Here is a 132,678-nt window from a genome sequence, read left to right as displayed (position 1 = left end):
CAGCTTTCCGTTCACTGACGGAGCACCACAGCCGCATCCTGCAAACCCCTGCAAGACCCTAAAGAGAGGCCCAGCCTGTTGTACGCACCGACACCAGCTCTCTGAGCAGGAAAGGTCTTGTGGGAACCGTCTCCTCCGCGGAGGAGAGGGTACACGGTGCGGGCTGAGCGCCCTGACTGGAAGCAGGATCACGGCGGGGTGAGCTGAGGGGGCTTCCCTTCAGCTCCGTGGGGGTCGGCGGCTGGGTGGGTAGAGCAAACCACACCTTCCCAGCTGGAAACCCTGAGCAGTTGTGAGTAAATCGAGGACATTGCTTATAGCTTCATCACCTTCCCGCCGCCCGAGATCACTCAGCACCGGAGTTGCCAGAGGACTCCCTCCGACAGCCGCTCCTTCGGCCCGAACCCAGCCCCTGCCTGCCACGGAGGGCGTTCTGCCTCGGGCGGCCCAGCAGCCGGGGCTCGGGAGGAGCTCCGCGGCCCGGAGAGGGCGATCGCGTCCCCCGGCCTGGAGCCTAACCCCGGGCCGTGACAGAACGGCCGCCCGCCGCCCGCCGCCGCCGCCCGGATCGGGGCCCTTGGCCGGGCGGTGCCGCCGCGGACCGCTAGGTGGCGGCCTCGCCCAACGGTGCGCGAGCGGCCGCTGGCGCCAAGCGAGGCGGCCCCGTCCCGCCCCGGGCGCCGCCCGCCGCCATCTTGTGTGTGGTGGTGCGTTGGGTGCTGGGGGTGGTGGCGGTCGCCCGCCCTGTGAAGAAGGGCCAGGAGAGCCCCCGTGGTGTGGCCCTTGGGTTCCCCTCAGCCTGGGCCTGGGCCGTGCTCCAGCAGTGTTCAGAGAGGAGAACGGCACAGGGACTGGAGGAAGAGGCCGCGTCCTCTTCCACGCACGACTGTGAGCTTGGGGAGGTCGTTTTGCCTTCCTGGGGTCCCGTGGATGAGGCAGGTTTTTCCCCACGAGTGACGTGGCAGATGTTCTCCGTGGGGGTGTGGAGCTCACGCTGGCGGCGAGGGCCCAGCAGAAAGGCAGTGAGACGTGTTTTTAGAGGCACACAGGAAACACGATATGCTGCCATTTACCGTCTGTGTAGGCAGGCGCCGATCATGCTGAAAAACACACATGAAGAGAAAACTCCCCGAGGAGCTTACAGAAGACGGGAGTTCCCTTCTCTTTGAATTGCCATTTGTATTCTGAGTGTTGTGTCAACATTAAATATTTAAAACATTGCCTGTAGCGCTCTTGTTTCTCGGTGGGATTTGGATAAAGCCGTTCCTGTCTCAGGGTCATGAGAAAAAGCTCTCAGGCTGAACTGTTTTCCCTTCATCTGAGCAGCTGAGATCTCTAGGAGCGCTGCCCCTCTGAAACAGGCTTAAATCAAAGACTCGTTTAACATTAGGAGGAGTTGGAAGGGGATTCGGTCACGCTTGCTCTGTCACTCATGGTCTGTGGGATGCTGCTGCTGCAGGAACGTCATCTGAGCCTCTCCTGAGCGTGCCGCGCAGCGCTGCGCTCCCTGGCAGAAGGCCCAGGGCAGCACGCTTTAGTTTTCCCAGTTAACGACACTTGCCCTAGCAAAGCTGATTGCAATTCACGTCTGCTTTGGAGCCTGTGACTTTTTACCTTGAACACTTGACCACGTAATGACTGGTTTTTTATTTAATGAAGGGCTGTCTTCTTGCAGTTTCAGATCCCAGCTCTGCTACTGATAGTGCTGGTCATTTCAGGTGCTGGTAACTCTTAGCAGCGACTCTAGTTTCACATGCGAAACTTCACACAGAGTCTGGAGTAGTGATTATCCTTCCTGCTGGGACCTGAAATCCAAAGAAATTCTTAGCCCCCTTTGGGCCCCTGTGTTTTCGCTGTGGCCTTAGGTGACTCCCCAGGTCACACAGAAACCTGTGGCCACATCAGGAGTTGAAACCAGCTCTCCTGAGTTGTAGCCTACTGGTCTAATTACTCTTTTTCTAGTGCTATTGCCTGACATTTTTAAAAGTCACAGCTGATCTATTTTTCTGACCAGCAGCACAGTATCTTGAGTCATTTAGATTTAAAGACTTAAGGATATTAAGGGCAGGCTTGTTTTCCTGTATCTAAATCTGTGTCAAGGCGACAGAAGGGTGTTTTTCAGTTTCTGCTTTAATGGAATAAGCCATGAGGGGGATGCTGTACTCACCCATGTGTGCCTGGGAGCCTGTTCCGCAGTACTTTGTGATGAGATGCTAGCACAAGGAAATTGTCCTTTAAAAGGAGCTATGAGGAGGGCATGGGAGGACACATTTGCCCTTATTATCAAGTTCTCCAGCACGTAAGTGCGCTGCCTCCCTTTGCAGTTCCCCTTGCCACCCAAAGGACAACTTATTCATTTGCAGAGTTACAAAAGCTTGACCTCGTCTCACTGCATTTGGCTCATCTTCCTGCTGCATATGCATAGTAGCACATGGGTGGGCGACCTCATTTGAGAGTTGATTTCATTATAGATCAAGTGTGTTCCTCCCCTCACATATCTCATAGTTATCTTCTTCCCTGATGAGGACTTCTTCATTAAAGCATGAACAATTTGTGACAGAACAGCATCTTCCGAAGATTTTCTTTCCCGGGTGAACAAGTGCATTGTTCTCCAAATGCCAGGCTGGTAATCTGTTAATTTAAAATCAAGGTTTTATTTCTGCATCCTGCTGTAGATGCTGGCCACCTTTCTAGGCAGTATAGCAAGAATCATAATTTACAGGCTGATTACAGATTTGGCTGTGTATGCATCTTCAGTGGGGATTTTTCTGGTTATTACAATCAGGCTGCTGTACTGTGCTAATACAAGCTTAGGCTGGCTTTGCTGCCTTACTTTTCAGCAAAGCTGCGGCCATACATGTCAGAGAATAGCATCTTTGTCCCCCTTCTGTTCCCCAAAAGAGCAATTGAGTTCCCCTGTTCCACCAGCAATTGAAAATCCAAGGAGATCATATTGCTTGTGGGAAGAAGGTCTTTCTGGTTGATCTAGTGCTATCTTCCAAGAGCCTCAGCAGTCTTAACAGTGATCCTGCCCTCTGTCCTACAGGCACCAAGGTCACATCAGTGCAGAGCTGCAGCAACCAGCTCTGCAAGGGAGCTGTGCTACCTTCAGGACCCAAGCTAGTGCCGCAGTGATGCACGGCTCAGACCTCTGCACCGTGTCACACTGTATGACGTACTCAGGCTCTTAGTCACGTCTCCTATGTCCAGATTTTCATAAGCTTTTAAGGCAACTAAAGATGCAGGTCAGCCTAATGGGACTGATAAAGCACTGATATAATTAAAGTGGTGCCGCTGGGGTGTTTAGACCACTAATGTGTTTTAGCAGCTCTCCAGAGGATCTCCCCATGGTTAGGAACGCTCGTATCCATTTGGACTTCTCGGCTTTAGAAGGTAGATGAACAATGACTGCTGTGTTGTCTAGAGAGCAGCAAGCAGCCAGCCTGTGGTGACAACCTCTGAGAGAAGCTTTTTAAATTGCAAGATTTTATGACATACAGTGAAAGGGTGCACCTGAGAAAGTGGTCAGACTCATGACTTGTTGCCCTGGGCTCAAGAAAACCAAGATCTGAACAGAGATGCTGAACACAGATGCTGAACATCATTTCCAGTGATCTAAAATCCTCCTCAGTCTCACACACCATTAAAAGCAGTAAACCTGCTGTGAAAACTCAGTGCTGTGAGTGGCAGCCTGTGTCACCGAACTGACGTGTTGCCAGGGACCTTCAGAAATAACCTTTTTCTCCTCAGCTCCAGTTGCCTTCCTGGCTGTCACTTTCTCATGGTGACTAGAAGAGTAGAGGTTTAACCAGCTTAATGGCACTTGCCATGACTGTATGTGGGTGCTAAAAGCACACTCTGAATACTTAAATTAGAAGATGACACACGCATCGTGGCTGGAGCGCAGTTGTCAGAAGAAACAACTCAAATCTTTTCCAAACAGCTGTTTGACTGCCAACACTCGTTTGGGTGCACCAACTGTGGGAAGACCTATGCTTAAAATAAATGGGTTTGCAGCGCAAGCAAGCACTAGATTTGACTTATTTAGCATCCTTTACTGGCGCTCACATTTATCACCACCTTGCACCACGCTGGTGGCCTGGCTGGTGGACTCTGTCCTGAGCAAAGTAGGAGAGACAAGGTGCTTCTCTGTCCTTGGGAGAGCATGCTTCTTCACAATGACAAATTATTCAGGTAAAACCCAGCTGTGGCTGGTGGCCTAGACACTGGAGTTTGGACACGAGCGGGGAGGGGATGTCACCGCTAGGTCAGCACTGTCTCCTTCGGTGAGATATGCTTCTCTGAGGGCTTTGCAGGCTCCGATTATCCTGCTGGTTTCAGGCTGTGAGCACCTCACTGTAACTGTGTTCCTGATCGCTGCTTATACCATCCACAGATAAACATATTTTGCAAGATCTTTCCTGCTTTTCAGCCCCAGACACATCAGTGGAGTTTGGGGCACTCAGTACCTTACTACCCTACAGTATAACCCCAGAAAAGCAATATAAACTGAACCAAAATGTCTGCATCATTTAATACATGCAGATTAGGGAGAAGCAGAGTCACAGTCATTGTGAAGTGGAATGTTTCTGGGACCTCAGGGTGAACAGATTTATGTAAAACATTGATGGGAATTTTTAAAGTTGGTAGACCTACTTGTGAATAAAAAATACAGATTAACAATTAATGATTATTGTTATTTTCAGTGGCAAAGGTGTGTATATGGTAGTTGAAGTCACACTCCATAAAACATTACTTCTGCTCCCTTACACACACACAAACAGTTGATGAACTCATAAAGACTTAACACAAGAAGTCCGGTTGTTTGATACACCATACAGAGCCCAGGTGAGTATTACTCATATTAACAAGATTGCAAATACAGGGCTGAGTGCCTACAATTTTGAGTCACTGGAGTTCTCATTTACTTTGGGGGCTGTAAAATTAAACCTTTTTGGGTTGGTGCTTTATTTTTAAAAAAAACCCAGACAGCTGTAACTCTGCCTCTTTCTCCAGTGGACATCTGGACAGGCATATCTGTTTGCAGGTGTGCAGGGCCTGCATTGTGGTAAAGGTGATACTTGCACAGAAAACTATACCTTTGAAGTTTAGGTGTATTTGAGAGAGGCTGGGGTGGGGGAGCAGATGGCTGCAGTGGAGGACAAGGGACAGAGCTCAGACTGTAGGAGAAACCATGTAAAGGATCTAGATTTGTTGACTTTTAAAGGTGTTTTATTTACAGAAAAGATAAGATTAAACATCACTACATAAATCCTGATGCTAGAACCGTGTTCAGCATTTCACAGAGCTAAGCTGACAGAGCCCAGTAAATGTCCTCTTACACACGGATCTGGCTGCCATATTTTGGGCTGCAATTCAAAGCCAGCAACCACAGAAAACTTGGATGACTTGCAGCTGACAAGCCTGACAGGCAAAAAGTATGTTTTCTTTGATTGGAACCAGATTGTACAGCGAGCAATGGCTGAGCATCAAGTAATGGCGATTAGGTCAAGAGACCAGCCAAAGGTTTTCTAACCAAGCCAAAGCATTTATTTCAGTCCAAACAACTGACACCGCATAGAGCTACCACACTTGAACCCAGACCTTTTGGAAACAAACACTGGTTTGCTGCTCTGATGAAACAACATATTCAGGGATACCTGATGTACATTTCTGTATAGATTTGGGCTGTTGTAGCAGCAAGTCTGGACTTTGGAAGCCTCATTTTGTTCTCTTGTACCTAACTGTAAATCTGGAGTAATTTCATATGTGTCAGTGGGATTCATACTAAGACAGCAGTATCATTTCCACTGGTTTGCAGTGCTGGTTGTTGGTGCCACACTATCACCATCTAGGTTTCCTCTTAACTCTGTAGTCCCTGGAATAGCTGTGATAGTTGCCCGCACCAGGTTGAGGGTTTTAAATCTGCCGTTTTCAGAACATTTTGCATGGGCAGGAGCACTATCTCTTGTGGTTTTTATTGACCTCATCTAATACGTAGCCCCTAGAAAAGACACCAGTGTGCTTTGTTTGCTCTTGGGGCGCAAAAAGACACAAGCAGGGTATTTTCTAAAGTACTTGTTCTGCTTTTCTGCTAACATTAACTTCAGTTTCAGTTCATGCACATTCAGATAAAGGCTGCTCTTAGGGTGGTTTTCTTCTACTGGTTTTATTCTGGGAACTGCAGGTTTTTTAGTGTGGTCTTTCACTGCAAACAGAACTGTACTGTATGTGCTGCTTCTGGCCTGTCCAAGCATGGCATGGTAATCACAAGTGGGAGCCAGTAATTGACCAAGTGGGGCAATGTGTTGGTAGCCCCGATGCTGTTTGCCAGTTGGCATAGCATCTCTGGATCTAGAGGGCAAAGATCACAGCCCTCTCTGGGCTGATGTGTGGTGACCACGGGGGAAAAAAGGATAAAGGGCTCCATCTGAGCACGAAACCTTGGGAAGAATCTGAGCTCTTTCACAGCAGTCCGGTCTACAGCATCCCCACAGCAGGGATGGCCAGAGCTGACTCACCACACTCACATCTAATTCTGCAGATGTGAAGCAGAAACAAACAGCAAAGTGGCTTGTACTATATAATTAAATGAGGAGGTCTAAGCCTTATTAACATTTTTCAGGGCTTACAAGGAAGAATGTTATTGTCTTCACTGTGGTTCTGACAGGGTAGCTGTGAAAGAACTTGGACCTTTTTCAGGCCTGTGTGGGAAGGCAGGACAAACACAGCGTATCTCAAATCTCTCCAAACTTCCCGAAGCTAATGTGAGACCGTACAGGCCTTGCCCGGGCCCTGGATGCCAAGACAGAGTTCAGATGGGGGCCAGATCTTGCTATTTTGAAGCCACAGTTTTGACTGAAGTGCTGCACGTAGGGAAAGAGCTGCCCTTAGCTGCACCGTATGTCCTACAGTGGGACCCACACTGAGCTCATCCCTTTTGTCAAAAGGATGGGTCTTATACAGGTTGGGCTGTTTCAGTCAGGCAGATGTGGGTCTTAATTAATTCAGGGCCATCAAATTTCTTCCCCCGTCTTTTTTCTGCATTTGTACAAGTGGGACTGATTTGGGAAAACTGATGAATCAAAATGAATGAGTACCACTATAATTCACAAGTCATAGTCAACACATACTTGCCAAGTAAAAGCATCAGAAAGGTTTTTATCGGCCTAAATATTGAAACCAAATTTTATTTTTTGAAAATGACATTACACACATCTTGCAAATGTACATTTAGATGAGAAAACAATGAGTAACAAATATTGAGAGCAAAGCTATAAAGTGGACAGGTTCTCTGCTGCATGGCATTGCATTACAAGAATACTCAGACCTGGGATGGTTATTACAAGTAGTAAAAACAGTTCACAACACCTCACAAAAATGGAATTTTTTTCTAGAAAGTCAAATCTTCTAACAAAAGGAAATTCTGTTACGGGAGAAGAGGCATGGGGGATAGATGTGTGGATCTAGGTACATTTTGTGGTTTTGTGGCAGGGCTTTGTGAGGGTTTTTTAAGTCCATTTCTTACAAAATCTGTCTTTGTGAGTGACCCCCTCTTTTCCAAGACTTTGACTGTTTTCTGTCCTCCATTGCCAACAGAACCACAGCTATTAAACAATAAGCCCCGCGTACTCAACTCAGAGTTTGGGAGTGTGGAGAAGGAGTTGCCTACAGAACCCCTAACAACATGATTCCTATATACCATCCCCCACCCCCTTCCGCTGTGTATCCAGGAAAATCAAGAAGTGTGTGCAAACTCCGCAAATCAGGGGCCGCGGGACTAGTCCCGTGTAGAACAACCAGGTGTGGAAGCCACGGCCAATACACCACCTGCCACATGCCTCAGCTACAACGCATCAGCAAGATCTCATCGTTCACCAGTGACGCAAACTTCCAAAGATTTAACTTGTTCCCCAGTTCAAGCAGAGGCAACAGGTGACTGATCTCCATCTGTTTTACCTTGAAAGTTAGAGTCTAATCAAAGTGCCAAGGCAAGGCGCTGTGAGAAATAAGTTCCCCGAGAGAACCTGTTGAGAACTGCTTTTCAAACCTCATTGTATATCGTTTTATTTATGCCCAAATCTGTACTTTACAACCACGAGAGAGACAAAGACAGAATAAGAGAGAGGGAGAGAGAGAGAATCTTTCCAGGAGGAAAGGAAGAGCTAATTAAGAAAAGAGAGGTACAGGACCATGCATTTACTCTCAAAAGCTTGTTCACGAGCAAGCTAACATTTCTAACACTACAACCACTCATCTACATCTGTTTGCTAAGTAACTGAGTTCTACCTACAACTAGGGAGCAGAAGGGGTTTTTTCTTTTCTTCCCCCTCCCTTTAAAACGTCAATAAAAATGTTTTCTGTACAAGTTGAATGGCACAAAAGGTGGTTAAAATGCTAAATAACTCACCACAAATGGAGAATGCAAAATTAGTTCAAAACATGCATGGACTGTGTACAGGTAAGCAAGGAATCATTGGCATAAAGCTGCAATATATTACAAGATGATACAGTTGAGATATTTTGGAATAACCTCTGCTTGTTCTGTCCCTTTAAGAGAACTTCATATAAAAATTCAGTGTAAAGGGAACTCAGGGTATGTATCCAAGCAGAAAGTTAACTATGGGCAACATTATTTGTCTGAAGAGAAAAGCATTTCCCCTCCCCTTCCACGCACTCCCCCAAGGTACAAAAGTCAACATGATTAACATTGCTGCAGGCTTGCCAAAAAGAAAGTTAGATAGATCTGTTTTAGGAGAACGAAAGCACCATTTAAATTAATAGCTCTTTGTACAATGTCATTAATTAAATACCTTATTATTTAAACAAAAACAAACTGAAATTTACCAATCCCAACACAGTAACAACTGAACCCTTACCACCCACATGTCCTCCAAGGTTATGTACACAGAGTTTAAAGTATACCAGCTAAACTTTAAACCTGGCCACCCCTCCAACCCCCACCCACTGAATGACAATAGAAAATACATCGTGGCCTCTCAGTTATATTATATTGCAGCTTTGTTATTAATGATGAAATCATACAAACTCAATGAATGACCTAAGACAGTAATCCATGATCAGGTTCCAGTTCAGCTGCATATCTCCCTCCCTCAACACAACTGGTCGGCAGATTTGCAGCTCAGAGAGAGCCGCAGAGCGCAGGGCCGAGAGCGAAGGCAGTTCCTGCTCTTCAAAGAGTAGCGTGAAGAACTCGGGCTTGTGCGATGAGAGCCGCTAACCCTAGCTTGTGATTACATTTGTGATTAAGAAAATAGGCAAAGGGTAGTAACAGCAAAGTCAGCAAGCTGATACTCCTTTCCTGTGCTTCTAGAGTAGACAGTGTCATAAAATACAGAGTATCATGGAGGGGAATGTGTCGTCATTTCAGAGAATAGAAGGAGATTTGGCTAGACAGGTTTCCTCTTTCTAAAGACCCTGGGTGTCTTCTAAGTTGATAATCGCAGCTGTACTAGTACTGCCACGGTGATAAAGCTGCCTGGATCACACATCATTTAAATAAGAAGCAAACTAACAACAATTTTACATGTCAGAATTCAGCATGTAATTATAACTCACAGGCTTTCTTGTTCTTACATTCAATACTTCTGCTTCACCTTATCTATAAACACCAATTAGCAGTGCAATTAATTCCCTAGACATTCTTCTTTTTAAGGAGATGCATCATTAGACATCACTCTAAATCTGGAAAAAGCTCTTCTGTTGTAAAGAGGGGAAAAAAAAAAACCAAACCAAAAGAAAAAAAGCTGTGCGTTCTGCAACCCCTCAGTGACTGTGTGGTCAGCATGAGAGGGAGACAGAATATCACTACATTTCAACTGCCACCTGCAAAGGGAAGTGAATTAAAAAACCATCCATATATGCTATGCGATGGTTGGAAGCAGATGGAGAAAAGCAACCATGCTGGAATTTAAAAACAAAAACAAAACAAAACAAACTTGAAAACACAACCCCCAAAACCAAACAACAACAAAAAAACCCCACTAAATGTTTCACAGGGATTCTCTGAAGGTAAAATTCTTCAAGAACTGGGCCTGGACCCCAGCTCGGGGTCCATTTGGTCCATTACAGACATTTCCTAAGTTTGACTCTGCACATGGGTTTCTCAGAAACTCAGCGGTTCAGAACCAGGGTTTGGTTCAAGTCCACCCTGACCAAGTGCCACCAACGTGTTTCATTCTGACTGCACGTGCCAGGTAAATCACTTTGCTCTGCAACAACCCCGCTGTTCAAATGTGACTCAAATTAATCTCAATTTCCTATATATAACCGTTGCAAATAGAGATGGAAGAACCAGCTTGGATAAAAACCAAAAGCAGCCTTGAGTTTAGACAAGTCACCTGAAATGAAATGAACCTTCCTTTTTATGTTCAGAGACATTTGGTAATATTTTTCTCGAAAAACCAAGCCAACCATAAACCTCTATTCTGCTTGGTACTAGCTGGGACTAGAGTAGAAAAATACTGGAAGAAATAGAAATGCTATTTCTAGTTCCATAAACCTGCTGTGCTCAGGGCATGTCTATTGGTAGACTGAAGTGAGATAAAGCCAACACTCTTTAGAACCAGAAAATACAGAAGAGACCCTGATTTGCTATGGGTCCTTGTTTCATTTTAAATTTTAAAAGTTTGAAGATATTTCAACAAAGAAAACTATTTCAGCTTTATCATTAACTGTAATAAAACTATACAAAATATCTTCCATATATAACTTGCTATTAGAGGTTCATGCAAGAGATCACCTTATAGCTGGGGTCAATGAGGTTTTCTCTGCAAAGTCCGCAGCTGTCACCCGGGAAACTGAATCTGCACTTAAGTAATCAATCACACAAGAATTATTGACAGTAATCAATCTTTGAAATAGGAGACCAACCTTGGACTAAATGGATTCAGCTCCCTTAATTACAGAGGAGCTTCTGCCTGTTTAAAGCAGCGGAGAATTAGGTGTATTGGGTTTCACTTGTGTTATATTGAGCATCTGAGAAACTACAGAAACAAAGAGGTGCAATCTTTATGCAAAAAAAAAAAAAAATCTGACACTAAACAGCAAAAAAAATGTGTTCAGATAAGTCAGTTGTTTTGCCTTTTAGGACTAAATTCACAAGCACTGTAACTCAACTGAATTTAGAAAAAAGATAAAAAAGATCTCATGAGAAAACCAGTGTTAAACACAGATCCCCTTGTTCAGCACGGACTTCCCATTGATTTATTGAATGCAGCAGCTCTCACATACGTGGCTAGGCATTTCATGGACAAGATCATCATCAGCCCCTCAGCCTGCACAGCAAATCAAGGTAACCTCCTCCAGGAGCCTGTCTTGGCTTTTCACCCTGGTGCTGGTGGGTTGCTACTTCTTCCAGAGTTTGCTGAGCTCCATGGGAAGGGATGGAAGGTTCAGAAGTGCCCTCATTATTCTCTTGCACATGTCTTGCAATTCCCCAGTGTGCCAGGGCTGTCCTTCTCCAAGCCAGGGCACGCTGATGAATTTCTATTTCTGATTGATCTCATAGGGAGGAATAAAAATAAAACCAAACTACAGGTCAGTGCTGTCATTCAGCAAAGGGCTGGATCTTTTACAGATCATCCCTTTTAGGGATGACACGTGCTGGCAGGAGAGTAAAACAGGAGCAGGGGAGGAACTTCAAACCAAGTTCTCCTGCCTGCGGCCAAGTGTGACCTTATTTCTGCCATTGGGAGTGGGGGACACACTGTTGTGGCAGATAGCCTGCATCCTGGCTTAGATACCTGCAGGGGCAATAACTCTCTCAACATGCAGCCAGGAAGCCCTGCTGCTTTTCTGTCCAGAACCAAGCTGTAGATCCTCAGCTAGCCCCAGCCTCCCCTTTTGTTTGTCCCTGGAATTTCTTGGCTTTTGTCTTTTATTATTCCCACACTTCAATGGCACTGACATTTCCAGTGCTCTGCCTCATGCTCTCCCTTCCATTTGATTTTCTGTGAAGTTCAAGCTCATTTCATGACTCAGTAAATATCTCCTAACAAATGCCCCCTACCATTCCTCTTAGAAACAAGTCTTTTTCCTTTGTTTCCCATGACACTGGCCACCATGGCATCTTTCTCTAATGATGCCAACTTTCTTTTTTCAGCTGACAGACTCTTAATTACTGCAAAGATTTGTTAATTCCCTTTGGACATCCTCCTCCTTCAGTTGTTTGAGTGATAAACTGTCAGACCTAGGGAAGCTCTAAACGGGCTCAAGAGTCCTGACTTACAGTTCATTGAGATATAGAGCAAGAGCCAGAATAGGTTAGTTCAACTAAGTGCATTAAGTGATGAAACTGAAAGGCAACTCTTTCCCATGAAGCCATCTGGCCATGAACACTTTCTAAACAAGAAAGCTTTCAACAACAGGCCCACTGTTTTCTTGGTAGAAGGCCACTGAAATCATTAGACTTATTCATCGTTTACAAATACAAGGCCCACATTTTGAATGGTAACATGAATTGCCCCCGATATGTACACATACATGTAACAAAAAGAGGGGCAGCAGGGGTCTGTGTTCAGGCCAGAGGTGGCAACTCCAGACGAGAGAATTGGGTTGCTGGATGTGGATATGGTCTCACTCTCAGGGTTGTTGCTGGCTCCTCCATGGGTTTTGGGGGAACTAAAAATGATGTGTCTGTCTTTCACCATAAGTAAAATAATGAAGCATTTTTACAGCATAGTTTTGAGAGGGCCAGAGTTCCTGAAAAGACTTGTCAAAGACAATGGACCATAGTTTGCTTCTATAAGGTTTTCAGACTTTGCAAAGTAATTAATAAATCTTAAGAGCAAGCTCTTCCATAGCTCTGTATCAGCCTATCTCAATGCACCTTACAGATGGAGGTAGGTATTGTGATCAGCTCTTTATGCATTGGGACACCATGGCACAAGGAGAACTGATCTGTCCACAGTTATGCCAAAGACCAATAGCTCCGAAATCCCAATGGCTCTGAAATCCCACTGCTGAATCCACTAGGTTTGATTCTCATTTGCTCAGAAGCTCATTTATTGGCTGAAAATTGGTGTCAGTGTTTTTAATCATCTCTAAACAGAGTGGTCTGTGACCCCAAAGCTCTGCATTTTCACCTGCAGATGTAGCACCCATACCCTACTCTGCAACTGGGATTCTGTCAGAGCAGCTATGCAATGGTATTGCTGAAAAAAAGCCTTTCCATCTGCCCACTTACAATCTCTGAGCATCTCCCCTCTCCCTATTAAAACATGTTGTTTGTCAGCTTGGCCCCAGACCTTCAGACAAATATCAAATGACTAGATCTGTTCCAGAGGAAAGAAAACAAAACAAAAAGAGGGGTCTATACATATTGCTAGCCCCAGCCTTTCACCTGGAGGCACCCGGAATGAGAGATGCCAGATCTCAAGCCAGGAGCAAAGAAGGAGGGTGAAGAATATCTGAACGACAGAATCAATAACCAATGCAGCAGAACCCAGCCCAGTTCACTCCGCAATCAGTGAGGAGTGGCTGCACTGTGAGACACAAGACTCAGCTTTAACATTTCCTGAGATACCATGGAGAGGCCTGCTCAGATTCATACAGATGGGACAGAGGCATCAGCCAGAAGAAATCTGTGATTCTGGCTGAATAAATGCAAGATGGGCTAAATATCTCAAGAGTCAAAGTCTGTCCTGTCCCCTTTTGTCAAGACCATTTTTACGTAGGCCTTGTTGGGCACATGTATAGTCCCGCTTCTGAAGCCCAAAGCGTGTTGGAAGGCACTTAAAGTCTTAACCTTCTTGGTCTCGTTACACCAAGGTGGTGTTTCAGCTGGATCTCTTCTAGGTATCTCGTGCAAAGCACTAACCCTGTTGCATGGACTGACCTCACTCTTTATCTAGATAGACAGAAGATCTTCATCTTATGCCATCCATTTGCTTCTACAAAGAACCTCACCAGTCCCAAATACTGTTCCAGCCTGCTTCCATCAGCAACCAGAAAAATAACTTTGAGCCTAAATCACCACTAGAAAAAAGAAGCTGTTTTGTTCCGTCTTGGTTATGATCAGCACCTCGTGTGTGGTAAATGCACCTCTATATAGCTTTTCTCTGGTTGTGGATTGTCTTAGCTTGAGGAGACACTTTCTGGACTAATTTTATACCTACTTTACTTGGCTATTTTTTCTTCCTTTCTCTAAAAAAGATTCTGCCTCTACTATAGTAAAAGACAACTCTCCAATTGCCTTGAATGGATGTGGTGTACCACTGAAGTCAATAACAAAATACACTCACGTGCTCTCACTGCAATAAAGGAGTCTCATACTGTAAAGTCCATACCGTGCCCCTGCAGAGAGGATGCAACTTCCAGGGATGGCTGTCGCTGGAACAGCGTCTGTGTAGGGGTTCAGCATGGCATTACAGAGCAATTTCACAAGGTGTTCTGTGAAGCAGCAAAAAGACCAGCACTGACCTCAAAGGCATGAAAAAGCAAACGCAAGGCATCCTAGAAAACGTCATCAGTATCCGTATGGATAAGGACAAACTAATACTTTATGCCATTATTTCCTATTAAAAATGCCTGGGTGTAACATTGTTTGCTGTTTGCCACAATTTTTGGTCCTACCTCCCTTTTTTCCCTTCAAAAATAGTGTTCAAGCAAATGAGAGAGGAATAACAGCTAGACTGGATGTGAGATTTTTTGCATGCATATGTGCGTTAGCTAAATGTGAAAGAGATGTGGCAGTTTTTTCTAAGCAGAATTATTTTTCTGTTGTCTATGAAGATAACACAATTAGTGTTTCTAGCTCCCAAGATTGTAAATAATGCGCAGATACAGGAAACACAGACATTGGTAGGCAAAAGCTATTTCCATCTCCCACTGTAGAGTGGACCAAGGTAAAATCCCATTACCAAACTCTTCCAAAATTACTTCAAGGTGTAGAGTCTTGGTTGGCTATTTAGCTGGTGGAACTGAACTAGCTCCAAATCTTATACCAGATGAGGCTTTAACCCAGAAACTTCAGGATTATAAATGCTTTACAAGTGACAGAAATCCTAAGGCTGAAGATTTTGCTGCATTGCCCTGATCTTCTACAGTCAAGACCATCACTGGAATGTACGAATACTAAATACATCAGTCTATACTTGGAGGATTGCTCTAATTCCTTCCTAATGATTGTGTGTCTGAAACAGGTATTTTTACTGCATATGCAAATTTGCTAAAATATACTGGATACTGAATAAAGACAGATTTCAAGGAAACAAAGCCCTACTACTTTAAGAGTCTCTCCAACTTGCTTTTAAATACTTTATTGTTTTAAAACAATGTAGTCTTAGTGATTCAATTAGTCTCCGAAAACACTAAAGGCAGCCTCATGAGGCAAATTAGACAGGGTTTTTATAGCAGAATTAATATGGCAAATCCTCATATCCTGTGGAGTTTTATGTGCTTGTAAAAGTAGAAAAAAAATAAAAGGTAAACTCTGGAGTATATAGTGAAATTACTATCATCTGCTCCAGGATCTCATAGGGTCTGGAATTATTATAGTATATTGAAAGTAATTACTAATTCATTCCAGTTCAAGAAAGCTTTCTGACCAAACCCAAGCTTATCTCTCGTGAAAAATCAACAGGAGTAAAGCACATGCTAAAAATTAAGCATGACTTTAAGTTCTTTCCTGAATCAGGGCTGTCCTTACATTTAAATGACTACGGTATGATGCTTGTGCATTGTTTCTCTTTGTATTAAAATCTATGTTAGGGATCCTACAAAGCCAAAGATAACTAGTTTTGAATGGAGGTAACATTCCACATGCATTTCTGTACAAGAACTCATGCAATATTGGCATTAATACAGACTTAACTATATGTTACAGCTGAAATACTCACTGACTTCTCCTACTGCCCAGGCATTTCTACCTAGAAAATTGCTTTTTAAAACTTGGGAGTTTGACCTCATACCCTGTTTTCTTTGTGGCTGCTACTGGTTTGAATGGCTATTTTTCCCACTGAACAATTTTTTTTTTTCCCTTCTTTTAGGCCTTTTCAAGGTGCCCCTAATTCCCTGAAGGAATTGTTGGGCTCAGCCCCACCCCAGGATGATCCTCATGCAGACAAAACTACTCCCAAGGGAGCACTTGCAGGATCGGATTTTAGATGTGTCACTAGGTGCAGCTCAGGAAGAAGACCTCAGTGATTCCCTAGCACTCTCCACCAAGAAGAGCATCTTCAAATAACCAAACATGACTTGTGGTCAGAAGGAAAGGAACCACTTCTCAACAGCTACCTCAACAACCATCCATCCAAAGGGTCATTCACCCCTTGGGATCCTGCTTTATCTTATACAAACTGAACTCATGGATACTGGATGAAAGTACAACTTGGACTCCTTTCCTACCACCATCAGCTCTAGCAGTTCAGTCTGCTTATGGCTATCAAAGATTTAGGTTTTCCTGGTGGATCTGGGGTGAGTGTCCCGTACTGAATAGCGAGAGAACCTAGATTTGATTTCATGGCTGGTCTCTGGGTTTAGCAGAGACTCAGAGGAAAGGTGGCAGGACACGGTAACCCTGACTATGACAGGAATGGCCTGTGTCACTGAAGTGACAACACCTTTGACTGGAGTCCAAGTCCATCATCTCTTACAGGCAGGGTCCTGACTACTAGTCAGGGTCCCTGGAAAAGCAGAGACCTGGGGAGGGACTCTGAGATTTCCACCAACAGAGGAGAGGGTAAAAGCATGTCAAATTATCTATCCAACTAAAGCTTTTACTAAGACAAAAGCTCTGATGAATAGTGTTGTTAGCATAACCATGGCCTTTGACATCCTTACGCTTAAAAAGTCCTATTTTTTCATGACCAGTATCTACAGTAGCACCCACAGGATTAAACAGCCAAAAATTAGCACCCATAACCAAATCTGCACCAAGAATACTTCAGCACCTTCTGTTAGAGGATCTGAAAGCACTTTACAAACGTTAAGCAACATTTGGCCTCACAACCCCCAGTGAGGTAGAACAGTATTGTCCCTGTAGGGACAGATAGACAGATTGAGGCACAGGGTTACTAAGAGACCTGCTCCCGTTCAGACACTAAATTTAGCAATGCCAAGGGCTGAATGAAGGTGTCCTGACTACTGTACCTACGCTTTGTCCACACTACCATCCTCTCCCCACAAACCTTCAACATGAGCCCTTAGCCTTTGAACTAAAACCAGGATTCTATATACAATAGGTGAAACGATCATTTAGCAGTCGCGTAGCCAGAGAGTTATTCAATTAAATGAAGTTATTTGTGGGAACGAATGATTTCTTGTGCAAAACTCTGGGTGTAAATGATCATGCACTAAGACTACTGGGTGCAAATTTGGTGCATGACAACTCTGACCCCTTGATAATTCCCAATCCTGGCCTCTCTCAGATAAATCTTTTTTTTAAGTTGCATTATATGTATCATCACATGAACCTCTAAAGATGCAACCTGCACAGATTGTTTTATACCAGCAATGCAAGCAAACAAAATGTGGAGCGGCTTTGGGAACAACCCAGCATTTATGTAGCATCAAACATCACAACATTATAGTTCATTCTAATCACAAGGGGTTGCAAGGCAATAGGGAATAGGTATGAATGTTGAAACAAAGGCAAATAGAGCAACAAAGAAAGATTTGATTGCACAGATTTCATTTAGGTAAAGTTCTGTAATAATCAGTTTCATCGAAAGCTTATTCCTTGAGAAAGGGAGGCAATGCCAGCTAGCCTATGACAAAGCTTCGGCGTAGTAAAAACCACCAGCCCTGCGTGAATAGATGAACTTTGCATTCTGTAGGAGTCATTACTGATTAATAAAAGCAAAAGATTTCTCTAAATACAGTAAGTTTGTTTTTGTCAGATAGAAGAGTTTCTTAAAATACGGGTTTTTGAACACCACAAAATTCCATTTGTTATATAAGTAGAGAATCTGGCCATAGGTAGGAATACTGAAGTGTAAAAAACCAAATATGTAGTCTTAAACATTACAAAAACTATCAAAACATTCAATATTTTGAATTGACCTTTTTTTCCCCCTACGAGTGTCTGTTTTGGCAGTGATGACAAGTTTTCTAAACTGAGTTGTTGTTAGTACTGTTCTGCAGTTGTTGGTTGGTTTTTTTTGTACATTTTTCTGAATGTGTTTTTTAAACAAAAGAAAATTACCAGCTTTTATAAAAAAGAAGGAGCTTGAATCCTTACTCCCAAAACACAGATACAAGGTTTTCCTTTATAAAAAGTGTATTGATTTTTTGCTATAAAAAGTGACCTATAGGGTGTCAAACCTGAAAACAAATTTTCACAGTGTTTTCAGTGTTGGCTGTTCACAAGGCATTACTGTTACAAACAGAGATAGAGAGATACCATAGGGTAGGTATAAAAATTTGTGACCAGCTAGCAGTATCTTTGGATCATATGTGAAAGGTGTTCCACTCCAGATAACTCAGCTGACTTACATTTTTTTTACTTAATCATTTAAAAAAAAAAAAAAATCCCAATATATGAATCACTGTTGTACTAACCTTACTTAGCATCTTAAGCAACGATTCCTAATCTCATCCAAGCTTCTGCTGGCATATTAAGCATCAAACTAGTAAGTCATTTCCCTTCCTGCCCTCCAACAATAAAAACAATACTAGTTAGTATGCAGGTGCTAAAATCAGGGCTGCAAATGAGGAGCAGGTGAGCTGGCAAACATTGGCAGTTTGGACAGGTGGAGAGTATCATTTGCTCTACTTGAGCTTGCAAATTGGTCAGCAAGCGATCCATTTGCACACTTCCAGGGGGAGCTACTTTACTATCACTAGGAAAATTACATAGTTGCAGCAGCAGAAAAAATAATAGAAGAAAATGGGAAATGGACAGGATCATTGGCATATTGGCCCCAAATTTCTCGCAATGTCCATTTTGCATCTCTATAACTCAGAAGAATGGTATCCCTCTATCTCTATAGACTGGTAGGTGTTGATTTGTGGCACGGAGGATAAATCACAGAAAAAAAATGCCATATAACTGTGTGTCCTTTGTCTGATTTGAAAGCACCAGTCACCTATCTGCTTATTTTGGCAGAAGTACTCTACTGTATCTTAAACATAGCTTGCAATATGGACATTTAGCTTCGTGTCACTTTACATGGAATCTCCCAGGGAATCAGAGTCATCCAAAGACAGAGGCAGATACAAGTCCTGTAGGAAGAAAGAAGAAAATGTTAACTCACACAATCAGCTTCCACCTTTGGTCATGTGTAAGGAAGGAGCTGAATGGTCTAGCTCTGTGCAGTTCATAGGGACAGCATGGAAAACCCATGCACTGGTTACTGAATGGGCTGACCAGTTGTCCAGGTAGTTCAAGGCTAAATCAAGGCAGGTTACTTGCACAGTGGAGCAAGAGAATCTTGGTACCAGAAGAAAGATGACTGTTCAGTGATAAGTTTGAGAAGTATTTTTTTACTGCTTCCGGATCAATGTGTCCATTATAGCACATGCGTGAAAAAGGAGGACCTTTCCTTAAACAGATCTCTTTGAACCTGTCCACAATGAAGTCTTACCTTGATTTGACAGCTACCCTTAGGACAAATCTCTAGGAAAATCACATTCCATGATTTATTCTTTATTTTAAGTCATTTCTGATCAATTAGAAGGGTTAAGAAAATAATCTCAAGTTTATTATTTGGATCAAATGCTGAATGTAAAGCTCTTCCAGGGTGCCTTTCTGGGGAAACCATCTTACTCCAATTCCTTAAAGTTCTGCATGGAACTAGGTACACAAACCGGCTCAAGGGCTAAAGCTTTTCTTGGACCTTTTTGAACTCTGACCCACACACAGGTAGTAACTGTGAGCAAAATGAAGAAAAGCCTAAATACACAAAGGAAATTCACAACAGTCTTGATATAAGAAGAGGTAAAATAGGACTTTGTGGTGAACTCAACCTAAGCATTTATCATTTGAGCTTTAGGGGAAAAAAAGAAAAGTTATTTCATCATAAGCAGGAATTTGCTCCTGGGAGAAAGACAATGATGCATGAATATTCTGGTATCCTAAAATGCTACATTCATGTTTGCTGATTGGCTTAAGTTAGTGGAGAAACTCATAGATGTATTGGCTTTGCCCTCAGCAGTCACCATCTATTACAAATGTTCTAGGGGCTTCACTGGAAAGGTCATAAATCAGCCAGCTGAAAACATACATAAAACATTAAAGGTGGTGAGTTTTACTTGTCTTTACCAGGAAGCAAATCCTCATCTCCAAAGTCCTAAATGAGATAGTGTTTGGAAAGTATTTTAGGGCCTTGATGGCTGAAGAAAAGGATGCAGTTTACAGCATTACTTTTGCTGAAATACACACAAGCAATTGTTGAATTCAGACTATGGGCCAGATCCTGTTCTCAATTATAAATTAATAATAAATCTGGACCCATTGTGTTAAAATTGGTGCGTTTCCTCAGACTTAGACTGACTGAGCAGCTGAGATCAGAGTGAAGTCCTCAGGAAAACATAGATTTCATTTGGATTCAAGCTATGCCTTTGTTAAAGAAAGTCAGATAACGCTGAGTAACTATAGCTTCTCCATATGTTGGCAATATTTTAAAGATCTGATTTTTGAGAAGCCGAAAGTCCACCTCAGGCTCCCCCAGTATCATTCAACCCCATGTCCAAAGGTCTGCAATCCAAAATCTTACATGGTAGAGTTGTAATCCAAAGCCCATTGGACTTCTGGGCATTCTTCCCATTGACTTCTCTGTGCTTTGTTCCACCATCATAACAACTGTAGTCCAGCTGCTGCTGCTACCACTCCTCACTTTGAGAAAAACCATAATCCTCAAACAACACGAGTTCAACCCATGCAATCTATACCACAGCAGGTTATGTGTGGCTGGCTGACTGCAAAACTTCAACACTCTCAGAATTTTTTAATTACTCTGCCAGAATTTCAAGTCAATGCTTTCAAAGTCATACTTGGGCTGAGAGGTACATTCTGATTACTAAACAGAAATCCCACTGACCTCCTCTCACACTTACATTTATGTCCAAGTTCCAATTTCTGTATCAAGTAAAGACTGTTGGAAGCAACACTGTGGCTATTGCAGAAATGAGAAAGCCCATGGAAATGCCAATCTGGGCTCAGCGCAGAGTGGCATTGAAAAACAGGAACGTAAAAAGCTGTGACTGCTACTATACCTTTTAAATAAATCAATACATGAATTATCTATAAGCCGGTACAGGTTTACTGATCTCTACTAGGATGCCGTACTACCTGTTAGACACCCTGTTTGTTACCAGGAAAAACAGCTACTGTACCAGAGCACAATTATTACACCAAATGTAAAAAATCACTTATTTCCTGTAAAACAGAGGATGGCCTTAAATAATTAAAAAAAAAAAAAAATCCTTGAGAAGCATCACTAAAGTGATGTCTTAGAGCTTCAGTAACATTTGCATTTCTTCTGCTGTTTAATGGACCAGATTTGCCAACACTTAAGGCTTTTCAAGAGAGGAGGATTTATATGAAGATCACATCCATCAATAACTTGTGAACTTTTTAAAATAGTGATACAAGCTCAGGGTTAAGTTATCTCTTCTGATCCATATGGATGATCTCCAGCACACAGTAATAACTCCAGTGGAAGAAACAGGCCAATGATTTGTTATTCACCATCTTGCTAGAGCTCGAAGTGACAACCCTTTTAGGTAATGGGCCAAATTCTCCACTGTTTCAACATAAGGAGTTGTGCTTCCAGAGAATATGGCCATGACTTAAATGTCATACAAATCTGAGTAGACTAAGGAAGAAACAGATGTAGTAAGGTATAAGAAACGTAATACCTTGTGCTTACGGAGGCTCCCTGGGCTGGTAGGTGTGGAGATCGGGGACTGCTTTGATTTGGGTGTAGACAGCTGACTGCTTGAGGTCCCATTTGCTGTCAGAAAACAAGACAGAAGCTAGCAGTCAGACAAACAAGAGGAAGATCTTTCTCCTTTGGGGAGATGGAAGGTATCCAAACATTCAACACAGAAAAGCTACAGATTATTTAAGTTAGGCAGGAGAAAAAAACCAAGCGAACACCATGGCTATGCATCCAACTTAAGGTGTTCAGCTGTTCAGGATAATAGACTGTAAAATACAGTGAAATACAAAATATATTGAAGGACCAATATTTTACACTACAAATATTCACCAAATTGATCCAAAGTATACATCCCCAGAAAAACAGAAAGACAATTTCTATGTTCTCAAACAGTTTAACACAATTGAAACCACATGGCGTTTAAGGGCTTGAGTGGCTGCAGATATCCTGGGTCCTACACAAGAAATGTTAGATGTCAAATATTCACATTACAAATCAGACAAACAGCTGCCTGGAATGCCCTGGATGTAGGTAGCTGTGGCTGGGATTAAATGACCAAAAGAGCCCTCCTGAAGCCCTGGTGTAAGCCCAGGGTGGCATGTCCCTGTCCATGTCTCTGGGGAGAGGCCAGAGGTGGCTCTGCTCTTCCTCCACTGCCTGCACCAGAGAAGTGAACACAGTCCGTCAGGAAGAGGAACAGGAGAATCACACCAAGCGACGATCCTCTTGCAAAGATCAAAATCTGGCTTTTTGGGTTGCTTTGTTTGTTCCTGTTGCTTTGAAGAAAACATAGCTATTCTCCATTTAAAAAAATATGATTCATTTAAACCAAACAGCTTTTGGAAGGGTTCATTGAGGCCTTTACAGACCTGGCTTTCAGTTAAAGTGAAGGGCCCTGGGTCTATGTCAGGGAAAGGTATTACACATTTATTGGACTAAAAAGGAATCAAAGTAAATAGCATATTATGCAGAAAAATGAAGGAAAACAAACAAAATGGAGTAAGGATAAATTAACTTTTTCCTACCACTGATGTTCTTTGAAGTAAGCTAACGTCTTTGATAATTGCCAGGTGTCACAATACATATTTCATAAGGACATACTTACGCATAGTGAACTTGGTCATTCATAGGTTGTGTATCAACTCCAGGGATACAGACCCTCTTGTTACCAGGGGTTGTAAACACATAGCTCCATCAGCACAAGCAGCATTACTTGAGGGAAGGAAATTCAAACTCATGCTGGCTCTGTCCAAGTACATTATCTTTTCTGGCCTTCTCTTTTTGCAATCCAAGCAGCAGCAAGCTGGAGGCCTTATGAGCATTAAACTACATAGCCCAATCAAGTCTACAGAAAGTGACATTTCCAAAACCTACTCCAGATGTTAACTTATTCAGCACAAGCCATAAAACTAAACCCCAAGTATTTTGATTGTCATTTCCTTAAATGGCAATAGTGTTGCCAGCCCTCCAGATAACTGTACAAATCCCTACCCCTCTTAAAGAAAGCATTTTTAATTGTGTTGATGTTTCACACAGAAAGACAAGCGTATAATGATGCAGGCTTGCTGTCCTGTTCTCTAAGTGCCCAGTATCTCTCTATACCATTACTCTAACCGTAAAGGCACGTGCACAGGAGGATGGATGATTTCAGCATACGGGACTTATGCTTTCAATTGTAATAGCTGAATATGCAAATCCGTTACTTAAAATTAAGCAAGTACTTGAGTGTCTGGAGGAGACCTAAGAAATGTATAAAGTATCTTACAGTAAGATGAAGAAGGTGCGTGAGTGTTGTATTTTCAACAGCAAAACCAGCATAACTCTTGCTTTAATGCCTAAGCCTCATTCCTCTTCTCTGTTATCTTCTTGTGACAAAGAGGGGGGCAGTTAATGTTTGTAGTATCACTGGCCCAAATGTAGAGGTCATACATGTGAATTCAAGTAAGTGTAAAGAAACATGTGCTCTAAGCCACAGGACAAAGGAGGAGCTGCTGGCATGTTAAAGCAGCTCAGACTTAACAGATTCATGGTGACGTGGGCCCTCTGTCTTCATATCCACCATTTCTATGCAGAAGGCACTATTGGGAAGAGGGGGCTATTCATCACGGATAGCTTTTTCCCCGTTACAAATGCACCTCACTGAGGAAATAGGTATTTCTTAAAAGGTGGTAGAAATAATGATCTATAGATAATCGGGGAACAGAGTGACCCTTCACCTCCCCATTCCACTCAGACCATTCTTTATTGGTGGGGGGAAAAAACTAGTTATGGAAACCCAGAAACTGTTACACACCGGTCCCTGCACTGTGACATGCCACTCTTCACTTTGCTCCAGTTCTACAAAGTGAGCTGCCCTTGAGGTTGGTGGGAAAAAAAGTAGAGTTCACTAACTATAGGCCACAAAATGAAGGCAATTCAGAAAAAAACTTGGATCTCTTTTATGTTTTTTTTCACCAAGTGACTTTGGGTTTTTTATTAAAGAAAATGTGGGGTACAATAGTACTAATATAATCTGTATTAGCTAGAATCCATCTCTAATTTCTAAAGTGCCTCTTTCTTTATTTATTTCCAATTGTCAGTGATCCTGAGGCAGGAAGTAATCCTTCCTAAAATGAAGAATGCCACTTAACAACTCTACAAAGAACCCAAATTTCCCTTCCACAAACAGGAAGACTAGAACGGCTAACAGTCAGTGTGCAGCAAATAGATGTAATTGCTGCAGGGAAGGACAGAAATTCCCTAATACAATGAGACTTCTAAGTGCTACAGCAGGGATGTTAATATTTTATGAGCACCAATGAAAAAACAGATGTGACATCCAAATCAGAAATCCAATGAGATAGATATATATCACTACAAATACTCACAAAGAATTTTGCAGCAGGAGCAGCAACTAAGAAGCCCAGTTTAATTTTCTGTATGTCTGCTAATGAAGAATAGTGTTCATAATCAAACTTGCACGCATTTCTTTTGAACTCAAATGCAAGAAAATAAGAGGCAAAGAGCAGATCCCAGGTGGTGTATAACGCTGCTGCTCCACTAAAACCTGCTGATGACTTATGATAGCTAAGGATCTCACATAAGCTCGACTATTGGAAACCATTCTTTATAACCAGCTTTCATTTGAATTCATTTGGGTTTTCTCCACCACGTTATTGTTTGTGTATTACGTCTTAATTATGGCATTGTATTTGCTTTGCAACCTCAATTTACCTTAAAGCCCCTTTGTGCATATGACACATCCTTTAATTGCATGAACACATGCACTGCCTTTTTTCATAGGATCCTTACCTCCTTCAGTGCACAAGACAATTTGTACTCGGGAGATAAATCAGACTTGTCCAGCAAGTGAGAGGGAGGATGGAGAATACAGCATCACATCACGTCATGTCTGAGATGGCTATGAGAGATCCAGGTGAACTGAATTCTCTGCCTGCTTCTCCCACAGATATTTTAGCCAAACTTCTCTCATGCAATAGTTCCTTGAGCGTTGCTGAGGTTTGCTTGGATGACTGGGACTCTGGACCTGAATTTCCAGCAATGATAAGCACTGAGACCTGTAAATGAGGTGAGTGAGGTCCATGTTTTCAACTCACATTTCTACCTATGAACAGAACTGGAAAAAGCAGGGCCCAAGGATCACACTGAGTGCTCAAAATGCGTGGAGATATCTCCTTTTCTATCAATTTGTAAAATAATCCTTGCTCCATTGGGGTTCCCGGGGTTCTGCAGATGAGTTCCTAGTTTGAGGAGCACATGCTTGTAGATCACAAGAGGGAGAGAAAGAACCATGAAATAGATGGATAGTTTTGTCTCCAGGTCAGGGTTTGAAGTGTCACCAAGAAAATAAAGAGAGGCAACAGCCAGAACAAGGACAGCATAAAGCAAATGTAGAAATAGCAGCTCATTTAGTGAGCACAAGCCATCCTGCCCTCCAGGACAAGAAGCCTGTGGGAAAAATAAAGACTCCATTGTAGTGTTAATCCAGGTGTGGAAGAATTCAGATTGCACAGGCATCCTTTGCTCAGGCACCTCCTAACTTCCAAGCACTCAGCTCTGCGGTGTTGGCACCCTTTTCTCATCACGTTTTGCGAGGGTGATCTCTCCACTGGATGCGTACGGTGGATTGTCAGCTAGCAGAACGTAAGTAAGCGCAAGTGGGATAACAAGCTGCTTTATCTTGTGTGCAATCCAAAAGACATCTGCTGCCTTTTTAACACATTCATATATAATGACCCTGGGGAGCCAGATCTGCAGTCAGGACAGACTGACATTCTGTATCTGTTTTGCTAATTGCTGCTGCCTTGTGAATATGCTTTTGTCCCTCTATCCAAACCCTTCTATTAGAGGACTGAGAAATTAAAAGTCCTGCAGCAGTGCCTCAGAGCCCCGTTCATAGGCTTCCTGTGCCAAATCAAGGCAAAGCTGGGGGAAGACATTTTCAAATTTCAGCTCAGGTACCTGTGGCTCTGTACTGCGAAGGACTAAGATCATGCTGGTTTTAAAAATCATAAACTCTCCTATCACAGCACATGTATCTATACAAATGAACCCTTGTTTGTTATGTGCATTTCTGTAAGAAAAATTTGTATTTTCATAACAAAGAAGTAATGGCAAATGACATCATTATCTTCTACCCTGTATTTCTCCCCTGAGATTTAGCTCTGTCTTTTGTTTGGTTTGACTTCTTATTGGAGTGATCTGTTAAAGAAATTTTGCCAAACGTCATGCTGACCCTACCCCATTTGAATCTCATGGACTATAGCAGCAGCACAGAGACTTATCTCCTTACGCCCAGTTTTCCTTTGTCATGTTAGGAGAAGGAATTCGATGGTATACTGCAGGTGTAGTTTAGTCTGGATTTTATTGCTCTAAGCTATGTAATTTAGCAAAGCTGACTTCATAGAAGGAAAGACAGAGGCTAGAAATAATCATAGAAACTTTGTAACTCCAATTCTGTGCTTTAAATTGGGATCAGATGCATTTGGGTCATCCCCAATAGAGATCTTATTTTTTAAAAGCACCAAGTCTGACAGGGACTCACAGGCTCCCTAGGAGACCTGCTTCAGTGACTAAGATGCTTAAAATTGAAAAGTGTTCCTAATATCTGATCTATATATCCCATATTAAAGGTTAAACCAATGTCCTGTCCTCTTTTTAATACTTCAAATGCATTTGAAGAGTGTTAAATTGTCCCTTCTCAATCTTCCTCTTTTCTATGCTGAATCAGTCCATTTCATTCAACTTTTCCTCCCAAAGTTTCTGAACCCTAGGAAGTTTCTTCTGGATTTTCTCTAGTTTGCCTTTGTCTTTCTTTGCATATTCAGTCCATACTAAAACACAACAACCCAAGCTCAACTAAGGATAGAGACACCAATCCCTTCCAGTCTCAATTCACATCTGATATGTGAGAAACTAGTTCAGGTCTACTAGCTAACATTTGGGAGACAGAGAAGAGAAAGGCACTTGGATACATTCTTGTAGAGGGAGAAGTAAAATCCTGCTGTATTTTGCTAATGGCACCTTGCTGAAAGCAACATGTTGGGAGAGTTCAGTGGAAGATATAGATGAAAGATTGCATCACAGCTCCAGCACCAGAGAGATAGGAAACTAAAGGATATATTGGAAGCCCAGTGGGAACTGCTGGCAAAGCAGCCAGGGCCTTCCATTCAAACTGAACCAGGAGGTGAAAACAGCCCCATGATGGAATGATCAGCACAGTGGTTGGAGGAACAGCTGGATCAACACAGAAATACACTGGCATTGCTGAGAAGGTATATATATGGTTTGGGGGTTAATGAGAGAAGGAAGAAAGGATTCCCCTTGGGAATATAAGGACTGTGGTCTGTTACCATCTGCTTATAGCAAGACACTTCTTCATTCTTCATTCATTCTTTTCATATTCATTTAAAGGACTGTATGGTAAATAAAGAGATAAAAGTGCTATGCCAAGAAAACAGTGTTTAACATGTTTCTGTGGATTAGCTACCTCATTTTTTTAATATCCTTGGAGCTGAAGGTCTCTGGCTGCCTAGAGGGAATTGAGCTTTTCACAGTGAGGCCATGACACATCTAGGCAGGAGGCAAATTACCTCCGGCAGAAGGTAGCAATTCAACCAGTGACCTCAAATCACTGCAGCTGGGAACTGGCACTCTGTGCGGTTGCACTTCTGTGCACAGCCTTTTGTCCTGACGTTTTTTAACAAAGTATTTTGTTTACATGTTCTTTGTTGCTCCATGTTAATCCTTGTTATTTTGGAATGGGAGCTGACCGCTTACTTAGGCGGCACGCTACCAGGACTGCTGTAACAGCACAATCAAAGAATACATTACAGTTCACATCTAGCTGGTGATAGGAGCAATTAAATGGCTTAGAAGCTGCTTCCTTTTCAGTGCTAGATTTACAGACTTGCTACATATATTTCCTTCTGTATTCTGCTGTCATTCTGACTCAGAGATGGCCCCAGAGACCACAGTCAGGAACAAAGCTTTGGGTGCCATCAGGGGAAACTGGACTCCAGCCTGCAGCACACTCTCTCTGTGGCTCTTCCAGAAAGCTAGTTATACCTGGATCTATGTTTCTCATTGAGAAGTAGATCACTAAATCCATAGGCAAAACCAGAAGGAGCAAAGGGTATCAAAGATGAATGGAGATCACCTGGCACAGAAGGCAGATCCCTATACAGGAAGCTTCCAGGCTAATAAATCAGCTCAAATGGGAATCTACGCAGTCTGTGATGATGGCTAACATGGCATCAGGCCACACAGTTGTATTCATTCACCTGCATAACCTGACAGTTTACTGCAGCAGGATTGAATGTGTTAGAGAGTGTGCAGGTTGCTGGAGCAGTCTCTGATCCACTGGAGTGTAGGTGGTGGCCTTGCTAGAGCGTGGCTTGCCTCTCTTGGAAGGTCTGGAGCACATGCTGCAGTCACTCTGCTGCTGGAGATGTCTTTTGTCTTTGGCAATCTGTGAGACAATAGCTTTGGTTTTAGCAATATTATTCTCCAAATGCTTTCAGAATACACAAAAAGCCCCAAATAAAGAGCCTCGAAGCTCTTTCCTGTGCATGATTCCATGGGTAGGTCACAGAGCTCTGTATACAGACTGGTTATCACTGTCTTGGATGATCCATTGGGAAAGAAGGCATGAACAGCTTAAATAATGTACTCAAAGCCACGGAATGAGTCAGTGGAGGAGACTGGAATAAAACACAAGTCCCCAGGTACTCCAGCCTGTGTGGAGGATAGCACCTGCTTGGGCACAAAGCATTTCCACAGCTTTGAATAAGAAGTGTTTTATTTATGTTGACACATAAAGATCAGAAGCGTTCCTACAGTGAGTGGAAGGGAAAGCGGATGCAATGTTTGCATGCTGTCAACATTACATCCTCAGAATTAGCACTAGCAAGCTCTGCTGAAGCAGTTTTTTCTGTTCTCTCTGTGCTGTAACAGTGACTTACTACTTTTGTCCACTACCTGCTGGCAGCATCGAAGGTCTTGCCAAGGAGTGAAGCACAGTTGTGCATGCACCATCTGCTTTAAGCCTTAGCTGCCTCTGTGGGCAATGCATGTGAACCACTGTCCACATATCAATCCACTGCATTCTCATTTTTGCTGTTGATAAATAATATACCATTTTCCCATATGCTTTGACAGGGAAATGGAAAAATTAGGATGAGAAATGGAAGAAGATAACACCCTTTTCTGTAACTATGGTGTGCTTGTAATGAGGAGGGTTCAAACTTCTTTCACTCAAGCAGCATGGAGATTTACTTCAGAATCTGCATTTACATCAGTGCCCAGATATGTCACAAGGGCCTTCGAGACTATGGTGGAAAAAATGATACAGAAACCTACATGGAAAAGAACTGAAAAGAACAGAAACTAACAACATAGAATCAAGGAAACTCCAACTTCTGATATGACAACCATAGCAGAATGAAAGACAGCAAAGACAAAAGGTACAAATGGGTAGGAGATCAAATGCATAGCAAAAATATTTAATATCCTTGAAATAAAACTGCTTTTAAATCATTTCACAAATTAAACAGGTGAGAATTATGAAAAAAAAAAAGGGTCAGATCATCTTTTATTAATCAGGCTTCATTCAGCATTCCTTGCCTTTTTAATGTGATAACTTCAAAATCCAGCTAAATGTAAATATTGACTCTTAAGCAATGTGTAAACCTCTTACTTTATTACAAATTCAAGGGACAAGAACACAAGATGGCATTCTTTTTTCTCTCTGTCCTGAGAAAACAACGGTCTTTGATTACCTTTCCAACACTGAAAGAGTTCAGTCTTTTTTATTCTCATTAAGCAGGACAGGCTGCCATTTTTTTCTGTATTGAAATCACAGGAAAGTACGAAAGACCCTTGTCTAGATGGATTAAAGAAACCTGATTTGTCCTTCATTACTGGCCTTAACTCCAGGAGCTGGCTATTGTTCAGCATTTCTGGTTATTTTAATCTCCTTCTGAAAGGCTTTACTAACTGTGTTCATTAAACTTCATCAGATGACTCACCATTTTGTTCCTGTGAGTCATTCAATCAGTTATAATCAGGAACACAATAGTTGCCATTTCACATTAGACTATATGTTCATGCAATAAAGTCTAGTTCTGGTGGTATTTAGCACCTGATGCTTATGGAGAGGGTTTAAATGCTGTTTCACAACTGATGCACGAGCTGACTACCAGATCAGTAAATGCGAGTTGTTTGGGTTTTTTTAAATGAACATATTTTCCATCATGCCTTCAAAGCACCTACGCAACTTTACCACGCATTTGGGACTGTAAAAGCTTTTTAGATTATGGCAAGCCTGGAATCTTGAAGGAAAACTCTATGAATGCAGAATCACCTTAGAGAGAAATAACTTTTTTAAAATCACAGTCTTGGCATGTGCCAACCAATTTCACATTGTCTCTTTAAGTAGCTGAAGAACATCAAGAGACCCTAAAAAAATTAACTGCTTCCTGGGGAAAATCTTTCTGAATACTGTCAGGAAAATTTTATATCCAGTAATCCAGTATCTACTTATGGTCAACTGTTGTGTGGTGTTCACATGCAATATGCAATGTGTTACCATGAAGGTGAAAAGCAATTTCTGGTTTATATCACCTGTGTTAATACTGTAGGTCACTTGAATTTAAGTTATGAAGCTTTCCTGGAATCCTGAAGTGCTTATTTGGTGATTTGGCCATTTTAGTGAAAGGCCATGTCTGGTTCTCTTTTGGAAAAAAACAGGCAGACAGCTGACACACCTAGAGATCCACCCTCTCCATCATTACTCTAAAAACTATCAATTACCAGAAGTGTGATATTCAGTCCGGCCTTTAATTTATAGGCTCTGCGGCTGTCTGGGTGTGCTACACCACCAATCCAGTTGCTACTGAAGAGGGAGGGAGGCATTTCAAAGGGTGCAAGCTGCTGCAGCAAATTGGGATTCCCATTTTCCTTCTCTTCTATTACTGAACGAATGTCTCAGTATCACATCAATAACCCCATCACCAGTTCTCCAACTGCAAGGTCAGTCATCTTCTTTAAATAATGATTAGAGGGGAACACTTCTGACCTGTACAATAATTAACATTTGCTTTGCACAGGAGGTTATTCTAAATCAGTCTGTATCTATAGGGAACGTATGGGAGCACTGTGGGCCTTGATTTCCTGCCTGTGAAATGGAAACTTCTTTTAAAATTTTGTTAGGGCAGGAGGCTGTGAGACTGTGGGTGGTATGACCTAAAGCCACAACTGCACTTAACCGACCAGAGAATTCCTCTCCAATATTTATTAAGTGCCCCTGTACACTAGCAGCAGCTCCTTGTTTTTAAAAAATGCCAAAATTTCATATGCAAACACCCAAGGTCAATGTATCCAAAGACACACAATACATGTTTTTCTCTTGAGCACAGTTAATATTCAGACACCAGAAAACAATCACTCACCATCTTGATGGTTACCTGAATCGGCTGGAGACTTGCTCCGGCGCATGGGGGCTGGACTCTTTGCTGAGCTCTTCTGAGGGGTGGGAGATGACTTACTGCCCGTGGCCGTCGCAGGGCTCCCTTTCATCACCCGGCACTCTAAGGAAACAGACGGCAACCATGGTTATGTCCTACCTACTCTCGCTGCCTATGGACACCAGGTATGAAACACCCATGAGCAGCTTAGTGCTTTGTCTCCAAAGAGCTGTAGAAAAAACATCAATGGCAAAGGAAAAGCTGGTATCTCCACATTTTCTCCAGAGCAGAAATGAGGCTTTTTAGGGGGAGGGCAAAAAGAAGAACAGCTTTGCTCGTCTAAAGGAGGTGCTGAGATAGCATATGTCAAGATCAGGCTGGCTCCCTAGCAGGGCCCATCTCCGTACCTGTGTCCTACCAAAGATTTTCTGCCCTTCCCCTTGCCTTGGTTCACACCAACTGGTGAGCACAATGTAAACGGTCAACACAGACTGAGGGAAGAATCAGGCCAGTTAATTTGCTGTAACCCTTCCTTGAAGACCTAGTAGTAGGAATGATGAGTGCAATCCATGCAGGTGCAGAAAGCCAGCAAACAGCTCATGGCATGACGTAAAGGTCTCTAAGTGGCAGATGGGACATCTGCCCCAGGAGGCTTTCACCCAGCCTGAATCAACCTCTTCTGTGGTTTCAACATGCTGCAACTTTTCAGAAGCAGAAAGCAAAGAAGACAAAATGGTTTTACAAAACACATCCTCTGTCCTGGCCACTCATCCCTTTCAGAAAGGTTTGTATAAACAAGTCTAGTAGATTTATGTACTTAAAGACATGAGCAGATGAGAACCCCAACTGTGTTTTCTTAAAAAATAAATAGGCCAGGAAGAGTGGAAAATGTAAACATGATCTACAGTGTCCTGCAGAAGGGAACTGCAATACTAACAAACCTCTGTGTGTCCCAGGATTTCAGGCATGCCAGATCTTCAAAACCAGGGTTTATTTACATTGAGAGCTAACAGAAAAAGCACTTTCCACCCCTCAAGTTATTAACTTAACCCAGTTAAGAAGGCGGCAATAAAAAAGGGATTTCCTTTTTGTCAAACCCTACTGGTCTCACCTCATCTCCTAGAACAGATTGGCCTCACCAAGATGTGAAAAACAGGTCTTTTTTACAGACGTGAATTAGATGTTCCACATACAATCTTTTATGGAAAAGGTCAGCTCAGCATGCATGGGCTGGACTGAGGACTTCCTTGACTGGATTCCGTAATGGGAATCAACTAAGGCAGCACATAGCTGATAAATAATTGGTCAACTGAAAACAAGTTGCCTGACCTAAATGTATGTGTTATTTATTTATATATCAGTATATCTATGAAAATGTAAATGCCTTAAATTTTTCCCCAGGCTTTCCTCATTCTCAGACAGTCAAGAGTCAGTCTCTTCTTCTTCCAGATGGTCTGCATGAGAGTTTGCTGTTGGGTCATGCAGTACAAGAAGATGAAGAGAGGATGCCCTGTGCTCCGGGATACTGCATGGTGATAATTACACCTGCAGCAAGTTTATTCTCTCTCCTGCTAAATGGATTTTGGGAACTGTAAATCAGGGATAGAAAAAGTTGTGTGGGTTTTTTTTTTCCAAAGTACTTGACTTCCCACAGATGATGCCACAGAAAGGCTTGTAGCACTCCAGCACTGATACAGCCCCAATTTTTTATGCATGAAGAGCAGTAATGACTGGGGGGGGGGGGGGGGTGGTGGTGGAAGGTAGACTATCCCTCCTCGATACTAAAGAATATAGTGTTTGATGAGACACTGTGAAATAGTCACTAGGGAGAGTGTGCAAATAACTGCTCCTGGTGTTAACCAGCCAAGCCAAAACATGGGGAAAAATCTACTTCAGTCACTGCAGAAGTAATATTTGTCAAGGCTCTTACATATAGCTGTTTAATAAAAACAGTGCAACATCTTGATCTTAGAGCACGATTTGTTTGCCCAGCCATAGGCACCAAATGCTATGTGAGATACACTAGAGTACAGCCTCCCCGGAGCAGAGTGGGTCTCTTGTGTCCCTGTGTGATATCTGTCAATCATATATCACGTGGGTATCTCAGAAACCAAGGGGGTCTCAAACGGTGTCAGACATCTGTGTTTAGTCACCTGAATTACTCCCTAAACAAATAAACCTAAAAAGTGAAAATACTTTCTTGCGTCTTTTCAAAAGCTTTCAATTTTATTTTCTTCCCAGAGGAGTAATTCCTTGAAAAGAAACTCAGCTTTGCATTTTCCAGCTCAGCCGTTGGCAAGCGTCGGTACACCAAAGGCAATCAGTGAACATTTGGACATTTTGAAAGGTGGAAACCTGACTGTGCTGAAGTTAGTGTAAACAGGCCTCTACACATCACAGGGGGCATGACATTTCCGTGGGCTGATGCTGAAACCAGTGGGTACGAACAAGACAGAGCAACCTCATCTGGAAGGTGCTCAGCGACAGGGATTATAGGGCGGAAGCTGTGGTGGGCAGTCAGGAGGAAAAAGATGACTTAATCCTCTCTTATGCTATTTCTCATTTTGTTTCCTGATGTCCTGCCAGAGTGAACATAATAACCAGCAATCCAAGTGCATGTCATCCAAACAGGCAAGAAAAAGCACCCCATGACAGAGGAGATTTTAATAAGTGACATTTATCTGCAAGACCTCAAGACTTGCAGTTCTCCTTGCAGCATCTGACTTATAGCAAGGAAGGGTGATGGGTGTATAATGGGAAAACGCTGCTGGCTAATAGCTCCTCATCTGCTTCTTGAGAGGTGCAGGGCACCCCTACTCCCCTGAAAATACCGCTGAGAGCTGCAGTTACTCAGTGCCTTCCCAACAGCACGCTTGGCTTATTTTTGTTAGAGAAATCCAAGCTGGAAAAACCAGTAGTAACCAGGAGTGTAGGCAGAGAGCTGGGCTTCCCATCAAGTTGTTCTGCTAGGATTGCATCCAAACTGTTTTACAGTGTGGAACTCCCTGTGGAGCTGACTCAACTGCCGAGTGTTAAAAAAAATATGAAGCTCAGGTTACAGATCGCTTCCCCAGCCCAACACAGGCTTTATTCTCTGCCTGCAAAGTTTCAGCTGAACTTGGAAACTTCCTTTGAATTACCCAAGACCATCAAATGGGTTCATCTGGAGTACACAGGTCAGAAGTACCAGCATCAAATAAAATCAGCCTTGCAAAGGAGTCATAAAAATTCAGTGTTTTAAGATTAGAGGCTGTTTGACTTCCTGGTTTACAGCAAAAGTCCTCTTTGGTCTTCAATGTGGAGCCAGTTTGAAGCATATAAGAGAGCATGGGGCTCCTGTTCCTTATACAGGATACCTAGAGCTTTGGGAAATGAGCCTTAATGTTTGGAGACCACATTTTCTTCTAGTTTAAATGGTCACAGTTACATTAATTTACACTTGCTGCACTCACTGGCAGCAGCAGACAGCCTGTTGGTGTATACAGTTGCCAGGTGGGGTAGGTGGTAACTCCTGCAAGCAAGCTCTGTATATTCTGTGAAATCAAAGATTTCATGGCTTAATTGATCATAGAGACTCACATTATTACAGATCTGTGCTTGCAGTTGTAACAGGGACAAGTAATGGTGCTGTCCCAGTCACCCCCCTAAAAAGGGAATTATTGCCCTGCTTTTTGAATCAGCAGAAGAAAGCAGTGGAGGGAGTGATTTTTCTTTTAGCTGTGCTTTTTCCCATTTTTTTAATATTCACATGTATATGTAAGGACAAGAGTCCTTCCACTGTTTAATTCTCAAGGAAAATGTTTCTATCTGACTGCAACTGGATAAAACTGATTTTGCAGTAAATGTCAAATGGTGTAGGAGTTCATCTACTTTGACTTGGGCTACCTCAGTCAGTGTTTGCTCAATTATAATAACCACTGACTGTACAAGTATCACAAAAGGATGTTAAATTCTATGTACTAGGTCTTAAAAAACAGAACAAAAACATGCAGCATTATTATCTGATAGAAGCAACTGAATGGAAATGAAATAAAAACACAGACTGGAGAGCAGTGTGTGTTTGATGTTACCGCTTTCATCCAGAGAAAAGTCATCCTGTGCATAGCGGAATTTTTCTGGACCACAGGCGATAAACACATCATCATCCCCAAAGAAATCGTGGAGACAGGTCACCTACAGAGAGAGCAAAGTCATTCATTTTATTTTTAATTGGCAACATTCTGATGTGGCTTAGCTTTAATTTAAACAGGAGGGAGCTGCCTCTCCCGTTTCCCCTGTCCCATGCTAATTTGGTCCTACTTCCCGTAAGCCTGGTGCACAACACACAACTTCTCTGCGCAAGTCACGCATAAAAGTGTAATTAAAAAAAAGAGAGAAAAAAAAATCCCAACTACCTTGCAAATTCTATGAGGTATGGCATTTGCAACCCATTCAGGAGCTGACAGAATACCTTAGTCACCCTAACGAATGACACAGGCATTCCTGAGCTACTGCTAAAATAAGAAGCAGGGGTGCCCCCCATGCCACATGGGTAGGCAAGGCTGTGACACCACTGCCCATGCTGATGAATATCTTAGTACCAACAGAGCCTAAAACCTCAAAGAACCACTAAGAAGGCAAAGAGCCACTGGGCACAGCACAGGTGCAGAAATGTGACTCTTCCTGAGCAATCTTGATGATAATAGGTTTTAAAGCCAAAAGGTTTATCAGCGCCATTGAGGGAGAGGCCCAAGGTATCGTTGGACGCCCTTCCCACTCAAGCATCCTTTAAATCCACAGATTTGCTCCAGATGTTGTGTCTCCTTCTCCCTGCTTTTGCCACCCAGACATGGGAGGATAAAGCACCATTCCTCACCGCAGAGCTGCCCATCCCACAGAAGGCCGAGTGGCCGGGAAGGCGGTTACCAAGTGGGAAAGGCACAAGGCAGGGGAGAGGAGGTGTGCAGCAGCCGCCAGCGTGGCAGCTCTGCCCTAGGACAGTTCTGCCAGAAAAGGAAAAGCAATTGCTTTCAGTCACCTAAACCTAAGACCCCTGTCTGGGGACACCACAAAAGCAGGATGTAAAAAGCTGTTTGAGATAAACAGAAGACATGGTCATGCTGGCTAATGGCTCTGAATACCTTCCTTCTCTTTTTTGCCATTCTAAATAGGGGGAAATTGTATCTTGCAGTACCTGGAGCTCCAGACCTGTGCCTTGCCTTGCAGCATCAAATAGAAGTAAAGCACACGACGTGGGAGCTCCAGATCCACTGACTTCATCAGAGACCTGATATCTGAGAGTTTGGAAATCTGAAAATGCATGGCAGGTCACTGGAAGCATGCTATCAGGAGAAAAGTTTAAAATGCCATCATACTGGGAGCTAGTCCTCATATTCAACTGGCAGAGATCTGTAACTCTCCCTACTACTCTACAGATGATGGACTTGTTGTTTTAACAATATTTTTAACAAAATCAAGAGGTGAACAACCAATATTCATGACAAAAAACAAGCAAAATACCTGATTAGGTACAGGAACAAGGAAAAGGGAGGAAGTTCTAAAGACTTTGAAAAGCACATTCTAGTGATAAATCTTACTCAAAGGGTGGGTTGACTGTTGGGACACGAGGGCACACCAGGCTTGTGTCTTTGTCTTCTGTCCTACTTCTCTGTAATTAGTTGTGAGATGAAGTATAGGATGAAATTACCATCTGCCACTGTCCTCCCAGCTGGCTGAGGAATATCATCTCACTGACTGGGGGACAACTCAGCTCTCTATACAGCTAGAGGGTCCTATTTAATTTTTTCCCACTGTTTGGGGCATTACAAACTACCTAAGGATATCTCAGTGACCTGGGACAATAGTGATGCCCATGGTTGGCTCCTACTCCTTTTCTGCAATATAATATACTTGAAGGCATTGTTCTAGGGTTATTATATTTTGGTTTGTTTGAAATAGGACTCAGATTTCTTATGGCACGTTAGGAAATATTCTTATGGAGCGTGCAAGTACATGGAACGGATATTCTCTGGGCCTCTTGGCTACAGACACCTACTTCATACTTGCATGCTATTGCAAGGAAATGGGCCACTGCATCCTGTCCAATGATGCCATCATAATGAGAACTGAAGCCCCATGAAGAAACTCTGGGACATGTTAAGATCTCTTGTTCTGTACTGCCTTTCTAAAGCAATGGGCCTGGCTCTGCTGCAGCTCACTTTCAGCTGGAGCATACTGCAGGAGGTGCAGCCTCTCATTCCTGTCTTCTGCCACCTGGCATTCAATATTGACAAATGAAAGGATATACAGGTTTTGCTCTGACTGAAAAAAGACCATGGCTGCAATCTTATTAGACCTTGCCTGTCCAGATCCCAACGCACATGGGTGTCGGAGACAGCGAGACACCAAGTCCAGCAGACTCCAGATGTCCACTGAAGACATTTGCGACTTTGCTTATTTTAGTGGGAATATCAAGAAGGGCTGAAAAGCAACACATTCCTACAGAAGGTGTCTCCACTTAACACCATTAGCGCTTCAAGCAGGTAATACCTTTGCACCTGCAGGTACTTAGGGGCAGGAGACCTTAGTACCCCTTGCCTTCCCCTCTACCACTTGTGCAGGGGGTTGGCCAGCAAAGCTGAGAGCACCACTGTACCAGCCAGGACAGTATTGCTGGTGACTGTTCAGCAGCCACTTTTCCAGGTGCTGTAGTGTGAATAATTAGCCATTCAGATCTTTACACAGTTACGGTTGTGGTAATTTACACAGTTACTAGTGAAATGATTGATGCAATTACACAGCAACAGCAAGATAACTATGCCAGTGGTAACTCCACTGGAATTACTGGTAATCACACAGTAACTCATGATAATGCTATTGTGTTATCTCCATGTACCTAAGGTTAATCTGAATCATCTCAGCGTAACAACTAGCGGAAAATGTGCACATTGCTCTTTGGAGAGATCCATAAACACCCAGACTTGTCATCAGTATCTTGTAGAAAATTGCCTTTTATTTAGGCTCCTGGCAAACTGATAGGTGCTCTTCTGAGGCAAAGAAAGATGATGCTCTCCCATCGTTGGAAAATGCTTTGAAAACTCATTTGAAGTGGAAAGTAACACTGTTATTTTGAAGAGGAGAAAAACTACTGAGAAAATGTTGGAAGGCCCAACTTCAAAGCCTTTGTGTAGCTATTCAAGAGGCAAGTGTTCAGCACAGCACCCGCTTCCAAGGGCGAGAGGGACAACAAAATACCTCTATCCAATTGACTTTGTCTAGAACTTCAGCCTGAGCTCCTGACATCCCAGCCATATACTAAGTACTGTGTCAAGAGGAGCAAAAATGCTTATCTGCAAACACACCAGAGTGGAACATCTCCAGCATCAGCTGGCCTGCTGAAACCCACCAGCCACACATCTGAACACCCAGGTGAGCCCAGGGTGAACACGTTTTTTTTAAAGCTGCATTTTTTCAGGAGACCATTCCAAGCAACCGCAAGTTTGGCACTGACATTTATAACGGAGGTATGAGGCTGACAGCTGATGCCCAGTGTTTTGGCATGTCTGGGCACTGGGGTCTTTACAGAGGGTAGAGGCATTGCAAGGGACTGGAGAGTGCACTGGAGATAACTATGGGGAAACTTACTGTAGACAGAGCTGAATTTCCATATCTACTGATCTCTGAGCTGGACTGTGAAAAGTTAATTTCAAGCTCTAATAAATCAACTAGAAAGAAGGCTTTTGGCTATCTTAATAAGGCTCAGTATTTCACACTGGTTAATATAATGTATAATTAAAGCACTGCCTAAGAGTGCCAGCTCTGGTTACGATGCCAAACATTAGTGAAAAGCTTGCTTTTCACATCAGCATGACTTTCAAAATGGAGCAAGCTGAAATCCGCTATGGCTTTGATCAAAGGTAGAATTTTCATTGCAGACTTCTGTGAATTCCAATTTCTGTTTGCCTAAAATTAGCTTGAAAATAGTTAACATGTTACCTGCAGAGAATTCTCCCACAGAAAAGATGACATTTCAAACCAGCACTTGGTATTACAGTCCTCCCCCTGAGGATGAGTGGCACTGATCCATTTGCAAATAATTGGGTTTGGCTCAATACACAAGTTCCCATTTGAATGCTAAGTACTATACTTATGCCATGGAAAAGACTCATGGGTTGCTTAGCTCACCCTTCAGTAAAGAAACCACCGCGCAGTTAAATGCAGTGCAAAGCTAGATCACAACATAAGGGTTCAAAAATTTCCCAACCTTTTAGATGAAATCAGAAATAACCCATAGGTGCTTTTATTGTCTCCAGGTCATAAGTCGAAGTGTATATTTTGCCCTTGAACTCCTCACAACCACCACAAGCAAAAAGAAAGTCCAGGCAACGAAGAAAGCCTTCAGATCAAGGGTCCAAATGCAATGGAAAACTGCCAGCATGCACAAGGATAGAAACCTGATTACATGTCAAGCAGAGATACTTGCAATTCACTTTGCTGAACTCTTGTCCCTTCAGATAGTACATTATTATGTGTATTTTATAATTATGAACAGCTGGCTGGATGACCACTGGAGGCTAGTAAAGAAATTAGATAATCTACTTGTTGAGCTCCTAATATTCAGGAAACAATAACTTCTCTATTTGCTTTATTTGTTCCCTTTTGTTTCCTGCTGTAACCTCCACTATTAAGAACTCACCATAACATGGTAGAAAAGACAGCCAAAAACAACCCCACTCTCATGAAATAGTGCAAAACATTGCAAAATTCAGAAAATAACAGGTGTCACGTATTATGCAGTTTTAGCTATGTTGCTTATGTTCACCGCGTGTGTGGTATCTTCTATTTACCTTTTGTTTATTAAACTCAAATCCTTGGTCATTACTGTATGTCCCTAAAACATGCCCCATACGTATTGCTGTCTACATAAAGTCGCTGGAGTAAACTTTCTTTGTGAAAACATGTGAATTCAGTGCTGGATCTTACAGCACCAGCGCCAGCTTGCCTAAGTGGTGCGTAGAAGAAGAAAAACACCAGGAGAAAGCCCTAGATATGCTCATCCCTGAAGGACATGAAGCTAAAGAGGATGCAAGCCAGGAAGCAGGACCATGGGCTGCTCTGCTGGGAGAGCTGGTTTGAGACCTTATTAGCCAGTATGGAACATTTGAGGGTTGTTCTTGACAAGCAAGGCCAAACCTCTACACTGCATTAATTGTTTTAGGGGTTTTTAGTGACTCCTGAATAACCTTTTAAGTCTTCTTATCTCCAGTCTTCAAAAGTCTTTTTTCTCACGATTTCTCAGTTAAAAAAAAAAAAGTATAAGTCTCCCCCCAAGCAGTCTGGACTGTTTTCAAATTATACGTTCTGCTTTATCTTACCCTAATCTACTACTCTAATTATATCCAATAATTAGTCTGGAATACCATGAAAACCCTGAAAGAAAGTTCACATCAACAAAAATTTACCCCAGCTAATAACCTGAAAATCATTGTTTTTAAATGCTGCATTTTGCTCTTAGCTATAAATTTATTAATGCACAGAACCTGATAGTAGCCTGCTAGTGCAAGGACCTATGCTGCTACCCGAAAATGGTGATTTTGCTGGTGACTGTTACCATGCACCCTTAGCAATGACACTGGAAACCATCAAATTAGTCAGATTTTGTCTTTTTCCATTTTTAAGCCTACAAGCTTTTTTATTTATAAGAAAATTAAACTTGTGTATGTAATTACAGTAGACAGGATAAATAGCATTGATTTCCAAGATATATGTGCATGCCTTTGTTTAAAGGAGGATAATATTTAATTTGAAATTCAGGATTAAAAAGACAATATTAACTTAAAAAGGATCATACTGCATGAAATGTTTTCTCTCCAATTCCTGTAGCTTAAGCAATTCCAATGAAGGAAGTTAAATCTTCACACTCCAGTCAATGAGGCACAAATTTATTTCTTACAAAGTAATTATTTCTAATAGATTTGATGGTAACATTTTTCTTTGTGTCAAAGTTTGATTTTTTAGAAACTTTATATTATGGAAGAAGTAGAAGTTGGTAGAGATTAACAGAGATTTTGGGAGTACAAAACTGTTTGCAATTCCTTAGGTTTTCATTAAGCGTGGTTTCTTTTCTCGTTAAATGAAATCCTTTGCTGTTTATATTAGAAAAACCTTCCCTGAGAGGACAATATAGGTAGGATTTCCAAGAGGGGATTTCTGCAGTGACAGTCCATTAGTGTCTGCTGCAGCAATTTTCATTGCAGAAAGGAAAGATACGGCCTTCTGAGAGATGCTGAGCCTTCTTGTTCATTTTAACACAGTAGTTGTAGAACTAAGCATTTTTCAGGATTTTAACAAAATGGAGCTTGCCTCAAGCATCTCTCTGGATGTGAGCTCAGTTTGCTGAAATATCTGTGATGCTACAGATATTCTGAGTTCACCTGGAAAAGGAGCAGTAAGTATGCAGGATATATACCTGGACAGCTGTGAATAACCAGCTATTTCTACCATCCTCCAGGAGGCAGCAGCAGTATTTAAAAATTGTAATTCATTAATAAAATAATTAAAAATAATTACAAATCAAAAGCCTGAAGACTTAAGCCTTAGTCTGAATCACCTACCAGTGCAGAACCTTCTGTGCTTTAAAAGGGTGTTATGATTAACCAGCTCCTTTTGTTCCCTTTCATAATCTGCAGAATGACAGAGTTTGCTGTGTCTGCATGGCTAATGGGCTGCCCTCACTGTCATTCTCTACAACTACGAGTATGAATATCGTCATAGCAGTAACAGAGGCTCCAGCCACATTTTGGTTGCCTTCACTGCTGGATCAAGCTCTGCAGCTCCTGTAGCTGCCACTTTAGCAGGAGGCCTCCAGTAGCTGGATTGGCCATCACTGTTTGCCAAGGTGACGGAGCATGTCTCTGAAGAGGAATACATCACCAGGAGGGTTAACTGAACTGTCTTCATCACCTTTCTGAGAAATGTCTTTATCAGAGGTTCCTATTTGTAGCTGATGGAGCCGGGTGAGGCTGAATGATAAATGATCAAACACTGTAGCTAGTGATTATTCAGAACAGTGATTTATGTTCACAGTCCTGCTTCCAGACTTTCCATCTCTTCCTTATGTCATGGGATGAGCAAAGACCTCTGCCTAAATGGCCAGCAGAGGTCTGGCAAAGGAGATTTGGAATAACACCACCACAGGTTCAACCTGGGGGCTGAACATCTTCTGTCTTGGGGACTGTCATCTTTAACCAACTGCTTGACTCTGCACAAGTCTTAGGATAAGGGAGGGCCAGCGCAAGGCTTCTTCCTCTGCGCCTCTCTCCCTTAGTCATAATGACTTTGTTCACTGTTCTCTGTAATATCCCTCTTCTTTAAGAATTTAGACAGCAGAACAGAAAGCAATACCAGAACATAGGTAGCTTCAAACTGTTCCCTAAGTTTCTGCAGATCTGATGGTTATGCTCAAAGAAAAGAGATGTCCATTTGCTTTCTTCAAATCATCATACTTCTTCAGCTTGCAGGCTTCCAGAGTTCAGAACAGAGGAAAAACTGTCTTCAGAAACAGCTTCCTTTAAGGCCGAAAATACCATAGAAGACAATTTGCATGCCGTACACACATAAAGCCTGTCAAGAGCAGAACTGAATTAAGACATAGTCTATTTTCTAAGTTGCCTTGATAAATGCTATAAAATTGAACCATCTGTTAGGTAAAGACAACGTGTTTTAGATGCCTGCTCGTGTCCTTTCTCTTTCAGCAGTAGATGCTAGATGGAGCTAAGGCAGTCAGACTAGCAGCTAGACAGGCACTGAGAGTTAACTGAGCTGAGAATGTAACTAAAATCTGTTTAAACTCTGTTTTAACTCAAAGCAGAAATCTGATGGACTTATTTATACTCCAACACCTGTACCCCAAGTCAAATTGGCAGTGGTCTGAGAAGCCAAAGTCCTAAATCACAAAGGAAACTGTGCTTTACAATTCATCAGTTGGGTGTTTGCAATCAATAAAGAAAGTACAGAAGCCAAACACATACCGACTTGTCCACAGGACAACTCAGTAAAGTCATGTGCCAGAGTGAATATCGGGAACTAATGAACATGCAGAGTGGACTTTAAATGAACTGCTTTCTCTTCTCTGACAAGCACTTCACCACATGTCCAGAAAGAAAAAGATTTCAGAAGACTTAAGGGGTTAAGGGGTTATGATGGAAAATAAAAATGTTGATATTGGAATGCACAACACTTAATACATTTATTTTTTTTAACAGTCTGAAGACTGCAAGCCCAAAGCAGACACTGAATTGATTTACATTTTATTAGATTCTGGTTTCCTCCATTTAAAAAGAAGAGATGTTTGCATTCATTTATTTCTTTAAAGTATGCACACACCCACTCAATAGATTCCACATTTGCATTCACAGAAAGAGAATTACTTATCTGCTTTTATGAAAAAATACTGCTTAAGATGGATAAGCACTAGAAAGATGAGCAGAAAAAGCGTGGATGTTGACATTCAAAAATGAATCAGGAGCACTCCCCCATTCCCAGCCCATGCCATAGAAGTACGTGGAATTACACTCTAGGGAGCCCCTCTCTGAGCTACCCATCTGTAAGGGAAGGGGACTCTGTCATCTGCTCTTCCATCTCTTGTTCTCCTATGCCACCAAATGTACATGTGGAAACCTGGCAAGACCAGCGTCATGCTGTCCTCTCACTACTGTGTTTGCAGTGAGCCATCATGAAGGGTAGGAAAAATCATCTCTACCGTCTAGGTTTCAGGGCCCATAATTTGACCTCTCAGTAGAAACACGCAGTGAGATTTCCATTCTTTAAAACATTATTCAGAGATCTCAACTTTTTCTTGTAAGCCATGGCTTACATTTAAGCCTAGACAGTTTGATTGAAACAATCAAATTCTACTCTTCTGTAGAGATTTTTTTCTTCCTTTATCACCCTCAGAAGAGAAAATTCTGGGCAAGTCAGCATGATCAAGTGTTTTTCTTTGATGCAAGAGGGAATTTTTACACCTTTTTATTGATGAAAAATGGAGATCCTCTTAATAAGGCTGTATAACTACAGTAGGTTGATTATGAGTGCTTTATGTCCACTTGGACTATTTTGTTGTAATGCAATTAAACCAGAGTAGGGACACCAACTTCTGACCAATATGCATTATTTCTATAATAAACATTTGTGATGCTTATTTAAGTGGAATAAGGAATATTCATGCATGTATGTGCACAGCAGCTTGTAAGACGGCACGTGAAGAAACACTGCTCTCAAAAGGGCTGCAGCACAAGATGCCTGTTTATTTAAGTATTAGAAATGGGTAAGTTAGAAATGGAATAGAATAAAAAGCAAGGTCAATAGCCAAGCTACCCAGTAGGAATGTTAAAGCTGAATTTACTATATCTGGTGAATTAGTGGTGCTTCCAAACTGTGTGAAATCCAATTAGCCTCTGGAAGAAAGGTTAGTTTGTTATCCGCATTCCCTATACATAGGGAGGGGACTATGAAACAGATATTCAGGCTGTTGATTCTTTTTACCTAGAAGAAAGGCTTGCTCTTGCATTCATGAGGGTATTATGCTGAGGATAAATGTGCTGTGCAGTTTGGGGGCATAAGAAGCACAGCCGTCAGCACGAATATATAAAAGATTACCCTTTCTCCAGTCAGAAAACCATAAAACCAGAAATTCTAGGTGACAGATTAAGACTATGAAAGGAAATATTTTCGGCACAAATTGCCTCAAAACAGGTAGCACTTTAAGAATTCAGAGAACTGTCAAACCATTCTTCCTAATCGTCCCCCCTCGTCACTCTTGAGAGGAAACAGTAGTTCTGGACTAAAAAGAGCACCAGAGACTTTGGAAGTAGCATGACTATAGGGCCAAGGTCAAGCAACACTACTTGCAATGGGAGTCTTGAAAGTAGGGGCACAGGGACCCTATCAACCTACTCAAGGTCAGGTTGAAGAAACAACGGGCTGGAATTTCCAGTTAATAGGATTTCCAGCAACAAGCTCCTAAAACCTATAGCTGTAGCTGATCCTATTGTGCATATCTCCATAAAAGAGAAAGGCTCTTGTTAGCTTTGTGCGAGTTTTTCTTTAACTGTAACAATAGTACTGATGGTGATGGAGAGGCATTGGTAAATAGATCCTCGCCCTGGTTAAAACACAAACAACCAAAACACCCTGTACCAGGATTGAACGGTTTGGTGCATGCCTGCAAGCAACCCCCTCCATCTTCAGGGAGCACAGAAAGAATATTACCATTAGCTGACCAACAGGCCCAGAAGGATGAAAAGCTACACCAAGCATTTACTGCTTGTAAGGAAGCTCTAAGGGGCTAGAGGAGACCAATAGCCATACCCTGCCTTTGTCTCACAGCTGGTCCCTGCTTCCCCCAAGGCCCTTATCTCTGTATCCCATGCCACAGCACCAACCTGGTGCATGAGGAGGTCAGAACCAGCGTCCCCACAGGCACCCTCTGCCTGTTGACTTTTGGTTGGGGAAGATGGTGGGGAAGGGAGGAAGTAAAACTGTGGCTGTGAGAACTGCTCTCATCCCCACGTGCAGTGTGTGTTGTCTGCTCAAAAGACTAAGACGACATCTCTGCTTTCCTTACCCACTAGCAGGGTGCCCTGGGAGAGTCTTTCCATCTTCAATGTCTTACAAATGTTCCTGGCTCCTGCTCCTTCTTTTCTCTTATCAGTCAGCATTATGTAAAAATACTTCCTCCAGTTAATTACTTCATGGTCAGGTGCATCAAGAACTTAATTCTCAGCCCAAACATTTCAAAGGACGGTACGTTGGCCAGCTACCAAACAGCTCCCTTTGTACTTTCACCCACCTGGGTACGATTATGGACTTCAGCCCAGTACAGCAGTGGCCAAAGATGAATCCTCACTGGGGGACAAAACTGATCTATTCATGCACTTCCACTTTCCAGGGGTAAGTCCACTGTCTCACAACCCACCCATTCTGCCTAACTATTGCCTGGCATGTAGCCCTGGAAGCAGAGGGCAGCATGCCTGCACAGTGCTTTTGGGCAGAATAAAGTTCTGGCACAATGAAGAGGATTACACAGTTGTACGAAATAGCAGGATTTGTTCTTACAGCCACTTTGTGATGTGGTGTAAAGAGACAAAAGAGAGGAGATTCTGTCTTCAATAATCACCCAGAGTGACACAGGAAATTATATTAAATATGAACAGATTTGGTTTCCATGTAACAAGTGGATGTGTTTGACTCACTGAGGCAGCCTCTCTTTAAGAAATGTAGTTATTTGACCGTGTCGTGAGTCCCGCTGACATCACTAACTTCCTTCCAAAATAAGTGCTAGGCAAAAATCAGTGTGTCAGACTTGCCATTATTATTAGTGCATCAGGAGAGCTTGAGGACACTTCAGTTTAAGTCAGGCATCAGCACTGACTTTGGAGGCAGCACGTTTTGAACTGGCTGTGTCTCCCCTAACACACTTCACTACGGATAACCTTGTCTTCCTTGGCATTTGTGGTAGACAGCATATGTTAATTAGGACTATGGCAACGCCTTATCACAATTTTTCCTGGGGAAGATGCACTGTAACTCAGTTGTAATTAAAAACCTTTTCTGACCAGACAAGACTATTCTGTCAATTCAGCTTATGCACATATTTGTATCTCAGCCTGCACTGGTTTTATTCAGGATCTAGGTGTCCAACTACACAGCCTTTCAAACATCTCTGCTATTTTTATTGTATCTAAAGATACTTCTTCTATTAATTAATTCTTGGATGTGTCACTGAGCTCATATTTTGTACAGGTCCCCCTCTGTTTTGTTCAACATCTGCAAAATTCAAAACACTTTTTCATCAAAAGAGATGTTGAAAAGCTAACACTTTTACTTCATGCTATCAACTTTAACGGAAGAAAGACACAAGTATGAAGCATTCAACCTTCAAGTCATCCTTCCTAATATGCATCTCCAAACGTGACAATGAACAAAGCGTCCTGTCCTCCAACAATGTAACTTCATTTGCAGCCTATGGATCCAAGTCAGCCTAATTCTTGAAGAAGATGAGAAGATGCAACCGGTTCTGTATCTAATTAATGCTGGCTTTGCATTTCACCCCACTCATGGCATCAAAGCTGTTGCTCAATTGCTAAAATACTCTGTAAAGGCTCCTAAAGGCATTTTGACTAGTTAAATTTCAATGCTTGCAAGGATCTTTATTACACTGTTAATTCTGGAGATTAATGGGAATTAAAAATGGTGTTCTTTAAGAATTGTAACAGATGCTACATTAAATCTAAAGGAAAGTAACAATTGCCATCAAGCTGTTCTTTCAGGGAGTTAAAATTTCTTCCTTAATTATAATTCTGAACATATTCTTTGTGTTTTGGGAGATTTCCTGAATTTACAGCAAATGCATATGCCCTCCCTATCGGAACAATTTTGTTTTCACCCTAATTTCTGTTAATCTTTGAATAAAGCTAGTAATTTTTTTCTAATTAACAGGTCTTTTCAATTCAACTGACAGCTAACAGTGTAATGGAAAATTCAGCATTATGTCTTGAACTAAACCATATTAGGGTAGAAATTAACAATGTTAAGCAGGCTGTGAGATAAAAATACTTTGTAGAGAACATGCAGCAAGGCTGCTGAAATGAATGTCCCAAAGCCTCTCACATGGAAATGCCTTTTTTTTTCTTTTTTTTTCTTTTTTTTTCTTTTTTTTTTTTTTTAGTTTGAAATATATCCCATGCCTTCCATGTCTACAGGACCAATGACAAGTTCTAGCTTAGTATGCAGTAATGTTAATAGAATAATTGATGCAGGAATACTGAAATAGATGATGTGTAAAATGGCAGGCTGCATAATTGTCTGGAGTGAGTTCAAGCATTTCTGCAGTGAAAAATAGTCCTGCTTTATAATCCTATCACGTCTCCTTGCTGCTGTGTAGCAAGCAAATTTCATTTGGAGATGATCCCAAGATGCAGTTGATTTACTAGGGGGATTCCAAAAGGCAAAAGGTTAAAGCCTTCTTGCCCCAACTAAATAGCACCTGGGAGAGGTATTAAAGGGTCCACACTAATTTTGGGAGTATCATTCAAATTACATCATTATAATAAATGTATAGCACATCAGGGTGAATCTTTGCCATTAGGCAGTGTCAGAAGAGTACCCGGTTAAAAAAAACATTCCTTTTTAATTTTTTACCTTTCTTTTTGAAATATTAAGTATTATGTGATGGAAGAAGAGGGAATGGAAAGGAGTTTTTAAAATTATGATGCAATTAATTTCTGCTTCTGTGAAACATACAAGAACCATTATGTTTGGATGGCATTTCTCATAAAATGAGTTGTAGACTACTGAATCAATTAGAAACTAATTGGTATGAGATTCCCCCAAGAGATATATGATAAGAGAAACAGGAGATGGCCAGAGACTTTCAAGCAGAACTGTATCTGTTTCTTTCCCAATCTCTAAGAAACAGCAAATTCCACTTCTACGTGTGCAGAGGTGACTATATGAGCTCACAGATCAGCCAGCTGCAGATGGTTGTACACATTTACATCCCCTTTGTGCACTGTCTCCGGGATAATTGGGTACTGCTTTTCTTATTTGAACCACAGAAATAACACAGCTGGATTTTTTCCTCCTTTCTCCATTGCTGCATAAATTCATCAGCTCTTCACCTACCCTTCACTCTCCATCTCTTCCCCAGTCCTCACCCCTCCAGAGTGACCATGTCATTTCCATGATAAATGGATCCTTTCTGCTGGTGTGAAGAACACGAGCCTGGCATCTGCCCATGCAGGGCTTCTCTCTTCTGCTGCTGCTGACACTAATGGGACCCGGACTGAGCTATTCATTCTCAACCGCACTCTGGTGCGAGACAACAATCAGACAGCACCTTGCAGGAGTCGTCACCTTTCCAGGGGTAGATATTGTAGATTCTTTCCTCCCCCAACCCTTCCTGCTGATCCTCACCTCTGCAGAAAAGAAAGTTCCTTGAAGATTTTGAAGCAGCTTCTGATCTCACTTATGCACCCAAAAACCCTGGCTCAAAGCACCAATTCCAAGTCCTCATTGTGACTGTGGAGGTCAGCAACTTTGCAACTACAGTTAAAACAAAAGGATGTTAAATAACCCTTTGTTAGGTTCAGCAAAGCTGATACCTTAATACCAGTTAAAAGATGGAGGTGTTTTGTTTATTTGTTTTGTTGTTGTGTTGGTTTTTTAATTTTTGTTGTGGATGCCAAGAAAGAAACAAGGCTTGCTCTCTGTTCGTGGTGGAAATGCTGCTCATACATAAACTCATATGTAGACACTGCATAAAGACAAAACATACAGTTATGAAAAGAAATGTAAACAAAAGGGCCAAATCTGTATTGGCATACAAGCCTCTTGATACAAATCTACTGAAGTCAAAAGAATTATACAAAGCATCAATCTGACTTTACTCCCTGATCATACTGACAGCACTTCTAAAACTTTGTATTTTTATTTTTTTCCCGTCAAATGTTTTATAGCTTCCCTTTGCTCTCTTCCCCTTTCATCTCAGATCATTTTTGACAGGTAATCGAGCAATATCAGCCTCTCCTGTGGAAATCTTCTCTATACCCAGAGTGGTATGCTTTCAATTTGCTCCAGCACTCTAATAAACTTCTAGTGCAGACAGTGCGGGCCGAGCTTTTTAAAGAAACGCTGAATGTCTGCGATTCCAGTTGGGTTCAATAAGAACCACAGAAACACAGCATCTCTGAAGTACAGGATAGCAGGATTAAGTGGAGAGAGGTAATGGTAACAAGACCAGTGCTATATTTTCATTGATGTCTTTGAAGAAATACTGTTCAGTCCAGAATATATATTTCCACAGGGAATGTGGTGCTAGAGTTCACTAAAATGTCACTGTACTAAACCAATTGCCATTTTCTTTCCCTTATTTTTTCCTCTGTACCAAGAGGCAGTAAAACATCTGTAACCAAATAAGGCAACACATGAACATCCTCTAAAAAAAATTAAAAAAACATATCCTGACAATTAGCATGCTGGTGCAGTCAACTCTTGGAACATCAAATCTACCATGATACTTGCACACTAGAATGATTTAACAAGCATTTTGCTTTTGCTGTGCTGTCTCGAACTCAAATATGCTGAAGTAATTTTAAAAACTTGACACATTTTCCTTTGTAGTCCCAGCTAAATATTTTGTTTCTTTCCTCAAGACAATACATAATCCACACTATTGTATTGGTTTTGTTCCAAGGCAGCTTTCTTGGATGAAGAAAAAACTAACTCTGGCTGCCTAGAAGAAAATTAGCCTTAGATAATCAAAGGTATATTTTTCTCTGCAACTGCTTTTCACTTTTTTGTAATACCTAGGCAAGTATTAAATTCTCTTATCCAAGCTGACTTATATGTAAAAAGCTTTACTGAGAAGCGTGCTGTCCATTTTCCATAGTTATCTGATCTGGTTCTGTAGATCCGGCCACTGTCCCTCTAGTGCGTTGCATTAAGTCGCAAGTTTTTATTCGGTTGAGTTCCGACCATGGAAATCACTGCTTTGGCACAAACAGCGTGTTCGGTACGGGGCTTTTGCCGAGCGCAGGACCGTGGTGCTCAGGAGGCACGCGTTACTGGGAGAGCAGCGGGCAGCTCTCCAATGCAGAGCTTCCTGGTAGTCGTACGCAAACCAAACTCTTCTGGTTACTTCTAGTTTAGTGAGATGGAATTTTGCATGCAGACTTCCTTCACTGGAAGCAAACCCAGACTGTACCAGTATACAATTACTTAAGGACTACCAGGTGGTCATATAACTAAGCATTATAACACAATAAGACATTGACTTATAAGAAAAAGTGGATTTTTATGTTATTCTGGCTACTAGATGTAAAATTTAGGCCAGTGGTTGGCAGATAAAGTTTCCAGTCTTTTCCCAAACAGATTTTTCTTCTCTTCAGGATGTAATGGAAATCTGGGAAGTCTTAACTTACAAAGGCCTGAGCCTTTGTTTTTGTAATCCTCTTTAAGGTGCCCAGCTCACCTATATTGAATTAAAAATAAAGCATCAATATTGTAAGCCTTTCCACTGTGCTCCAGTGGAACACCAATTCTGCCTTAAACGGACATGTCCGAAGAGACCCTAGGGGTTCTTATTCAGTCCTTTGCATCTCCTCTAATACTGATGAGTGGTGTCTCATCCACTGTAACACCAGAATCTGGTCTTTGAACTTACCCTGGTTAGAACTACACATGGGTAGGTTTGAGCCCTAGATATGCTATCAATGCTTGATAGCTGCTCTAATAACTGTACGTGGTGCAGAATTTAAACAATGTGACATATGTACTTTTAAACGAATAGGACAATGAGATACAAAGAGCAGTAGTATTACATATTGTGGTGCCTGGAATATAGCAGTAAGCCATGTGAAAAATAATGCCATTTAATATAGAATTTCCTTGTACTAGATTTAATTTTGCATGTGCTGATGAGAACCTGACCCTTTTTTTTAGCAGGTAACATCATACCAACACACAAGAAGAGGCATCCTATTTAAATTGTGTATGTATTCATTTTATTGTCATTTCCCACTCACGGTCATAGCCGCTAATAAGATGACTACTGCTTTCTTGTTTGTGTATACAGACCAGCTTGCCATTTGGGGGTTAATGAATGATAGCAAGTGGAAGCATGAAAATAAAATTAGCAATGCCCAGAGCAACTCACTTTATCAAACTCACCAGTTTATAGGATTAGCAATGGATTCAGTGCAAATCTCTGCTATGGGTATTATGAGCAAGATTTATGCCAATTAGCAGTAACAGTGCAGATTATTTGGGAAGAGCACTGACAACAGTTAAAAGCTCCTTCTACTTTTAAACTATGTTGTTAGGACATCCATTTCAAGCATTCACGTCCACTTATAAGACTATTTTTACTCATGTCCCAAGTGCTATTTAATTTCTTGCGTGCATTCATGGCATTGTTTCCTGAGGCAGTGAAGAAGACTAAATCATTCCTTTTCTAAGCTAAGTCTTGCAGTAGCTACTCTCAATCTCTTTGGATTCAGGTCAGGTTGCTCTGAGCAGAATCCAACATGTATTACATTCTTCACTCCTCTGTAGCAGATGTGATTCTGATCACACAGAGCTCAATGGGAAAATTCTCTATTGACTTCAAGATGCATTGGATCAGGCCCTAAATCCCCATAGCAATCAAGAGACCTGAAGGAAAGAATTAGAGTAATCTATTGGTAGATGCCACTTGACCAGTGGAAGACTGGCCTGTCTCCACCAGAGGAACATTGCTGATAGCCTATAGCTCCAGGCTTCTGCAATGTGTAGTTCTCTTGTGGGCATCAGGACAGCAAAGTCCATATATAATTTTCATTGATAGTCTGATTAGACAATGACAACTTTATGGAAGGTAGACTTTTCCCATATACTCTTTTGCCTACAAGACAGGGACAAGGCTGAAGCCAGTGCCATTGCAGACTAAAATACCCCTTTAAAAATCAAGCCTGATCCATTTTTTGAGGGGAGGACCTTTTGCTCTGCTTCTCTACAACCAAGTTCTAATAAATTACTGAACTTCCAAGACAGTATCCTCTCATCTCTGCACAATGGCTTATTTGGAGCCATGGGGGATGTGCGAGCTGGTACTACTTTGCAGCACCTGCAGGGGCAAGGGCAGTGAGTTCAGTCTAATTCTACAGATGCATGTGTTACAGATACGCCAATAGACACCGTCTGCTTTTGCTCTAAAACAGTTGATAATCTCTTAGCCAGTTTATCCTGAAGAAAAGCTGGTTGATATAACTAGTTATTTACAACTGTGACAATTACATTGAAGCAATTTGTGTGCGGACATAATTACATTCCTAATGAAGATTAACTTAAATTAAATGCTTTTAATTACAATTTATACAGCCTTTGGCTATTGTGCAGACAGTATTCTGACATTTATGCCTCACCAGAAATGAGATTTATACTTTGCTGTGTCAAAGCTGACCATAAGTATTTGATGGATATTTGATGTCAGGTGCTGCTGACATTGCAAAAGGTTTCAGCACTATAAACCACAGTGTGGAAGGATTAGAGATTGAACCTTTGTCAGTCACTTTCAAGAGCCATTTGCTCGAACTCCTCTGATAACATTCCATCTGCCTTCGTGATTGCAAGTACTTCTACCTGTCTGCTCCAACTTTCTCCAAAAGCAGAGAGAACATTGCTTTTTATTTCAGTAGGAGCATGTGGAGGCCTGCATATCTGTACAATTTACCAAAGTCCCTTCTTCTCAACGTTAAATCAGGAGAAAAACAACTATGGGAGCCCAGCTTACATATTAGATCCAAATTTGAAAAATTAATTCCAAAGGATCCTTAGAGGCAACATCTTCATTATTCAAAAAATCTTGGCATGTAAACTCCACCTACCAGCATTCAAAAGGAATGAGTGATCAAAGCCAGATTACAAATTCATTAGTGATTAATCTGTCTGGAAAACCTTCCCTGATGCTTTGCAGGAATATGATAGTAATATGATTAATAGTTACAATAGGATTATGGCCAAAACCATAAACAGCTACTAAGAAACATGACCACAGAAGCCTTGGAGTTTCAATCCCAAAGAGATCGTGTTTGGTGGAGATGTATTCAGAGCTCTGTCCCCTCTGAATCACTATGGTCACTGTGCTAGAGACCTTTGCAAGCCTTAACATCATGAATTACAGTGTCTTGTGGGATCCTAAATTATTGCCTCTGTTATGCCCTGTGCAACTCTAACGCCTTTGGTAAAATTGAAGATGACATAAGTCAGGGTAGAACTGGGCCCAGGGCTTCTCCTTTTGGGGTCTGCCTCATTCTTTCTACAGTGTTCTCTCAATGTGTCAGAATGGGAATGAGTCACAAAGTATTTCATCTCTCCTCCCTTCTTTCTATAAGAGACTGTCATGGAAAAGACTATCACTGTGTGCACACATGCAACATACTTCACTTCCAGGCTGGACATCCCTGTGGCTTGCAGCCTGCATCAGCACTTTGTCCTTCTCTGGGAGGCTGTGACAGCTCCTTGCCTGCCGTCCTTTTGAAGGGGAAATCAAAAGGTGCTAAATACCCCTTTAAAGCATAGTCTTAACATAGAGGAGGAGTGTTTTGTGCAAGAAGACACAGCATGGAAGCTCTCCAACATCTGCACTGGGCTAACATGCAATGGGGCTTCTCCATAGGCCAAAGTTATAGCTTGCCAGATTTGTTTCAGTTGAGAGTCATGCTTATCCCACTTAGTATTCATTCCAATACATATTTCATCATGTTAATGCATACTTTATTGCACATTTTGTGTACCAACTCCTCTAGCATTTCACTTTTGCAATGGTGACTAATAACCTATGGTTGCATATAGCCCTGTATGCATGTTCGTGACTTGGGCGATTCCCTCCCATCCTGAGGACAGACTGATCTTTCCAGACTCCTATTCTTGCTATGTACTGCTTCCAGTTTAGTTCTCTCTTCTTGGGTTTCTCAGCCCACATGTTCTCCATTATAACAAGACTGACTGCATACCACGTCTTCCCAGCTCCACTCAAGCCATTCCAACAAACTTACACTGTTCAGCTTTTCTAGATATAACATCTATGGCCACTCTACCCATATAAACCAGGTCTTGTAACTTTTACTTTCACTCACAGTCCTCCTGGTTGGAATAAGTTTTATTCCTAGAAATGCGGGTTATTATTTGGTAAAATATTAAGAAACACACGTATTTGCACAAAAGATAAACCAAAGCTCACCATCAACCTTTTTCTGACCTGCTATTTCTGACATAAGAGACTGGCTCTTGGGCTGGCCATTGCTAGCAGTGCACCATACTCTGAAAAATTAGGCAATGGAAACGATGAACATTTGTGAAGTACATTATTTCCAACATGTTATTTGACCTGCCAAAGCAGTCTCCTAGCTTTTGAGAGCTCTGCAAGAAGAATATATAGCATAGTCTGATGATTCAGCTGTCTCATTCCACAGTCCAAGCTAATCCTATAAAGATCTATCTGAAAATATATAAAAGTGCACGTCTGCAGAGCTGTACATGTGTATGTATGTTTATACACCTACGTACACGTACACAAATATAATTTCACATCTTGAAACAACATACAATATAATATTTTACAATATCACAGAGGAAATGATGAAATGGTTTCACCGTCAGATCTTCAAGGACAAGAGGTTAAAACAGCTATTCAAGTTGCAATGCTGTCAAATTAGTTCCTATAAGGAAGTGCTTCACTGTCTACAGAAATCACTGGTGGCTTTAATGACTCACGTTAGGATTTAAAGCATTTGAAAAAAGCTCCATGAATGTATCAAAATCATTAAAAACAGTATACTTGCAGAGTTATGTTTTTTTAATCAAATTCCATTTATCTTTTTGCACTCAAATTTAACGCATGAATTTTAGCCTGTTTCCCTAAGAGAAATCTAATACACAAATTTCATATGTATTTATTTTTAGCAGTACAAAATGCATCCTCTTCCCAACACACTTCAGGGCAGATTTACACAAACTAATTAAAAACCCACACACGTATGCACACACACATATATATATATATCTGCTTCTGTGTAAGGGGAAAAATTACCATCTTTGTGGTCACCCAACCATGCCCAGGGAAACACCAGAGAGAACAGCACTATTGACATTTCTTCAATGTTGAGTGATTCAGGCATGACTGGGCCACTGGGGAAGGCAGCTTCCAAATGTGAGGGCCCTCAATGTAAAGTGATCGCGGAGGTATTAGATCTAGGAAGCATCCAGGGCACCTGGTTGATCCTAGCTGGTGCCTCAGCACTCAAGGTAAAAGGAGCCCTCTTAGAAACTCATGCCCCAAACTATCTGCAGTTCTGCAAATTCAAGTCACTACTCTGAATTTGCATTCCAAATGTAGGAGGGAGAAAAAGAAAAAAAAGAACAAATTTTTTTTTTTAAAAAAAGGTGTACTAACAAGTGACAGCTTTGGACTTTTTTTTTTCCTCTCTTGATGTTCCCTAAGCAGAACACAAGACAAAGACAACCAAATTCACAGGTTACAAAGGGTTGGATTAGCGTCCTGAGAGCCAGTTCACCAGAAGCAGATGGCCCCAGAAGTCCCTTAGGACTGCATATCACAGACACTGAACCTCTTGGGCAAAGCAAGGAACAAAACCTGTCGCGCTGTGACAAGCACACACTGAGAACAGGTCGAGATCCTTTCCATGACCCTACTACAGGCCAGAATCTTGTCTGGACGGGCTTCAGCCAGTTTGCTCTTTGCCAGCAAAGCGCAGATACTAAACTGACTGAATTTAGCTAAAACAAAGCATTTCACTCTCTCACTGAAGGTAATGTAACCCAGCTTGTTCCTCACCATCCACTACTACATCCTAATCTACACAGCACCAAGGAGGACTGACACAAGCAAAGTTCCAGAGATCTATCATGAAAATGCAAGGATGAAGGCACGGAGCAGCGGTATCCTCTAACCAGCCTCATGGGTGAGCAGGCAGTGCCTCAGTGAGTACCAGCCTGGGGCAGGAGGAGTGCAGACATCCAACCATTGCCGCTGCCAGCAGGCTTGACCAGGAGGGTCAGGATATTCCCTGTGCATCCAGGTGCTGCCAGGAACAGGTCAGGCCATTTATCTGATCAGCAAAAAAGCTCAAAAAGCATCTTCTAGTACTCTTCTGTAATAAATACTAAGCATTGATGTTTGCAAAGGATGCTGAAAAAGTACTACTGATTCTATTTCAGCCAATTCCCTTCTTTCTCCTGCTCTTTCAAATTGTTATGTTCCCTGTGACAGACTAATGATGTAGGAAAGAAGCTCTCCTAACTAGCCACACTTGGGGCAAGTAATGACCCCAAGCCTTAGGTCACCAGCATATTTGCTGCCCTCTTCTTTCATCTTGTATTGCTCTCCACACGCACCTCTCCCACAAGGAATTCTTTGTTCATTTGGGGGCTGTGAAAAGAACCAAGTTATTTCAGCTGTTCACACCTACAGACCCGTTTCCATCTTGCAGTTCTCCAGGGATAAGTGAAGATTAATTGCGCTTTCCCCAAAGTCCTTACTTTGATAAGTGAAGGTTGCCTACATGCTTTCTCCAGGAAGGGCAATTTTGAACAGGTATGGAGCGCGCATAGTGTAGCAGTTAAGCACAATGCAGTTGGGAGTTTAATTGACAAGGAAAAATAGAAATAAACCTTCCAAGTACTGTGGGGAACAAGGCTACATTAGTAGGGGAAGCAAGAAAGGTGTGGGAAAGGATCACTCAGCTGGGGGGGTGGGTAGGGGAATGCTGAAGTCATCTCTTAGCAGTTACACCTGCTGGGTGACCTCAACAAGCCAAGCAGACTGAGGGTGTAAGGCAAAGACAGATCAATGAGGGAAGGGCACCTGGCCACTTTGGGGATCAGCGTGAGCATTTCCTATCTGTAAAATGAGGACAGTAACACATGCTTCTTTTGCAATGTAGCTGAGCTGCACTGATAACGTGCTTCCTGAGGATGCAGCATTATCTCCCACATCCAACACCAAGATCTCTTTGACGCTATTCTCCAAATGTACTTGCTTTCCCTGGATTTTGGTCTCACTTGCCCTTGAATAACTTAACCAAGCATGAGGTGCCTAAAGTATTCTTACGCTCGACTAATTGCTTGTTTTGGAAGGTGCTCTTTCCCCCCCCAAATTAAAAGGTATGCTTAGCCAAAGTAATCCTATTTTGTTGAGCTGTAAATCCATTGATGCAAATTACCACCCAGCTTTTGAGGGCTGGAAAACTTAAAAAGTGTCCTATATTGGACTGAATTGCAAGTACATCTCCATTTCACCAACATTTCCTGAACTTCCCATTCTAAATTCCTGCAGCAGAGAGTCTGTCTTTCTCTGTCAGTGTCCTTACATTAAAATTTTTAATCTTTTATGCTGCCTGCTGGGAAAATCTGAGAAAGGAACCCAGAATAACCACAGTAATCACAACAATTCTAAACTTTGAACTTAAATTCATCCATTTGGCACCCGTGATTACTGAATTTGAGCCCAATTTGACACCACCCTTATTTTGACGCAGATTTGCCATAACACTTCTTTTGCCATATGCCAGTTCAATTACAAATACTCTTTCTCTGCACTGCTGCCTTCCAGATGCCCTAAACTTCCCTCCTGCAGACTAAAAGAAAATGACTTGGCTCCTTTTCCCCTGCTTTCTTTTTATTCCATTACATCAGGCAAATAAACAAGACTGATTTGCATTAAGTTAGTATATCATTTACAACCCCCACACACCCTTTCTTTCCTCTGGGCAGATACCAAAAAAAAAAAAAGTGCATCCAAACCTCATGCGCTGGTAACTTGCATATTTAAATATCCATATCCTTTCTTATTCTACAGGACAAAGAGAGGGATAGAAAGCAAGAGGAGTTACTATAACATCTCCCCATGAAGTAAATGTTGGTTATCTTATGTAACTGAATTACATTACTGGTGTTCAAGGGCCAAATCCTGCTTGAGCTTACTTTTCAGTCCACCAATTCTACATAAATGCTGGAGTAAGAGGGAGGAAAATCTGGCTAAATACACTAAACTAGGTGAATAAGGCACTGGATATTTGCCTCCTACAGATTTTTATGTTGTAACTTCCAAGATCCAGCATCTTTGTTACGATTCATCCTGTGATAATTCTTAGAGCAGTACATATTCGTAGACACAGATGCCAAGCAAAATAGCACTGCTTACTTTCCTTACTCTTCAGTGAGCAAACCCCTAGCAGAGCAACTGCAGGGTACTTTATGTAAGTCCCTTCAGACTTGAGATCAACTGTAGCAAGCAAATGCAGGTGACCTATTTGATAAGGCTGAAATAATAATCAAACTGGATTCTTCTTATAACCAAGCAAACAAACTTTCGAAGCTTACTGATGCCCCATTTGTGCAAATCAATAAGATAAACTTCTCTAGTTTAGCACACATGCACTGGCCACACTGGATTTAGACCACTTGAGGATTTGGCCTTCTACAATGATTTTCGAAAGCCCCTCTGCCCCCACTGGTTGTGTCTCTAAGTAGCTACCTATTAAACAAGAAGTCTCATAAGCATTTAAATTTGCAAGAAGGAAGCAACATATCCCCGAGGCACCCTTTCATTCACCTGTGCTGATACATGATTTACTTTTAAAAGACTGACTTCTCTGCCCATTGGGGTATGCAAAAATAGATCCTTCCTTACCTGTCTTCCTCCACAGCCATGTGTGGAAGCTGTTGTTCATCACCTATCAGCCAACCATACTAATATGAACTGGTGACACATCTTGGCAACGGCCTGTGCGAACCAAGGCTGTCTCCAGAGTAATGCTACCGTAGCAAGGCAAAAGCCCTATATCCACTTCACTTCTGATTTGCTGTAGCTCTGGGGAACCCACAACACTAGAGCTCTTTGTAGACCACATTGCCTGCAGCCCCAGGCTTTGTTCTGTCATTTACACCAAAATAAAGTGAGTGCAGACTGCAAAGCAAGACAGAAAATCAGGGCCGTTATGGCCAGCTGAGCAATAAACATGCACCTCTGCTAATAGAATTAAACCTCTTGGTAGATTACAAGTGTGCCAAATTTACAAATAATCAGATTGGGGCCAAGGCCTCAATTTGCAGCGCTTGATGCGACAGGTGACAGCTAGCTCTGGGGTAAGCACCCTGAGCCTTTTGGTACAAGCATATTCACATTTGGAAGCTCAAGACAGCACCCTCATCCTCTCTAGTCAACCATTTTCCTTTCAGCACATGAAGTGGATTTCTACCTCACCCCCCTCTGACCAGGTTCAATTGGCTTGTCACTTGCTACCACGCTGATGACACGTGCTTGCTAATGGCCTCTGCGCAGCGGACAAGCCAAGTGCAACCTGAAGCAGATGTCTTCTCAGTAAGTAAAAGAAGTCTGTATATTACCTCCATAGGAATGGAGGAAACCTGGAATCAGAAGTCTATTTTGTCTTCTCCAGCGCAAACGGACAAACGGTTGGACTGATAAAGTCCAGTTCTGCTTACCAGATTCTCTGATGAGGTTTGGACACCATGGTATTGCCTCGCTGGTCCAGTCTGTCTTGTTTACTACATTTCTGTAAACACCCTGTAAATTACTGAGCCAAAGTAGAATCTTTCAAGCAACTTCTCTTACCCGCCCCTGATGGAGCAGAGGCAAAGGGGCTGCGTCCTGGGCTAGGGAAAGGTTTGAACAGCAGGAGCTTGGGTGGCTAACAGTCCATCTCTGACATGCACGAACACAATAAAACCAAGCTAATTAGGAAAGCACCTCTGAGGAAAATTTCCCTTCTAAGGCGAACGGGAGAAGTTCTTGGAGCTCCTTTCTTTCTCGTTAAATGCAGCTCATCTGCCACAGCCCAAGCTGCTCAGCTTTTCCACTGAGCTGAGGCAATTGCTTAAACAAAGGATTTGCTGGGAGCTCGGTTACATCATTGCTGCTGGCTCTGGCAGGCTGCTGAGGAGGAGGATGTGTGATTTACATATCAACAGAGATGCTGAATGGTCAGTACGAGGCAGGCTGACTGCACTAACCTCCCGTTCTGCTGAGGGAAGTGTGCTACAAGGATGCAGTTGCTTAGAAATTATTCTGACCTGCTCCGGTCAGATAAATTAGGAGAGATTTTTTCTTCTGCATATTTTTTTCTTTCCTCTGCAGCAATGAAGAGGACAGACAGCAAACCTCCTGCTTGGAGCTACCTCACATGCTGCGTGTTATTTGGCGGGGAGAAAATTGTAAAGATTGTTTCACAAGGTGGTAATCTGGTGCCTAAGTGGATAAAATGGCAGATTTGCCCTAAGAGGAAATTGGGTAATTGCTGAGACTGGTAGAACAATGCTCCTATTAGTAGTATCATGTTCAAAATCCTCTGAACACCCTTTCCAAATACATTTTTAAACTGTCAACACTTAAGCAAGGGACAGAAGTAAGTGTTAGGAAGGACAAGGGCAAGCAATAAGAACTACATTACTTTGATTTTAAAAGCAGCTTTAGGAACAGATTATCAGCTAGTGTAAATCAATAAATCTCCACTGTTTTTAATAGAGCTTTCCAGGCTTATATCAGTTCTTACTCTGCAAATAGCACCTCAGACCTTCCCATTTACAGCATCTCAAAATCTTGCTTTGGGGATACTCTATTGTCAAGAAGGATCTATTTTTCTAACAGGTTTCTTGCAACATAACCCAAAATGTGACAGCCAGGCAACTCCCATACCAGCTCTGTTAATGGATTTCTGCAAGTTCAAGACCTGCATGCATTGTGCTTTGGGAATATGTTTGTTTTGAGTGCTGTCAAAAATAGCATCTCTACCACTGTGCCAGCTCAGGGAGAATTACATGGGTGCTATTCTTTTACAGCTCTCCACTGAGAGTTCAGCATCTTCCTCCAAAGTATCCAGCTAAAAGGAGGAAAGGGGATAAAAACCTAGAGTATCATGCCTAGTTATTGCAAATCCACTTAACTGGTAATTGATGGTAGCTGAGGATGCAGTCTCCTGTGTCTCACATTAAGTCTAGCACTGTTAGCAGCACAGAAATTGCAAGCCTTCTCAGGAAGGAGTTCAAATATTGAGGCATGGTGCCCAAATGACACCAGTCAGAGCCAATGTCACCCGACATCAGCATTACTGATGTGCAAGGACCAGGGGAATCCAGCACCCACAGGTCGGCAGGAGACAGCTGAAGCAGATGAGAGTATGGTGCGGGCAAGGTGAAGACCCACTCTGCACCATCTGGCAGGCACGAGAAGAGATGCACTCTGGCTCCCACAAAATGGTGCAGCAGTGGCTATTTGAATATCTGCTGCCCCAGTGATCCCAGAGGCATGGCACCTGCCTCGGGCATAACACCCTTGGGAGGTGCTGTCAGTGCACAGACCACTATCGATCCCCCAGTGAGGATGGTGCCTCAAACTGCTTTATACTGAGAGCAAGGCCAATGGGCATATGTTGAGAATCTGGCTCACCACCCCCCATCCCCCTTTACTCTTACTACTGCAGCATAGCCTGATGGAAACAATAAAAACCTTGAGGCTATTTATGTTTATTGTGTTCATTTGCCGCATTTCTGTCCAGAGAAGCAATGCAAGGCAACACTGAGCAGCTGCTGCAATTTGATCTATGGCAGTACACCCACAATCACACGTTCAGTCATGCATCACCTGCAATCTCCTTTATATTAATCAGCACTTGCTACCAGTATAACTTGCCATTTGACAGGCAAGGTAGGAAGCTTTAGCCTGGCTGCAGCAGACTCCAACTATTCGTTATGTGAGTTTGTTAAGAAAGCCTGGCCCGTGGCTGAATTAAGATGTGACACGGGTCAACGGAGTAGCTGTTACAACTGCGGCAATAGGGATGTTCCCAGTCTGGGGCCAAGGTCTCAGTTTGCAGAGTGTCACAGAGCTTAGTCTCTCCCTAAGCTTGCAGGCCCTATAGGGTATTTTCTCTCTTGCAGATACCATTTAAAATCTGGTACAACGACATAGGGAAGAGACAACAGCCATGTACTTCTCTACAGTCAACAAGATACGCTCTTTTTATGTCAGAACAAGTTGAAAGTGCTCAGACAGCACAGAGCAACACAGAGCAACATTGGTGAAGTGCTCAGTGGGGCATCAGAGCTGGAAAGGCAGGAAAAGAGTGAATGTTGCTCCGCTCCCTCTCCCTCCATGTACCAGCTGAACCAGGCAGGTTGGACACAGGCACGGAAGCTCTATTCAAGACATGATCCAGTGAGGCTGGAAGAAACCTCTGGGTTTTGTCATTTCTGCCTGAACTGCAATGAGATACTTTTTCCTTCCTTATAACTTTTATAATAAATTGTTTCAAACTCTTGGCTTAGCTATGTGGTAAAGATATAAAATGGTGAGTGTGGAGATAAACACAGTGTGCTTAGGCACCTTTAGTACAAGAAAATGCTGACACCGGGCATCAAAACCAGGAAATATCAGAATTGCTTTAGTCAGACTGTAAAAATGACATGCAATTATCAAAACCATTAGAAAAACCCAGAAAAGGCTGCATTTGCAGGGGATCCACACAGGGACTTGACTATAGCCGCAGCTTCCTCTAGGTTTCTCAGGGGTTCCTCAATGTCACAAACTGAACCCAGCCAGGACAGGGACATCTGCATGAGGGGACAGCCCTTCTGTGGGGCCAAATGCACACAGGTCACTAACTCCATACCAGAGACGAGTAAAAAAAAAAAAAAAAACAAGTAGCTCTTGGGGATGCTGTGACCTTTGCTGTTACAGATGGGTTTATTCTACATGACAGAAGCATTTAAATAACCGGATAACAGTTTCCCCCGAAAACTGCATTTTTTGCTACATGAGACATTGCTGACTCTTAAATTATAGTTTGTCATAAAGTAGATTTTTCCAGTCCTTGCTTCACAGGAGCTAGCTGGGACAGTGATATCATTCCTAAGGAAAAGCCACAAATGCTTAAGTGAGCTATAGTCAAATTTGATTAAAAACAACGCAAGTATTTAGAGTTACAAAGAACAAAACTTTCCACAGCCAGCTGGCCTGGGGGGAAAAAAAAAAAAAATCAAGGCTTAGTTTGTGCAGACTCTCTTGTGTAGTAGCAGATTTGACTCAGTGCACTGGCATTTTGGATGCAAATTCTCAAAGAGTTGCACTAGTAGAATGGACTCTGCAAGAATAGATATAAAGGCCTGACTGTTGAAGAGCTTCATTGGTGCACCGGTGAGAAGCAAGTCCAAACTGAAGCGTCTAATAACAACAGGGCAAACAAAGAGCAGCCAAGAAGGACTGGAGCTGCAACAAGAGAGCAGGGCATGGAATAACAAGCTTCTGCAGTGAGAAATAAACTAAAACAAAAGGCTGGTTTGGAAAAGCTTTGGCAGTGGAAATAACGGGACACATGTACACAGATTTCTTCCAAATGGCCAGCTAACCACTGTTGCTTGTAAAGCTGTGCACGCATTGTGTTCTGTGTTAGTGGTTAATCCGCAGCTGATTAAGATCCACCCTGCCTGTGCATGCATGAAGAGGCATCTAGCAAACAGACTGGGGGAATGATGCTTAATAACAGCACAACCAGTTGCATGATTTGCACTCACAATTATATTCACAACCAGGAGCACAAGAGATACAAACATGGTCCTTCTGAGTCTGAGAAAAGAAGCCTCTGTGGGTAATGTAATTACTTCTCAGCTGAGATGTGAAACACACTGGTGCATCCTTCTTTTCAGAGGCGGCAATTCAGAAACAGTCTTGGTCTTCCCCTTTGTCATGGAAGGCCCCGAATACATTGGACCATCAGACTGAGGTCATGGCCTATGGAAGTCTTCTATAGACTTCAGCGAGCTTTGGCTGAGGCTCTGCAGCTGGGTAAGAAATAAGTATCCATGACTCAGAGATTAATATATATCTATATAGAAAAGGATGAGTTCAAGGCACTGCCCAGGCCCACCCCACGTGCTATACTTCAGCATTTTTAATACTTCTTTGAGGTTACATGATAATGTAAATTACAGGTTTATTCAGAATGACACCACACACACTTCTTCCAACTCGAGCAGTGGAAGCCCAGCACACAATGAGCAGTGCTAAGCTGCAAGGCATAACCTAGATTGCTGCAGGGGTCAGGAGGGAATCCTTTTCCTCTCGCTCCTATAGACTCAACTGTATTGCCTAGGGAGCATTTCCAGCTAAAGCAAAAAGAGCCGGCCAGGGCCAGGGGCAAAACGAAGGACTTGGCAGGCTAATGGTCTCATTTGGTGTGGCAAATCCTCTGAAATCCACTGACAATTTAGGAACATAATCCCCTCACTTTTATTAGTGACATGCTTCACTCTTCCATGCAAATCGGAGACTACAGTTTCCCTATTACCACAAACTTACATACAGTGATTTTTCTGAAAATAGGATGCATTTGTCAAACTGCCTAGTAGGAATGTCTTTGCCACTGAACATAGCGAGGATTAAGGTGTGAAATTCCTATTAAGGCAAGGGGATTAGGCTGTTGCATTTACATAAGGATTTGACACAGAGGATCAGTTCATCGGTCGGTGTACGCAGGCTGATGCACAGCCTCTGTGAGGGGCTAATAGCTGATGTTTCAGAAGAGAGGGATGCTCCTCCTTCACAAATGCACTTATATCTTTTTGCATGATGCTGCTTGGAGAGGCCAATTCCTTCCTGATCCCTTCAGTGATCACTCTAAACCCTAAAGCATGAGGTACGGGATTGCCCTGATTATTGTCTCAATACATTTACATCTGAAGTAGTAAATTGGAAAGCAATTGATGAGAAAAACTGTTAGATTTGGAATCAACAAAATCTATGTAAATACCATGCACACAAAAATATCTGGGAAGCACCAGCTCAGGGATGAAAACCATGCCATAAGTACCTGGATTAGAGTGACACAATGTTTGCAGACCAAAAAAGAGACTATAGCTCAAGCACATGATGTTTAACAAAGATTTTTTTTAAAACTGCCCACCTGGGTTGCTGTCTCTTCACTGAAAAGGTCCATGTAATAAGGCCCTGTGCAGGCATGTGGGCATAAAAAAAAAAGGTCCAAAACCCCAGGGTGTCTCTTATAACACCTGCTATTACAGCTCTTGAATGTGAGGCACTAAAATTCAGAGTCCTCATTTTCACAATCAGATCAGAAGATCATACCAACTTAGTCTGTTCCCTCAGCAGTCTGCATGCTAGATTTAACACTGTGTTAGGCAGGTACATTTCCACTTCAGTTCACATTCCTCAATCTTCCTTGACTTTAGCCCTAGGAACAGTGGCCCAAACTCTCAAAAGGTAGTTTTATTTCTTGGTACTTCAGGGCTTTTGATCAGGGAATAAAATGCACAAACCAATAACACTTTCTGGTTCTGAGTTTAACAGCAGATCCTTTAGTATATTCATATATCAGTTTATCCACATTACTGTGCATTTCATCAGTGAACTGTTAAAATTCAGTGTTAGAGTTTACTTGTTAGGTTACTGCATAGCACCTTGCATAATTAAACTACCCAAAAGCATAAAATTAACAACTGACTAGAATCAATATATTATGATTTATACCTGAAATAAGAAAAAAGTCCTGCAAAAACAGAGCTTACAGCTTCAGTAATTTAGGAATGTAGTCACTGGTCACTATTAAATATAATAGCATTAATAAGAAGAGAGCAGTTTCAGGCATGGCCAGCTTCTTCACCTTTCCTCTGTTAGCACTTAACACTGCTCCTCAACCTCTGCAAAGCATCTCCACACAAGCTAACTTGCAGGAAGCTATTCACGTGCTTAAATGCTTTGATGCATCTGAGTCGGCATGCTCAGCGCTTGGCAGCACTCAGTGAGACCCAACACATGGCTGATGGCTGGCACTAGCTTGAGAAGTCCTGCTACTCCAGAAGCACAAGCTGAGCAGCACTGATGTCCCTGTCACCTTTTCCTCTGTACCTTCTTGCACCTAGGTCCAGCCAGTCTGCCACTAAGTAGAAATCAGCTGAAACACCAAATAACTTAGGATGACATAGCCTACATAGAAGCAGAAATGAGAAACCAGGAGTTCATAAAACCAAGGCCTGTGCCCAGATCATTAAATCACAACACTTTCACCTCTCGAAGTTATTAGTTGTTTTTATCTTGCACAAAATCTGAGGAGTGGTGTATCCTTCTGAGGTAGAAGAAAGGTCATTAATAGGTATTTCATAGACGTGACCTGCACAGCATATGATTACAAAGAACGAACAGGCAGGCAGTCACACGTCGGACTAGGAACAATGATTCATAAATCCAAAACCCAGTCTCACATGTTGCTTTTATATAGGACATGGTAAGAGCCTGCCTGAACCAGAAGGGGAAACCATACCTTTTAATTTTATTCCTGCATTTCTGAAATAACAGGCCACTTCTAGTGCATGCTGTCACTTCCCTGACTCAGGGAGAAAAAGGTAGATGTTAAAGAAGCCATAAATAGTATCTGCCGGTGCTCCCTCTTCTATTATGTCGACTTTGATTCAGCTCCCTGCAATTAACAGGAACAAGAGAAAGACAAATAAAATTATCCCAGCTGTTTGTGGCCGACAGACCTGGCCTCCCAGCTGAGAGCTCTTTGTGCTGCTGAGAGCGTCACCAAGCAACCAGCCCTTGCAGCTGCCAGACTACAAAAAAGCAGTGAAAGCATGACTTATGGAAAGGAAGCACATGTGAAGGTTGGGACTGAATCAATCTCCGCTTGGTCTCCTGCCTAAATATGGCACCAGATACAAGAAGAGATCACTCTCAATGGATTTCACCCGCTGAGGGGGCAGAACCCGGACACTTATTTTGTTTTAGAAGCCAGACCCTTGGAGTACTAAACCCAGGTATCCTGTATGCGATATCTGGATGCAATGAAAAGATGAGAGATTGAGTCTGTTATGATGCTATTGAGACTTAGTATTCTTCATCAATCTTAGCTGGTGGTCCAAAAAGCAGCAGAAGGTGTCCCACAATGCAGCTGCCAGAATGACTATATTGTCCCAGTCAAGCCCACATACAAGTCAAGTGGAGGTGAAAAAAGATTGATAATTGAAACAATATGGCAAGGAAAGCAAAGCAAACAGGCAAATCCCCATGCACACAAGCAGGAAATGAATAAAATGGGAGGGGAAAAAAATGGAGAGATAAATGAACATTCAAACTGTGCTCTATGTTTTACTGATTGGTATAGCAATGTTAGCTGTTAGAAAACTGTTAGAAATGGGTAATAGGCATTCTTCCTACAGAATCTAGGCAGTCCTTTGAAAAAAAAGGGTTGAGAAACCCTGACTGATATCATCCCTGACCTACACCATCCCTCCAGCTCTCAGCAGTACAAGTAAGTCTTACAAGTGAGTCATCTTCTGTTTTACCAAAAAACAGCTAAGACAAAGATGTGTGAGGACTTTTCAAACTTAAACATTAAAGACAAATTGACAAACTCCTTTCAACCTCCCTATGAGTTTAAATGTGTCAAGGCACACCTGTCTGAAAATACCAAATTAATTGCCTTAACCTAGGTCACACACTGCAGCTGAATCTAGGATTCGTGCCAGGAGCCCTGAGACCCGCTCTTGCTGCTTGAATACCTGAAGCACGCTGCCTCTCATCTGTGACTTAAGATATTTCCAGTAGCAACTGCCTCCTCCTGTTTTTGAGAGAAGGAAAGTCTTTGGTGGGCTATGCTTATTAGAAAAAAACAAGTTGGTTTTCAGCAGTATTAAATATTACGAGACCTGTAAATTAGTGCTCAGTGTATCCACTTTCAGCCCAACTTTATTTTTCCTTGTTTACTGTCCATTTTACACTAAAGTGAACACTTCACACGTGCAGCTGGAAACAACGCAGACAATGAATGTCAGGATCAGATGGCATTTTTTCCAGCATCTATTTTCTGGAAGAAAAAGAATTCTGCAGAAACAGTGTAAAATGGAGCAATTCTGCACTGTTTGGCACTAGATCGCTACCTGCTGCCAAGAGCAGTGCAAAAACTTTATGAAGAAGCTCATGATATGGATAAAAATTCAAGGAAAAGCAGGCATTTCAAAAGCTGTTCTCCATTTTAAAACTGCAAGAAATGCCAAGATTGTAAAGATCTCTGTTGCTTTACAGTGCTAAAAATAACATTCGCCAACAACTCTATCGAGGCTCTTATACAAAATTCAGCCAGTCTTATGGCTTTCATTTTGATTGTGAAACGTACGCATCATTTTGCAACCTTCTGTGACTAGGGTTGCCTAAAATGAAGGAAATCCCCAGTACCATTTACTCTCAAAGTATTAAAATTCACTAGAAGCAAAAAGATGCCTCCATTTTCAGCTGGTATTAAGAGATGTAAGTTCTTGTTTCTAATCCATTATGAAGGGCTTTCAAGTAGGCAAGAATAACATTCTTAGCTCCTAACGTTGGCTAACTCAACTCTGATACACTTAATTTACATGTAATCCTGCAGCCTGCCAGCAGTTGATAAGGTTCCTGATATGTGCACATTTGAGAAAGGGAAGTTTAGTCCTCTTACTGCCTTTCTGGAGAGCTGAGCTCCATGATGGAAGGCTGCTCAGGTTTAAGGTTTCAAACAGATTTTTGCTTCTCTGCAAATGCTTTTCAGCATTTGTCCCCAAATAATTTATCAGCTAGGTTTAAAATTCTTGATAAAGTTGAAATGGCTGCACTGCATTTTTACTTGTTTCCGTTGTTAAAATACTTCACAGGCTCTTGTAAAGACTAAGTGGCATGGAAGAAGGGTGAAGGATGTAATTTTTCTCTCCACTCCAATGATACAGTTTTGTAGATAAGACAGTGCAAAAGTTAGACGTATCAAAGAAGTGGTTGACAGAAGTTACAAATCCTGAGTTCATGGCTATACAACACACCTGACTGAAGAATGGATGAGTACATATACATTAAGAACAAGACTTTTACAAACACTGTGTTTTGTGCCCCTAATGTAATGAGTAGGATCACTCCAAGCAGTTTTGACAAATCCATTTCAAATGTTCCACCATGCAGTGGGATGATGTGTCACCTGTCTATAGAAAGTTAAGGTATTCCCCATCTGTAGAGCTACAGCTATAGCTTCTCTCAACATCTTTGCATAACTAGACACCTTGGACCTCCACAGGAAGTTAACTTACTGGGTACCGGGTCATATCAATACCCCAGCCACAGGCAAACTCCCAGTTTCATAGTTGCAGGCACAAAACCATACCGAGACTTAGCAGCTGTGGAGAGCCACGTAAGCCTGGGTGATTTAGCACTAAACACTCCATAGTATACACACTCTGACCATTTGTAACCTACTTTGTGTTTCACCAAAGTCCCAGTTACAACACGCTGCATTAACAAAAGAGTTACCAAGCACATGCATGAGTTACCCCACCCCTTCTAGCTGCTTCAGAAGAAGATGGGAGAGTTGCAGAGGACTGCAGTGCAGCACAGTCACTGGAGAAACTTCTTTCTTCCATATTCTGAGACACATTTGTGAATGTGGAGAGGTGAAGTGGAAGGGTAAATGGAATACAGCAATATTTTAAAAAGCTGTTCCTTTCTGTCTGAATTTTGAATACATGCCATATGCTTTAGCATGTTGTTTTGATTCTGTGCTAAGATATTTTTTACTAGCCTGCCTCAAGACCAATCCTCTTTGCAGAATAGTTATTTTTAATTTAAAAGGTCAGTATAAGAGTACTTTCTACCAGTGTGTGCTGCTTTGCACTTATGATCATCCATTACACTGCCTGTTCATCTCAGTCCCTCACTTGTCTCCCAACTTTCTTTATTACAATAATTCTTTCATTGTCTTCACCAAGTACTTCCACCTCCAGATCACTCAAGACAACAGTAAACACCACTTGTATCTTGATACTTAATTTTTACTCTGATAAAAAGTTATTTCTACCCTGCTTTCTTCTTCTAAACCTGTTTCCCATCTGTGATAGTATTTGCCCATCTTATCACTACTTCAGGTTCCTTAATAAGTTCTTGAAGGAGCCTTTCCTCATGATATTTTGAAGTCCAAATGTCCACTGGCTCTGTCCTATCCATGATTTTATTTGATTAGTACAGAATATTAGAACATCAAGGTGAAAGTTTTTATTGTGGAAGTTATGTTTGTTCATACCTTGTTATGCCATGTTGTGTATTTCACAATTTTAACTTTCATTTCAGTTGATTTATCTAGTACAGAAGCTGAGTTTCCTAGTGTATTTTTCACCACCAGACATACAGAGAAGAGGTACACCCATTAGTCACCATACTCGGCCTCTCTGTTCCTCTTTCAGCAACATTATGGGCATGAGGGAGTGAGGAAGGGCATAAGAGAATATGTCAAAAGCACAGGGGTACAGCAATAGCTTGAAGAAATGCTTCTTTCACAGAAGCATGCACGCACCACAAGATGCTTTCCTAAACCAATTATTCTTTCCCGGTCAGAGAACCCAAATAAAAGACAGACATCTGTAGCCATAAGCTGTTCTCCCAGTAGCACAGTTAGCATGGCTAGGCGTTTCATGCGGTGGCTTGAACTGGTCCATCACAACCAGGGAGCGATGTCCACAGTGAGGCAGTAGCAGAACCAGAGCTGTGGGGCCTTGGCAGCCGCAGGGGACTGAGTACCAGATAAGCAGCACAGAGCAGATGGTGAGGGCAGGGGAGTGCAAGGAAGGAGCCTGGAGTCCTGCTCTCCCCTGCTGCCCTGCAGGCTCACTGGCTGCATAATTATTCCTGTGGAGCCAGTAAAGCTCCTTGTGTTCATTGTCCTCCAGATAACAGAGCTCAGACCTGGAGGACTGACCTCTCACGCCAATTCTGACCGAAGCAAAATCCCCTGGAAAAATCCTTCTAATGAATGGTGCATATTATCTCATCTTCCCCATGTCTGGTTTTTGTCCATTCTGTTCATAACCAAGTCCCCCATTTGGGGAAAAAAAGAAAAAATAATTAGTAAAAAGCAGGCTATATCTTACACCCACTCTAGTTGAAAAATCCATGAACTGAAGTATTTTTCAAGATAAAAAATGAGAGAAAAGCATCATGAGCCAACACATCCAAATTTCCTATTTAGTTTAGATTATGTGGATAATTTAAAAACTGTTAACGACAATGAGATTTGCATTTATCTCAAAGAATAATTTAAAAGTAAGCAAACATTTTTGAAGTGCAGTTAAAGACTCCAGTAAAATGCCTTTGGTTTATCAGAGTAAGGGAAGAAAAAACAATTACACCACTCGAGGATATGACTGTCAGAGCACAATAGTCCCTGGGATCCTTTAACTAAAAGGAGAGTTTAGACTGCTTAGACAGCAAGTTGAGATGCAGAGTTGTGTTCTGCAATACTTAGTAAAATGTATTTATAAGATAGATATACATGCATATACTCATACACACCCTGCTTGCTGTCAACCAGGAAACTAGAACTATGTCTATTAATTCAGAAAGGAGTGAGTGTGTGTTCATGGGGGAGAGGGTGTGTCATGGCTTGGAGCAGGGAATGCTCTGGTTATTAGCCTTGCTTATTTTTCCCTATTCAGTTTGAATTCAGAGCTAAGCAAATCTCCAGGAGCAGGCCTGCAATTCCAGCTCTGTATGCTAATCAATTTGCCACAGCCTGAGAAGCCCTGAACACAAGTTGGAATAGCCCTCAGCTTTCATGGCTTGTCTTTGCGCTTCCCCACATATGCAGGCCTACCTTAGCCAATTCTGAAAATCTGGATGGACTGGATCCAACTTTTTTTCTCCTCAACTCCTTTAGACATACTTTTATTACACACAGTTCTGTGCCAATATCTTTTGTCATCCCTGGCAGATCTGAGGCTGGATGGAAGCTGTCATCCTCTGCACATGAGAAAACCTATCCCTTGTTCCCTTACTGTCCCATACAGAGGCCTTTGAATGGCACTGGCATCACGTTCAAAAGACACGATGAGGAGGCTTTTGACAACCTCTCATGCTCAGTCTGGGCCCGTTGCAACACGGATTCATTCCCTTAACACTTAAGCTCCATCAAGATGCACATACTACATACAAAAAATAATAATCACTGGTTCAGTTCCATGTGCAGTTTCAGGGACAAAAAAGAAGGAAATACTGTTCTGCTGGATGATGGTTCTATCGCACTATTTCTTACCAGCCTCTGTTATTAGGCCGTATGCCTTTACCCACATCTAGTGCAAGCTCCGCCTAAAGAGAAGTGTATGCACAAGCTGTGTCATAACTTACCTGCTACTGAGCGAAAACAGCCTTTCGATCAAAGGCCAGTAAGAGCTAAGAAGGCAAGCGAAGAAGTGGTTTCAGGCAGACAAGAAGAGGTGGAACTTGCAACAAGATGTGGAATATGGCACCAACCGCCATCAAATTCTCAAGGTGTCTCACACTGGGTGAGCTCAGGGGAGTATTCACACACTCTGTGAGCTACCACAGGTAGGGAGATGTGAGCAAACATACTATACGTGATGCCACTTACAGCCTAAGACTAAGGACCCCGGTGCACCAGAATAAGCAAGACATTTCCCCATTTCAAACAGGGAAAAGACACGTATTTGATTATCCTATGTGATCAAAAGAAATAAGACGTTTACTAGAGTCCACGCATTGAGGTAGACACTTGCTCAGAATACATTCAGGGTAACCTGCTCCCTCTCAGAGCAGGAGGGACTCCCATTCACACAGGTGGGATTTCTACTTGAGCACCAAAAAGGAAACAGAAACTTAGTTTCATGTGACAATACAAACCAACAATGGAAAAAACAACAAGGCTTTCTTTGCCTGTCTCAGCTCCTGATACTCAGCCTGATTTCCCTTGCTCATTTTCAGCCCATTTATTCCTAGATAAACCCTCTGGCACTACAGTGAATAATCATCTTCTCTCCTGGGATTCAGAGTGAAAAGGGAACGTGTCACTCTGTATGACAGAAAGAACTGCCAAAATAAAGATGCTAGTGAGGACTGAATTTTTAGCATACATCTCTTTCGGGGTGTGAATAGCACCAGGATTCAGTAACAGGGGCCACGTACCTCTAGGCCACCAGGTCAGATCTGACTGCATCTTTCAATAATTTTGACAGCCTGCCATCTGTGACATGAGTAGCAGGTGTTCACATGGATCTTGGTCAGTACATGTCTACTAGCAAGGCTTGTGTTTCTAGAAAATCAACAATTTTCAGCAAGCAGCAGTGCAACTCTAGAGCCTACTTCTGGTCTTGGAGCCTCACTGCCTTGAGAGGACAACAGATACACCACAGCTTTAGCCAGTATTTGCATTAACAACAAAATGCCGATGAATACACAGCACCAAAGCCCTGCTGGATGGCAGGCAGGAGCATGACAGCTCCTCCAGAACCTGAGGCTGAGGCAAAGCAATGGCAAAAATCCACCAAAGTTTGCAAGACGATGGTCTCCTCTGCTGTCTCCCCTTGCTCTGCACATGCCTTGGGGAGCTGATTAGAGACCTCACTGATGGCAGCCAGGTCAGTCTCAATGCTCATAGGAGAACAGACTCGATCAAGACTTTAGCTGCTGAGATCAGACTGCTTCTGCTCTAGTAAGTGCAGGAATTAGGATTCACAGTGTTCCAGATAGGCCCCTTTTCACCCAGATTCTGCGGCCCACAGACCTAAGTAAACAGAAATTAATAAGCATAAGGTTTCTGAATAACATCTCAGAAAGTCTTCTGAATATTTCATCATAAGTACTTAGACACACATTCATGGAAGCTTGACTTATTCATTCTAGCGAATGATAAAATCCTTAAGGGACACCTGCAGACTAATTGGTTTTGTCTGTGTTAGTGTCTAGTCATTGCATGAATCAGGCAATGCTGAATTTCCAGCTTAGACTAAGAGCTCCCTAAAGGTAGAGAACTAGGCTGTGTTGTCTGGCAGTATAAGTGACTTGGGTTCAGAAGTTCTTCAGCCCATACATTATTACTAACCTTCCTTGCATGACACGTGGTTGCTAGAGAGGAATAATCTCATGCAAACACCCTAAGTCAGAGTAGTCTGCAAAAGCAATGAGGAGTGAAGCTGGGAGTTAATCCTCACCCTGAGCGATCTATCGGGGGAGGCAGCTGTGGGCAAAGACCCTGCCTGCACAATTCCTCTGCTAGCGCTTGCGATCCAGCCTGTCCTCTTGGTATCAAAATGGGAGATTTATGCAAGGCCTGCCAAATCTCAGCAGTTAACAAGAAGCACTGAGAAGAAAGGACTGAGAAAAAGATGCAAAACAGACACAGTTTTATTGTTCCAGCTTTATGCAGCAGGGAGGGAAGATGGGACTTGCCTCTCCCCTGTTAGCACTGCCTGCTGTAGAGCCTTTTGCAGCATGCAGGATGCAAAACACACTTGCACCCATCTCCTGCTCTTCCCTCCCATTTGCTTTGGGGCTAGATCCCAGCTTTACACAAGTGCAAGAAACTGCTTTATTCTGGGGTTACTTCAGTGCAGTTTTTCAGTGTCCAAAAGGGCAGTCAATTACCTAGTCTCAGAAGGATGAGGAGTTTCTGACATCCTACCCCTCAACATGTGTAATAACGCAAACCAATTTGCTTGCTTTGTAACCTTGAACCTCATGCCTCAGGGTGTAAGTTAACTATCTCCAGGGCTCTAGAAGGAATATTTTCCCTCTGATCTTTCAGCAATGCAGATGTTACTAGGTACGTCGTGGAGGTATTCACCTTCTTCTTGAGCATCAAATACAGATTACAGCCGTTAAAGGCATTTGTATATTTTGGTACAAACCTTGTTCTATGTCACATTGATACAACTTCATTAATATAATCAACAGAGCTACACTATCCTGGCAGAGTTTGGTCCACGGCTAGCATTGACACTTGAGCAATGAATTTTTTACTAGTTTGTTTCCAAATACCAGCTTAAAATCAGTGCAACAGCTCCAAAGTTTGGTTGGTTTCTCCAGTGCAACTTGTATGGATGCATCTAAGGTAGCTTTTTAGTAGTAGTGCAGTGCTAGGAGCTGCTTTATCAGCTACTTTGATGGCTTTGGTCCCAAAGACCCAACCTTTAACCTGTTGTGAGCTTAGTCATCCTGCTTCTCCCTTTGTGGCTGCTGCCCTTCCTCAATGCAAGTCATCTAAGATGAAATGGCAACTTCTTCTCTGGACAGGAGAGGTGGGTTGGCCTCCTAGGCATTTGCATCAGCTTTGCAAACAGAAAGATGAACTTCACTCATCACCTGCCACATGAAATCCTTATCAAAGCAAAGACTGCTAGAGGGGACCATTTTATTAAGACTAGAAATTCTTTTGGAAGCACAGTCACAAATGCCCTGACATATGAAAATGTACATAATTTCATCTGATGAGACAGCTAACACTCAGATGGAACAGAAGCACTTTGTCTAGGCTACATAAAAGCCAATGAATAGCACATGTGTGACTTCTCCCTGTGCTTGAAGACTTCAAAGTTCAGAAGAGATCATTGCATGTTATCATGGCTAAAAACGCATACAGTTCCCTGCTTGTTGACCAGAATGTCTATATCTATGTGAAACTGAAGCGTACAAGCTCTCTCCCCTCTGAACAGCACCTTATTCTGCTTATTTGGTGATGCTAATTGATGGGTCACAGAATGGGATATTTAGTTAATGAAGACATGGCAATATGTCAGCTGGAGAAAAAGCAGAAGGAATTCCATACCACAGAAAATATCTTAATGCTGAAGTACAACTGAACATGCCTGATGAATTTCTGGTCACTTCAGAGTATCATCCACTCAGCCAATCACAAAAAAAAAAAGGGACTAATTTTTGTTACTACCTCTTTTCATATACTTGCTGAACAACTCACAGACTTTGGAATACAAGACAGCGCAGGAAAAGAGAAGTTCAGTACATACAGAAGACATTAGCTTTTACAGGTCACTTCTTAAAAGCAGGAATGAATGCAGACAGACACTACTCGCAAAGCAAGGTGCAGAAAGCAGAAGATGGGCATTGGGCTGTCAGCGATGAAACAGACTCCGCTTTTCCAGAAAACACCTACTTATTGTACACCATGGTGAGAAAGAAGCTCAAGCACAAACAGGACAGTAAATCTATACAACATTTGCAAAGTCTAGCTCAGACTATTGCATTCAAAATATCTGAATGCAACTTCATCCACAGTCTCAAATTCTGTTTTCTAATTTGGTTTATTAACAACATGAGGCAGAAATTGTCATCATGTGTTTATAAAGTAGCCAGTGCTCCCAGGAATCCAGACTTATTTGGGACACTGGATATAACTAAGACTTTAAAAAAAGAGAAAGAATCTACCAAAACAAACGTTTTCCAACATGATCCACAGATCAGACCAAATTCAATCCTAGATATGTATATATTAATTACATATATTACACATCTCAACACAACAGCAGTTGTAATCATGAAACCAAGTGCTGAATTTGATCCAATCTAGTGTTTGTTTAATGCACTGAATTCTTTGACCTATACCATTTCCTATATGGTCATGAAAGTTCAAAAGTTAAATCCCTATTGTGATTCTCTGTCATGACTTATTTTTGGTCAACAATTTGAAACCCCTTTTGAGTTCTGGGGAGTCCATCAAGAGGTGATGATACACTCCAAGGAGGGAAGGATCTTGAGTACAGACAGACAAGGCACAAGGCATTAGAAGTATGTACAAGACCAAGATAAATAAACTACTTAAACACAAGATGCTCATTTAGCAAGTTTCAAATGGGCCATATTTCTACAAACAAGGCAAGACATAAAAAGAAACAAAATTACCCTAAAAAAAACTAGCCTCACTGTTGTTTTGGTGTCACATTTATTCAAACACACCCCATCCAGCTCTCAATTAACTGCTTTCTCACTCCAAATGCAGCAGCTCTGCAGTGCATAGAAATGTAATTATTTACACACCACTCTATCATTGCCACTACTGTCTGTACTTCTGAAGCATCTTGATTACTCTACTGATGAACACCATGGAAATGCCTATAAATAAAATAATCATCTCCCCTCATTAAGTTACAGCTCATGGACTGAGGAAGGATGATTTTCCTTTGTACGTTCCCTTTGTAAATTTTATCATTTCACAACAGAGGGAGTAACGTGCCTCTGATGACACTCAAAGAGACAGACTGTCAGGATTCTTGTCAGTATTTCAGCTTTGAGCAGCTTGCGTTTTTGCATGAATATTTTCTCCTGAAAATAAAGTACTCTTTGTCAAAATTAGGCATTCAAGAATCTCTTTCTAATGTCAGAATCAGACATGCAAAAAGCTCTAATATCATGTCAGAAGGTCTAATTTTATGGAGCAGTATGTCACGGAAACCTTAACAGCAAACACTGCACCCACAGCAGAAGCTTCTAGCTCTAGCTTCAACATTAAGAACTCACATAGGTGGAAAATTTCCAATAAATGTAGATTAAAAAAACAAACATTGAAGGAAACCTTCCAATAAAAACAAAGCCTTGGTGAACCAGGTTTGCTCTTCAGGATGCTTCAACAGTAACTAATGCCACAAACAAATATCAAACATTCCATTATTGTCAAATTACAAAATCGCACTCATTTTAGTAATTGCAATACTGCGTGTACATTTGCATGCAGTGAAGCTCCCCGTGGTGTCTCTAACACACAATGAAATATCACATTTCATAAAATGGTGAATCATAAAGCCAGCAAAACAAGTTAAATGTGATATCTTTACTCAGACTTTACTGAAATCACATTTCTGCAACAAAAAATGATGGTGAAGTTGTCAGGTTGCCCAGTCAAAACAGTGCTGAATTAAGGCACCAGGCACTGTACAGCTATCAGAGCCTGACGTGAAGAAAACAAGGTTGCTTTTTATTTTTTGATTCAAGGAGAGTCATGTATTGTGTGGTGTCTGCTATGGACAACAGTTTGCAGTAGGAATTGCTAAATACACAGACCTTTGTGCCCCTTGCTTGGCTGTAGCCCCATGCAAGGCAGCCACTCCAACAACAGGTTGCAGTCTACCCCACAGCAGCACTACTCTAGGCAATCTGTAACTTGAGAGCAAGCAGCATTTCCCAAATCCCCACTTAGGAATTAACACAATTTCACAGGCTGGTCCAGTCACCAGGCCACAAACTCAGTTCAGTTTATGGGCTGATTTGGTCTTGCTCTCCAGTCAGAGGTGGAGGGGGAAACACTACTTACTCCTGTTACCAGCTAAAAGGTGGAGAAGAGAACAGTTTGATGGAAGCTCATGGGGCATCCCTATTTCTGCATACCATCCAAAACAATATCTCGCCTCCAAAATGCTGGCTCTTCTCAAAGAACTGAGGCAATTTACAGGTTCAGATTAAGATCCTCATTCACAACTGTGAGAGCAACAGGACTCTGTGTCAGCAAGAGCAGGCAACTGCTTTCAGGCCAGATCCATCTATTAAACCCTTTGTAAAGCTGCTGTGATTCAAAATGCACGGTCCTGTGCCTATGTATGATTTCCTCAGTGAGGACAGATCATTTGACTCTCTCCTTCCTCTTCCCCCAGCCACTTCCAAGGTTTCCAGTACATCACTCCCTGTATCACTGCTTATTTACAGCATACTGCTCTATCTATGGACAGTCTATCTGGAAAGTCACCCACTTGTGTATAAATTACACATCTTATAAAGAAAAAGTGCTGGGTTGAGACAAGTGGAAAGAAAAGCTTTGACAGGCAGATGAGATTTTTGTATATCTGAAGCTAGAAGCAGCCACTAATGTGCAGAATACAGAGGTTGGGACAAAGCAAGGCTATCAGACAGGTTAGAGTGACATGCTACTTTCAGCTCCCAGACTGTGCGGGACACTTTATAAGCCTATATTTGGGGTTAGAAGGATGAACATTTTCATATGTAAAGCCTGCATGTTAGTTGGGCTCATTGCCTAGGGTTGGCATGGTATTTCAAGAGCCAGTATTTGAATAATTTTCTCAAAAGATGGGGAAGAGAGTTAATTTAAAGCAATAGCATCAATCCCTAGAACAGCCAGCATCCAGCCCCCACACAAGAGCTGTGCTGCCTCACTCCAGAATCTGAAGCAAGAAAAATAGTGACAAAAATAAGATCATCCCTCAGTTACAGAAGACACAGAACTGTTAAATCAAGCTCAGAATTGTCCTTGAAGAATCTAGCTCTTCCCAGTCCCCAAAGTTATCCTCCACATTCCTTTAAGGGTTTTCATAGATACAGCTGCTATGTGTAGCTGCTAACAAGAGACAGATGTTTCCTTCAGTTCCAGGAAAATGTAGACATGAAGCACATTATGATGACCCACTAAATATTTTTGACCCAAATCCTTTTCTGCATGTTATCTCTTCATGCATTTAGACAAGAAAATGCAACACAGTTCCTTGCTTTTCCTGCTAATTACTGAGCTAGCCAGAAGAACATGCTTGGATCAATTACTTTATCTTTGCAAGCCTTCATCTGAGGGCAAGGAAAGTCGAGCAACACATTTTCACTTAGTGAATCCAAAGCTCAAGAGTTCTTGCAATTACTTCAGAGCCAAATCAACTGGTGGCTGTGAGCTGAACTCCCCATGCTACTTATTTAGCTAGTCCGGAAGACACGCACTGCACGCTGGCGTGCAGGATGAAGCATCTGTTTCACTCAGACGGTTGGCTACATTCTTTACTTGATATTAATATCAGTGAAAATTTAGTAACTTAACCACTGGCATGAGAAGTCTGACTTCTAAGAGAACAGATGGCAGCGATCATCTCAGGTTAATTTTAGGCTTCAAAAATTGTTCTGAGTCAGCAAAGCCTCAAGATAAGAGAAAGAAAAAGACATAACATCTGCAAAATCTCCTACCTGTTTCCCATCCAAGGTATACAGCTTTTTGACCACTCCCGTCTCCAGTTTTATAGCTTCAGTGATATCGGTGAGAACTTGCTCAAATGAATGAGCAGTCTTCTTGTTCAAGAGCACACGGACTGCCTTCCGGGGCTTCACCCCACTGCGGATGATAGTTACCAGCTTGGGACGCACAAAATCTTTGTTCTCCTTTGCCTGAGCGCTGTTGCTGCTGGCCAGAGACTGAGGTGCTTTCTGGTTGGCAGATGTCTTCACATTGACAGACCAGTTGGGATTGACATTCTTGGTGTATTCCACCTTCTTGAAGAAGTTGTCAGATGAGCAGACGTAGCTCTCCCCTTTTGAAAGAAATGAACACCAGTTTAATTCTACAGTTATTACCGTAAGACTGCTGAAAAACAGACACAATACATTTCCCCCCCATTAATCACGTAAATCATTAATAATTGTTTTCATTATCACTTCCATGACAGCTTGTTATTAAAACATTTTGTCTAATTTTATATTTATGCTTTTTTAAAATATGACTAGTATTTCCCCAAAGTAAGCAAGTCAGCCATAGCTTGCATCGGCAAATAATACTACCACTCAGTCACATGAACCAGGGGTTAAAAAAGATGAGAGTTATAAAGGTATTTAGGTACCTGAAGATGCAACTAAGCTGTCTAAAAGCTCCTAAACACCAAATTCATTTAATCACCTAAATTATTTTGTAAATTTGCCAGGCTCCTCTCCATCTTTACGGACCTAGCTACTACTTCAGTCTGTCATCCCCTGCCAAGAGGATATCAACATTCATCCACAAAGTACCTTTTGTGTCATGCCTGAAAAATAATGAAAATCTGGTACTGAACAGTCTCTACCAAAAGCAGCTTTGATAAATCTAGCAGGCATAACAAATATGCTTTGTAATAGTGTCAGTGGTTTATTAGAGGACAGACCTAGTGGCAGCTGAGATAAAACACTACACCAAATACCACTGCTTGCTTTTATATGACTGGTACCAACCAAAAATACATTAAATCCAAATTTAGACATGGTAGAGAAGGGTTACAGTCTTGTTAGTAATTCACAAAAAAGCCCTTCCCTACCCCATCCAAAACTAGTTTCAAGCTTTGTCTGTAATTTACAGGATCCTACCTATCTAAGGTTTTAAGAGCACTTTAAAGGATTTGTAGGATCTTCTTTTGGGCCTGCAAATCTGATGGATGCTAGAAGAGTTATTACTAGAATGAGACTGTAAAACAGTATCCCTAAGGGAATGTAGCTGTCTAGTCTGAAATGACTCAGGCTGCTGAGCACTTGAGGATGCACTGAAAAAAAGTCAGTCATTGCTAGAGGAAGAAGCTTTTGTCTCACCATTAGATTAAATTTTAATAGGAACTGAAGGCATAACATGGGTACCTGTAGGATCTAATGGAGTTTCTTTCAGTGTTTTATTGGGCTGATCTTACAGAATGAAGTTCTTCAAATATTACAATAGGTTTGAAATCAAAATATAGATTTAACTATTTTGAATAAGAAAAAATCCTTCTTCATATAAACAGACTGGCTGCATTTCCTTATCTGTTCCCTACTGCAAACTCCAGGGCCTGGACATCTTTGAAAAGCCTACCTGACATCTGAGTCTGGCTTTCCATTACAGGATCTCTAGGGCAGGATTTGACATCCAATTGTTAAAGGTGTAAATATGGATTTCCAAACAGCCCACTGATTTCCACAGAAAATTCTGCTGAGTAAACTGCATTTTTGATGGAGGCACTGAGACGATCCCTTCATAGAAATTATGGTGAGACCACTGACAGGTACATAATAAACAGAAGGCTTTAATAGGCTTAAAACAATGGTCTGTGTAGTATTTATGCGCTTATTACTGCTAAGTGTTTGATGTCACAAGCAGCTGTAGAAAAGATGCAGGATGCTAACTATTTTTTTAACTCCGACTTTATACCCAGTTTGCCAAAAAGTGATGTGTACTCGTGGTGCTTACACCACCAACTGCAGCTTTTCTCCATCTCCCCAGTTGCATAAAATTACCAAAGTAATTTCTCAACAGGAAGTAGATATTCTGTTTTCCCTTCTGAAGATGGAACAGAAATACAGAAGGAAAAAGAGAGCTAACAAGGTTCATGATGAACACTGTCAGTTGGGCTTTTTATCAACTAGTGTACCCCAAACTAATGCAATAGTCCCACCATGAGGTTCTGTTGGCTTGAACAAACAATAAAAATCTGTATTTGAGGCATGTATGCTGCCAGCAAAACCCCTCAATAAACTGACCATGTAGTACCCATAGGTGAAGCTCCTTAATTCCTTACATTTCTTGAGTCTGACTCAATAGAGCATAAAGATACCCCACAGAGTACCATACATTATAAAGAATTCCCACTGGAGATATGATTGTTTTCCAGAAGCACTGAATACTTTAAATCTTTCTGATTAATAAGTGATAAGTTGTGGTTTATTCATCTGCTTCAGCCAAGCAACACCTGGTGCAGAGGGGGCCCACGCTTCTCTCCAGTTTCACAACCGAGTGTGAAGTGCAGCAAGGGGAGTTTGAAATGCTCGCAGGGAATTAGCCCTCCTAAGAACCTGAGCCCTCCCAAGCCCATAATCCCTGGGCGGCAGACTTTACAAGCATGCTCAACAGAACTGTAGCATTATCCTTTGAGAAAAGGGATTTCTATGGTTAAATGCAATACTACGAATAAGTGATCTGAATACTATTCTCACCCCTGCCCCAGGCCTCCCTGTGGAAGCTCCTGACCTCACCTGCACCTCTGCTTCCCTACCTGAAGAACAGAAGTAGCAATATCTGCCACTGAAGTGTTGCAAGGCTTGACTTTCATCTAGGTTTACATAATACTATGGAATAGAAGATGCCACAATGAAAGAAAGTACGTGTTTGTCCTGTGTTCTATAAACATGTGAGGTGTTGGAATGTATTTTCCATTAATAAGTTCCATGTCTTAAAGTAAGCAGAAGAGATTATTGGTCTGTTTGGTAGAGTACTACTACTCTTAGTTCCAGCTGAATGGTTTGAAATTCTTCACTGCACACCACAGCTGTCTAGTGTATTTACAACAGCATATACTGAAGGCAATAGTCTTCTCCCAGTCTTTGTTTCCACAAATGTGGTATTAGGGAGTTGTGCGTATATATACACTGGCCTTTCAAATTATGCTCACCGTCACAAGTGGAAAATGTAATCTGCCCTTCCTCACTTTGTTTCATTTCACCCACACCCTAGCAAATATTTTATTGAATTCTAAAACTGGACAGCAATTTGCTTGGAGTGACACTTCAGAATGGCAGTTCAGAATAGCAGCTCTTCTCAGCATCATTTCTGCAGTTGTAGCAGTACAGCTCCAGGGAAGAGGAGCTTTTCTTTCCTTCTTCCCTGACCTAAAGATGTAACCTGAAGCTTTAACTTAATTTAAAAATCACTTCAGCTGATGTCTTCCCAAACTCAGTTTATGGCCCTCAAATAGCAGCAAAATTATCATTCAAGTTCCTCAGTGAGGCACGTGCCTTTTACCATTTGCCAGCCAGGAATACGTGCTATTTCACTTCCCACAGCTGAGTTTTACCCAAACCTTACCATGAGGTGGTAGCAGGATTGGACAAGCATGGGCTAAAGACCTGTGAACTTTGCAGCTTGGAACACGCGTACTATGGCCAGAAGATCACAAAAGAGAGAAATCTTATGGGGAATAGTGCTACCATAGAAAGAGGAGTGGTTTCTTGGTTTCTCCGCTACATCTATCTATGCTAAGCCTATAATGAGAAGTCAAGGTGTACAACTGTGCCAGTCAAAGAAATATAACTGATAGACACAGCATAGTTGCAGAAGATGTGCACAGCATAACAGAAAGAAAGGGGAGGAAGTGGATGTGAGATCTTTGTCAAAAGCAAAAGAAACAACTCCAAGAAGTATATTGCTCCCCAGCCCTAAGCATAAAAATCTGTGCACAAATATTTTTAGGAACACGTCTTTAGACAGCAAGCAGCTGTGTACATGTGCAGAAATCCAACTATAAGCCATGAGAAGGTATGTCATTACTTCCAAACAAAACCCCAAATGGGAGGCCCAAAGAGAAACTCTCATGCGTTGGGGGTGGGAAGCTTTTGTAAGACTGAGAAGCATCGTCCTGACAAGATCCAATCTGCTGCTGAACACCACACTATGGGCATGACACCAATGGTGCTAAGGACAGCATTTTTTTAGTGCAGTGCCAGGTCAGTGCAAGATGTCCTTTCTGCACTGTGAAGCCAAAGCCCTGCAGGATGATGTGCACTTGTCATCATGCCAGTGTGCTCCAGAGGTGTCACAATTTCTATCGTGCCACCAAACCAGCCAAGGCATTTATTTATTCCTTCTATCCTGCCCTTAGCAATAGATGGACTGACTGTAGATCTTTGACCTTAAGTCACGATCAGCATATTTGCCATTTGAAGCCACAGCTTGTATCACGCTGAATTACTCTGGCTACAAGTGCATCACACGTTACTGTGCTACCAATGTGATAGAAGCACAAGGCGATTACTCAGCTCCTAGAGAAGGGGTGATCTCAGCAAAGATAAGGTTTGCCTTAGAGAAGGATTCTTAGAGAAAATCTAAGCTCAAGATGAGCGCTAATCCTTCAACCCTCTTACAGCAGCTCCTTGTGACAATGCTAAAAATGACAGGCTGTGCTTTCAGAAAAAGTTATCCTTTCTCAGCATGCACCAGCAAGTTTTCAAGTATAATGAACTGTGGGCAGAAGTCTTGCGAGAAAAATCGGGAAAGCTGGATTGAGGCCATTTTGAAAGTGTAACTGCTAACAGTTATTCCAAAAACAGTCTCTGTGGGCTGCAGTCAATTATTTTGGTTGTTAGTTCTGCTGTCGCAAAGTTGAGATTATGCTACTGTGCCCAGCTTTCATGTTTCATGGGATTTACTATGACTTCAATGGGAATTAAGGAGACTTAATACCTTGCAGAGTTCATTATGTATGGTGTTAAAGTAGGCCTTTAGTTTCAAATCGTTGAACTTCCTGCTACTTTATGCATTAAAAAGGGTCTTCCTCTGCCTCAAGACCTACTCCACCATGGCAAAATGAACTCTGGAAGAGCTTCCTTCCTTTTTGACTCTTCCACAGGGAGCTCTCCCATGAGAAAGCAGCACCTCTTGTTCTGCTGAAAAACTGAAAGAAATGTGTGATTACCAAATCGCCTTCAAAACCACACGATGTCCATAAAGAATTTATGGGACAACACCAGTCCTAGTGTGACAGCCAGGATGAGCAAGCAAATAAAACAGAACCACAAGGATAAGTTTTGTTATATAGGATGTAATTAGCCAAGCTGTCAGGACAATAGCCATAGAAAACAATGCCACAGATTACCAAGACTTCAGTATTGGACTACATGAAGTTCAGTCTTCCAGGCAAACTGGAACACACATACATTGGGTGGAGGTTTCAATACACTTCCTATAAACCCCTCAGTCCCAGCACACACCAGGCTCTGTACAGCTCAAGGGTGGAGCCCCTCCTATGATTAAACACTCCTGGACAAGATTTTGGAAAATATTCCCCAGGGCATGACAGGATACAAAAAAACTTGGAAACGCTTTCTGGAATATCTCACACAACCCAAGAATGTTTGCAATGAAACCCCACCGAGCAAAACAAAATCCTATTCAGCTTTTTCTAGTGTTTAATCTGAGGCAAGAACAAATTTCAGACAAGTAGCCCAGCATAGGACAAGGACATAAATCTACCCTCGGATGGGCCCTCCAAAAACAACACAAGGGGGGCTGTGCCCTGCCTAACAGTCTAACCATACCAGGAGCTCAGGAGGGAGAAGCTCTACAGTTTCGACTAAATGTTGAGTCTCTTAAGTTCTAGTTTTAATATATGTCTGCATTTCTGACTTTACTGACCATGTCTAATCCATGGTATATTTGTATTTGATGGTTTTATTTCCATGTGTATTTCTGACCCTGACCATACACAGCAAAGGACACTTAATTCACATGAAATCAGCCACTGACTAGAAGCAGATCCAAAGTCCACTTATAATAAAAAACCCTGAAATATATAAGTACCTCCAAACCACTGACAAGACCCTGAAAAAGGGGAAGGCAATGAAAGCACTTGAACAAGAAAGCTCAGAGCTCTGACTTCCATCTTTGTCTCACCTACGGACTTTGGACAAACAAGTCAGATTGCTTTTCTGCATCTCAGTACCTTATCAGTAATAACAACTTCTTCTACCTTGACACATTCAGACCATAATCTCCCTGGGCAGGAGCTCTCTCTTCTTACACATTTAAATAATGCCTTGCACAGTAGGATGCCCCATTTGGTTAGCACCTCTAAATACATTGCGACAAATATCTAATCTTTACAAGTGGGGAATTGGGCTTCTGGAGAAGTGTCAGTCCCTCCCTCCAGAGGACACAAACCAGTCTCCACCAGTACTGAGGTTAACCTGGAGCTGCAGTGGCTTCAGCAGCCAGGAGTTTGCCTTGTGCCTTTCCCTCACTCTCAAGTTGCACCTCATCAACCCTTTCATTATGTCAAGAAACTGCTAGCGGGGCTACATGGGAAAGCAGCAAAATTATGAAGTGGACTAAAAAAATCTTCTGTCCCACAAAGAGCTCATTTGTGGGACAGTGGGGACAGCAAGTTGCAACCTGATTTTGGAACACGTGGCCAAGAACAGCATTTCTTAAGCCATCTTTGCTGCTGAAGTCAATGCGTAACATCAGCTTCTACCTTTATCCAGCCCTCCATTCAAAGAAAAAGAGCAATCAGAGCTGAGGCAGGGAGAATTTGCCATCTCATCACAATGGGTCTACAAGAACACAGAGGCTCAAAATGAACCAGAGAACAAGCTACCCTGTCCAGATGTCAAAGGCAACTAGATTTTAGGAGAAACTTGGATGACAATGTGAGCTGCTCTACGATCAGCTTGAGCAAGGCTGGAAAAGATGGCACATGATTTTTTTTTTAGTGACTTTCACAGTTAAGTTTTCTCACAGCACAAGGCACAGAATTAACTGTTACAACAGTGGTTCACCAATAATCTATAAAGGCAGCTTCATATATTGACTTCATAAAGCCTTGGTCACTAGAACCAATTATAATATGAAAGGGAATAAAGATCACCTGGTGCTCTTTTCCAAAAGATTCACTTATTGAATAAAACAGCCATGATAGATAATAGGACTTGGGCCCAATATCCTGACTCATACTCCTGACTCAGCCAAGAAGTATGCAAGTGGGAGATGCTGTCAGCAATTTACCTGTAGTTAGGATCAGCTGTAACAGTGCAGTAATAGGATACAGTCCTAATCTATGGCAGCATGTGCATTATTTATAAATACATTAAAAGTGAATGCTGAAAATAGGGAGTCAAGATTAAGACAATGACTACAGTGATGGAAGATGGCCATTATGAGTAAATGGAGGGAGAAAAAAATGATCAGACAGGTGGATTTTGAGAAAAGGTCATTGGGAGACATGGACATAGACAGCTCTCTGGTACAGGAGGCAGTACGGAAAAGCAGACAGTGACAGGTGAGGAAGAACTCAGCAGGCAGCAAAAAGCACCTATGTGACAGAGTCCTGGTGGGCTTCCAAAATGTCAGGCTTTAGGGTTCAATACAGGAAAGGACCAAGGGGCACATCCTGACTGGCAGCTTGGAGGGATGTGATCAAAGAGTAAGAGAGACTTCACTTGTTCCATCTTGGACAGACTGGGAAGTAAAACATCCATCCAGAACCTTATGAGAACAACCCTGAATGCCAGGGAAGAAAAGACTACAAAGTCTGGTTCTGGAGACCAAAAGGGTTATTTTCAAGTCCGATTTAATTAGCAGCACACCAAGTGGTTTTTGTTCACCTGAAATGTCTGTCTCAAGGATATTGGTATCATGCAATATCATTCTCTACCCTCCAGAAGTACATTCAGACTACACCATATAAGCACATTTTCAAATCATGCAGAAGTAATCGAGTACTTAGAACGGGATGTGAAATATTATCAGTAATTCACCATCTTTTGCAATCTAACTATTGAGATGAGCCTCTCTGATGACTTGTTTTCCTAGGTTCTACTTGTTTATTGGAAATTACAGTAATAAATTGGTCACATGATAGCAACTAGAACTGGTTTAGTTACCCTCAGTCTCCAGCCAGAAAGCTAATTTATACAGCAAACATATACTGTTTGTGTATGTACTGTTCTTGTATGTCACAGCGCAATTATGCTGAAGTTCTGTTTTTCCAGGCATGTACCTAGTACACACTTACACAAACACCCAAGCTAACAGCATAGTTTACCACAAGGTTGGTTACAGCCGTGATATTATAAATGAAAAGTAATGTCTTTCCCAGATTGCTTTTCTACAACAGATGTGTATGTCATCCCTAGAAATATGGGAATATTGTTATCATTAAACTGTCAATAACAACATGCAGGTCTACTTTTGCATTTTCAAACACTGGATTCCTTTGTTTTCACTCTGCTCAGATTGTATTTTCCTAGCTGATGCTCTGCTGAAGACACAGCCACACAGACAATCCTATTTTTGTTTTAGTGCCACTTCTCCAGTGCTGTTTCCAGATACCATTTTGGCAGAACAAAGGCAGAACCCAAATGCCAGCATCTCCTGCCTGTAGCTGAACCAGTAAAAAATATTTTCAGGAACTAGGTACCTTCTTACCTGCAGCAAAACCCAGAACAACTAAAGGTTTCTTAACTTCACTGACAAAAAGCAGGAGGAGATAAAAGGAGAATAAAGAAGTACATTTTCTCCTGTGGAGTTACTCCTGAAAATTTACATAAAACCTAGGACAAGCAGGACTGAGAGTTGCCATTAGAGAAAGGCTGTGGCCATATTAAGCAATCAGAATGAAACATGGCAGAATCTCTAAAATTAAGGGAGGCCACACCTCCATTTGACAGCTGTAACTGGGCTGAGAATAACTCCACTAGGACTGCATCATCTCTCTGAAAGGCAGCAATTTCTTTCCAGTAAAACTCCTCTATGGAAACCAATATTTATTCTGTGTGCTTGTCCCCATAAAGTATTTTGGGGAAATGAATATCCCACTTGACAGATAAGGAATTCTAGGGAGAGATGCTTTAGTCAAGGTCACACAATGACTCACTGCTGAGGCTGCCCCTTCAGTTCAGTGGCTCACACACTCACATACATTGTCTTTTATTAAAGGCAGAAGCCTTGTGGATTTTCTGTAGTTACCAAATCAGCCAGGTCATCTGCTTGGAGGAAAACATCGAGGAACAGGGAAGAGCAACTCCCCTCTTGCAACAGAGTAATCAGAATATTCCAGGTCCAAACAAAGAATGGAATATCTGAATTGCTCCAGAAAGAGAAAAGCAGGGTGGCTGTGGGTGTCCTCTGTGTACCCCACTTCGGCTGCACTGCCAGCAGAGCTTGCCCACGGCCATGCCTTGGGCAAGGAGGCAGGACTGGCCATGTAGCAATTTCATCCTGGGGGTCCTCCTGACACTCCCCAAGAAAGGCAGCACCCACAGCGGCAGTCCACTGCTGCAGAGGGAGCTCCCCAGGCACAGACAAGGCTGGCAGCTGAGCTCCAGAGGAGCAAGCCAGCCCCCAGGCCACCCCCTCTGGACAGAAGGATTGATTTTTGACTCATCCTTCATCCCACAGTTCAAGTGACACTCAGAGGAACAGGCACACCGACACCCTCTCTAGATACAGGGATACACTCAGACCTGCCCTGAGCATCCCCTGCGCACTCGGACCTGCCACGCAGGGGATGCTTTCCCACATTCCCCCACAGACCTACCACAGCAACCCACCCCACCCCACACAGTCCCTGCAGAATACACCCCCTTACACACACACCCCATCTGAACATCTCAATACGCCTCCCTTCCATACGAACCCTGCATGAACCATATTCAGATGCAGCACATGAACTCCCAACGCCCTCTCCACACATATTGCTATGCAAGACCCCCCCAGCACTCCCCCTTGCACACACACAGCCCAACACACCTCCACACGCTCCCTGAGCACAAACCCCAAAGCACACCCTGTGCATAAACCCCCTTGAGGAATCCCAACACCTCCTCTGCAATGAGCCCTCCTTACACCTTCCTCCACACACACATATATATAAAACCCCCAAATTTCACCAAGTGCAACCCCCCCTTCTCCATACACACAGCTTGTTCATGAACTCCCCCCTCTAAACACACTGCGTGAACTCCCAACACACCCCTCCACACACTCCCCAAACACTGTAAAAAACCCTAACACCCCACCTTCCACACATCCACCATGCACACACTGCATGCCCCCCCAACACCCCATTCCACACACACTCAAGTCCCTGCACAGCCCTGACCACACCCCTATACACACACATTGTGCATGAACCCCTTAAAACACCCCCAATACACAGAGTGCATAAATCCCCCTCAGCCCCATTACACACGCACTGCATGAATCCCTCAGCACCCCTCACTTTTCCAGTCACACCCATCTACCCCAGCGGGAAACCCACATCACCCCTCAGCCACCCCCTGCACCCATCTGTGACACCCCAACCCCCAGCTGGGACGGACGTGGGGATGCCCTCAGACAGCCCCCTGAGCGATGGACACAGCCATTTCTAGCTAAGAGTAAGACACACCCCTCCGGCTCCACATCTGCACCGGAGCGATTGTGCCGGCGGACATCCTGGGGGTGTCAGCCCTTGCACTGCCACCCTCTCCCGCACCTCTGCGGAGGGAAAGGCGAACGGGCGGGTTCAGCACAGAGGGGCAGAAGCATCCCCATGCGCCCCAGGAAATGTGACCTTAACAGCAGACCCAAGTGGTGCAGCCCCCTTCCCACCCCGCCTCCTCACTGCACCAGACAGCGATGCTAATTACCTTCCTCCAGCTCATCCATGCTCCCGATCTTCCGCGACCCATCGATGGTGTAAATGTAACGGACTCCCTGAGGCAGATTAATGTTGTCGGACAGGGACCGGGTCAGGTCAGCCAGGAGAGCATCAAAACTTCGGAAGCGGTCAGAGGACACGGCATATACAATCCCCTTGAAGTAGCGGTCCCCGTTGCGATAGAAACGCACCTTCTTGGCTTTCTTCTCGTTACTCAGTGCCTGTAAGGTCCTGGTTCTGTAGAAGCTACAGTGAGCGCTGTGAGTGGGGCTGGGCAACCCGTTCATACGTGAGCCTCGCATGTTTCTGGACGCCTTGTCTCTTTCGTCAAAGTGTCCAAAATCAAGTTCCATAGTTTGGTGAACCCTAAAGATCTGAAGCTGAGCAGGAAGGAGATGGGGAGAGAAGGAGTGCAAAGGGACAGGTTAGAGCCAAGCAGAGCCACAATCCAGAGAGAAAAATGACACTAATGCAAGAGCTGTGTCTGAAGCAGGACAGATGCATTTGGGAAGCACCCCCTCCCCTGACCCAGATTTGTATAGATTCTGGGGACTGAGGGTAGGAGGGGTCCTCACATTTTGAAAGGGATCCAACTACTGGGGGCAGGGAACATGTTTCTAGAGAGCTGTCTGCTCCTGCACCTGGGAGTTTTCAAAGTGCAGTAAATTGGGACTTGGGGCCAAAGGGATACACAGCAATCACAATTCAGCCCCCAAAAACTCATCCAAACACCAGTTGGCAATGAATTAAACCTCTGAGCCCTGTGAGGTTTCCTTTGGCAACAGAAAACAAGGAGATCCCAGTAAGTCAGCCCTTCAATCTGTCGAATCACGGAAGGAACCAGAGCATCTGAATGTTTAACATTAGAATAAACTGGCATTTATGAAAGAATGGTCACAGGGGAATAAGCAGTTTCTTTGTGACAGCCTGTTCAATAAGGGTTAGCAATGAGATCCAGCCCACCCTTCCCCCTATCCGCAGCCCCCTCCTAGCCCATCAATCAATTCTCAGGACCAGCCTACATCTCTAAGAAGAAATGACTGGAAAGAAAAATCTGTCATTGAATTGAGGCTTCGATAAGCTCTTTTCAGCCCGAGTCTCCTCTGAATTGCATTTCTGCTCCCGTTCAATGAGGAGGAGAAAATAAAGGGGCTATTTCCACCCCCCTTCCAGCCTTAAGTGATTTAATTGCTGGAAGTGCCCCTGCCCAAGGGACACGCCGCCCCTGCTAGCTCACCTTTCATTGTTCTGAGCACGGGGGGCTCCCAGCGCAACCAACTAGCACAGAAAAGCTGAGACTTGAGCTGACACCCAGCAAGCAGGAATTTCTGCATGGTCTCTACTTTATGTTCAAGAACAACCTTCCTCCTGCACCAAACCCCAACACAAAAGGAGGAGGAACCCCCAACCCTGCAACAGAAAGACCCTTCCACTCCCCCAGCACAACCAGGAACATGCAACTCACGTATGTTGCTTGCATGTTAACCCAGGGCAGAAAAGGGGATTTACACCAGCACTTGGCAGCCAGGTGTAAATCTAGAAAAAGCTGTTGCTATCTCTTCCCCACCCCTTACGTTTGCCAGAACGAAGCTCCTTCCCTGTATTTTACAATGTCAATGTGACCTGTGCAAGAAAAATCATTGTCCCCAGCCTGCAATAAAGCAGAAGATGACAATGCAGGCGATCTGCACAGAAACCCCAAGTTGGGAACATTTTCCCCACGATGCCGGTTGGGGTAGATTCAGTCTGGTGTCATGCAGTGAACAATGAAACATCCAAGCAACTTCGGGAATGAATCAGAGGATGCAGGGGGTTTTGATTTTAAAATGAACTGCAGATGCTGTAAGGTACTAAGAGAAAGATTTCTCCTTTCTATCTGACATCTGTTACTTTTCTGCATGCAAGTCACTCAAAAAAGCTCTACTCACCGGTTTTCAGCGCGCAGGGTGGAGATGCTGAGAGAAAGAAAACCAGGCTCACTCTGCCTTTGTTGTCTGAGCTCCAAGCAAGAAATTCCTGCCAGGGTGGATGAGACGCCTCCTAGGTCCTAGTGCCTTGTTCCATCCCTTCACGGTAACTTTGCCTCAGTGGTTTTTACTCTCACCATCAGTCGTCTGCTTGTAGTCTTCTCTGTATTTGAGAAAAAAAGGGTGCGTTCATTCCAGCTCTGGACATGTTAACGGATGGGTAAACAAAAAGTTTAAAGGGGCAAGTTTTGGGGTGATGTTCTGAAGGATGCAAATTTCCCCTTGGCTCTAGCTTCACCAAGAAAGCATCTGGCCCTGCTAAAAAAAAGAGCATAATCGGACTGATGCACCAATATTATAGGATTACCAGTACAGGGAGGTCATGGCTACAATCCTACAGTGTGCTACAGTGCTGGCAAAAGACTCCTGTACGTTAGGAAAGCAACTAAGAAAAAAGTTGACCAGTGGAACTGGGCACAGTCCTGCTCCTGTATTGGTTTTACACAGTATTCATGGTTTACACTGGCAAGCAGAAAGGGAGAATTCACTTGGTGGTTCTGCATGCGGCGCCCCTGAATAATTTTTCTCCCTTAACATTGGACACAAGCCAAAGCCAGAGCTCTGAATCCCAGTTCATTCAAATCCCCAAGGGGTTGAGGATGGAGTCATTCAACACAAGCTTAACCCAACAGATTCAGCCTGGCTCATATCCCAAACTAAGAGAAGTTTTTCTGATTCCACTGCAGGAGGACTCAGCTGTTAGAAAATTGTATTGGGCTCTTTCACTTTGACAGCAAAATCTTTCACCTGCTGTCTGGATGGAGATTTCTGTCCTGCAGTTAGAAGAGAAGCACCACTAACCTCGCTCCTAACCCCACTGGTGCTGGTACCATCTTTATTTTAGAAAAGAACGGGATTTGGAAATGGGAGGGTCTTCCAATCTGCAGAAGAAAATGTTTCCTAACAACACTGTGTCTGTTTTAAATGAAAACATCAGATTTTGTTATTTTGGCACATGACAGCAGTATTACTTTTACACAGAAAAAGTTATATTTATTCCAGATTTGTCTGCCCTGTACATGATAGTCCAGGCAACACTGACACAAACCCACTGAGAGCTCATCGTTGTTTGCCAGCAACTTTCACACATGACATTTGTAAAAAGTTTCTTATTCCCTGAAACCATCCTTTTATTCAAAGGCTCCTGTGCATCCTCCACTAAAGCCATTGGCTGCTCCCTTATGTGCTTGGTGGGATCACTACAGGGGAGACCACAGATCTGCACTCCTACCTCAGGAATTAGCACTTGAGAGGACCACAGGAAAGAGCAGGGTCTGTGCTCTCCAGGGCATATTTCAGTAGGTCTCTGGATGCAGATGCAAGAGGTAGGTGGGACTTGAAGCCTTCTCCTTCCCATTAGATCCCATCCCAAATTAGATAACACCTGGCCATTCATCACCATGTGCTTAATCTGTCCAGGATTAACAGTTTTTCCCTATACCACAATACTGCTGTAAATATAAATTTACTCATACTTTGAAAATGTGCCAAAGATACAAATCATTATGCATGTGCTAAGTACAGTAACAGCAAGAATAGAGAAAAGAAAACCAAATTCAGTCTTCAGTGGTGCACAGAGCTTTGATAGAGAAGAGGCAGACTGTTTGGGACAATGTCTAAGGATCTGGATACTACTTCAGGGTAACCTGGCAGGATGATGTAAACCCATGCAGTCAGTGGAATTGTACAACAACTTATTCATCTCCCAAGTTTGACTTGTATGGAGAGTTCTGAGGGCAGCAAAGGGTCTCAAACAGCATTAACAGGTGGCTCTTGACTTCTTTCCACATATGATACCATACCCACTTGTGAGAAGATGAAGCATGTCTATATGGACATGTCTGCTCAGGACACTGCCAGAAGCTTTTTGGAGCATGGGTACTTCCTTTTAAAAGCAGAATTACTCCAGCAAGAGACCTGGTATTTGTTTCTGACAGAAGGATAAGGTTTCTATAGTCAATGATGGTAATGTTCATCCTGGGTAAAATCTCAAGTTATTCCTAAAAGGTGCCCAAATCACCTTTGGTACAGTTGTTCTCCTTTAATCCTGCCACAAGACAAGAAGGATCGCAGGAACCAGAGCATCATCGGAGGTGAAGAGCCCTGGAGCCAGACTGATTTTGTATGTTCTCAGTGGCATCGCACCATATTTGCTTGTCTTCAGATGAGAACAGGATCACCTCATACTACAGACATTGGCTGGGCTATGCAATAAGACATAGAAATAAACAACTCTTTCTTGATGAATGCAAGGGCCTGCTCCTGACTTCTTTTCTGATGGTCAGGCACAGCCTTAAGGAGTTAATGCTAGTCAAAACCTATTTACATCAGAAGAGACTCACCATAATCTAAACCATTTTAGGCAGCATGAGTGACTGAGAATTGGAAAGAGAATTCTTCCCATCAATAATTTCATCTAGCTAAAAAGGAAAGATAAATTTAGCTCTTCAGATTAAATTATCTGCTTTAAATCAGGTGAATCATCTTTCCTCCAGGAAGCTAACATTTAGACTTCTGCCTATGTAACTAAATCTGTATAAAGACATGTTTGTTGACATTGCTGAGCAACTGTGATACTTTCAAAAAGAAGAGGCCGCAGGTAAAAGGGATTTTGTGACTGCTTTGTGCTAACTTCTTCACATGCACCCAGAAAATCCAGTTTCTAGCATCATTAGGAGTTACAGTCTTAAGTACCGACTATGTCAATGCCCAATTACTTTGCTACATCATCCTGACTTCTATAAAAAATTGCATCTGGTAGCACAGCATGTACTCTGATCAGGATGTAAGTTAGGGTGATAAGTAGCCAAGGTCTGGCTGCACCACAGATGAGAATTCTGGAAAAACTTAAATCAAGTGATCACTGCTTTTGAAGGAAGTCTTGGATCAACATTTTCATGTCAGTCTATTTAGATGCACATGTTTAATTACATTTCTTATTTTAACCTCTGCTCTTCTGGACTGATTTGAAAATGTCATCCCTGATGACTGCTTTCAAAGCTTTGCTTGATGTGAACTTACACGCCAAAACCCTCTGAAATGACAAATCACTATTTCAGGGCTCTGCCAAATGTGTCAAGTCACTCAAAACTGAAAGGCCATAAAGCCAATGGCTCAGTCTTGATCCTATAGAGCAACAGACTTTAAACCTGAATCTTCAAAAGGGCTGACAGTTCATCGAAGAATTATCCTATATCAGACTATAGAGTTAAGTCTCCTACATAATATTATGAGCTAATAAGCAACGGGGACTTGGCAGACTTTCACCACATAACATTTGTTTCCTTTGGAGATGTATTTTTACAGGGACCACACACATCTGAAAGTGTTTTAAATACCAACGCTAGTGAGCCAAAGTCAGCTCAGCCGCTGGGGAGAGAAGGGTGGAGGAATACCTCCATAGCATAGATTCAACACTCCAAGCCTTGTAACCATCTGCAGAGGCTGTTCAGACCTTGAAGTCAGAGGGCTGGACCCTTCTACAGCCTGGATCACTGGAAACCCCAGGGAGCAGCAGGGACAAAGTTTTCAGTCTGGGGAAGGAAGAGAGGGTGGAAGCAGAAGCTGGGCTCCAAGGCCACCTCCAGCAGCTGGCCAACGTGGGGCTCCTCACCTGTGCTGCACAGGACCAGTATGTCTCGGGTGAGACCTGTCACTCCTCCAGACCCCAGAGGCTGTGCTGAGTCAGTGCATTTGTGCTGCAGCCCCACACCCTTGGCAGATGCCCTCAATCTCAGGAGATGACTTTGGCTTCAGATAAGCTCCTGCTGAAATTTGGGAGAAAGAGGCCTTTACATCCTCTGAGGGATAAATAGGAAGTAGGCTGCAAGTGAAAAGGCCATTTCCTGTGCTAATAAGTCCTTTGTAAGTATCCGGAAATGATGGAGCTCATAATCAGTTATTCGATGAACTCACTCAAGACATTCCCAACACATCCAGATACAAGAAAGCATTAAAACGCACAGCATTCATCCAAAAGAAAAATACCTTTTGCACTAGATTTCTTCTGGCTCCATCCTATCCCTACAAGCAAATCACCACAATCATTAAATCTCTCCCAGCTGAAAACAAATTCCCTGATAGCAGAAAATGAAGCACCCCCACCCCAGTACATACCCCACAATATCTTGGGTAAATCCTGTCAGACCCGGTAAGCTCCACAAGCCAAATTCTGGTGGTAGTTCAGTGGCAGTGTTTTCCCTTAACAGCAATTTGCAAAGCTTGCAGAAAGCGATGGGAACGTCTGCCACATGCATTGCCTGTACCCTGGGGGACATGCAGAACCTCGCAGAGGTTGTAAGTACATTTTTGCTGACCAAATGATGTATGATATATGGTCTGTAAGTCCCAGCCAAGGTCATGACAAATAGAACCACAAGAAATCCAGATGTCTGCTTTCTCTGAGGTTGTCCATGGGCTGCATCATAGTAGTTAGGAGACTCATGACCAAGAATTTAATAATTTCTTGATAATTTCATTTTCTACAGTAATTCTAACTGAACACATGATTGCCAGCCTCTCTCAAAATGCCTGCTGAATGTAACATTGGTTTGAAGGACTTTCCTGATGGAATATTAAATGATGGAAAGGAAAATCCCATCAAAGCCATCATGGGGGATCATGTCACATTCAAGTTAGAAATGCAAGATACTTCCTTTCAAACATAGATCCTCTCTGTCACTCTGAAGGCAGTGGACAGTGAAGTCAGGTGACAGTGAAGTCAGGTGACACTGGGGGAGTATTTGTAAAAGATACCCAAACGGCCCACCTTACAAACTTAGAAATCACAATAATAGACCATTTCAGAAGTTGTTTTCCACAAGAGACTTCCACTCAGTACACTCAGTCAATGTCATCCCAGATCAAGCCCAACAGAGGCTGCAGAACTAGCCATATAAATGTCTCGGGCAAATACCTTCTCATTATCCAATAGTGAATGTATGTGATCTAAAAAATTAGCATTTTAAATAGAAGACAAAAAGATGCCTTCAGTGACCTTAGGAGACATTAAGAGCTTTTGAGCTCTGATATTCAGCATGACATAGGACAAAGGCTAGAGGTCACAAGATGGCAAATTACACCAACCTGGAGTTCGCATAGCCTAACTCAGTCTTGTTTTGAACTTTCATATTACAAGCATGTCAGGTCCATGCACCCCAACACATTGCCCATAGGTAGTCTCAGTTCAGGCCCACACCGTCTTTGGAGCACACCCCCCTTACTGGTAGAAGGCTCACACTCTGGCACAGCCTGTGTTTATGCCAACACATCTGGCCTCTGGCAGCAAAGCACTGGTGCTGGAAAACTCCCAGGGTAGCTATAAGGCTCTAAGGAAACCTGTCTCTTGGCAAGAGATGAGTAATCAGTATTTAGAGTGTGGATTCTGGCTGAGCTCAGCTGTTGTGTAGAAGCTTTGAGCTGTCAACTGCATAGTAGGAATAATTGTCATTCAGCTTGCTCACCTCCTTCTACCAGCAGTAACAGCTGAGAGATAGAGGCAGCTCAAAGGTTTTCACGTTCTCCAGGAAAGAAGAGAGCAGAGTAGGGAAAGAGTGCTTTTGTGCTGGTGTTTTATTGTTTTCAGGGGATGGTTCCAGTCTGGTTCATCCTAAAAATTCAGAGAGAACAGTAATAAATGGTGATTTTTCATGGCTGCAGATACTGCTTAGCTATTTTGCTACTGTTCTTCAGGCACACATATCATTTATCTGTAATAAACTATTGATAATCATTGCTTTGCATCTGTATTGAAATGTCAAGGTAGATACAGCAATGAAAAAGCTCATTTAGCTACATTAAAAGAAAAACTTACCTGCTCAAAGTCTCATGCAAATTAGAATACACAGCACACTGAAAGCCCATTGTTTAAACATCAATGAATGGAGATTTCTTGTATGCACAGCAGCAGTCTCTCGCTCTAGATAAAGACGCAGACTCATCACAGTTGGGCAGAATGGAAAAACAATAAAACACTCTATAACATACAAGGTCAGCACTGACATCTTCAGTCCCCTTTCTCCGGCAACCAGAACCCATACTGCAAACTCTATCCTAAACTAAACCAAGCCTGATTCTTCTTCTCCCAGAATTACTACCAGGCTTTGAAAAGCTGGGTCTTTGAAAGCAGCCAGCAATACCCTGTTTGTTTCCAGTACAAGGCACCCTTGAGCACTGCGAGCATGGGAAAGAAGCAGGTTCCAAACATGTGCTGACACGCAAAGCCCTGTCCCTGGCACTTTTACGTATCCAGGGATTTTAGATACCTCCTGAGAACCTACATAGAGCTACATGTATGTTTTATCTTTAAAGCAAAGGTTACAGTACGGAAACACTGTAAGACACTCTGCCTTCTAAATAGCTGTACTGAAACTCTGATCTGAACTTCTGCAGCTCTTCCCCTGTTGCCTCCATGCATACCAGAGTTGTGCTGACAAGTGAGAGATGGCTTCAGGCGAAGTTCTCCTCCTTGTCTACAGTGTGACCATCAAGAGACAAGCACGGGGCATCCTCCTGCACCATTAACGTCCCTGAACAGACTCACTGGAGAGAAGCATCTCATCCAGCAGGGAGACAATAACTATCAGTGCTTTGGTACTGACCTTTTTAGGAAGAAAAAGTAGTACCCTTTTTTCTTTTGAACATCTGCAGCTTGCTGAAAACTAGGTCATTGTTTAACATCGCAGGGGAGTACTAGGTGATGATTTGGGAGCTATTGGGTTAGAAGCTGACACCAGAAGCTCCCCAGTGCTGATTCTGATGCTATTTTATCTTCAGACTACGCAGGTTCTGTTCATTAGGAAACCCTCCCAATGTAAGATAAAAAGGTATTACACACTGCTGACAGATTATTTGTTCTTCCTTGTTAGATGGAATTCCCAGCTTGGAAAACTTTGTGAATCACAGTATAATTGAACAGGAGAATACGAACCATATCAGAACATCAGGACTAGTATCCCGAAGTTTGGATCAAGAACCAGATCAGAAGAAACTCCTGGTCTTGTCTGAAGGTGCTGTCACTACACTTCTGATTCAGTGAGCTCTCATAAGGGCTACCCAATACCAGCTCTGTAAACACAAAAATTGAGCAAGGATAGTAGAAGCTCAGGCACCAGATAAAGCAGGTTTCCATTTTAGACTCAATTCTAAGCAGTTATTGGTCAACACAGAGACAGAGCCAAAAGGCAAGCCACAAGGAAATATGGATGTTTCCTGTGACCTCAAACTCCAGAGAAACAAGCCCTAGAGCCACTTACTGTTGAGTGTGCAAATGGGACTTGCTCTCCTTTCATTGTGAATTTGGGGATGGTCCTTTCATGGGATGCATGGGGACAAGTGGCTCAAGTCAGAAAACCAACTGATGAGATGCTGCGGTAGTGCAAAAAAAAAAATTCAGTCCTAGGTTCAATCCTACCTAGCTGCAACACAAGGATATCAGCAGCAGACTGGCTTTACCAAGGGCCCTGTGATCTATAACCACAGTCCTCTCCTCCATTAGCATCAGCTAAACTACAAAGGCAAGGGCCCTCCTGCAGCAATAGGCTCCAGTGCTGTGTGTACATTGTTAAGCTCCAGCAGAATGTCACCATCCCACCTTTATACCATGGGATGATGGTATATTATTACAAAATTGCTGCAGCCACTACTTTTGTCTATCTCCTGCTTTATTCTAACCACCAGAGAAAGGCAGATCAGGTGACTGCAGCCCCACTACAGAAACAGGGTACAGCCATAAATACTAACAGGCCATTGTTTTGTTCTTTGTACCCATGAAGTGCTTTGCTACTCCAAGTTAAATTTTTATTGTTTCCAATTAGAAATCCAAACAGCTTGTTGGATTAGGTGACTTCCACTCACTAAGCAACCCAACAAATATTTTCAGTTTGATCCTTACAGTCATTAACCCTGAAAGCACATGGAACACTCTGCTCAAATACCTCTTAGTCAAGATTAATTCAAGGCCCACACCACAACGTGAATAGCCTTTGCATGTCTCCTGGGCATGGTCATGACTTGTGTTATTGTGGTCACCCTGCAACATTCCAGCCCTCAGCACTACCTACTGGCCAAATCTCCAGTTTGTGGGCTAAGTCTGTAGACATAACTCTGAAAGACAATTATGAAAGGCAGTGCTTGTCTCACTTTTAGCCCACACAAGCCCAGTCATCTCCAGGCTGGTCATGCCAGAGATCCTCTCATTCTCTTCTTTATGGCACTCCTCTCTCACTTCACTTTGGGATATCCATTTTAGGCTTCCTTCCTTGCCTCTTCCATAGATGTGTGAAAGGAGACCTGAAGAGACAGGTCTGGTTGTACTTCCTAGAGTACTAATCACAATCCACATTGCACACACACACCTCTCTCACAGAGGTAGTAACACCAGTGCACATTGGCTCCCTGTGAGGTTGGCAGATGTGGCAGGAAACATTTGAGGCGCAGACGATGCGTAAGTTCAGTGCACAAAGGGTACCTCCACCGTGCCTTGCAAAGCAGCACAGACCTACAGAGTGCCCATGCGTGCTCATGTGCTGGCCAGCAGTGACACTGTAAGGACCTCCCTGCAACCCTCATTCATGCTGTGTGCCACTTCCTTGTGCCATGGGTGTCTGTAAGACAACAACGATGCCACCCTGTGGTAAAACTGAGCATCAGGAGTGGAAACGGTGATGCCTGATCAGGTGCTGACCAATTTGGAGTGACTGCTGCTTACAACCGTGCTGTTGGGTTCCTAGAAAGGAGAGGACGGACAGATGGAGAGGACAAGCAGTCACCATGCTCTAGTAGCAGTACTGCTGTAGCTGTGGGCCATGAAAGCCCAGGAAGGACTTGCAGGAACAACAGCTAGTCCATCTTTTGTACGAACTGCTATGGCAAGAAAGAAATGAGTCACCTCCCCTTCCACCCCCTTAGCATGGCAGTAAGAAGCTAGAAAAGGAAAGATCCTGGCTCTTTGGCTTGGTGACATGCAAGTACACTGCAAGCTCTGAAGCATACCCACTGCCCCCCAACCCAGTGAGTGGTAGCATAGGTCTCACCCAGCTACAGAACTGACAACTGTGTAATGGCTATTCATTATCATAATATGCAGTGTCTGTTCAGCATCACATTACATCCTGCTAGAAGTGATCACTTGTAATAAGAAATTCAGGTAAAGCTGAACAAGACATTTAGTATTTAATGATAATTTATTTAATTCAAAGGAACTGATAGCTGATAGTGCTGTGTTTCAACTTCCTCTTAGCTATCCAACTCCTATAACTTTGTTATTCTTCCTTCAAGTTTCAGCATAGATGTATTGGGTTTGCATGGCAAGGTTTTGGTAGCAGGGGGGATAGAGGGGTTGCATCTGTGAGAAGCAGCTAGAAGGTTCCCCCACATCTGATAGACGCCATGCTAGCCGGCTCCAAGATGGATCCTTTGCTGGCCAAGGCTGAGCCCATCGCAACAGTAATAGCGCCTCTGTAATAACATATTTAAGAAGTGGAAAAAACCTGCTGCAGAACAGCAGCTGGGAGAAAGGAGTGAGAATATGTGAGAGAAACAACCCTGCAGACCCCCAGGTCAGTGAAGAAGGAGGGGAGGAGGTGCTCCAGGCACCGGAGCAGAGATTCCCCTGCAGCCCGTGGTGAAGACCATGGTGAGGAAGGCTGTCCCCCTGCAGCCCAGGGAGGTCCACGGTGGAGCAGATCTCCACCTGCAGCCTGGGGAGGACGCCACGCCAGAGCAAGTGGATGCCCAAAGGAGGTTGTGACCCCATGGGAAGCCCGCGCTGGAGCAGGTTTGCTGACAGAACCTGTGGACCCATGGAGAGAGGAGCCCACACAGGAGCAGGTTTGCTGGCAGGACTTGTGACCCCACAGGGGACCCACGCTGGAGCGGTCTGTGTCTGAGGGACTGCACTCATGGAGGACTGTTTCCTGAGGGGAAGAGTATGAGGAAGAAGGAGCAACAGAGACACGTGATGAACTGACCACAACCCCCATTCCATGTCCCCCTGTGCTGCCCAGGGGGAGGAGGTAGAAAAATCATTAAGTGAAGTTGAGCCCAGGAAGAAGGGAGGGGTGGGGGGAAGGTGTTTTAAGATTTGGGGTTTATTTCTCATTACCCTACTCTGATTTGACTGGTAATAAATTAAACTAATTTTCCCCAAGTGGAGTCTGTTTTGCTCGTGACAATAATTGGTGAATGATCTCTCCCTGTCCTTGTCTCAACGCACGAGCCTTTCCTTATATTTTCTCCCCTGTCCAGCTGAGAAGGGGAGTGACAGAGCAGCTTGGTGGACACCTGGCATCCAGCCAAAGTCAACCTACCACAATATACTAAGTATACACTTCCAAGAGCCTAACAACAAGCCAAACTCAGTCTCAGCAAGCTCACCTGAGACCATGAGCTTTGAGCTTCTTTCAAATCATCTTGAACAGTCAGGCCTGGAGCGCTGCTTCTTGGCAATGATGCAGATAGATTTATACACATCTTTGAGTTTGCACATTGGGATTTACCATCCCTAAAGTGGAAAAGGAACACAGACATACTCTGGGTTTTGCCTTACAGGATCAAAAGCAGAATGGCCCTTGCTTAAACTATACTAGCTTATCATTTGAGCTATTTCTAGGGAAAACAAGCCCCAGAGATGGAATTTTAGCTTAGTCAATATTGCATTGAAACATTAGCTGTAATGTGACTTATTTGATTCAAGTCAGACCAAATGAAGGCTTTGCAGAAGCTAATTATTGTTTTGTTTCATGTGGTCCATTGGGTGATGATAGTAAGAAACCATTTCAAATTGGAGCAAACACTAGGAACAGGCTCCCTACATGACAGCACAGCTTTCTTCCCTTTAATGCAAGGTCTGCTAAGCCAGTGCAGACAATTGGCTGAAGGACTTGCAAAACACTTTAAGAAAATAAGTTATCAGGCACTGCAACTTCAGGCTTGCTTGACCCCCTTTTGTCGGTGCCCTCTTTGCTACCCCCAGTAGGAAGCAGTTAAATGCAGTGCCAGCAGATGGCAACCCAGTAAGAGTTTCTAACAGATGTTTGAGCCATGCAGGCCAGCAGCATGGGCAGCCAAAAGCATCTGCTTTCCTGCCTCAGGAAAGTAGCAAGAGGATCAGAGAGGAAGTTCTGTGTCATTGCAATTAAATCTTTGAAGGAGCTCAGAGACGAAAGAGAATATCTGGGTGTTTTAGACTCTAGCCAACCACTCTGCAATAGAGGCGCCTCTGTGGTATTCCCTGAGCAACCCATTTCAATACCTTTAACTCATTCCACAAAATTCTTACTAGCTTCTCAATGCTAACACATGGGAAGTTCACACCACATGCATGTGGTCACTGACTTCTGTGACTTAGCAGTGTCAGTCTCCCTTTTTACTTCCACACCCTTGCTGAAAATTAGATGCAAGTGGTTTCCTTTGAGCAGCACTGTCCAAAATGCAGATTTAAATTCACACACACTGGCATTTCAGGCAGCATAAAACCACTTGCACATGGCCCATTTTCTACAAGTCCCCATGCCCAGGATTTCCTTTTGGCTAACTCTAGAACTCCTGCTTTATGCTGTCAATTGCTGTTCAGGCATATTTCCCTCTTCCTTCAACAACTCAGGGTATTAGCTAGTCAGGGTTTTCAAGCAGAAAACATTTTCAATACCGCTTTAAGCATTCGGAGTCTTCCTGGATTTTCAAAGGCTGATAGGTAGCAGGTCTGATGTTCCCTGCAGAGTTAATGTACTGCCTTAATGTACTGCCTCTTTTGAAGGAGCAATGCTTGCCCACAGCCACAGGACCAGCATGCCCAGGGACAGATCAGAATCCCAAGGACTGAAGCTAGAGCACAAATTCAGACAAGCCACAAGCCACAATCCACATGCTTTTCATCCACGTTTCTGTCTATAGCTCAGCTCTGTACTGAGAAAGAGCCCAGTTCAAGATGCCTGCTTGCTGACTATGCCTTACCAGCCTGGCCTACACAGAGCACATGAGGAATATCTGTTCAAGAATAGAGTCCAGCCTACTCTTGAGCCTCTGCTTCTGCATTTACAAAGGGGAGAATTTAGATCTGAAATTATGAAGACTGCTCAGCCTTCCCAGCACTTGAACAAACCCTAAACCCAGGCACATGCTTCACCAACATGAGTTTTCTTGAGAAGGGATGAAAAATTGAAAAATGTCCCTACACAGGGCGATAACTACCAGGAGAAACACATATGGAAGGACTACTTGAAGTGACCATTTTGGAGTCATTAAAGGGGATACAAGTGAGCTGTCTAGTGAGGGAGGAGATTACAGCAACATCCAGCTAATCAGTAGGGTAGGAGATAAGAGGTCCCATTCATTGAACTACTGATTAAAGTGGTGCTTTTAATTAGGATCTGGATGCTGTGTTGGACAGCTGCTTACCCAGGATAGAGATTAGCAGTAGTTTTTTGTTAATTTGTTGGCTGAAAAGCCAGCAATTTTAGGAGACATTTAGATTTCAGAGAGGGACTGCTTATTAATATTCATCTCAGCTCCTATAAATATATTTCTAATCCACTGCAGGATTTAGCAGGTTGAAGATGTCAAATGTGTCACTGTGCACATTGGATTTGTTACAGAGCAGGGGTTGTGTTAGGTCATGTGGGCCTCAGAGCAGGTGTGAGCCCATACTGTGACAGGGATGGATGCTAGCTCACTAGCTGTGTGATGTGGGAGGTGGCATAGCTGTGTTTCTGCTACAGTGATAGGAACTGGAAAAGTCCCAGGACAAGGACACATGTTGTCTTATAAGCAGCTGCCACAAGCAGCAGTCCTTTTCTCAACTTCTTGGGCTTCCCATATGAACTTCAAGTTACTGTTCCTTAACAGAGAAGGCAGATCTCAGCTTTTTCTTATGCTTCTTCAGGGGTGCTCACAGCAAAACTGTTTCTGAGCCTCTCATTTGCATAACAACTCTTCTGTCTTGTGTTTCCCAAACACCTTTGTATATCCCTTTGCCCCAAAGGGATGTAGATAGCTCTAACCCAGACTATACTTGTTAACAAAAAGCAATTACTCATCACCGTTTCAACTTTGCTACTCCCTACCAAAACTCTGCTATCCGGTTTAGCCACAGTCCAGCTGAATATAGACATCCCAAGAGTAGCACAATTTTCTAGACCCTCCCCATGCACACCCCCATGCACTGACCCTTCCACTCACTTTCCCATCAATAAGAACTGGTTCCAGGATAAGAAAACTTTTTCCCTGTGACTGGCCCAAACCAGTTTCAGCCAAAACAGAAGCAGAGTATTCATTGGTTTGGCTGCCCTACTGTAAAGTCTCTGGTGTTTGCAAAGCATCCAGAGGGTACACGATGGGATTCACAAGCAAAATCATGACATAGAAGACCTAAAGCCCTGGATCTAAGGAACTAAGATTTCTAGAGCACTGAAACAAAGAACACAATATATGTAATACCATTCCAAACAACCACCAGTAAGTTACTCACAAGCTGGGAGAGGCTGCATTGCACAGGCTGGGAAAAGAGCTTTTAGTTCCTTTATGTTCTGCACATCAGCTGGAAAAAACAGCCATGGGGTGGATAAAACTAAGGGTGAACAGTCCTGAAGTGACAGTCGTCATCAGACTAACAACACCAAGGAGGAGAGGTGCTACTACACCTTTGTTAGAAAACAGCCTGCTCCATGCCTCAGGAAGTCCCAGAGCAGATTCAGAGTGACATTAAAGAAAAATGTCTTAACTAGCAGGGAACATATCCTTCAGAAATGAAGCAGGCAATAACTCATTCTAGTATAACTATTCCCTGAAGTAAACAGCACTGGATTTGTTTCTGGAATAACTAGCTCATTACCTCAGCCGGTGGCAGAAGCAGCAAGTACCAGCCATCTGGAGTGCTAGATGGCCCACTGCCAGCATAGCTCTGATGCTATGGAAGAGGTGGAGAGCAGGGGTGAGTTAGAGCAATGAGCACATGTACAGCATAGAAGGGACAGCAAGGGAAGGAACATGTAAGAAAAAACTAAGGGAGAGAGAACTACTCTTAAAGAGCCTGTAATTGATGTCTAACTAAAAGCAAGCAGATGTTGGAAACAAGATTACTTCCAGTCTGTTTGCTGGCCTCCAGTTGCACCAGGGCAAGTTTAGATTGGATATGAGGAAAAATCTCTTCACCAAAAAGGATGTCAAGCATTAGAACAGGCTGCCCAGGGAGGCGGTCAAGTCACCATCCCTGGAGATGTTTAAAAGACATGTAGATGTGGTGCTTGGGGACATGGTTTAATAGTGGACCTGGCAGTGCTAGGTTAACAGTTAGACTTGATGATCTACTGACCTAAATGATTCTATGAAGATAGGGGAAAACGTGAGCTAACCATAGAGTAAGATTAGAAAAAAAGAATAGAAAGCCATTCAGGAAGAGTGCTTAACCCACTGTACTGAGTCAGGAAATCCCCAAACAGTGAAAATACCATGACCTGAACACCAAAACCACAGCAGAGGCATCACAATACAGTTCTCTGCCATACTTGCAGACATAAAGCTTGCCTCCCTTACTAAGAGAGCCCAAAGGCTGTAACACTTAGCACACAGACTTCCTATAGATTCCACCTGGTATCTTTAGCACCAGCCATCATACAGGCTTTCCTTACCTTATTCTGATATTACAGCACAAAAAGCACTCAGGTGAAACCAGGTCTTTTACACAGCCCAAAGCATTTTTTCCTTTTCAGATGAAAACCCCGTACTGTGACTAGTTTATTGGCGTAAAAACAGCTGCTGTCCAACCACACACAGATACTTTCTAGGAACACAGGTACAAAAAAACCCCACAAGCCACTGCTCCCCTCAAAACCACCACCACAAAAAACCAACCCAAAAGAAACACTGTTTGTTACATACAGAAAAAGACCTCAAAATGCCAACTCTCAGTAATTGTAACAAAGCAGAAAAGGACCATCAGAACCTATCAACCAACCTACCCTCTAATAAGGCTTTATATACCTTTTAAATAGAGGCTTGCTGGCAAGGATTGGTTCAAAGCAAAGGCCAGGTGGGGCCATTCAGAGTACTTAAAGGAAATGGCGTAGAATGATTTCCTTGTTCTTTTCCTACTACTTACTGATACTGGTAAGGTAAGGCTCTGGTAAAGCAATTGTAATATTTCAATAGTGTATAAGTTTTGTAGTAGCCTACTATACAATAAGCCTATTTCTGCCTTCTGCTATTAAGGGGCTCTTAAAGTCTGACCTCTTTGCGCTGCAAGGGGTTACACTCAAAGTATGAGTACAGAAGTCATGGCAGCTGTGTTTGTCTTCTGTTAATGCAAGGACATTAATCAGCCTGTGGTACTCTCCTCTTGAAGTCAAGGTCTCTAGTGAGTGTGTCTCACTACTTTGCCTCCCCCATTTTTCCTTGCTTGTTCCCTTAGGCTCCTTAAAGAACATTGTTCTACTGTTTAGGAAACTGCATGTGAGAGTCATGCCTGTAGAGAGCTAATGTGATATTGCTGTGCTGCAGAGCTGGGATCCCTGTCTCTGGAAGCAGGGGGAACAAAGCTTTCCCTGTAAAGGATAGGCAAGCTGGTTTTTAGGTGAAACATGATGAAGAGTTTTGCTTTTCCCCCCCAAATTAAAGTGTACTAGTTTGGGCTGATTTTAGAGAGGAAATGTTGTATCACCAGATGATCAGGAGGCTAGCAGCTAATGCTGATTTAGCTAGCTACAAACTAGGAAGCTAGATCAGATCAGGGTTTGTCTGGTTTTGTTTCTCATAGGCACAGCAAGACAGCTGCTTCTGAAGCTGCTGTAAAACTTGAGTAGTAACACTTAGGCAATAACCTACCCCCAGGTTGTCTGTCAGCCCCACAAGGTTGGTGGTTGCTCCATGCTGTGAAGTTTTGGTAGTTGCTGATGCTGTAGCAGGACCCTTTTACGTCAGCTTACCAGCTTTTGGGGTCTTGGTTTTTAGTTGCACTTTGTGCTGAAAAGTCTCAGTGAATCTGCGCTGTCAGCTACAAAAAACCTCTTTTACTATTTCATAAATTTATAAATACTTCTTGTGTAGTATTGTCTAAATAACTTGCTAAATGTTCTGGAGTCCTGAGATTCTTGACAGTATCCAGAAACAATGACTTGTAGAGGTTATTTAGAAACTTTCAACTAGCATCCACTATACAAAGTGGTTGTCACTGGCTACTCCTGTTTATTACTGCCTATTGCTCTTTACAAATGAATATTGACACCAAATAAAACAACATAATGGGATATGCAGTGAAAGTGTGGTTGATGTTCTGGGCTTCTAGAATGCCAATCCATTCTTTTTCAGTGACAGAAATCTCAAAGGTAAATGAAATTATTATTGGTGTGGGTTAAATATCAGCCAGATTGTGTACTCAGTGAGAGCTGAACAAACCTTTTATTACTGCAGGGATTTCACAGATGTAAATGGAAACAGAATGTTGTTCTACCCGCTGCATCCCAGAAACTGCCCTGGACAAAAAGATGGGTGGCAAGAAAAAAGAGCCCTGGCATTCAAATGTCTCATGATCCTGATCATGTGGTTGAAGAAGCTGGGGAGCTTCTGGATACAGTAAAGGGAAACCTTCAGCGAAAACTCACAGCTGTTTCTATTATGAATCCAAATGTACTTTGAATTCAGAGGCAAGTAAGACTGAGGATTAGGAGTGTTTCAAAGGAACAAGGGCAGGCTGATGACTTTGCTTTGTACTTTTTATCCCACCTTTGCACTTCCCACCTACTTTGGCTCTTCATCCCCTGGGCAAAGCATGACTATAGGTGGTAAATCTGAAGATCAGTCCAATCTCAAAGAAGAAAGTAGATAATGGGAACAAGCAAAGCCCTCAGAGGAACAATGATCCCAACTGGGGATAAAATTTCAGGACTGGCCCAGACAAAGCATGTTTCTAGCCATTTCTCTCCTCCTGCTGACCTAGTAACTTCTTGGTGGTTGTTTATGCTGCATGAAGTCAGTTTTATGTCAGCTGACAGCTTTTGGGACCTTGGTTTTTAGTTGCACTTTCTGCTGAAGAGTCTCAGTGACTGCACTGGGTCAGCTACAAGCAGTTGCTATCCCAGCCTACTTCCCTGCTTGGCTTCTGTTCTCTGCCACACTCTCATTATCATCATCAGCTAGTTCTGCCATTACTTGCATGTTGTGGGTTTTAACTTGTCCATTACTCATCAAACATATTAATTACAGAGATGATTGCAGATGATTGCTTTTATCTGCTGCAGTTCCAGAGAGATCTGGAGACTCATGCAGTTAATAATAATAATGCAGTTTGATATCACCTGTCTCTCAGGAAGAGAGTAATGGCTGAGAGCTAGCTGGTTTGCAGGGAATATTACTGAAGGTCATCAGTATGATCTTCAACCCTTACAGATGGGAAAGTAAAATCTCTGGAAAGTTGTTTTAGTCCACTGCATAGGTCATTAGGGCAACTCAGCAGAGATTTCTCCAGTTGTCCCCAAGGGGGGGCCTGGCAAAGAAATGTCTGTTGCAGCAAGCCAAGGGTATAGCAGCATTTCTCTTTGATCCTTTTGCATATGATCTCCTTTTGCTGCTCCTGCTCCTGCTTTCAACTCTCCAACGGGCACAGCTTTCATGGCAGTGCTGAGCACTGGGCACTGTTGCAGTGATTGGGGGTGGTTTGAGGCTGCACCACCTTCCTACTAGGCAGTACAAAGCCTATCCCAATTCAGGTACAAAAGAAGGCACATGATCCTCTAGTAACACAGACCTGATATCTTGGATATGGAGAGTTTCTCTTAAAATACCTTGGTAGTTTGTGAAAGCCAAAAGGAACTGTTAGATCCTCAAGCCCTTAACTGGATCCTTAGTGTAACATTTCAGTAAGGATGTAGAGCCAATAGCCTTTAACACCACTATGATTTCTAATGGAAAAACCTTCAGTCTTAACCTGAAGACATCAACAATAGAAAGCATCTTGTCCATGGGTTTTTTTTCAAGTGGCACCCTGCCTGCAGCTGCTGTAACCCTCTGGAGTAGCTGGGCTATGCAATGGGCAAAAGTGTCTACTGGCACTTACAGAGCAACTCTTCCGGCTACCAGGGAAAAGGCTGTGCTTTCCAGGCTAAACCTGGATGCTTTTCTTCAAGAAGATGTTTATTAAAACTTCATCCAGTTCTTTCAGGCAAAACCCACTAAAGCAAAAGGAAGCATAGCTGAGTGATGGGGGGGAGTAAGAAGCCAGGATAAGGGGTCTGCAGGGTAACAGCTGAGCCCCTTTCCTCTCTCTCTGCTGCCCCTGCCTGAGAATAGGAGATGCTGCCTACAGTAAGTGACAAAGGAGTTCTTGTATCTTTCCATCTTCTTCCAGAAATGAATATATCTCCCTTCTTTATGGCAGGGTCTCCAGGACATCTCTAATGAAAAGAACCTTTTTTGTTTCCCTAAGGTTGTCTGTGCTGGGAAGAAGGCCATGCTTTGCTGCTTTCAGCCATCTAATTAGGAAAGGGGTCGTGTGAGTAAGCAGGTAGCTGGGGAGCTGATTTTTTGTGAACAGAGCAAATTTCATTTGTGCAAAGAGAAACGTGGGGCTTGGGCTGAATTATCAAATGAATTATAACAACAGATCACTTGCCCTTGCAGTGATTTAATTATCAAAGATTTTCCAAATTAAGGGAGGGGGGGAACCAGAAGAGGGACAGAGCATTTCCTGAGGGAAATGTCAGCTTGCCAGCTGCATCCAGTTACCTGGAGATGTCAGGCCAAGGTCATTAAGGGAAGGTGACATGGTGTGATCATTTGTGATGGTTTGTGTTGCCAAGCACCAGCTTTTCCATGATGTGGCATATATATTGCCATGTAGAAATAAACGTGTAAATCAAAATATTCAAGCGAATACTTTGAACACTGAAGGCCACTTCTGTCCCCAGAACAGACAGTCAGCCACCATCATGTGTATTAAAGCCACACCAGACAGAAGATAGGAGAGCAAAGAATTAAGCCAGTTTCACAAGTGGTTAACTGAGGCACAGCAAACTAAATGCTAGGAGAGAAATCTAGGACAATGCTCAGAGCTGCATCCAGTAATGGGCCTGATCCTCAACATACCACCAAGAATAGGAACCATTTCTAGAAAAAGTTATTAGTGGATATTTGCAAGATTAGCTAGAAGGCATGCAAACTTCTAGTTTAAAGCATCATGGGAAGATGAAGGATGGTGAAGACTATTGTAGGCAAGCTGGTCTGCACCAGCCTAGTAGCAATACAGAGTCCAAAACCAGTGGGATCAAAAAAATATATTTAAAACTTTTAACCACAGAGTGAAAATTGGCAGTGTCCCATGGATTTCTGGGAGAAACAGCAGTGCTAAGTAGATAAAAGATGAAAATGATGGATACCTCAACATTATCTAGTCTCTCAGCATATTAGACTGTCGTGGTTTAACCCCAGCCAGCAACTAAACACCACGCAGCTGCTCACTCACTTCCCCCCCACCCAGTGGGATGGGGGAGAAAATCGGGAAAAGAAGCAAAACCCGTGGGTTGAGATAAGAACGGTTTAATAGAACAGAAAAGAAGAAACTAATAATGATAATGATAACACTAATAAAATGACAACAGCAATAATGAAAGGATTGGAATGTACAAATGATACGCAGTGCAATTGCTCACCACCCGCCAACCGACACCCAGCCAGTCCCCCGAGCGGCGAATCCCTGCCCCCCACTTCCCCGTTTCTGTACTGGATGGGACGTCACATGGTATGGAATACACCGTTGGCCAGTTTGGGTCAGCTGCCCTGGCTGTGTCCTGTGCCAACTTCTTGTGCCCCTCCAGCTTTCTCACTGGCTGGGCATGAGAAGCTGAAAAATCCTTGACATTAGTCTAAACACTACTGAGCAACAACTGAAAACATCAGTGTTATCAACATTCTTCGCTCTGAACTCAAAACATAGCACTGTACCAGCTACTAGGAAGACAGTTAACTCTATCCCAGCTGAAACCAGGACATAGACCTATGCCACAGCCTTCTTCATCCCATTATAGGGAAATGGATCATGAACCATCAACTAGACCTTTGATACCCAATGACCAGCTCTATGGTGCTTTTTGGGACAGTCGTGTTCTCTTTCAACCATGCCCAGGATTTTCAGCCTTGTATTGTTTATGCTGCATAGAAATCTAGTAACACACACTTGTAATTCCCAGGCATCAGCAGCTCAGCTCTTACTGTCTGAATTTGTTACCATTGTTATTACTTGCTCATGGAACTAGCTCCAGGCCTGTTTGTTATCCATATCTTAAATCGGGAACTGAGCTCAGTTCAGATATATCTACCAGTCAAACCAGGCAGCACACGTCTCCCCCATGATTAGCTTTAGGGGGCAATAATCAGCATACCACTTTAAATTTAATCCCAGTTTATCTCCATTTTACCCCAATGAGTTGAGGGTTGTTGCATCATTTTAAACACCCCTTTCTTCTGAAAAGACTTTGGCTTGGCCTTGTACAACTTTGTGCTGCTAAAGCATTGTGGGTGCAAGTCAGGAGTAGAGTAAACCATATAACCACAAAGTTAAACCCTGTGACTTTGGACACAGACAAACAGAAAGGTGTTTAAATGGGCTTCTGTTCTTACTGCCTCTCTGGCACACTGGTTCACTTTAGGATTGCAGCAGAAGGCAAGGAAGCTTCAACAGTACATCAGGAAATGAAAATGGTGCTCAGGTCATTAGCAATATAGGGAGGTATTTCAACGTACTGAGACCTGAGCAAGATCAGGCTGGGGCAACTGAAATGCTGCTCTTGTGACTTGGATGAGTGGCACTGGAATTCTGTACCTGTGCACTCTCTTCAGATGCTTCTCTGTAGTTCTTTCCAGCAGGCTAGCATGTTTCCTGTCCAAGGAACTTACCCTCTATCTCAGATGAATTATCCAAAGTACCTCAGACACTTTAACATTTCTTGTCAGACTCATAAAACAAGTCTTACCTCAGCTGGCAATGAATCTGATGTGCTGTGATAGTCACAAGCAGGGCAAAAAAGAGAATCATTAAATGTCAGTAGATCTGAGAAAGACCTCAATGTCCCACTACCAGAAAGAACAGGATGTGTCTCCAAAAGTGACAGTCCTGATTTCTGCATAGAGGAATGTGTGAATGTAGAGACTGATGTGCCAAGTTTTATTAACACAGGTTTTCTTTGAAAAGAGTTATTCATTTGTGGACCTTGTCTTACTATTAGGTCTGAGATTGTGCTTTTCTGTGACAAAGAGCAGGAAAGAAATCTCTATTGTCTTAATTTCTTTCAAAAAATGTTTTCCTGCCTACAGGAAATATTTGATGGGAGAAGACAGCTCCTATATCACAGGTCATGCATTGCAAACTGTGTACATTTTACATAACATGAAGGTAGTTTGTGGAATTATAGCCACTGAAAATGAAATATCTCAAAATATGAAAGGGCAAGAGAAATTTTACGGCTAGAAAAAGTAGTGGTACAAATCTTTCTGCTACTTTAAAGGAGATCAGCTGGTTCAGGAACATTTAGAGATTTAAATTCCCTTCAGATAACTTATATTTAAATGAGCAGAGCTGATGACACTGCAGGGTGTTCAGATGTTCTTCGGTGGCTGGACTTTACTCACCCGCACTGGAATTTAAGCTACCTATATCACTGAAATGGACAGAAGGACTGATCAGAGGAACGTTCCAAGGCAAAATCACCATCAGCATAGAAAATACACTTCACCTTTGCTATTTCCTCTTAACTGGTGGCAAGTGCATTATTTGAAAGTAGACTGGGTGAAGTACTTGTAAATGTACTGCAGGGAAGAGCTTTCACTGTGACAGGGAGAAGAGGTAGTTCCTAACAACTCTGCTTTTGGTGAGAAGGGAATACCTTCACCCAAGTCACTGATGGGTGGACACAAAACCAAGTGCAGAGAGAAGGTGACAGTTTAATTGTGGGACTTGTAAGATGGCATCTTTCCCCTCTGTTTTTTTCCACCTGCTTTTCCTTACTGCTAGCTGAATGCTTGGAACAGCCTCTGCTCACCAGAACATACAGCAGGTGAGAGAGCTGAGAATGAACTGACTGGTGTGAGGAAGCTTCATTGAGCTGCCGCCCACCACAAAGGGTGACGTCCTGGGATGTCCTTGGGGTTTTGCCTGGAATAGAAACATGAATACCTGGATGTCACCCTGGGCCAGCAAGAGTGAATCAGCCAGTAAATTTCTGTACTGTCCTCAGTTCTGTACTGCAGTTTAAAACCTAGCAAAGAGGCAAGCTAAATTCCCCCCCCCCCCCCCCCCCAGAAAAGGCACATTCATCTTCATAAGAGGGACCAGCTCTTTTCAGTCTAGTACAGCCTGGAGCTTTCCTACAGTCTCTATGAAACAGAGGAGAGCCCATGTGCCTTGGCAATAAAGTCACAAGAATCAAACACTTGCAGACAACTATGTTCTGCAAAAGAGCCAAGAGCTGCTGAGGTTTTGCTGTGGCAGTGAGTGATAAAGATTAGCTAACCCTGCTAATGAGATATGCAGACACTTAGTCAGTCTCAGAATTCAGCAGCAGTTGGCTGATACCCAGCCAACCAAAAAAGCAGATGCTAAAACCTTGTTTAATATTCTGCTGACAGCGCTGTGGAGGTTACATGTGAATAAATGAGAAACAGCTGCCCACTGCTGCTTTTCTGCTGCAGCCCTGTCCGATATGACCTGCTCACTGAAATATGAACATTGCAATGAATTGGCTTTGCTCCTGCAAGCTTTGTGTAAGCCTGAGGTGGGCTGGGGGTGGGGGAGGATGGCTTGGGAAGGATGAGGATGGACAGTGTAGAGAAAGAGGTATAAGTAATAGGAAAGAAATTGAAGTGGGTGGGTGGGGGACTGTACTTGCAGAAATGAATACTGCTAAAGCAGCGAGGGGTAGCTCAGACTTGAGGAACTAACCAAATTCCAGACCTTGTAAAAGATCTCTCCATTCTTGTAAGAGCATTAATCTTGACTCCCAGCAGGTTTTGAACAAGGCTTCTCCAGTGTCACAAGCACGAGCTGCTATATTTTAAGCTACAAAACCAAGTCCTGTGAAACAAACCAGGCCAGTTTCTGCTCTGCGCTGAGCAACAAGAACATGTCAGCAGGTTACACCAGTCCACTCCTGGCTGCAGGCTCAGAGCTTTGGTAGTGGTAACATCCAACACTGATATGGTGAATTCCAGAGGGTCTGCTACCTACATGATATTAGGTAGGCTAATTCAGCCCCCAAAGGAACACAGCAATTTCAGGTGCTGCAAGCCATCTGTTGGCCTCCAGCAACTGAGCGATTCAGCTTTTGCAAACAGCCAGGGGACCAGGAGTACATCAAATGTGATTCTACTCAGCACTTGTCAGGCCACACCTGGAATGCTGTGTTTGGTTTTGGTCCCTGCTATACAAAAAAGATGTGGACAGGCTGGAGAGGGTCCAGAGAAGGGCCACAAAGATGATCAAAGGACTGGGAATCTTGCCGTATGAGGAAAGGCGGAGAGAACTGGGTTTGTTCAGCCTTGAGAAAAGAAGGCTTGGGGGAGACCTTATCACCATGTGCCAGTATTTTAAGGGGGGGCTACAAAGAAGATGGAGACTTCCTCCTTACAAGGAGTCACATGGAACAGGCGAGGGGTAATGGGTATAAGTTATTCCTGGGGAGATTCCAGCTGGACACCAAGGACCATTTTTCACAATGAGAACAATCAGCCACTGGAATAATCTCCCCAGAGAAGTGGATCGCCCAACTTTGGACACCTAAGATTTGGCTGGAGAGGGTGCTGGGCCATCTTGTCTAGACTGTGCTTTTGCCAAGAAAGGTTGGACCAGGTGATCCTTGAGGTCCCTTCCAATTCTGGTGATTCTATGAAACATCAATGGCTAGGTCAATACTCAAAGAACCAGTCCCTATACTAACATCAGCCCAAATGGGCAGGGGATGCTAAAGAAGGGTAGCTGTGGCCCCTATTGGTGATGCTACTGTGCAGCAAAGTTTGCTTCAGGACTGCATTCTCAGTACACAGACTGGGTATGGAGCCAGCTGCAACATCAGTGCCGAAGTTGCCAACACCATACTCACAAACAGCTTCTCTAAGGAGCCCAGCTGTGGGAAGTGAGCACACAAATGGTGGAAAAGTGCCTGGGGAAAGCATGGCTCCACCTAGGAGTGATTGTAGCACAGCCCAGCAGAGCATTGCCATCACAAGCTTCGATCATCAATAGAGGCTTTGCATCTGGGTGATATGTGAATGATCTCTTCAGTTATCTGTATAATTAACTCAACAGTGTGCATTGAACTAGGCAGAGGACTCACTGCAGTCTGGTGGGGTCCACTTACAAGAATTTCTACAGAGTGGTATAAAAATCTTATAGCTGGTGATTTTGGGTCTGCTCAAAGCTGACGAAAATTGAGATTTCCTCATCTTAAAGCAGTGGCCCTTCGAGGTCTAATCTTTTACACTGTCATCCCATTTAAATGCATACATTTATTGCCAGGATAATCCTTGCAGGTCTGACCCCTGCTGAGAGTCCCAGAACATCACACACACACTGTACATGCTCCTGTTACAGCTTAAGAAAGAGACCAGCAGCTCATTGCATTATTCCTACATTTGCTACACTTTTTATTATTTTGAGCCTGTCATTAGAAGCAGAACTGAAGCAGGAAGAAATGTTGATAATAAATTGTATGCAGAAGCAGATAATGTGCCTTCTCCCTATTATACAGGACTAAAATCCTAGGAAACAGAAACAAGGATTTTGTTGGCATTAGCAGGTAAGATAGCAAATTACTCTCTCTTCCAGAACTGGAAATAGAGCATTTGAAAGCTTTACAGAGAGCAGCACTAGCACTGAACAGACACTGGCACAGACTTAACATTTCCTAAAGCCATTGCTGGTGAAGGGTTGAATGCCTTTGTGTCTCCAGTGGGAGTCACACGGGTGTATGGAGAGTAGACCTGGCCCAGAATTTTTAAATGTCCTTTAATCTGGGTACATGGAACTGCTGTTTAAATAACAACAGGGACCTGCCAGAGAAAAGGCTAGTCTTTAGCAATAGCATGCCATCTATAAGGTGTCTCTTTCAGCATCCTCCCCTGCAGCAATGCACATCTCATTTGGCCACTACTGCCCAGCAAGGAGGCTTCCTACTGCTTCACAGGACAAGAAGCCTCTCTCTCTTCAAAAGAGCATCACCTGATTTCAGTACAAGATCTATGTGGCAAAATGGTCAGTGTTTGGAGCTGATGTCTAGGCACTAGAGAAGTCTGGGGTTTAAGAAGCAGAAGCTGGGAGAAGATGGCAAAGTTGATCTGGGGCATGGATAAAACCTCACCTTTCAGTGAGAACTAAGTGAGGCTGTGTAGAGCAAGGCAGGGTGTGGTGTGCATGAGGTCTGAGAAAAGAAGGACCAGGCTACCAAGCAGTGGATTTCACGTGTGTCATGCAGGAGAAGCATGTGGTGAATTCTTCTGGGTAGAGCTCTTTGTCCGTATTGAAAACATGTCTTCATCTATGAAAAGTGAAGCAATAAAGCAACTTTTGTTGATTACATCCTAAAAATAAAAAGAGAGATCAGTCTTCTGATAAAAAGGAAGGAATGTTCAATAAGCTTTTTGTCCAGTCTCTTCACAGAACAGTGGCTTCCCAGACAACTTGATCCTGGAGACAGAAGGGAAATGTATTTTGTGGCACATAGGCTGGGAGGGGGACCAAAACTGGCTATTAATAATCAAGCACATTAGTTAAGCACAGTCACACAGTGACATTTATTCTTTGCTTCATCAAAAATGAACAATAATTAAGTGGAACTGGTCAGTGAGCTTTTTCTCTTACTGACCCAGAAGCTGGGGAAGAGGGAACTTGTGACTGCTATTAGACAAACAAAGGCATCAAATGGAAACACTCCTGGCTTTACCATAAATGTATAGAAACTGCTGTCATGACTCAGACTGAGAGTCTGTCTAGGCTGACATCCTGTCTTCACTGTTAGTGGAAAGCAGTACATTCTAATGGTTGTTGTATAAAGAAGCCTCCAGTGAAACAGAGTGGGAACTCAAACACAGACACTATGCAGTTGTTCTTCATTTGTCTTCATACTGGCTGCTCTCCTCCTCTTCAGCACTCTAAAAGCACCAATTGGGGATTAAAATTTAGAACTAGGGCTCAAGACCCATCTACCTGGAATTCACTGGTAATGTTAGTTCCTATTATTGTACCTGAGATGAGTGACAACAGTGTAGCATCTTTTCATCCAATGAATCACAAAGGATTTCAAAATTGTTTTATGTGACATAACTCTTCCTGCTCCCTCACTCCAGCAGAATAAAGGGCGATACCGTTGCACAGGGTCAGGGCAATGTGTGGGGTCTATGTCACAGCATAGAACTATGGGGCTTTTTGGCAGCAAATGGCAGATGTGAAGGCACAAAGGCTTTGGGGTAGAAGCAAGAGCAGTGCTAAGGGAGTCATGGCAAGAGAGGGATCCCTGCTATTGGGAAGGGTCACTCCTGGGAAGTGGATTAAAGAGAAATACCTGAATGGCTGTTTTATGATGCAAAGGAAGAAAGTGCAGCTATTTTTCCCACTCTGACGTTCCTGACTATTTCAGTGATAAACACCAATGGGTTCTCATGCCCACCCACAGGTTAAATACAAATGAGGGCTTATTCCCAGACACATCTGCGATGTTGATATTTGTGCCAGGAGGCATTATGTCCCTCTGCACCAGAATCCCCATGGCCATCAGGAACATCTTAGCTGTAAGATGAATTTTCCTATGTTGTACAGGTAACCACAGACAGATACCCAAAGAAAATGGGGCTGAGCAGCACTGATTCAACACACCCTTTCAGACCCATCAAGTACCTTGCTTGGGCAAGGCCATATTGAGGAAGGTGCCGGTAGCTCTGAAGCAGACGGATGTGGGATAATCTGAACCCTTTGAAGACTTAATCCAAAGCCATGCTAGTCAGGTACAGCAACATAGGCTTTTGTATCACTTAAAGAATTTTTTTTATCTTAAAGCATGATAACTCTTTTAGTATAAATGGCAGCAGCTCAGGATTCCTGTGCTGTGCTCTCCTGTATAGAACAGATACATCCAAAGGGAGGCTTTCTTCAAAATTGCAGCAAAAACTGGTGGCAGAGCAGAGATGGCAGTGTTTGCATCTATGACTGTTTTTCACTCTCCTGCTGTAAAGATTTCAACCACGTTTCCTCCAAATGGGTTTAGAAAGAGTTCATCCAACCCTGGATGGAAATGCTGATATCTGAAATGTTGAGTGTGTGGGTGGGCAGACTTCTCTCAGCTGCATATTTTGTAAATGAGAACTCAGAAAAGGGATTTTCTTCTTTAAGACTGGAATTAAAACAAACAAACCAAAGAAATAAAAAGTGATGTAATGCAGTCATCAAAAAATTGTTTTCCTTTCAGTATAAACTGTCATAATTATTATTTAATGATAGCAATTGAAGAACTGGTCCCCCCTCCATATAGGCATAAGCCCATCTGTTAACTGTGAATCATGCAAATAATGTGACATCGGAGACTTCAGAGAAGGGTTTAACTGTTTTGCAGCTAGCATTCCCCATACTCTACCCACTATGCATTCAGCTTTATGGTCTGGCTTGGAGGATTTGGTTAGAACTCAGGGAATATCTGTTCATATTTTAAAGATTCTGGAAGTTATGCCTCATGGGTCCTTGCCATGAGTTAGTGAATACCTGAGTCTATGAGCTCTGGGCTCAGACCAAAATACCATCCTGCATAACAGTGAACTCCAGCTTTAGGACAGTTCTGCTCAGGATTTCAACTCTGAAGAAAAAGCCTTTTTCTGATCAGCATTGTAATCATAGTGCTGCCTGGCAAGTTCAGGTGGTACCTTTGTAACAGGAGCAAAGGCACATGTTTTAACATCTGTGATTGTACCTGAGACCTTCCTCACATCATCTGTGTTGTGAAAAGCACCTTTCAGGAATCACATCTAAGCCTTAGCCCTACAAGCTGTTCCTGCAGGGAGAAATCTGTGTGAAGCCCACAGGAGTCAAAGGGCTCTTTGCACACAGACAGGCCCAGCTCTGGGTGGGCTGAGATGAGCTTTGTGGCCACAGCGTATCCCGTGGCTCGAGGGTGACTCACCCACTTGCCCATGGCCCAGTATTAAGTAACACTGAAGGCAATGCTGTCCACAACCAGAGCATGGAGCCAGGTGGTGGGGAAATGAGGTGGGAATAAAAAATTAACAAGTAGATTTTCAGGCTCCATCAAGAAAGTCCAGTTTCAGAAAAAAGCAGAGTACCAAAGCATAAAATGTGCATGTTTCATGCATAGACAACTTCAGGTGTTGGTTTTGATACTGAGGTCCATGCCAAGTCTCCCGTGGGGCACTCTCCCTGCCATGCAGACAGGAAGAAGAAAATTCCATGAGTGACCCAATTCCCAACAAATGCTGCACTGTCCACATGGATTATTTGTCCATCACGCAGAGAAACAACCTAGTGTCCTGGAAGCCAGTCTGCTATCTTGTTGCTAAAATAAGGCCCAGTTGTTAGTATTTATTGTGCATTGTCATGAGTCATGTTAAGCTCATCTAGTAAGCAGTGCAGATAGGCCGTAAGACAAGCTTGACTGTGAGTGTTAAAAAAAACAAGCACCCATTTTAAGTGACTAAAACTAACTGGCTCACTTTCATGCAATAACGTCTCAGGTTGTATCTTAGCAACTGGCTAGCCAAAACCAGATGATCAGCACATTTGAAAGCTTGTCCAGACTTACCTGAAGCTCTTGAGTCTAGAAATTGTGCTGAACTCCCTAAAAATAGGCACTGCTGCAAGAACTGTCCTACTTCAGAGGAAATAATAATATTCCAGACCATGGGCTGGAGAACACAGGATCTGTTTTGAGTTCTATCCCTGACTCATTGTTCAACTAATTTTTGCCGAGGCCCACAAGGACCTGTGTGGGACCTTGATGGAGGGTGGCTGACATACTTTCAGTTTGGATCCAGGTGGAACCTGTTTTTTAGATACCCCTTGCTCCAAGCGTTTTCCATATGACCCTGCTCACTGCCAGCTGGCCCTACCTGAGCTAGCTCTCATTGACTTACCTAGAGCACTGGAAGTCTCTTCTGTGAGTGGTGTTAACACCATTTTGGGGATCTGCAATGCCTTCTTCACAAGCTTACTCAAGAAAATGAAGCTTATGACTGTTTCAGACAGAATTCTGTGCAGGACAATGTAGCCCTTCACTGACAACAGTAAATCAAATTAGAAATGTTCCTAAAAATTAGCAGCAACATCAGACTAGGCTGAATTTCTTCAGTTAATCTGTGGGAGAATAAGTTTCTATAAATAAACTGAAGCATTGCAATATTTTTGATGAAGGAAGTTCAAAACAAAGCCAAATTGTCAAAACAGCCCAAAGCCTTTCAAAGCAACAAAACTCTTTTAGTCCAAACACATGAGCATTTTCAGACACACTGTATTGGACAAAACAAGATTGTGTGGGAATGCAGAGAGGGAAAGGCACTTGGCTCCGCTGGAGCAGTGGGCACATGACCACATGCATTTGCGTAGCCCTTAGTATTGACAGATTATTTAAGGGGGGCGAGGTACTAGTAATTTTTCCCTTTTCATGAAAAAGAAATGAGACAGAGAGAAGTCAGTACATTTTCTTGGGACCCTTAGTGGCCTAAGCAAGAAGCAAGCTCCAGGCAAGTTTCTTTGCTTTCAGGGTTGCCATCCCACAGATTGTGGTATTTCTCCCTTAAAGCTGGTGCCAGCTAGACCTATTTCACACAAATCTGAATGAGCAATAAATATCTGAATGTCCAAACATTCATTAGAGACTCCTGACTCAAAACCTACTGAAACATGATTTTTTATGTGTTCCACAAGCCTGTTTGTGGTATAGATCATCTGCCACTTGGTTCCAAAAAAACCCAAACCCATATTTACAACAGATTCCACTCTGCCAAGACAAACAGCACTAAGTGCTGTCACTTGCTTCAGCATCTCTTCCATAGTGACTTACCCTCTTGTTCACAGCACTAGTAAGTTCTAGGTGGAGACTAGGAACCAACCTGATCTTTGGAAGAACAACTCCCCAGGCAACCACCTCAGGCAGTTCCAATTATCTAACTCTCCCCAACGCAGCAAGGGGCCTCCTAGCACCTCTGTGGATGGCCAGGGCAGGGGTGAGGAAGGCAGGAAAGGTAAAGGACAGGACTTTTTCCATGTAACATGTCTAATATCAGCTGGGCACCTTGGGAGTTGGACCTTGTGGCCTCTAAGGCTAGAGAGGGGCTGGGCACCTCTTCAAGGAGGTGTCCCATAGGTAGCTACACTGCACAGCTATAAAGCCTGTAACAGCCACAAAAGCTGTTAAAATTCGGATGCTTGGCAGTCCTCTTCAATGCTGTCTGTACCTCACAGAGGGACTGTGTAACTGTGAAGTGTCTTGAAAATACAGAAGTGCTAAGTATGGTTACTATTGCCATAAGTGATGAATACAACTAGAAGTTCACAGTGCTGAGCTGATTACTAAGCCATCTGGTGCAGGTTTCTAGCAGTGCTCTCAGGGGAGAAGTGGGTGAACTCCCCCTAAGCCCTCTGAAAGCTAGTGAAACTCCAGGCAAGCCGAGCTGCCTCAGCTCAGCACAACAGCTCAGTCAGCCAAACTCTCATCCAGGCAGGGATTAACCACATAGGCGAAGGAGAGAAATTGTTTTAACAGGAGGAAAGGGAAGGACAGTAATGGAGAAATGGTGAGTTGGTATTAAATGTAACCTCTAAACAACAGGTGGAAAATATGTCCAAACACAGAATGTACTTCAGACGTAACAGCTCTGACTTTTAAATCTGCTCTAATCTAACACACTTTCTGCCCTTAATACTGAAAACTCAGCCACTCTTTCTGTTTTCTCTGTCACCTTTGACATGTGCACAGGCACCTACCAAGTTGCTGCTCTTTCCTGAGTTCACTCTATAGCATCTACATTAGCAAAAGACACCTCTGCTTGGCCCTGGTCCTCCCACACACAAACAGCCCCAAATGATGGAAGGTCTTTAGCTTTCAGCTGAGGGCTTGAATAAACCATTCTGGGCTGTGCCTGCTATGAAAGGGATGTGGGGGAGAGGAGTGCACAGCTCTTTCTCCATTCGCTGCAGCTGCACTGAAAGCAATTTTTAAAGACCCGAAGTATGCATTTACCATGTTCATAGGATTCATGAATTCGGATAACAGAAGAATCCCTATAAGAATGTACAGATTATACTCACTAACAATCATTCAGAGATCTTATTTGCTCTTTGTTGAATTCAAATTTCACTCTAAGACTGGCGTGGGACCATTATGAGAAAGATGTGTAAAATGACCTGATACAAAGCTTGAGACAAAGGTCAAATAATGCAAAGGAAAGAACTTAATAAGCTCCCTGGTCTTTTGCCCCAAATTCTTAATGGCTGCTTGAAAAATTATTTTCACTGGGTTCATATCTCTGTGTATTTCCAAGGGAATTTGTACACCTTCATTTTATGTAGCACAAATTTGTCATTGATTGGCCCAAAAATTTACATAGAGAGAAAGCCTTCCATACTTCTCAACAATTCAGGAATTCAGCAATCATTCAGTCAAGCATTCATCAGCCTCAGCTGGTATAAATTGTGACATTATCTAAAATTCATCCGTCTTTATTATACTCTGCTACAAAGGAAACAAGAAATCTAAGTGTACCCATCCAGCAAATAGCAGTTTGGTCCTACAAAAGGGAGAGATAATTTACTGCAAAATCAACAAAGGGAAAAAAAGCTGAGCAGAGAAGCTGGATTGCATGGACATGGAGAGAGAGCCTTCCATTTCAGCACTGCTCATTAGCATTATATAGAAAGCAGGGTTGCAGGATTTCAACACGTCTGTCTCTTCTGGGTCTCATAACTCAACCAGGAACATAATTCCTTGTTAAACAGAGCTCTCACTTATTTCTTCTTAAATAAGAGGTCATGTACCCAGGGTTTGGAGGTGCTGTCAGGTAGTTTGTTGGTAAAGCAGTAATTGTACAGATTCCAGGGAAAAATACACATAGTCTTCCTTCTGGTTTATCGTTGTACTTTCATTCCTTGTGCCTAGCAGGGAAATTGTGGCATAGACTGCAATACTGGGCACTGCACATGATATTACAACAAAGGAAATGTGAAATAAAATCAGCAATTAAAGCTGCCTTACAAGTCTTGGTTTTCAGAGAGTTCATCCCATCACAGAAGCGTGGAGGAATTGTATTTTTTCCAGGTACTATGTTTTATTTATCTAAATATTGCTGCATTGCAATAATACACTGTGCTTGTGAGTTCCAGAGATTGAAAAGCCCTTAGAAAGATGAATTTATAATACAGCCCTCCATGCCAGGAGGATGAAAGAATCGTGCAGCTCTGGGTTTCATTACCCTTTGGCCCCTCTGCTCAGGCTGCGGCCATGGGGGACCAGAGAGGAGAGGAGACAGTTCCATTCTGAGGAGACAGTTTTGAGATTAAATGTCTCTGTTTTGTCACACAGAAAGCTGCAGAGAGAATGAACTCGGCTTTCCCAAACCCCTGTGTGGGACCCACTTTTCAGAGGGGAACCTTGGTCCCAGTGCCCCAAACACAGGCCATGAAAGACAACCTGTAGGCACTGGGAACTACCACAAGCGAAGTGGTCAGTGTGGGCCTGTGGGTCAGGTTCACCCCATGAGGTACCTCCAGCCAACCCACCAGCTGGGGCACAAAGGACACGAACATGTGAAATACAGCTGCATGCAGCTGTACACAGGTCAGTGCTCAGAGCTGCAAACTGCGGCTACTCTGTCTATGTGCTGGTCACCTCCAGCTGTGCTCCAATGCTGGTGAAACCTTGGGGCTTGCTGACTGATATCTGTCCCCAAAAGACTGAGCCACCCTGTGTAAAGCAAAGGAAATCTTGTTCCCCATCACCCTTCTGAAACATGCACACAACTAAAATTATAGTGATTCATTGATACGGTTTACCCTAATTTGTGTCATAACTGGAACAGGATCACAAAACATCCTTACTTTGTCAGCCAAGGGGAGCTAAGAAATGCAAGTCAAAAGGTGTGGTAATCAGAGGGATAGGGATTGTCTGGGTTCTCACCCCAACCCTGGCTCCTCCTGCCTCATTTCTGTGGCACCTTGTAGGTAGATCTGTGCTTCACACATTCATAAATTGGTGAAAATCATTTTTGCCCACAACACTGCAAAGTTGGGGTTATGCTTATTCATGCAGAGTTTCAAACTACTCAGGGGAGAGAGGACCTGTAAACTAAACGAGCCACACAGCCCTTCCCAAACCACCGAACAGTAAGCACAGGGACAAAAATAATCAAAAGCTCCAATGCCAAAGAGCAATGCTTGGGGACTATCCTGAGGGTCTCTGCTGAAAAGTGACACTTGTCCATGGCTCCAGACAGCAACCCAGCTGGGAACCCTCACCAGGTAACCCTTCCCAAGAGGCACAAACCAAAAAACCTTTGCACCTTCCTGAAAATTAGAGACAGAAACCGATAACCTGTCCTCCCGGCTCACGTCTTACTCCACAATTAGCAGGCTGCTCAGTCTTGTTTACCACTTGCAAGCACGAAAGGGTTAAGACAAACCTTGCACAAACTTTGCTGCGAGCTGAGCTCACAGCCTCCCTCCCTTCCCTCCTTGCCTGCTGCCTAGACGCAGCAGCGAGGAGCACTACTGATCCTCTCCGCTCGAACCGCCGCTGAGGGAGGGGACTGGCTGTTTCCATCCAAGCAGTGAAGCTCATGAAGAGAAGGCTCCTTGCCCCCTTCTTCTATTGCCTGCGAAGGAAGGGCATCAGCAGTGATGCTGTTCAGTTAGGCTGTCAGTTGACATCTCAGGACCGGCAGTAAGAGCCATCCCTGCCAGCGAACCATGTGAATTCAAGAGCAGAGGAGAAGAAAAAGTGCACTTGGCATGTCTGTTGCTGAAAAGACAATATCCTGACTCCAGCAATAAGACAGCACATCTTTTCTGCACAAATCTCACTACCTGGGAGGAGATGTTCCTAGATAAATCACCAGCAAGCTCATGGTCTGAACCAGCTGCTCTAGTGCCTAGTCCCAACAACCCCTGCCTGCTCTGAAAGGTAACTATGCTTTATTCCATTCTCTTCATATGCACTACCACAGCTGAGACACTGACATACTATCTTGCACTTCACCATGAGAACAAAAAATACCGTCCACCACTGAAAGAAGAGTCATCCTCCCTTTCCTCTCCCTCAGATCCTCCCTGGAAAAAATGCAAGCCATGGACGGAATTGATACTTTAATGCTTTGTTTGCATTTCTTCAATGTTGATTTTGTTCTCTAGAGGTCACCTAGACAGAATATACCTGGTACTGTCTGTGTTCAAAACCAAACCTTTCTGAGCTTGCCAGCCAGTTCAGTGCAGTTTAAATTAACAGCCTTGGAGAAGCTACACAAGTAATTGTTCTGTTTTGCCCCACTTACCTCTTTGTAGTAGAGTATCGGGTGGAAAAGCAAAAGAGAACTCAGAAAAGTTGCTTGCACTTTCAGAGATGCCTTGCTGGCAAGTGGCACTTAAACCAAGTATGGGAGTAAAAGGAAGTGAGTAGGCAAGACAAGACATTTACTGCAGTTGTAAGATCAATTTGTACAGTCTGTCTGCGCTGTTTTGGGGAAAATCTTTTTTTCTCTCTGCTCCTCTGTGACCTACAAAGGTGTAGAGTAGGGCCATGCAGGCTTCATAAAACCTCCGCAAACTGAAGTTCCCCAAACCCTGATAGCTGCAGCTGAGAAGAAACCTTTCTGTTGTTTTGTATGAGGCTTCTGTTTTCATTACTGATTTTTATTAAATGAAATATGTTGGTTTGGCTTTTTTTTTAATCCTTACTTAATAACAACCACAAACTGATAAAAAAAAAGTGTCTGCTTGGAATCAATCTGTACCCACTGAGCATCAGTGAACACTAATGGTGCTTGGCACCTCTCAGAAATGGGAGTATTGACCAGCCAGAGAAGAATTACTAAGCCTTGATCAACAACTTAGATCACAGGGAATGTGGGCTATAGTTAAAGCTGCTCTGCTCTATAACAAACTTCTACGTAGTATCTCTGTCCATGGACTTGAGGGCTTCTGAGGGTAATGAGTGAGGTTTTGCCTTCTGTAATCTGAGTCATACAAAGTTATAGTGCTGACCTGCTTTATACACAGTTTTTTCAGAATCTTTGCGTACCACTTATTTTCACATGACCTTGGTCTCTACAGTCTTCAAGCTTCTATTCCTTAAAGGGGAGTGTGCAAAGCTAAATCTACTAATATCCAAAAAGATGTGCTCAGTGAGATAATTGGTAGATTAAAAAGCAAAAATCTTTGGGGTTGCCTAGAGCTACTGAATTCTGGCTCATTTCTGGAAAAGATGTAGTTAATTTCACAGCTTTCAATAGCCTGAATAGTTGATTGCTCCTGACAATTCTATAGTTGAGACTAAAAAAAAAAAGCAAGCTGTGCCAAGTCCCCATAGCTAATACTTTTTACTATTAATCTGCTCCTTTTATCAATAAATGCCCAGCTGAGCTTTGTTAATTCAACATCTTGGTTTGTAGTTAATTATTGAACTTCAGACTAATGTCCTTAGCATTCTGCAGTCTAATTTTATGAAGTATGTAAAGCCATTAGGCTCTCTGCTCCTTCAGAAGAGAAACTAGCTCTGGCTTTTGCTCTCAGTAAGGTAGCGGATGAGATTGGCAAAGACATTGCTCTGTACTTTAACTCACACAGGTGTCAGATTCCAGACTGATTGCATTTCATTATCAACAGAGAAATCATATTGAAAAAACAGATGTTTAATATGGCCAGTAACCTTCACACCCTCTATTTCCCACCTGCTGTGTAACATAAGAATATTCTTCATGGGGGAAGCATTTCCATTTATAGGTTCAAAGTGTGAAAATCAACAGTTACTGCCCTATAATTGAGAGCAAAAGTGCCTGGCTGCAACACAACCTTCACTTTTATGTCCCGTGCTTCTGCATCAGCACCAAACCTGCTGCCAGCAGAACTGGCTCCAAGGGGTTGGGTCAGCCCCTGGAAAAATACTGAGCAGCCCATTTCTACCATGCTTGCCCACACCCTCCTACACAAAGCACAGCACAGAATCCACTACCCACGCAGGGACTGCAGAAGTCAAATCCCCAGCCAATTTTTTCAGTCAGCAATTTGGCCCAGCTTAGCCAGCCTATTACTAAGCAGGCTCTGACCCAATATTCCCTAAACTGGATCGCTGTTATCTCAAACGCTTTGACACTGAAGAAGGTATTGCAGGAGCTGGGAGGTAAAGTGTAGACAATCCCCAGCGTCCCTTCTGCAAAAACTCAGCACATCAGATGTTTCCCCATCACGTGAGCCAAAGTAGGTCTGTCTTGCTTGTAATGAAAGCCTGAATATCAGCTCCTTGATAACTCAGGCCTCCAGATTTCAACCACCTCTCTCTGAAGAACAGCAAGGTGTTCCCATTGGTATATGGGGAGAACGCAACCAAACATTGTCAATAAACCAGCTATATTTTACAAACTGAAGGCCCATGAAAGTAAAAATGTTTTGCAGCACTACGTCTTTTAGGTGAAATCTTTATCTAAAAGCATCAGAGCTTTCATCATTTTGACCTAATGTTTCATTTCAATCTGACTACTACAGTATATTACTATATTAATATTACTCTATCTACATCTCATGTAGGTGTATATGTAGTGAACATTATAAATTACTGCATCACTTTGTTTCAGTGCTATTATTTTTGCTTCAGCTAAAAGCAAAATTCTGGTCTTACCAAAGCAGAACATGCTGCTTTTGGATGTACCACTTACAGTGAAATTTCAGCATTTATGTTTTCTGTTTCCAGCTGGAAGAATTGAAAATGCTAAAACATTAAGACTCCCCCCATTTCTAGTAAGTTCTGCTCCCAGGAGGTGAGTGAAGTGTCATATCCTGTGGCAGAGTTGTCCCAGTGGGACAGGTAGGGCTCTGGATGCCTGCCAGGTGCATCCTGCCTCAGAAACAGAGGGTCCTGATAAACAGTAAGTGAGAGACACATGGTGGAAGACACTGGCTGGATTCATATCTTCTCTTCCTCTGTGACATCTAATTCTACAGACCATGGGGTCTTCTCTTACCCATAAATAAGTAGTGAGTGTTACCAGAGGAGACCTTAACAATCAGATTGGCACGGTCTTTCTCTAAAGTTAAATACTCGGTGCTTCTCCTGATTTCAAGGTGTCTCACAGGAGCATGACAAGGGTTTTCTTATCTATTTGTTCTAAAGATACCACATATAGGCTAGGCTATTTTAGTACCTGGTTTCATTTTTCTCTCTCTCTCTTTTTTTTCCTTTTAGAAAGCTGACTTTTTGACTGTTCCTAATGAGAAACTCAAAACTCCATACTCTTTAAGCAAGTATCAATAGCCCTGGATTAGGAGAGGAGACGAGAGATCCCCCAGCAGTCTGGCAAAGCAGAAAACAACCTTCCCCACCTCATACGCGGATAAACCACCTGCTGTGGGAGAAGCTGGCAGGAAGCTGACTCGGTTTGTTTGGAAAACACGTGCAAAGACCAAAGCTGTGCAATCCTTTGCAGCTCAGTTTGAGAGAAGGACCAAAGCTTTTCCCCTACCAAAGGAGGTGACCTACCAAAAGAAGGACCAAAGAATTTTCAGGACAAAATAAAAGCCAGATGGCAGTGTAAAACACAAGTCTGATGCTTGTTGTCATTCTAATAGCAACTTGCAAAATGATTTGCAAAGGCCTGTCTCATGCAGTCTGCTTAACTGTGTGAACCAGCAGCCTTGAGACCAAGAGGATGGAGCATTTCTTGCTGAAACCATCGTGCCATCTGTACTAAGTTTCCTCTCTTGACCTTTGTGAGTCTGGTGAGGGAAGACAGGAAATTTGAAGGTAAATAGGGAAAATGGACCAAAGCTGACAAAGAGCAATGACTGAGATTTATTTCAAATTCCACGGAAACCTGACTGGCCGCATCCACTTTCCAACTCTGGCTACAGAAGTAGACACAACAGCAGATAAATATTCCAGCCTCTACGTGTACGTGGGATTGTTCCTAACACTTCTGGCTATCCTTCTCATACTGCTTTTCTCCATGCTTTTGCGCCTGAAGCATGTTATTTCCCCAATCACCACGTCTCCAGAAAGCACTGAGAACGTCCAACAGTTCACAGATGTGGAAATGCACAGCAGGATTCCTACCACTTAGAGACCCCAAAGCAAAGAGGGCTCTGTGCTTGTGAAATATGTTTTGTTCAGCAAAATGGTGGTGGAAAGAATGCCTGCCTATTGAGCCCTACAACTTATTGCACAACCATCAACAGCAGCCCAGAGCATCTGGAGAGCGGCACACAACTCTGGCTGGGACCCAGTGGCTGTTGACACTACAGGCAACATGTGTGCAACACCCTCAATAAAATTTACATTACAGAAACCTACTGCTGTCAGGAAAGACTCATATGGCTCTAAAGGCCCTTGCAGAAAATGGTAAAAGCCACAATAATGA

The 132,678-nt window shown here is 42.8% G+C and overlaps 2 protein-coding genes across 3 annotated transcripts in view; one reads left to right on the top strand and one right to left on the bottom strand.

The window, feature by feature from the left end:
* Positions 1 to 13,078: 13,078 nt before the first annotated feature.
* DCX (doublecortin) lies at positions 13,079 to 94,349 on the bottom strand. 2 transcript variants are annotated; one of them, XM_052813720.1, is made up of 7 exons: positions 93,997 to 94,349; positions 92,058 to 92,448; positions 81,135 to 81,475; positions 35,881 to 35,983; positions 31,796 to 31,933; positions 21,823 to 21,917; positions 13,079 to 19,185 (listed from the first exon to the last, which is right to left on the bottom strand). In XM_052813720.1, exons 2-7 carry the CDS (start codon positions 92,419 to 92,421, stop codon positions 19,129 to 19,131), a joined length of 1,098 nt encoding a protein of 365 aa, XP_052669680.1. In that variant the 5' UTR covers positions 92,422 to 92,448; positions 93,997 to 94,349; the 3' UTR covers positions 13,079 to 19,128. The 2 variants fall into 2 exon arrangements, with proteins under 2 accessions (XP_052669680.1, XP_052669681.1); XM_052813721.1 differs by having other exon boundaries at positions 31,811 to 31,933.
* Positions 94,350 to 127,850: 33,501 nt separating this feature from the next.
* The window catches only part of SERTM2 (serine rich and transmembrane domain containing 2), a 7,707-nt gene continuing 2,879 nt past the window's right edge, over positions 127,851 to 132,678 (top strand). Inside the window, exons 1-2 of the mRNA XM_052814016.1 lie at positions 127,851 to 128,237; positions 131,508 to 132,678. The exon at positions 131,508 to 132,678 is cut by the window's right edge and continues 2,879 nt beyond it. Of these exons, the coding sequence (XP_052669976.1) occupies positions 132,103 to 132,381 (279 nt within the window). The 5' untranslated portion in view covers positions 127,851 to 128,237; positions 131,508 to 132,102 and the 3' untranslated portion in view covers positions 132,382 to 132,678. The remainder of the gene's footprint in view (positions 128,238 to 131,507) is intronic.

This window comes from Harpia harpyja, chromosome 18 (assembly GCF_026419915.1).
Source record: "Harpia harpyja isolate bHarHar1 chromosome 18, bHarHar1 primary haplotype, whole genome shotgun sequence".
Lineage (NCBI taxonomy): Eukaryota > Metazoa > Chordata > Aves > Accipitriformes > Accipitridae > Harpia > Harpia harpyja.
The sequence above is the reverse complement of the archived record's forward strand: the minus strand, read 5'-3'. Positions and strand labels throughout refer to the sequence as shown.

Coding starts and splice junctions, on each gene's coding strand:
- DCX (XM_052813720.1), bottom strand. CDS start 92,421: ATGGAACTTGATTTTGGACACTTTGACGAAAGAGACAAGGCGTCCAGA. Junction 31,934..35,880: donor CTTTTCTCTGGATGAAAGCG/GTAACATCAAAC, acceptor CTGTTTCCTTAG/AGTGCCGGGTGATGAAAGGG. Junction 21,918..31,795: donor TTCAGGTAACCATCAAGATG/GTGAGTGATTGT, acceptor GTTTTCTGACAG/CAAATGGGACCTCAAGCAGT.